We start from the raw sequence: 144,179 nt of genomic DNA, 5'->3' as shown, positions 1-144,179 counted from the left end.
CTTTGGCGCTAGACGCGTCTAACGCCAAAGTATAAATATGGCGTTAGTTTTGCGCCGAATTTGCGTCGAAAAAAACGACGCAAATTCGGCGCAAACGGAGTATAAATATGGCCCTTAAATCATTAAAATACAGTGCAAATATTAAAAACAGAGATACACACAAACATCTTCAATCAACAGTATCACAAAATTCTATACATTGCCATTGTCAGTCAACCGACAACCCTATAAAATACAAACGTGTGCAAGACAAAGATAAGAGCCCAGTATCAAAGTAAAATCATACGATGCCGGATTATACTAATATGTGTCTACTTCAATCAATTCATATCGTTTCCTAATGGCCATAGCCGCATTAATAAAGCTTAAAACAGGATGGCGTAATTGTTTTTGAATATTAATCAATGCCTCCTGATACGATGTAGTTTGCAATTTATGTAAAATTTACAAGATAAAAGTTTGTCTAGGTGCAGAGTAAAGCGGACAGAATAAGAAAAAGTGGCACGTGCTTTGCTTTGAGAGATTGTCACAAGGGCAGTTTGGGAGCATCTTATGCCAAGTACATTTCTTTGCAAAAGCCAATCTAAAATGTATAAAATGTAATCTAAATAAAACAAGGAGAGAATATGATGAGGAGCTCGAAAACCAAGTTAAATATGGTGTTAGCACCAAGGAGGTAGAAATTTGAACGTAGGGTTCGAATGTTTTCAATTTTGCTGCCTCTTGATATCTGCAATTTGCAGCATACTCTATATATTGTGATTTGAGCAATTCCTTAGCATTAGTAGGTAGAGATCCTGGATTGGAAAACATGTTCTCTAACCCTAAATTCCGAAAGGAATTTTGAACATAAGTAAGCCACTGAATTTTAGCTGATTGAATACAATCCGTAAAGCCTTCTTGTACCAAGATGGCCGCAGGGTTTGACCAAACTTTTAGCCATAGCAAAAGAGGGGCAATACCAACCAAATCCTCAATATACCGTGCTCCCAGCTCCTCATGGCAAATAATATTTGCTACATTCTTAGGTACCAGAAGCAGCCTGTGCAAAACTGTATTCTCAATTCGTTGTAGACAGGCTGATTTGATGTAACCCCAAAAGCCCGCCCCATACATGGCTGCAGAGGTGCATTTAGATTTATAAAGCGTAATAATCTGGTGAACTGGACTGTGACTCATTTTGCGAGCAAAACGGAAAATCGCCTCTATGTTTCTCTCCATTTGTTGAATCTTAAAATTAAGATGGGGGTACCATGACAAGGAGGAGTTTAAATGCAATCCTAGATAGCAGAAATCTTTCACTTTATTTAAAATGTTTCCATCCATAGTAAAACATCTAGTACGTGTGTTTCAAGGGCCATATGTCATAATATGTGACTTTACAAAATTGACTTTCAAGTCGAGATCCTGCATAAAGGTAAAAAAAAAGGTCTAATAAATTCAGAACAGCATCATCAGCATACAATAGGACTGGGAGTTGTCTAGATCCCATTCTAGGAAAATCCTTACCATTATGTACTAAAAAACTATAAAGTCCATTGATGTATAATAAAAATAAAAACGGTGCTAAAATGCAACCCTGCCTAACTCCTCGTAAGGATGTGATGGGAAGAGATCTCTCAGTGTATAAACGTTTAATTAGTTCAAGCACATCTTGGTCAACCCCCATTGTATCCATAAGTTGCCACAGTTTCTCTCTATTCACCAAATCAAACGCACTCGATAAATCAATAAAAGCTAAGTGAATAGATCCTTTCCTGATTGTGACATATTTGCTAAGGATAAGATGTAAATTTAAAGCTTGCTCCACTATACCTATGCCAGGCCTAAAACCATATTGGATTGGTGAGAGAATTTTAGTCTTACCTGCCCAGTCCTCAAGCCGGGTCAATATAACAGTTCCCAAAATCTTGGTGGTAGAATCTATTAGGGAAATAGGTCTGTAACAGATTGGGTCTTGTCTGTCTCCCTTTTTAAAAATGGGAATAATTATTGCCAATTTCCATGAAGAAGGAATGTTACTTTTAACTGCACTAATCAATATATTAGTGATTAAAGGTCTCCAGAGGTCTGGCATAGATTTAAAAAGATTGACCGGGACCCCATCCGGACCAGGGGCTTTCCCCGATTTTGATCGTTTAATAGCTGCAATTACCTTATGTAGCTCAAAGGATAAATTATTCGTATTACAATTTACTGCCATCACATTCAAATTACTACAAACCCCTTGTTCATGATGGGAATCATTTGCAGACTGGAATATCTTCGTAAAATGTTTCACCCAGACCCCTTCAGGTATCAGACACTCGCCCTGTTTGTTATCATGTTCCAGAAAGTAAGGGTGATTAACTACTTTCCAGAATTGTGCAGAGTCCTTCAATTCCATAGCCGCTATGAGTTCTTCCCATGCTCTATTTCTAATTTAATTTCTCCTTTCCTCCAGAGCAGTCTTATATCGGCCCCTTGCCCGTCTAACTAATTCCAGACTAAACCGGATTGTTTTCAGGGCTAATTTTAATTCTTTATGGGCGGCTGTGCAGATAGGATTAAACCAACGCCGAGGCTTGAGACAATGAGAAGGCCTAATATTCACTAAAGCCCCAGATATGGCTTTGCTTAAAGCTTCAAATTCTAATACAAGATGAGGATATGATGGCTGTGGCATTAAACACATATTAATAGAACCAAGATTTTGCTCAATGATATGATTATGACAATTTTTTGGATCTATATTTTCCCATTTCATACGAAGACCAAGATGATTATTGGAAACTGGACTGCCCCTACGTCTTATGCTAAATGAAGTTGAATTATTATAAAAAGCTAAATTAATACACAGGGGGTTGTGATCACTAGGAAAATGTGGTATAATCTTAAAATCAGAAATTAAATGAAAATCTGGGGAGCTGATTAAAATAAAATCAATTATGCTACCTTTAAAATTTCCCGTATAAGTGGGTATCTTTTGAATATGTGTAGCAGCCTCCTCCCTAGCAAAAACAAGATCAAGTTTATAAATGAGAGTATTTAAGGCTTCGCCCAGGTTGTGATGGATAAAGTGTGTGGACGTCTCTCTCCCCTCTATAAAAGTGCCACAAGCATGTGGTGATTCCTGATTATATAGCGGCGCATTAAAATCTCCAACCCAGATCGTGACTAGCTCACTGTCCTGATACTTCCCATAAAAGTCAAGGAAATCTGTTAACTCCTCAAGACTTACATTCAGGGAATCACAGGGGATGTTATTATAAAAATTAATGAACAAAAAACTCTTATTCCCCTCCATCGATAATTGAACCACCATAAAAAATGCACCAAACCAAGGACGCCTCCATTTTAGGGAACTGCAAAGAGACAGGAACCAAAAGCCCCCCACTTGCCCTGCCCACCGAGGAAGGAATTGCTTGGCAAAATGCAGGGAAATACCCATCCAAGTAAAAAGGGTCAGTAGACCAAGTTTCCTGAAGACAGATAACATCATAATTAGATATAAATTCCAGCCACTCTGGGTTTTTAGCCTTAGACCGAAGCCCCACAATATTCCAGCTAATCAGAGTTAAAAGTTTATTCTTGTCAAAGATCCCAGCCACTGGCTCCCTGATTATAGAACGATGTACTATGTCTTGAGGGGGAGTATCTAACTCATCAGGCCCATTCAATGGTATTGAGGTTGCATATCCATCACCAGCCACTTCTTCATTTAAAACATCCATTGTGGAGCTATTCTTTACCATCTGTCAATCATTCGCATCTAAAGATGTCAGAATCTGACTACGTCTAGAAGTATTTTCCTGTGCAAATGTCATAGGCATCTCCACATTTAGATCACAATAAGCCATAGCAGAGAGGATAAGCTAAGCAATTAAATCATAAAAAATCTCAAAGGATAAATTTGAATCCCTTCTTTCCTCTTAGCATGGTATGAAAAATCCATCAGTAAACGATTAACCAGATACGGGTTGGCAAAATTAATCACAATACAGTCACCATCATATACCTTCTTTGAAAGACCCACCCATTTCACTCTGTGTGCCATGAGCATCTTGTTATTTAAATCAGCTTGATAGCTAAACTTTTGCCTCAGCCAATGGGTACATTTCCTCATTAATGCCATAGTATCTTCCCTACATGAAGATTCAAGGGGAGGAACATTAGCTAAGACCAAAACATAGGGCATGCAGTCTGGTGGGAGTTGCAAGATTTCGGTTTGGGCATTAATAGAGTTAATTGGAGGGACCATTGGACAATCTACAGGTGATCCCATTCTGCCTACCAGACTGGGAACAGTCTCTGTAAGTAGACTTCAATGGGCACCTATACGGGGAACCTTAAGTGAGTCATAGGAAGTCGATTGGTCAATATGCGTTGCTTCTTGACATTCGGACAAGAACGGCTGCTTATGAGGGTTTACCACTTCTGCAGGAGATATTTGAGTAATCTGCTCAATCAAATTCTTTTGCAAATGTTCAAGTTTTGTAGTTATCAAAGTTACTAACTTCTCCTCCAGAGCTGCAAAAAGAGGTTTAAGCATGGAATCTATTTTATGAGCATAATCATCACAGATGACTCTCTTTCCCCTTATGTCTGGATCTAAATCCTCAGTTCGTGGGCCAGCAGAGGATAAGAAATCAGGTGGTGGGTCCGGAACTAAGCAAGAGTTTCCCATTCGCCTTGTAGTCCGCTTTCAAGATTTAAAATGTTTTGTACGGGCACCTTCTTTCCTTTTTTTTGGTGGTGGGGAGGCCGCAACACAACAATCCACAGAATCTTCTTCACACGGGACAGGCAATTGTGAAGCGGGAGCGTCAAGTTCAGACTGAAATAATTCATGATTAGAAGAGCTCCGAAAAGAGTCCTGATGCCCTGTACTGGGCAAAATGTGAACCAAGGGCTCGAGAGGAGTTTTCCGGGTGAGTTTATGAGTAGCCCCAATCTTCTCTTTGACCTGGACAATTTTGGTTTTAATGGCCCCAATTGCAGAAGATAAATAGCTAGCTATAGTCGGTTGGGAGTGTGGACCATGGACACCATCTCCCCATTGAGTAATGTTTTTCCTTTTACCCATTGTATAGTGCGGGTATCTAAGAAGAAACCACAAAAATCAAACCCTAAAAGATAATATTTAGAGCGGGGGGCTTCCCAGAAACCAAGCTCAATTTTAGTACAGTGCTACATAACCTTAAAATAGGATTAAACTATACATGGATGTGGGGCCAAGATATGCTCACAAACTGCTTGCCACGTTACTCCCCACAGGGCAATTGTCAGGGGGGTGGCCCAGCCCAGCCTCTTCCGGGCGATGACGGGTGCAGAATGGGCCCGTCCTTGGCCCAGGCTTGGCCCGGGTGTTGCCTGCGTGTGTCCCGCGTCGCAGGAGTCCAAAGCGCTTTTAAAGCGCGCGTCAGTGCTGGAAGGTGCAGCCCCGCCTCCTGGAGCCGGTAAAAATAACCTGCGTCGTGAGAGTCCAAAGCGCTTTTAAAGCGCGTCAGTGCTGCAAAGTGCAGCCCTGCCTCCTGGAGCCAGTAAAAATAACTTATGTGGTTCACACTGACAAGGATTGTGGTTGTTGCCTGAGTGGGGCTTCCACTCCCATCAACCAATAACCCAAGTTCATACACTTGAAAACTGTTAGTTCTCACAGAATAGTCCAGCCTTTATGCACATAAACATCATTGTGTTGTATATGTATACATTGTGCGAAAAGTTCATGTCATAAGTTTAAAAAAGAATTGGTGTGGGTGAAATTGTGTTAATAAGTGCTTCTCCCTCACCATTTATTGCATGTCTGAGCATTTTACGCTCTGAAACAACAAGGATGAAAAATACATTATAATAAAATTCTATGTATTTCTTCACATTCCATAATATTTGAGTTGGTTATTGGGCAGAAAGTCTGGACTGTATGGAGTGAATCTCACCCTGACTGACTTTTTTGTTTGAAGACTTACAGACCCTTAAGCCTATCTCCTTCACTGACAGTGAAAAATAATATTCAATTTATACAATGTTACCAGACATGACATCCTTGGAGTGGTACTTCACAAGGTATCTTGCTTTCACTCCCCTACCTTTGTGAATAGTTTTTCTGGGAACTAAGACTTTGTGCTCTTAACTACTGGCAAAGTGTATGTGCGCTCTCCTTTAAACATAGTAAATTGGTGTACACCTAATTGGCACCCTTAATTTGCCTTTGAGTTCCTGGTCAATGAAACTACATGAAACTAGGGCTTGTAAATGAAGTGCTTCAAATGGACTGTAGAACAAGTTGTGTCACCCACTAAAGTTGCACTGTAAGCAGTGTAAAGTTTGCCTCAGGCCTGCCACTGCACACTGTACTGCAGTTTTAGATAGTTATTTCAACCTGGCAAAATAAACCTTTCGCCAGCATAGAACCATCCTTTTTACTACTTATGTCACCCCTGAAGTAAGCCCTAAAGACTTAAAGGGAAGGGTACATAAGATTCAAAAAGTAGGATATGTGTATTAAAGTTTTACATGTCCTGAAACTGAAAACCTCCTACACCACAGCCGAAAACAGGTTTACTTTGTTACACATAATAGGTGATCACAAGTTAGTTCCTTGTCTGAGACCTGTTTCAGGTCTGTGCCTGCCACAATACTTGATCCTCAAGAGGTGAACCCCTTCTCCTGGTCCCTTGCCTGACATCAGAGTGCACTCTTCCAGATCTCTAGGTGAAAATCCAGACCGTGACATGGCTCCTCACAGTGAAAAACAACCGTTCACAAAGCCGGCCAATAAGAATCTTCAGCAACAACTGCTCTATATCAGATCATATCAGCAGCAACAGTCTACATCGACCATCTAGATTTTTATTGTTTTGCATTTCAACTTTCTTACTGTTTAGCTCTGCATACATTGTCTCCAAGTTAAGACTGATTGCTTGTAAGTCAAGCTACCAGAGGGTTGAAGAATGGTTTATTTAGTGATCTTTGCAGTCTTGACAAGAATTGTGTTCATGACTTGAGTGGCCCTCTCACCCTACTGAACTAATAACTCTATTTCTTCAATCATCTGTTATATGCCTGTTATTTTGATGAGTAGGGAGAAGTACGTGGAATTCACACAATGTAATATTTCCGTAGCTGGGGATCATTAATTACACAGACAATTCTTATACCAGTGAAATTGTTTCCAGCCATGTACTGTGGTGGAGCCAGTCTGGCTAGAAGCCACATCTACATATCACAGGGTAGGCCTCCATAAGAAAATCAAGTCCTTGGAACCAGCCCAAAGACAATTGTGCCAAGGTTGTAAAGCATCTTTCCCACATTCCTGTCTTTAATCCTTTTCCTGGTAGCAATTTCACACATCATTCCCACCCACTAAAGTGCTAATTACTGGATGGTAGAAGGGAGATGTTAGAAATGGGGTCTTTGTTCGGCAGTCAGGTTACCTCCTGTCCAAGCATGGACCCTCACTCTAGTCAGGGTAAGTCACACACAATCCAAATTATCTTGTGCCCACCTTCTGGTAGCTTTGCACTGAGCAGCCAGGCTTAACTTAGAAGGCAATGTGTAAAGTATTTTTGCAATAAATCATACAAAAACACCATATAGCACCACAAAAATACACCACACAGTGTTTAGAAAAATATATAATATTTATCTGGTTAAATGCAGGTCAAAACGATCGAAGATGCAATAAGTAAATGTAGAGATATCACTGAAAAGTGATATAAAGCATCTTAAGTCTTTTAGAAGCAAACAAAGGTGGTCATTCCAACCTCGGCGGTAAAAGGCGCTTACCGCCAGACAGAAGACCGCCATAACACCGCCGCGGTCGCAGTAAACCGCCACGGTCATTCTGACCCACACTAGGCAAACCGTAAAAATACCGCCATCCACAAAAGTCCGCCACACTAAAGGTCAGCGATAAACTGGCGATGACCAAACCTCCACCGTCAAGCCAACAGAAATACACCCATTCCATTCCGACCCACGAATCCACGCGGTGGTCTTTCAACAGCGGTATTCTATTGGCGGTACACACCGCTGCGCTCAAAATACACACACAGCTCCAAAACACGGCCACATTGGTCATTTTGAAACACACACACCTGATACACATACTAACACCACTCCCACACACCCAACACAATATAAAACACACACCCACATCACCCACAAACCCCTACGAGCACCATTTATTGACTAAGGCCAGAGAGAGACACCACCAGCTAGTACAGAGCATTTGCAGGCACATAACACCATCACTCACACAACATCCACGCACAAAACACCACACACCACCACACTCACCACACTCATCACCACAAACGCCACCCCACACCTCATCCACACCACCCCATGGCACCCCAAAGACACCCCAGGTTTTCAGACGCTGAACTCAGGGTCATGGTGGAGGAAATAGTTCGGGTAGAGCCCCTGCTCTTCGGGGCACAGGTGCAGCACACCACCATTGCCAGGAAGATGGAGCTATGGCAAAGAATAGTGGACAGGGTCAACGCTGTGGGACAGCATCCACGAAATCGAGACGACATCAGGAAGCGGTGGAAAGACCTACGGGGGAAGGTGCGTTCCATGGTATCCAGACACAACATCGCGGTGCAGAAGACTGGCGGCGGACCCCCACCTCAACCCCCAGAATTCACAACATGGGAGGAACAGGTCTTGGCGATCCTGCATCCTGAGGGCCTCGCAGGAGTAGGCAGAGGAATGGACTCTGGTAAGTTTAATCTCAACTACTTCATCCCCCTCACCCACCGGCATGCCAAATCATACCCCCACCCTCCCCCCCACCCCCATCACACATCCTCCTTGCTAATGTCTCACCAATACAACCCACCCATCCCCACACCAAGCCCTGCATGCGACCACAAACCATGGACACCCCTCACCTAAGCATGCCCACTGCACATACCCATACCCCCCAAACCACCGTCACAACAGCCCCCACAAGGGAATGCCAGCACTGGGGTACACGGGCACCCACCCATTGCACGCTATGGCACACACAGAAGCAATAACCATACTCTTATACCCCTGCAGGACCCGAACGCCACAACACCACCCAGGAGGGTCCAGAAATGTCCATTCCACCCCCAGAAGAGGCCCACAGTGATGACAGCAGCTCTGTCTCCCTGGACCCAGATGACCAGCCCGGCCCATCGGGGACCTCGGGACAGTCGGTTCCCCTCAGACAGCCACAGGCCACAGCAGACCTACCCCCCTCTGGGAACACCAGCACAGCACCCACCCAGCGGGCCCATGCCTCTGTCTCCAGGACACGTCAATCAGCTGTGTGTCCACCACTACAGGGCACCCAGGTTAACCCACCACCCCAACAACAACAACAGGGACCTGGGGGCAGTGGTAGTGGGCACACGGTCCAGGGGACAGAGGCCCAGGGAAACAGGGGAACTGGGAGGGCTGCTGTGCGACAGGGGGGGGACAGGCCCAGGGAACCCACTCTCCACGAGGCCCTATCCTCCATCATGGGAGCATACCACCACTCCCAGGAGACGATGGCGACGGTCCTGGCCAGGTTCCAGGAGATCCAGGTACTGCAGGAGGAACAGTATATGGGGTTCAGGGAAGAACTCAGAAATATCAGTTCCGCAATGGGCACCATCGTTGTGGCTCTTAATCTGATTGTCACCACATTGCGGGACCATGTGGCACCACAACGGGTCCCTGTCACTAGCATGGACCAAGAACAGGCTACCACCTCTGCCGGTGCTAGTGGACAGGAGGCCCCGACACAAGAACACCAGGCCACCAGAACCCCACCCCCTGCAGAAGGAGAACCACCCCGCAAGCGGTGCCTGAGATCTAGGAAGAAGACAGAGTAGGATGCCAAGACCCCCGCCAGGAAAGGATACCCCCTAATTCTCATCCCACTGTCCCACATTGTCACCCTGTCCAACCTTAAACTGCCCCTGCTCCACCTTCCACAGGCATATGGACAATGCACCTGTGAGACTCAAAATCTGGACTCTGCCATGGACATTCCTCCACCATCACCCATCACCGATTTGCAACCATTACCCAAATTTGAGCACTTTAATAAACACACTTATAGCACAAAAATAATCTGGAGTCTGCCTGTATTTTTGAACAAATATATTACACAGAACCGTGCCAAAATGTCCATTTACATTGTGATGACAACATACCACTGTCACACAGCTGTAGTCCATGGGGAAACAAAGCAGAGGTCACTGAGTGGGGCCCACATCTCTGAAATTGGAAGGGAAAGACACAACTCAGTGAACATACACTGGGTGGAAACTCAGACAGTAGAGAGGCAGGAGACTTTAAGTAAATGTAAATTCCGGTGTTGATTCTTACCTGTATGTTATTGAAAATACTGCTTTATTACTCTGTCCCTGTTGTCTGTGTCGTCCTCTTCGTCTTCCTCCTCTTCACTCTCCGCAGGCTCCACAGCTGCCACAACACCACCATCTGGACCATCCTCCTGCAGGAAAGGCACCTGGTGGCGCAAAGCCAGGTTGTGAAGCATACAGCAGGCCACGATGATATGGCACACCTTCTTTGGTGAGTACATTAGGGATCCACCTGTCATATGGAGGCACCTAAACCTGGCCTTCAGGAGGCCGAAGGTCCGCTCGATCACCCTCCTAGTACGCCCATGGGCCTCATTGTACCGTTCCTCTGCCCTTGTCCTGGGATTCCTCACTGGGGTCAGTAGCCATGACAGGTTAGGGTAACCAGAGTCACCAATTAGCCACACACGGTGTCTCTGAAGTAGTTCCATCAGGTAAGGGATGCTGCTATTTCACATGATGTACGCGTCATGCACTGACCCAGGGAACTTGGCATTTACATGGGAGATGTACTGGTCAGCCAAACAGACCACCTGGACATTCATGGAATAATAACTTTTTCTGTTCCTGTACACCTGTTCACTCGTGCTGGGGGGGACCAAAGCAACGTGTCCCATCAATTGCACCAATGATGTTGGGAATATGTCCAAGCGCATAGAAATCACCCTTCACCGTAGCCAAATCGCCCACCTCAGGAAAAACAATGTAGCTCCGCATGTATTTCAACAGGGCAGACAACACTCTGGACAACACCTTGGAAAACATAGGCTCTGACATCCCTGATGAAATGGCCACTGTTGTTTGAAATTACCCACTTGCCAAAAAATGGAGTACTGACAGAACCTGCACTAGAGGGGGAATCCCTGTGGATTGTCGGATGGGTGACATCAGGTCTGGCTCCAGTTGGGTACACAGTTCCTGTATAGTGGCTCTGTCAAGCCTGTATGTCTTTCTTCCATTGTCGACAGGTCCACCAGCGGTCTGTACACGGAAAGATTCCTCCATCTCCTCGCAAGTCCCAGCGGATGGTGCCTAGGAAGGACAACATGGAGCACAGAGTCAATCAACCCACAGGTACGTTCCCACAGCTTGCACAGTACACGATTCTTAATGCATTGAATGGCTTGTATGAGTGTTGATGCAAGGCCTAGGTATGTGTGACGCAGTAGATTTTAAGCCATGTGGGCCCTTGAAATGGCGGCTGCCTGACCTGTGAAGTGCGACAGTGGGATGTGAGGTCAATGCGCTGGCGTGGCACACCGTAGCGGGAGGCGGTCGAAGACCGCGGCGCAAAGCCACATTGGTTAATATTGAACCCTATGGGTCTCATGAGCCAATGACGATGTGCGCCGGCGGTCGCGGTACGCACCGCCGTGGTACGCACCGCCGCGGGCGTGACCGCCATTTTCTATCTGTTTAATCACTCGATACCTGATCATCCACAGGAGAGGACCTATACTGCAAGTGCTGCTGTGACCTCGGTCTGGAAGATACAATGGCTGCTGCGACTGGGGAAAGGGCCCCTGCCTTCACTTCTGAAGAATTGGAGAAACTCGTGGATGGGGTCCTCCCCCAGTATGTGCTACTCTACGGTCCTCCAGACCAACAGGTATGTACACTGGGACCATGCTTTGTGGCCAATGCCTGGGTTGAGTGGGGTGAATGAACGATGGTGGGGAGGGGAGCGAATGAGGCATGCATCAAACGACAGATGAGAGCATGTGCCACATGGGAAGGGTGGGGATGGGGGGCCACTCACATCGAGCATGCAGAAAATGATTGTTTAATTTTCTCCCCCTGTACATGTCACATAGGTCAGCGCCCATCAGAAAATCGACATTTGGCGTGCCATCGCCAAGGACGTCCGGACCCTGGGGTTCCACAACAGACGGGGCACCCACTGCCGCAAGAGGTGGGAGGACATCCGCCGCGGGAGCAGGAAGACCGCGGAGGCTCTGCTGGGGATGGCCTCCCAATGTAGGAGGGGTGGCACTCGTCAATTGACCCCCCTGATGTCCCGGATCCTGGCGGTGGCCTACCCCGATTTGGATGGGCGAGTGAGGACATCACAGCAGACACAAGGGGGTGAGTACAAATACATTCTGCTGACTTTGCGCGCAGTGAAGGTGTCTGGGTGGGGGAGGAGGGCTGTGGCTAATCCTAGGCCAGGGCGATTTCTGTAGGCTAGGCCCCTCCGTTAGGCATGGCCCTGTGCCCCCGCCCCCCCCTCTGTAGATTGCCTAGTACAGCTAATCATGGCCCTGTGTCACCTATGTGTGGATTTGTCGTCCATAGGCTTGTAGGCCATGTCCCACGGATTGAGTAGTGTACCCCAAGTGCGCGGCCTAGTGCAGGGGGCTTCTGTGTCTGTCCTCTCCGCCAACTGTGTCACCAATGCATGCACTCAACATGTCTTTATTTCTCCCCCCCCTTCTTTTGGTGGTCTTCCTGTTCATGTGTGCATTAGCATCATCAGGCGGAGGAGAAGTGGCATCGGAGCACGAGGGAGCAGCATCTCACATGTGCATGGAGGGCCATGCAACCGACTCGGAGTTCACCAGTGAGACGGAGGGCGAGGGGAACTCCACAGCGGGGACACGTGGTGACACCAGCGACACAGACACGTCCTCGGAAGGGAGCTCCCTTGTGGTGGCGGCAACATCCGTGCCCACTGCAACAACAGGAACAGCTGCCACCCAGCGCACCAGCTCCGCCCTCCCAGCAGCCCCTCAGCCTTCGCCCCGTGCCCGCTCACCCAGGAAGGTGGGCATCTCCTTCGCCCCAGGCACCTCAGGCCCTGCCCCAGTTACCCCTGCTGCTCTCAGTGAGGAGGTCATTGACCTCCTGAGGACGCTCATTGTTGGGCAGTCTACCCTTTTGAATGCCATCCACGGTGTAGAAAGGGAGGTGCACCGGAATAATGCATACCTGGAGGGCATTCATTCGGGTCAGGCTGCCCATCAGCGATCGTTCAACGATCTGGCCTCAGCACTGACGGCAGCCATTGTCCCTGTCTCCTGCCTCCCTCCTCCAACTTCCTCAACCCAGTCCCACTCCCCTGTACCTCTGCCTATCCCAGACACACCTACAGACCAGCCTGCACACACCTCAACACCCAAGGAAGCTCATCCAGACATAAGCACCACACATCACACAAGCATTCACCCAAGCAACAGCCACATGCAGACATGCCAACAGCCACTGCCTCCTCTGTGTCCCCCTCCTCCTCGTCTCCCTCCTCCCTCCTTGTGACGTCTCCACTCACACTTGCCTGCACAACATCATCAGCCACTACGTCCATCACCAGCACACCCACCAGAACACTCCGCACACGTGCAGTCACCACCCCCACTACCATTTACACGTCCCCTGTGTCCTCTCCCACTGTGTCTGTTACCCCCTTTTCCAAACCACACAAACGCAGGCAGCCACCCACCCAACAGCCATCCACCTCACGACAGCCTCCAGCACAAGCACCTGCACCCAAAGACACCAGACTTGACTCACCTACAACCACATCCTCTTCCTCCACTCCCATACCCACTACACTTACCCTTCCCACTCCTCCAAAAAAGTTTTTCCTGTCCAAAATTAACCTCTTTCCATCACCTGACCCACCCCCTCCATCTCATAAGACTCCAACCAGCACCTCAGCCACCACAAAACCTGGACCTACAAGGACAATAGTCCAAGGATTTTGGAGTCCACCACCTTCAAGGCCAGCTACTTCGGCTAGCAGTAAAGATACAGTCAGCCCACCCCCTGGAAAGAAAGCCAAAAAAGCCAGTGCCCGGCGCGAGAGGGCAGAGACAGCAGGCTCCAAGGGCACTACCCTGGCACCGTCAGGAAGTGGGGTGCCACCTGGCACACCGACAAAGGGAGGAAAGGGCCACAGAGGAGCAGGGAAGGGTGGCAAGGGCAGCACGCCCGACAAGTCCGGCAGCAGGCAAGCTGCCCAGGAGGGCCCCACCAGCCCCATTCCAGGGGTGAAGGAGGACACCCACGGGCCCAGGACGGCAGCACAGGAGGGCCCCGCAAGCGAGAAGACAGATGTGCACGAAGGGCATGGCAGCAACATGTCGGGTGGCGAGTGAGATCCATGTCATGGCCGGATCTTGTGCCCTGGAGACACATGTCATGCACCGCTTAACAGGGCCCTTCCAGACAAGCACCGCTGAACAGGGCACCGCCGTCTCAAGAACCGCTGAACAGGGCCCTTCAAGACAAGCACCGCTGAACAGGGCACCGCCGTGTCAAGAACCGCTGAACAGGGCCCTTCAAGACAAGCACCGCTAAACAGGGCACCGCCATGTTAAGAACCGCTGAACAGGGCCCTTCAAGACAAGCACCGATGAACAGGGCACCGCCGTGTCAAGAACCGCTGAACAGGGCCCTTCAAGACAAGCACCGCTGAACAGGGCACCGCCGTCTCAAGAACCGCTGAACAGGGCCCTTCAAGACAAGCACCGCTCTGCTGGGCCCTTCAAGTCAAGCACCGCTCTGCTGGGCCCTTCAAGACAAGCACCGCTCCGCTGGGCCCTTCAAGTCAAGCACCGCTCTGCTGGGCCCTTCAAGACAAGCATCTCTCCACTGGGCCCTTCAAGTCAAGCACCGCTGGACACCGCCGTCTCTGCACCGCTCCGCTGGGCCCTTCAAGTCAAGCACCGCTCCGCTGGGCCCTTCAAGTCAAGCACGGCTCCGTTGGGCACCACCGTCTCTGCACCGCTCCGCTGGGCCCTTCAAGTCAAGCACGGCTCCGCTGGGCCCTTCAAGTCAAGCACGGCTCCGCTGGGCACCGCCGTCTCTGCACCGCTCCGCTGGGCCCTTCAAGTCAAGCACCGCTCCGCTGGGCCCTTCAAGACAAGCATCTCTCCACTGGGCCCTTCAAGTCAAGCACCGCTCTGCTGGGCAACGCCGTCTCTGCACCGCTCCGCTGGGCCCTTCAAGTCAAGCACCGTTCTGCTGGGCCCTTCAAGTCAAGCACCGCTCCGCTGGGCACCGCCGTCTCTGCACCGCTCCGCTGGGCCCTTCAAGTCAAGCACCGCTGGACAGGGCACCGCAGTCTCATGCACCACTGGCCCATTGGCAGAAGGGGCAGGGCCGGATCTGTGTCGGGCAGGGCTGCACGAAGCACTCTGGGCACCATGCCTCCTCCAGAACCAGTGTAGTCTGTAATCCACTTGATTGACTGTGGCTTTGCACTCCCCAGGATGGCACAGTGGGCAATCCACCCTCTGTAGAGACTTGTGAGACTGTGGCTTTGCACTCCCCAGGATGGCACAGTTGGAAATCCACCCACTCTAGAGACTTGTGAGACTGTGGCTTTGCACTCCCCAGGATGGCACAGTGGGCAATCCACCCACTGTAGAGACTTGTGAGACTGTGGCTTTGCACTCCCCAGGATGGCACAGTGGGCAATCCACCCACTGTCTGGACTTGTGAGACTGTGGCTTTGCACTCCCCAGGATGGCACAGTGGGCAATCCACCCACTGTCTGGACTTGTGAGACTGTGGCTTTACACTCCCCAGGATTGAACAGTGGGCATGGTGGCCCCTCGTGGATCTGGCGTTGTGGACTCATCTGGCTGAGGTGCACCCCCTTCCCTTCCCCCTGAGGTGCCTGTTGTTTTACTATCTGATGCCCCTGCAGTGTTCTCTCCAATGGAATCGGGTATCGTGTGTGGGCTTTGCCCATGTGTTTAGGCCCATTGGCCCACGAACAATGGCTGATACCCAATTTGCACAGGACAATTTTACATTTGTATATATAGTTATAGATGTTGGATATATTTTTATACTTAGCCGTTCAATATACTTCAGAATTCATGAACATTTTATTTTGTCTTTGCATTCTTCCAGGGGGTTTGGGGGGTGTCACTCTGAGTTGTTGCTCTGCATTGATGTGTATGTAGTTGTGGGTGAGGGTGAGGGTGGATGTGTCGCGTATGTGTGTGCCCGTTATTTTTTGCCTCCCCCTCCCCTGTGTCGTAGGTGCAGTACTCACCGGTGTCTTCTGCGCCGGCGTTCGTGCTCCTGGTAGAGGAGCAGGAAGACAATAGCTGGTAGGATGTGTAGTTCGGGTTCCATGCTGTCCAGATTCCTCGTGGAGTGTGTAGAGGTGAGCGTTTTCCATTCGTAATATCTGTTTCCGCTGTGTTTTTATCGGCGGGGCTACTGCCCCGGAAAAGGTGGCGGATTGGTGGGTTGTGATAGGGTGGGCGGTACATTGGCTCCCGCCTGTCTGTTGGCGGTGACCGCCGCGCTGTTTGTTTGTCCCGCCGTGGCGGTCGGAGTGTTAAAGTGGCGGTTTCTGTTGGCGGTTCCCGCCAGGGTCAGAATTCCATTTTTTTTACCGCCTGCCTGTTGGCGGGTTGGCCGCCGCTTTAACACCGACCGCCAGGGTTGGAATGACCCCCAAAGTCTCTTTCAAGCAGAAAGTACCTGGTTCGTGTGAAAAATCTCTGCAAAGGGCCGCAGAGGAGGAGGAGCGTGGAAACAAAGGGGTGTGCGCCGATTTCTCGGTCCGCACACGGCGATGCATTGTTTAGTTTCCACGCAGGGACGGCTGTGCATCAATTTCCGGTCGTGGATCCTCTTAATGTTGCGGGGTTTTCAGATCTACCAGGGTTTGTGTATGGATTTCCTGTGCTGGCAGGATGAAGTCGCAGGAGCTGCGTCGATCCGGTGGGCGTTGCGTCAAATTTTCTACCGCACGGCAGGTGCTGCGTCGATTCCTCTCTGGAAGTCGGCAGCGTAGTTCCAGCTCGGCTATGCGTCGATCCAGTGGGACATGCGACGAATTTCCAGTCGCTTCGCTGGTACTACGTCGATCTTCTCGTTGCGAAGTCAGGCTGCGTCATTCTGGTTCGGCGTGCAGTGAAATTTTCACCGTGGTGCAGGCTGTGCGTTGTTTCTGGGAGGCTGTGTGTGGAATTTCGCCGCACAAGGAGTCCTTCTTGAAAAGATGAAGTCTTTTTGGTGCTGAGATCTCAGGGAACAGGAAACAAGCTCTATCCATTCCCTTGGAGAGCATTTCTTCACCTCAGCCAGAGAGCAGCAAGACAGCAGTCCTTCACAGAATCCAGTCAGGTGATTCCTTTGGACAGCCAGACAGTTCTTCTTGGCAGGATACAGGTTCTAGTTAAAAGTTTCTTCTCCAGGAAGTGTCTGAGTTGGTAGAGGCAGAGGCCCTGTTTATATACCCAAATGTGCCTTTGAAGTGGGGGAGACTTCAAAGAGTGGCTTAGAAGTGCATCAGGTCCCCTTTCAGTTCAATACTGTCTGCCAGGGTCCCAGTAGGGGGTGTGACAGTCCTTTGTGGGAGAGTAGGCCCTCCATCCTCCCAGTCCAGGAAGACCCATTCAAAATGCAGATATATGCAAGTGAGGCTGAGTATCCTGTGTTTGGTTTGTGTCTGAGTGAATGCACAATGAGCTGTCAACTAAACCCAGCCAGACGTGGATTGTAAGGCAGAAAAAGATTTAAGTGCAGAGAAATGCTCACTTCCTAAAAGTGGCATTTCTATTATAATAATATTAAATCCAACTTCACCATAAAGCAGGATTTAATGTCACCCTTCTGGCCATACTAAATATGACCTTCCTACTCCTTTCAGATGAGCAGCTACCACTCAAACAATGTATGAGGGAAGCCCCAATGTTAGCCTATGAAGGGAGCAAGCCTCACAGCAGTGTAAAAACGAATTTAAGAGCTTTACACTACCAGGGCATGTAAATTACATAGGTACATGTCCTGCCTTTTGCCTACACAGCACCCTGCCCTATGGTTTACCTAGGGCATACCTTGGGGGTGTCTTATATGTCGAAAAAGAAGAGTTTTGGGCTTGGCAAGTACTTTTAAATGCCAAGTCGAATTGGCAGTGAAACAGCACACACAGGCCTTGCAATGGCAGTCGTGAGACAAGGTTAAGAGGCTACTTAAGTGGGTGGCACAATCAGTGCTGCAGGCCCACTAGTAGCATTTATTCTACAGGTCCTGGGCACACATAGTGCACTCTACTAGTTACTATTAAGTAGTCCAATTGGGTATGATCCAATGTTACCATGTTTAAAGTGAGAGAGCATATGCACTTTAGTACTGATTAGCAGTGGTAAAATGTGCAGATTCTTAAAACCAGCAAAAACTGTATCTAAAAAGTGGAGGGAGGCAGGCAAAAAGTTAGGGGTGACCACCCTAAGGCTGTCAGGTCTAACATGTGTCCCTCCCAGCTGAAAGTGGGGAGAGCTACCCAACCTCCTGGGAGCTCTCATCGCTAAGGTGGAAGTATCTGGAGAGACCATCAGCGTTGGCATGGTCAATCCCCGGGCAATGCTCCACCGTAAGGTCCATCCCTTGTAGGGAAATGGACCACCTCAAGAGTTTAGGATTCTCGTCCCTCATCTGCATAAGCCACCTGAGGTGCCTGTGGTCTGTGTGAACCCGGAAGTGAGTCCCAAACAGGTATGGTCTCAGCTTCTTCAGTGCCAAGACCACAGCAAATGCTTCTCTCTCAATAACACTCCACCTCTGTTCCCATGGTAATAGTCTTCTGCTAATTAAGACTACTGGTTGGTCTGAACCCTCCTCATTTAGCTGTGCTAGAACAGCCCCTATGGCATGCTCTGAAGCGTCTGTCTGCACAATGAATTCTTGGGAGTAGTCAGGGGCCTTGAGCACTGGGCCATGCACATGGCTTCCTTCAGAGAATCAAAGGCTTTCTGACAAGACTCTGTCCAATTCACCAACCTAGGTCAGGTCTAACAGAAGATCAAAATGTTGATTTAGTTTCCCGGGATTTAATACAGGCAAAGGCAAAATTTTAAAAGTCCTCTTTTCAGGTGTGGCCTGGCTGCAAACGAAGATGTCTGCCTGCTAGGAGAGCTCTGCGCACCGGAGGACAGAGATGGCAGCGACGGAGCCCGAGGAGCGGGAGGGTAGACTCGATCCACATTCTCCTGCTTCTGCCTGGTGCTCGCAGTGTCCTGAGCCTTGATTCGTGGCTCACATTGCCCCTGAAGCCCCATGCAGGCCTGCTGCTCGAAGAGTGGAACACGGGCCTAGATCCATTGGTGGAGCTGTGTTCTCGATTTCCTCCTGGGCCCGAGAGGTTGGACCTGCTGACTGCCGCCACCTGCCGGGGACGCGGACAGGGGCACCTGGGACCAGAGCATCGGCGGTGATGTCCCCCTCACCCCTCCCAATAACCATATCTCCATTGCCCAGACAGGCAACCCATTGCACGCCTGTGGTGCCTACAGCAGGAGGCTCGCCAAGGGTGCTCCAACCTGCCCCCCACTGATTATTTCTATGCCTGGTATCCTTGTGCCGGCCTGCCACTTGAAGTGCTGGACCCGGTCCTAAGAGCCACATGAACGTTTGATGGATTGATTTTCGCCTGGGCCTGGGAGGCTGGATCTGCTGCCTGATGCCACCCACCAGGGGACGTGGACAGAGGCACCTGGAGTCACAGAATTGACAGGGTGCCTCCCCTCCCATCCCCCCAATGACCCCACCTACACCTGCTTGAGGGATACCATATCTTGCACGCCAACAGCGCTTGAGCCTGCAGGCTCACCGAGAGCATCACAAGCTGACCCTCCACTGACCACAACTACCCCATCTGATAGCACAGTCCAAATATAAGCACAACACCACGATCCTGCCATGCACCTGCCCCACATCGCCAAACATCTCCTGGGAGGCCTCCACCCAGCAGCGGCATTTGGAGGGGCTGGAGGGCCCTGCATGACTGCGATGAGACAGTGACGTGTGGAGTGCTGAATGCCTCCCTCACACATTCACAACTAATAACAAAGACTACAACTGAAAGCATTTTTGACTGGGAGTGTACTGCACTGCAGCTTCTCAGAGGCGGACCACCACCCCTGCGTGCTCACCATCTCAGGCTCTGGAACAGATCCCAAGGATAATTAGGGCTGACTGAGCCTCCAGGCATGACCCCCTGCCGGGTATACCGTGGACCTGAGACCCCCTGCTACACTGTGCTGTTCTGTACCGCCAGGGCAATCAACAGTCTCACCACACTGCCCGCCGCTTCACCGACAACCAAACTTCTGTCCTCACCCTTCCACCCAAAGAGAGACATCCCCTCTCCTCAGCAACATTGCTCCTTGATTGCCTTGCCCGTGGAGAAGTTTGCTGGCAAACCGGCCAGCCAATTTCTCTTTTCTGAGGCTCTCACCCATCACCGACTACATTGATGACTTGAGCACCACCTGTCTCTGACTTGCCAAAATGGTTATCTGCATGGAACACATTCTACAAGAAATCACAGCAGTTGGCAAGACGTTCGAGGGCATGGACACCAAGATTTCAGACCTCGTAGCAGAATCCAGGTCCATTCGTACTGACATCGCTGGATTTCAGAATAAGGTGACTGGTATGAAACACCGTCTATCACTTAAGGAAGAAAAACTCAACTTGATGCCTAATAGGGACCAAGAGCTGCAATACCTTGGGGATAAACTTACAGACCTCCGGGCCCGGAGCCGCAGGGACAACCTACACTTCTTTGGGTTTCTGGAGTGTGTGGAAGGCACAGACGTCAAAGCCTTTCTCATAGCCACCCTCCCTATCCTCACATGCCTTACATTCTCCCCCCTGTTGGAGATAGAACAACTGTTCCAGATGGCCCTATGCTTAAAGGACAGACCTCGTCCCATTATTGCTTGCTTCCTCCGCCATGAGCAAGTTCGACAGCTGCTGACTGCTGCCCGTGCTCATAAGCCCCATAACTTTGATGGCTGAGAATTGCGGATTGCTCTTGACTTTTCACGTGACACCAACAAAAAATGGAGAGCATTTTTGGCACTGCATCCCCAACTTTGACAAATGGACATTATGGCCCTCATTATGATATTGGTGGTGAGTGATGAAGTGGCGGAAATACCGCCAAAAGGCCGGTGGTAATTACCGTAAAGTTATGACCATGGCAGTGAGAAATCCCATTGACAGCCAATGTACCACACCATCTGCCATGGCGTTAACACCACGGCGGTAGCCATCAACAGCCAGGCGGATGACAAAGTACTGCTCACCATATTATGACACAGCACACCGCCACGATTTCCGGGGTAGTGCCAATTCCATCAAAAGCCTGGCGGAAACCGAACACAGAAAACTAAAGACTCACCAACAAGTACACAGAGGACTCTGCCGCCACCATGGAACCGGAACTGTAAGTCTTCATGATGCTCTTCTACACCATGCTCCACCTAGAACACCAACACTGACGAAGACGACAATGGTGAGTACAGCCGCCTAGCACACAAGGGAGGAAGGGAGAAAAATGAGAGTGACACACACGTGCACAACACACACCAGACACGCACCATATACACAAGCAGCTGCAGACGTAAACCAATTGCACATAACACACGGCACAATAAAACATGGAACAGATTTCGTAAGTACAGAAAATGTATTAGCAAGGGAAAAGCTACCACATGGACATGATATGTACAATTGTCCACAGAGGGCTAATTCCGAGTCCAAAGTACAAAGGGTCCACATACCCACAGGGCACAGTCCAAGCCCCAACTTGTCTCCTGACATCAACTGCACAGAACTCTGCAGGGGCATCATGTTGTAAGTGGGCAGGAACCTCAGGGGGAAAGCGGGTGAGGGGCACCTCAGCTGAGTTGGGGCACTTGCCCACTGGTTCTGCCCATTTTTCTGTGCTGGGGAGTGCAAGGCCACAGTCTCTCAGGTGGGTGACTCTCCCACTGGTTCTGGAGGGGGCTTGTTGTACAGCAGTCGCAGGAGGGTAGCCTACATGTCCTCTGTTAGAGGTGAGGGCTGCACTGTCTCATCTGCAGGGTGTCAGCAGGTGAAGGTGCCTCCTGGGCAGCTTCTGCTGGAAGTGAGGGCTGCACTGTATCATCTGGAGGTGAGGGCTGCACTGTCTCAGCGGGTGAAGGTGCACCCTCTGCAGGAGGAGTGGGCAGCACTGCCTCAGCTGGAAGTGAGGGCTCCATGACCACTGTGGTGGTAGTGGTAGTGGTGCCATCCTGCCTGCCTCTGCTGGAGGTGAGGGCTGCTCTGTGTCAACAGGTGAAGGTGCCTCCTGGGCAGCTTCTGCTGGAGGTGAGGTCTGCACTGTGTCAGCAGGTGAAGGTGAAGCCTCTGCAGGAGGAGTGGGCTGCAGAGCCTCAGCTGGAGGTGAGGGCTCTGTGACCAGTGGTGGTGGTGTCACCCTGCCAGCGTCTGCTGGAGTCGAGGGCTTCTCACCCTTCATGGCAGACATCGAGGGCTTCTTCACCTTCATGGCAGGAGGTGCAGGCTCCTTCCCCTTCATGGCAGGAGATGAGGGCGTCTTCCCCTACATGGCAGGAGTTGGGGACTTCTTTCCATTCATGGCAGGAGGTGCGGCCTCCCACCCCTTCATGGCAGGAGGTGCAGCCTCCTTCCCCTTCATGGTAGGAGTTGAGGGCTTTTTCCCCTTCATGGCAGTAGCTGTGGGATCATTACCCTTCCTGGCTGGTGGTGTGGAACCATCACTGTCTTGCCTCTTCGACTAGGAGAAGCCTCCACTGTCCGCATGGACTGTTTGGCTGAGGTGCTGGCCTGGGTCATTGGACCCTGCTCTTACGGTCAGGACAGGGAGAGGGGGAGGGAAGAAGTCAAGGTGGGCAAGGAAAAGCTTTTTAGGGACAGTGGGGTGGGAAGAGGGAGGAGGGATGGGAGTGGAGGTTGAGGGAGTGGTTGTTGGAAGAGTAAGTCTTCTGGACTTGCTTGCAGGTGCATGGGGAGTGTGTTGATGTGAGGTGTATGGCTGTTGGGTGTCGGAGTGCTTGCGTTTGTGTGCTTTAGTAGGGCGGACAGACAGAGTTGGTGAGGATACAGGGGGCACGTTTGTTGCTTGGTGTGGTGATGCTAGTGGTGGTTGTTGAAGCAGTGCATGCAGGTGTGAGTGTGAACATGAGTGTGAGGGAGGTGGAGGAGGAGGAGGATGAGGGGGAGACAGTGAAGGCAGTGGATGTGGTTGTGTCTGCGCATGTCTGGTGTTTGCATGAGTGCTTGTGTGTTGAAGTGCGGTGCCTGTGTTTGACTGTGCTACTCTTGTGTGTTGTCTTATGTGCATGCTCGTCTGTATGAGTGCATGGGATGGTTTGGGGTTGAGGAGACTGGGAAGTGGTAGTTAGAGTGGGGACATTAGGGACAGGGACAATGGCTGCCATCAGAGAGGAGGCCAGAGCCTGAATCAATCTCTGTTGGGCCATCAATCCACTGTGGATGCCCTTCAGGAATGCATTGCATTGCTGCTTCTGGGATGCCAGCCCCTGGATGGCATTCACAATGGTTGACTGCCCTACAGAGATGGATCGCAGGAGGTCAATAGCCTTCTCACTCAGGGCAGCAGGGCTCACTGGGGCAGGGCCTGAGGTGCCTGGGGCAAAGGAGATGCCCACCCTCCTGGATGAGCGGGCACGTCAACTCCCTGAGGGGCTACTGGGAGGGCGGTGCTGGTACAGGGGTGGTGGCTGTACTTGCAGCTGGGGTGGTCAAAGATGTGTCTGCCTCCACCAGGGAGCTTCCGTCGGAGGAGGTATCTGAGTCTGTGTTGTCACCTCCTGTCTCCACCCTGGTGCTCCCCTCGCTCTCCGTCCCACTGGTTTCCTCGGCGTTGTTGGACTCTGCCTCCTGGGTCCTGATGGTATGCATCTCCCTCTGTCGCCAGTGCCCCTGCTCCTCCACCAGATGATGCTAATGCACACATGAACAGGATGACAGAAGATAAAGAGGGAGAGAGGAAGAGAACCCAGGGTCAATTACTGCACCAACACCACTGTTGGCATACACAGCACCGTCACACACAGGGATAAGTATTGAGCACTATGCATTGCACTGCACTGCCATTGATTTGGCTAGATGCCACAGAAAAATGAGGGCCAAACACAGCCAACTGCATGGCTCCTGGGACCCATTAAGCCCTGTCTGACATGGAATGCAACCTAGCTAGGTTACCTTATTTTCCCTTTCAGCCATTACCCTTGAGCTGGATCACGCTGTAATATATGGCCTGGCATTAAGGGGCACCTACTAACTGACACCCACCACCCAGATTCCATGCCACCTACCAATTATTGTAGTAATGCCCACTGTACTCACCCCCATGTAGCTGCTGTGATGCCCTCCATCGCCCATCCAGCTCTTCGTAGGCCACCGCCAGTATGCGGGCCATCAGGGGGGGTCAGGTTCTGACGGGCACCCCTTCCTCGTTGGGAGGCTTTCCCCAGCTGGGCCTCCACGGTATTCCATGCCCAGTATCTCAGGTCCTCCCACCATTTCCAACAGTGGGTGTTCATTCTGCCATAGTCCCCCAGGGTCCGCACGTCCTTGGTGATGGCATGCTATAATCCCTTCTTTCGATGGGCACTGACTTGCAGATGTGATACAGACGGTAGGACACCATTACACATACAATCCAGCCTGTCACACATTTGGCCCACCAATCCCGTTTCCGTCACTATTGGCACACACATGTACACCACCACATTACATCCTCCCAATACACGATACTTGCACACACACATCTCCATGCATCCTTCCCACATCCATCGTGCCCAAGGTGTACTCACCTGTTGGACTGGAGACCCATCCAGCATTCCGTACTGGGGTAGGACCCATCTACCAATCGCTCCTACTCCTCCATAGTGAAGGCAGGGGCATTTTCCCCGGTCACATAGGCCATGGTAGGTTCCAGACACAGGTCAATGCAGCATACATAGTGTAGGTGTTCTCCTGTAGAAAGTCAGGAAACAAGTAAGGAATCAGATAGAAAATGTCCGTCACATTCGTAGCAGTGTACACTCTCACTGCCTGCGCTGATCCCCATTGGCCACTGTACTCCATAGAACCCCATATTATCCAAAGAGGAATTGCATGGCGGTACAAGACTGCCTTCCGCCACGACACCCAACATCGGCAGAGTTACCTCACTTCCACCTGTCACTACATACAGGACAGGCAGACGCCATGTCATCGAGATCAACAACCATCAGATTAACCTTGACTGCGTCACTGCCTAGATTTGCACGTACTTGTCATTACCACTGTCCCATCACTAAAATCCAACATGTACAGTGAGGTTGTGGTTCCATTTTTCAAATTGTGACAGCCTACTCACTCTTGTGACCCTTAGATATCTACCGCTGCGGATGAATGGGAGGAGAAAAAGAACCCCATGTACAGCCCTCTTGTGGACTTGGCTGCACTGGAGGCAGACAAATTATACTCTGGACAGGGCCCCAATCACAGAGCTGTGTGCCCAATTGGAGTCTGACCTGATATCAGCTTTCAGTCATCCCACTGAGATCCCCTGTCTTCTGCAAGTGCTATCAGTGCTCCATTTCCTGGCAACTGGTTCTTTCCAAGTGACAGTGGGCTTGGCAGATGGAATGCCACAGCCAATGTTTTCTATTTTGCTGGCAAGGGTCTTGTCTGCCCTGGTGAAACACATGTGCAGCTACATTACTTTGCCCCAGGTGGAAGATTTGGCCACTGTAAAGGCAGGATCCTATGCAATTGGCCATATCCTCAATATAATTTGTGCGATCGATAGTACACATATTGCGTTGGTCCCCCTGCCATAATAAACAGGTGTTCAGGAATTGGAAGAGTTTCCTCTCACTGAATGTGCAAATGGTTTGCATGGCTGACCAGTACATCTCCCACGTCACTGCCAAGTATCCTGGCTTGGTGCATGACACCTTTGTCCTGAGGAATAGCAGCACCCCAAATGTGAAGGCCCAACTACAGAGGCACAGGGAGCGGCTAATAGGTGAGCCAGATCCCCCACCCAATGAATGTCAGTGTATGCCTTCAGGTGTTCTCCCCATAGGATTGTGGAAGGCTAAATGTTGTCCTTCAATACTTGAAGGTGACTCTGGCTACCCAAACCTATTGTGGCTTCTGACCCCTGTGAGTAATGCCAGGACAGGGGCTGAGAAACGTTATAATAAGGCACATGGGCGAACCAGGAGGATTTGTGAAAGAACCTTTGGCCTCCTGAAGGCCATGTTCACGTGCCTCCATCAGACTGGTGGATCCCTGTGCTAATCACCCGGAAAGGTCTGCCAGATAGTAGTGTTGTGTAGCCATTTTAGTTATAGCTCCATGCACATTAGTTTAACACACTAGGCCGCTGTGCACTTTGACCTAGATATATTTTATTCAGCTTTGCATTGTTATTATTACAATAACCAGTTTTACGGTCTTGTTTTATTTTCATCTATCTAACTGTTTTTGCTTAGCCCAGCACTGTGTTCTCAAACAAGACATTCTTGATCACTTTGTGCTTCAGTCAAGGCTACAGTTTGGTACATTGCTGGTGAACGTGGTAGAAGTTTAGTCTCCAACATTCATAGAAAATAAACATCCTTACGTAGGTACATTTTCTTAGAACATCAACTGTGTTATTATAAAAACACTTCCTAGTTACATTACACGTTAAGAGGGAGATTCCAGCCAGGGAACCACAACTGTATGCTGGTTGCTGAATGCTTCGCTGCAGATGCTAACGCAGAATACAGGCCTTTGCTCAGGTATGAGGTTTGATGTCCTCCTGGGGGAACCTGAAAGGCAGAATTAGAGCTTAACATGCTGTGCTCATATTATGACTTAGATAGGAAATAGTCCATAGATTCTAGTGACAATATGATAGCGTTATTCTTATGCTTCACTCTCCTCATCACCATTTTAATATTGTCATGTTGTGTCGTCCTGGTTATTGCAGCTCACGCTTTGCTATCTAAAATGCAGTTGTTTTATTAAACCAGTCTTTAAAACTAATACTGCTTCTTATTGTCATTTATATATGAGACCGAATTGTGAATGAGAGAACCGGATGCGACCTGAGTGACCACGACTTCCCTGAGAAGTATAATATGTCATGCGCTCGGCTGCCCAATCATCTCTATCTCTTGGTGGAGATGAGGCCCTGCTAGTTAGCCGGAGCAAAACCCGGATTTAGACCGACAGGTGTCACCAGCAATGGGTCAGACTCAGTCTCCCACTCCGTGGGCGATCTTGCTGCTCCAAATCCAGTAGTCTCATTAGAATAAAGAGAGTCTACACAACAGAAGTGGCATGCTGCATGTTGCACAACCTGCTTTTTTGCAGGAGGAGGGGACTGGAGATAACCCTGTGGCAGCAGTGGATCCTGACAACAGTGAGGATGAGGAGGCAGAGGATGAGGACAACAGTACATCAGTTAAATGACAATACTTCCAATGACAAACAGGTGAGACAGTGGAACTGACCATTACTCTGTCTATTGATTTATCTGTGTGCCTGTGGCATGATGGCATTCACTTCCTATGCATCACAATTTACTGTCACTTATGGCTTCTCATTTTCCAGATGTTGGCGATATGACAACACTGTCCTGATGTGATCACTACAGACTGTTCCAGGTCATTATTTGTTAGCTATCACAGCGTTCAGATAATTTGCACTCGATGTGACTGTTCCCACAAATGAACATTAAAGACACATAAAACAGTGTTACTCCAATTGTGTTCAAGGGTGTTTATTGAAGTGCTATATAATTGAGGGTAAAGTGCAATGGAATGAGGTGATGGTGGAGGAAAGTCCAGGGCATTGTTCCAGTCAGTTTTTAGCACAGGTCTAGTGTCCAAGGGGCCATAGGAAGGGGAGCAATGTCAGGTCAAAGTGGACAAGGTGACAGGGTGGGACCCAAGGGAGACAATCAGGAGAGTCTCATTTCCTGGCAGTGGTCTTGGTCTTGGCAAGTGTGTCTGGCTTCTGTCTGGTTCAAAGGGAACATTTGCGCGGTGGATCACCTTCTGCAGGGGGAGGAGTGCTTGTGGCCTGTGGGTCCTGTGGTGGGGTCACTGTCCACTAGTTGAAGAGGAGGTGGAGGGCTGGTCACTAGACTGGATAGTGGTAGGGGCCGGCTGCTGTGCTATCCATTCCCTCATGATGTTGGCCATGTCTGCCAGCACCCCTGCTATGGAGGTCATGGTGGTGTTGAGTGCCTTCAAGTCCTCCCTGATGTACTGATGGTGTTTCTTCTGCAGCCACTTGTTCTCCTACAGGTTGTTCAGGATCTGGCCCATTGTGCCCTGGGATTGTTGGTAGGCACCCAGGACATTGGTGAGTGCCTCATGGAGAGTCAGTTCCCTGGGCCTGTCCTCTCCCTGGCGCACAGCAGTCCTCCCAGTGTCCCTTTTGGCCTGTCCTCCGTCCCCTGAATGGTGTGCCTGTGACATGTTGTACATCCCTATTTTCTCCTCTATGGTTGCTTTTGCCCTGCCACCTTTGATTGTGTATGGTGATGTATTATGGGATTGTTATTTCCCTTATGCTGTACATGCTTTTGTGATGGGTGTCCATTCAGGGCTGGGAGGGCTGTCCATGCATTGGTATGGCATGCATAGCTTGTCATTGGGGTTAGTCATCTGCGTTGGTGCAGTGTGTTGGATGAAGTGGAGTGATGGGAGTGAGGGCGAGGAGGTGAGATGGCATGCAGGTATGGGGGTGATAGGTGGTAAATGTTGGCTTACCATTGTCCAGTCCTCAGGCTACTCCACTGAGTCCCTCAGGATGCAGTAATGCCAAGACTTGCTCCTCCCATGCTGTGAACTGTGGGGGAGGTGGTGGGGGATCACCGCCAGTCCTCTGTATGGAAAGCTGGTGCCTTGCTGCTACGAATGTACCTTCCTCCGTAGGTCGTTCCACCTCTTCCTGATGTCGTCCCTTGTTCTTGGATGCTGTCCCACTGCATTAACCCTGTCAAGGATTCTCTGCCATAGCTCCATCTTCCTTGCAATGGATATCTGCTGGACCTGTGCTCCAAACAGCTGTGGCTATACCCTGACTATTTCCTCCACCATGACCCTCAACTCCTCATCTGTGAAACAGAGGTGCCTTTGTGGGGCCATGGGCGTTGTGTGATGTGTGTGAGTGTGTGAGTATTGGGTGGTGTGATTGGGTGTGCGTAGTGGAGTGTGTGAGGGATGTATGGGTGTTTGTGTATTGGTCGCAGTGGTCTTGATGTCTGTCTGGTGGCAAGGATTTGTATACGTAAAGGGCTGTGGGTAATGTGGGTGTGTGTTTTATAGTGGTGTGAGTGGGTGGGTGCGGTTTGTTTTAAGGGTGTCAGGTGTATGTTGTTTGAATTGGCCAATGTTGTGTAATTTCATTTTTGGGTGTCCATTCTGAGTGCGGCGGTGTGTACCCCCGATGATTTACCACCGTTGAATGTCTGCCGTGGTGATTCATGGGTCATGATGTGGTGGGTGTAACGGTATGAGTGTTGGGACCGCCACTTTAGCACTGACCTTTGGGCTGGCGGATTTGTGTGTGTGGCTGTATTCTGTCGGTTTTGTGTGTGTGTGTCGTAATATGCAGAACTGTTATCCGCCACCTTGGCTGTATGTTGGCAGCCATCAGCGTGGCGGCAAGTGGGATTTACCACCAATGTCATGATGAGGGCCTATGTTTGGTCTGTTCGAGGCCTCACACATGTTGATTACAAAGGATGGCAAATCCAAAGATATTTATGACCCTCAAGTTTTATGCCTATTCTTGAATGACCTGCTGCAGCAACCCATGGATTCCTCCTCCAACGCTGCCCCAACCCCTCCATGCCCACAAGAGGTACCTTCTCACTCACAGTCTCTCGGAGACTATCGGGGCCTTGGTGGGACTCAGAATCAAAAGGGGGGCAGACCCACTGCCAGACATCCCAGAACGCACAGGGATATAGAAACAGCTCTCCAGGCAGTGGCGTCTCTCACCCAAGAGCATATTATTTTGAAACAAATGGGGTATCCTAGTACCCTGGGACCTGGCTAAGTGAATAATGTAACAAAAAAAATGTCTGCTCCCTCCACGGGAAAGATATGAATTAACCTCCACGACAGTGGTTGTACCATGAAGAACTTTCTGTACCGATGAAGTTTGTGAGTAATATATCACATTTACTAGAAACTTAAACTCCACAATTTAAAGTAAAGTAATTGCAGTGCTCCTGTATAACGGCGCATGGTGAGTGAACTATGTGTTAGTATAAGTGTTGCATTTCTATTTACATGAAAACTAAAACCAAACTGTGGTTAAAAGCATGAGGTCTCAACTAAGCATCTATAACCATAGGTACTGAAGCCTGCTGATTTTTTCAAAAGCCAATCCACATTTTCTAATACAATGTCGAATTTTCGACCCTAATCAAAGAAATTAATTCAGGGAATTAATTCAGGCGGGTCATCATCAGGACAGAATACTGAAATAGGAAGCACCTAACGGCTTCTAGAAGGTCTTTGATCGTTCCATGAAAATGAGCAAATTGTTTAAAGTCCTTTTTAAAACATGTTGGTGTGGTCCTATGTTAAAGTTAAGGATCTGCAGACTGATTTAATCAGGTTAAATGTTTTGGCTGGTAGTTCAGCAGCACAGTGAATCCTGTTGTGGAGGTTAATTCATATCCTTCCCCCGGAGCGACCAAAACATTTTTCTGTTACATTACTCACCCAAGAGCATGGCAGAGAAAAGTCCAGGTCCCCACTGAAACCCCTGCCCATAGGGGACTGAGGAGCACCCCTTCCAGGATCGGACTACACTGCTGCAGCAACGGTCATGGTGAGCTTGCCTCTTCCTGACACATACCACGGCGCTGATAAGTATACTATTGTTCTGTACACAGAGTTGATGTCAAGTGAACCTATGACTATTTCTCACCTATTGACAGCTTTGTTTTCTATGTACTGACTTTCACTATGGCAAGCTTCGGGATTGTGGTCCTTCTCACCTGGCCTCTCCCACACAATGGGATGTTGCTTGTTGATTGCTGTTATGATTGTTCAAGATCGCATTGGTTAGATGCCTGTATCTTCAGAGTCCCCAACACATTGGCCACTGCAACCACAGTCCCAGGGGGTGTAGAGCCCTGTTACCCTGTTTTGTTAGACCAAGGCCCACATGGGGCCTGGAGGTATCATCCTCACACTTAGGCTCCCACACACGCCTAGTCATACAAGCTCTACACTCACTTGGCCTCCATGATCCGGAACCACTTCAGAGGAACACACCTCGCCGCCACTCTCTGACCTGTGTTTCCCTCCCTAACTGTGACCTCTATGGCCCTGCTGATCTGCCAGACGTTGGAACCCTCATGCTTGACACGAGGCCCTGTGGCCCTGTCCCATGCCATGCTATGATCCTACCTACCACTAACACTAGTACTTACCCGGAGACGAGCATTCCCCCTCCAACCTAATCCACACACCCCAGCTGGACACATCACCAGAGGCGTCTTGGGGCCTCCCACCACAATTCACCCATCCCATACAATGAACCATACTGTCTGATCCTGCTGGACTACTGTGGCACACTTGGGGTGCACCACCCACCCCACCTCTGTCATCCATTATACAATGCCCCTCTGGCCCTGCAATCTCTACGTCCCATGTGGGCCCCTGTGATGAGTGCACCCCCCCTGGGTGCACCATCTCACCTTATGGGTCCCCACACTACTTTGTTGCCCCTGTTATGGCTGTGCCACGCACTGCTTATCCACAGTTTCAACTGATGATGTGCATCCCCCATTTCTCTCTACATTCTCCCTGACCTCCTCCCACAGAAGATTCTGCAACATAGCGGAGTGGTCACTGGGATACAATGACATCCCAACGCACACCACCTGCCTGCTGGGGCAGGGAACTCTCGTTATTCCTCTCGTGGTCTGGACAGAACTGAGCCTCCTCCTCATCCCATACTGGGGTCACTACCCCACTCAATGAACATGTTGCCAGCTGCCTTCCCCCCTTTTTTTGATGTGCCTGTCATCAACCTCATGCAGCCATCTCCAGCTCCCTTGATGCACTGGTGCTGATTATACTATTGGTTTTGCCTCCGCCCCTTCTCCTCATGTGGGAAGCCTTCAACACTAGGGCACGCATATTTAGGCCAGCAGTTAGAAGCTCCCAACTTGTACCTGGGTTTATTCCTTACTCCAGCACTACCTTAGCGCTACCACTACCCCCTGTTTACTTCACCCCACCTGCCCATATCGCCCTACTTCTCCAATCCTTGACCACCTTACCCACTTTCCCATTATACCCCCTACCACCCCCTTCCCCTAACACTAGTGATCCCCTACCCTACCGCTACCACCAGCAGTAGTAGTCTACCCCCCCAGTGACCGAGGGCCACCCCCCTGTGCCTTCTCTCTCAGCTACCCAACACTCCCCCCCGAGTCCCCTGACTCAGCCACACACCTTGGAAACCCCCCTCGCTACACACTAACCAAATCATTGTCCAGATATCACAGACTGGCCTCACACGTCAGCTCCCTACCCTGAATGTTATTTAATGGAATGTTCACAGTCTCACTCACTATATCAAGCAGAAGAAAATACTGGCCTACATACTGTCCGAGAGGACAGACATTGCCCTAACGCACTTGTCTCAACTTGAATCTGACAAACTGCATCGTGATTGGTTGGGATTGTTGATTCACAGCAGCTACCCATCAGCTTGAACATCCACCACAGGCCTAACTAGGAAATGCAGCATTGCCATCCTTTTCCAGAAGTCTTTACCTCTCACTCTACTGTAAACATGGCCAGGCGCCCAAGGTTGCTACGTCTTTGCCAAAGTCAAGCTCAGAGACTGTGCCATATGCCTCGGCTCGGTCTATGCCCCCACGGATACCAAGCATCCTTTTTTTCTCTGCCTAATGGCCTACTATCTGAAATGTGGGCCTCACACTACCTCCACTATCTTGCCCCTGATCCTGTGCTCGACTGCACGGATTCCCTAGATCACCATAATCAAGCAGACAGGGCCCTCCTGAACGATATCATGGTTGACCATGGCCTGATCGATCCATGGCATCTCGCCTATTCGCGAGACAGTGAATATACACTTATCTCCCCTGTTCACGCTACCCAATACAGGATAGATTATTTCTTGACCTTCCAGAAGAAGACAGTAGCACAGCTCAGCGACTCCTGACTCCTTGCAGTGGCACTCTGGGACCACTTTCCCGTCCTTCTTAAAATGAACATGGGGCTCTCCTCCCCGGGACACAAACCTTGGAGACTGAACACCTCACGCTACCGTACACCTCAGGGCAAAGCCCATTTACGATCCCACATCTCCACCTATCTCGCCAGAAACACTAGTTGATTCTCTTCCCCTAGAATGCTGTGGGAAGCTGTGAAAGCAACACTATGGAGTCAACTGATGAGGGACGCAGGACCTGGAAGCACAGGTATTGAACTACATGCACCTATATACCACAGGCCCCTCCTCAACCAATCGCTGCAAGCTGGAGTGGGCCAAGATGGACCTCAACATCCTCTATGTCTCCAAAGCTGAAATTGAAAGGGTGTCATTATGAACATAGAGAGAAGGCGTGTCATCTTTTGGCAGCACAGCTGCACAAACTGGAAGTGGCCCTCACCATCAAACCTCCAATGGAGACATCCTCACTGATCCCCAAGATATCGTCCATGAGTTTGGTGACTTCTATCGGCCCCTCTACACCCCCAAAATGACAGAAGACCCTGCACGCCTCACTGCATTCCTGGCAGGCCTAGGCCTGCCCAAACTCACAGAGGTAGGCATACACTTGCTGCAAGGAGAGATTAGCAAAGACAAAATCACATAGGCCATAACCAGGCTTCCATACCACAAAGCACCAAGCGTGGAAGATTTCCCAGCGCAATTCTACAAATGGGCAGGTGATGATGTGGTAGATTCATTATACAAGGCCTTTAGGGACACAACGTTGGCTGGCACCCTTGTTCCATTCTCCAACAGGGTGACCATAGCGGTCCTCCCCAAGCAGGGCAGGGACCCCTTATTATGCAGTAGTTATAGACATATCTCCCTATTGAATGGCAACATTAACATTTTGGCTGGAGTGCTGGCAGCCGAGTTATGGAAAGTCTTCCCGTCCTTCATCCACCACACACAAGTGAGGTTTGTGCCTGGCCGTTCCTCCCGAGTTCATCTACCTACCCTGGCCCACACATTCTGGTCCACCAGGGATTCACACAATGAAGCCCTAGCCCTTTCTCTGGACGCAGAAAAAAACTATGACAGAATAGAGTAGTGGTATCTTTTCCGGGTCTTACACCAAGGTCCGCTGGATATACGACTCACCCTCAGCACAAATGATTTGCAGGGGTTTTATAACTGACCCCATCCTCATTAGACATGCAACCCAACAGAGGTGCCCCCTTTCGCCACTCATATTTCTCCTTGCCATGGAACTTCTGGCAGCTGCCATCTGTCAAGACCCAGGTATCTCGAGTGTCCCTGTCCCGGGGGGCACTTCCACATTCTACCTTAATACTGATGACTTTCTTCTTACCCTAACATATCTCCAGCATTCCCTCCCAAAGCTTCAGGACCTCCTCCATTGTCCGGCTACAAGATAAACTGGGCCAAAAGTGAGGAGCTACCCATATCTCGACCATCACCAAAGGAGCAATCGCGGCGTTCCCCATCCGCTGGACACCATCCCCTCTTAAGTACCTGGGTATCTATATTAGTGGGGGCCTGGACCCTATTATGGCAGGTAACCTGGACCTCGAACGCACCTAACAGGATTTCTTGAAGTGGTTGAAACTAGGTCTCTCCCTCTGGAGAAGCGTGCAGGGAGTGCGGATGGTGATATCACCCCTTTTCACCTATGTCTTTTGGCATGCTGCCCCTACTCACCTCACTCCCTACCTTACGTGCTAATGATCACAGCATGCTCTCCTTTGTCTGGGGATCTGCGTGACCCCGTTTGTCTAGTGCTAAACTGATGGCTCATTGCTCCTGCGGAGTCTTAGGCCTCCCCTCTGTCGAACAATATGCGCTGTCTCTACACCTTTTCAAACTTAGTGGCCTGCTCCCAGGGACGGTCGACCTGCCACAACGGGTCCAAATACAACGTACACTCCTACATAGCCCGCAAGGCCTGGACCTGCTCTATGGAGATGGAGACACCAGAGTCACAACTGCTCACCTGGTGGTGCAAGCCACTGTGAAATCCTGGTCACACGTTTACTGCTTGCTAGGTGTGGACGTGTACTTAAATTAATACGCACCGATATGGTGCAACACCAGACGCTGGACTGGAGGGAATGGCGTGATGCAGGCATCACATATTAAGGACAGGTCATTGCCGATGAGACCCTCAAACCCTTTGCTGTTCTAAGAGAAGAGTACTGCTTCCCCGGCGTCAAGCCTGGAAATCCATACAACTTCAACATTGTCTTAACCAAAGTTTCCGGGCCTCGCCTATGGTCCCTAGCATCCTCCCCTGTGCTCTCCTATCTTAGACTGTGGGGCTGATACCACAGAGTGATGCCGGGCCTACATGCCTCCTGGTTTGCCATCTTTTTTCCCTTCCCCTCTTGGACACACTCAGAACCTCCTGGCAAGCAAAACTTCAAACTGAATTTGACACAGATGACTGGGCAGGACTAATAGAGGCCCATGATCGTGGAGCGAAGGAAGCACAAATTAAATTCTGGCTGTTTAAAACACTCCATGATAGGTACTGGACACCTGTCAAACTAAGAGAGGTGGGGCTTTTGCCCCATGCTCAGTGCTGGTGAGGTTCTAAGGCCCACTGTGACTTTGTACATATCATTTGTGACTGCCCTTTCATCATGCCCTACTGGGAGGTGGTGGGAAGGTCACTCCAAGAGACTGTCCCGCTCCAGACCCCATTCTCACACTCCCTGATCTTCCTGCACAAGGTCGTAAACCATCCTGAAATGACCCGTCCACAAGCCCGCCTACTACACACAACACTCGCCACTGTCAAACTCAGTGTATTTGGTGTTCCTCAACTTCCCCCATTCATGATAAATGGCTCAGGGCAATGTACCAAACATCGACCTCTGAACGGCTATGATAAAGTGGATGTCTTTCTCCAAACATGGGCCCCCTTCCTACAGTTGACCAGGGACTGACTATGACTGTGCACAACCACCTGATCTTTCTTCTCCCACACACTGTGCTTCTTACCTGCCCAATAATCCCTACCCCCATACCCATCCAGCCCCCCCACTTTCCCTCTACGTTATTACCCTATGAGATATCCCATTTCCCTCAGACCTTCACTGGCCCCTCCAACCCCCACCACAGTGTCATATAGAGCCCTACTGTTACTCCACAGGCATGCTTTACCATCAACCTGTCAAGCTTTTATGCCCTCACCCCATTGGCTAGCTGCGTACTCCCCCATGCTAGACCGACTTGGAGAGAAAAGTCACTATACCCTCACGGATAGGACACTTGTGGCAAGGTTCCCGCCCTCTCTCTCACTCCAACAGTGGCCATGTCTTCATGTCCCCCTTTCTCCACTCCCTATCCATCCTCCCTGTCTAGGCTGTCACCCACTCCACCCTCCTCAGAGCCAGATCCACAAGCAGATTCACAATGGATTTCATTGTATTGCCACAAATCGATTTCCCACATTACATCTGTAATTGGTTCTTTCTCAATCTGTTGTACTAGCTGTGTCTGTTTTGAGTCTATGCTCTCTAAAGAATTGCAAAACAAAAAAGTCCTCTTTCCAAAATATTTGCCACCGACCCCAACGACGCAGCCCTCAACCTCACAAACTGGATCTCCAACTATGCAGACAACCTTGCTCCCCTCAAACGCACGCATCGACAGACCAACACCAAAAAACCTCTCTGGTTCTCTGACACCCTCAAAGAATCAAAGTAAACTTGTTGCGCCCTTGAGAAAGCCTGGCGCAAGGACCACACCGCTAACAACATGACCGCCCTTAAGAACGCTACCCGCGAACACCACCACCTGATCCGCACTGCCAAAAGTAACTTTTTCACCGACAGACTGGACAAAAACAGCCACAACAGCAGAGAACTCTTCAGCATCGTCAAGGAGTTCTCCAACCCCAGCGCCAACGCTGTCACGCCCTCACAGGATTTGTGCGAATCCCTCGCCACTTTCTTCCATCGCAAGATCAGCGACCTCCACGACAGCTTCGGACACCAGACCCAACCAAACACCACCGAACCCGCATCCCCGGCCATCACCCTCAACAACACTACCCACATCAACACGGAAGAAACCAAATCCATCATGAACTCTATCCACTCCGGCGCCTCTTCGGACCCCTGCCCGCACTTCATCTTTAACAAAGCCGACGACATCATCGCCCCGCACCTCCAGACCGTCATCAACTCTTCTTTTTCTTCTGCTACCTTCCCCGAATGCTGGAAACACGCCGAAGTCAACGCCCTACTAAAGAAACCTACGGCTGACCCGAGCGACCTGAAAAACTTCCGCCCCATCTCTCTTCTGCCTTTCCCAGCCAAGGTAATAGAGAAGACCGTCAACGAACAGCTGACCACCTTCCTGGAAGACAACAACCTGCTCGACCCTTCACAAACCGGATTCCGAACCAACCACAGCACTGAAACCGCCCTCATCTCAGTCACAGACGACATCAGAACCCTGATGGACAACGGTGAAACAGTCGCCCTCATTCTCCTCGACCTCTCGGCTGCCTTTGACACCGTCTGTAACCGCACCCTAATCACCCGCCTCTGCTCCACCGGGATCCAAGGCCAGGCCCTGGACTGGATTGCCTCCTTCCTCGCAAACCGTTCCCAAAGAGTTTACCTCCCTCCGTTTCGCTCAGAACCCACCGAGATCATCTGCGGCGTACCTAAAGGCTCATCACTCAGCCCGACACTCTTCAATGTCTACATGAGCCCCCTCGCCAACATCGTACTCAAGCATGACATCATCATCACCTCCTACGCCGACGACACCCAACTTATACTCTCCCTCACCAAGGACCCTGCCAGCGCCAAGACCAACCTACAAGAGGGTATGAAGGACGTCGCAGATTGGATGAGGCTCAGCCGCCTAAAGCTGAACTCTGAACAAAAGGAAGTCCTCATCCTCGGCAACACCCTGTCCGCCTGGGACGACTCCTGGTGGGCCACGGCCCTCGGCACCGCACCGACCCCCACAGACCACGCCCGCAACCTCGGCTTCATCTTGGACCCTCTTCTCACCATGACCAAGCAAGTCAACGCCGTGTCCTCCGCCTGCTTCCTCACCCTCCGCATGCTCCGCAAGATCTTCCTCTGGATCCCCGCCGACACCAGAAAAAACGTGACCCACGCCCTCGTCACGAGCCGCCTGGACTACGGCAACACCCTCTACGCCGGGACCACAGCCAAACTCCAAAATCACCTGCAACGCATTCAAAACGCCTCGGCCCGCCTCATCCTCGACGTACCCCGCAGCAGCCACATCTCCGCACACCTGAGACACCTGCATTGGCTCCCAGTCAGCAAAAGGACCACCTTCCCACTTCTCACCCACGCACACAAAGCCCTCCACGACAAGGGACCGGAATACCTCAACAGACGCCTCAGCTTCTACGTCCCCACCCGCCTCCTCCGCTCCTCTGGCCTCGCACTCGCTGCTGTCCCTCGCATCCGCCGCTCCACGGCGGGTGGGAGATCTTTCTCCTTCCTGGCGGCCAAGACCTGGAACTCCCTCCCCACCAGCCTCAGGACCACCCAGGACCACTCCGCTTTCCGGAGACTCCTAAAGACCTGGCTGTTCGAGCAGCGATAACCCCCCCTTTTCCCCTAGCGCCTTGAGACCCGCACGGGTGAGTAGCGCGCTTTATAAATGTTAATGATTTGATTTGATTTGATTTGATTTTGCTATCAATCCAATATCACTAGTAAATAAGCCTTGTAATATTTCAAAAATTTCAAAAATAAAAATGGAAGCTGTTTTACAGGCTGGCATAACATTTATTAAGCTTAATATTGTATGCCAATTCTTTATTATGAAACAGCCAACCCAGCCACAGTGATAATAGGTTTTATGTGGTAGTCACTCTATAGACATGTTTAACATTAATTTTACATGTTCTACTTTAAGGGTCACGCACCCTGCCTTAATGGGCAGTAATGCTTGCTTAGGGCTGACATAAATAACTAAAAGAGGGCGGTTAGGCGTGTCAAATATGCTCTTTTGTAGGTTGAGTTTTCAGTATATACCTGCTCAGCCAGGCTACTGGTGGCAGGCATGCAGTCATGTTTGCATTGTCACTGCACTGGGTGGCACAATGAATGCTGCAGCCCTTTGATACTATTTAACTTACAGACCCAGGGTACACTATGGGCATGATATATTATGGACTTATGGGAAAGTTACACATGCCAATCAAGAGTATACCAGTTTTACCATGTTCAAATGAGGATATCAGGCACCTTATCCCACATTTGCAGGGATACCGCACACATAGGGCCATATTTACAAGGCCCATAGCACAAGGCAGCACAGCAGGTACTTGCTGCACCACCAGGAAAGGGCAGAAATGCACAGTATCTACAATATATGGCACATTTATGTCCCCTCCCCCTGTGCTGGTGCACATATTTCTGCCATGCACAGTGGGATGTGCCTATTGCTGCCATGCGCCAATGGAGCAAGGGTGCCTACGTTGATTGAAATTATTGTTTTTGTGCAGGAAGGGACACCTTCCTGCTAAAAAACAATCAATGGAGGCGATTTCCTCCTTCTATGTGTGCTGCATTTTGCAGCACACATAGAAAGATGAAAAAATGAGGAGAGATGTTTGTCCCCATGTCATTACTTTTACGCCACCCCTGGGAGGTATAGGCTTTTGACACATTCCTAGGTTTACAAAACCTTTAAATCTAGGAATGCGCCAAAAATCAAGGGTGTTGCATGGGAACACCCATGCAACACCCATGGGAATGCCTCCCATACGCAATTTAAGGCAATGCAGCGACTTGCGCTGTATTACCTTACTTCATATCTAAAAGGCCATGTAAAGCCACACAAAGTGGCTTTGCGTATCCTTATAGATCTAGGTGTGCAGCCTGCACCGCTGGTGCGTCACAAAAAGTAACGCACTAGCAGAGCAGGCCACTTGTAAATATGAGCCATAGCTTTAAGGCTAGCAAAAAATATTGTTCAGCAAAAAGGCAACAAAATAATTGGGGGTGACCCTGCAGAAAGAGAAAATTTACAATAGGGATCATATTGATGATTTAAAATGTACTATTGATTTTTGGGTCTTGTTTATGTGCTGAATGCTTTGAATGCTCTTTGTTCTGCAGATATACGTGCTCTTGAACAACCAACCTGAATCATTATACCAGTTTTTTTTTTTTTAAAGTGACAAGTGAGACCCCAGAAGTTTCTGAACCATATCACTTATTGACTCCATGACCAAGGTAAATAGAGAATTCTTATGCTGAGGATCCAAGATTAGACATGTGCTAATGGGATCACTGCCAATTGTCAATATGGATTTCTTCCTGATTTAGGCATTGCTGAAAATGTCTTAGCCTATACATGTTTAGGTTTAAATACATTATTGCTCTAGGTGAGACTAGCCATTATGTACATCACATCAGCTTTTGATAGAGCCAAAAGGGACACATTATGACCTATTTGTGAAAGTAAAGTTTGGATATGGCCGTTACTGAATTTCTGAGGTAAACTTCATAATGGTCTCACTGCTAGAATAAGATATGATGGCTATGACTTTAGTTTTTGTCAGGGAATATGTCAGTGATGCGTACTTGCCCCTTTTCTGTTTTAATATGGTTTTGTCAGGGAGTACATCAGAGATGTGTAGTTGTCCCTCTCCTGTTTTTACCCTATACTAATCAGTTAGCAGATCACCTTGTAGGTGCTGCCAAGGATGCATGGTGTCTGTTTCATGAGCCATCCTAGTTCTTCTGCATTTTTATGATGTTGCTCTAATAGTCAGAACAGTCAGAATAGTTTTAAGAGTTTAAGTGATTGTTATGTGAAATGTATGGAGGGTCTTGATCTCATTACTAACCTTTCAAAATATTTTGCACTGCATTTAATCATATATATCAACTAAATGAAAAGTCTTTGTGATAAAGGAAAATGGAACATTTAAATCACCATGTTTTATTTATTTTTGTCAATATTTTGACAGCACCTTAACCCCTTCTGTGCCTTGGACGAGGTGATCTCGTCCAAGGCACCGGTTCCCGGGTGCCTTGGACGAGATCACCTCGTCCTGCACCCGGGAACCGGGGGGAGCGCTAGCGCTCCCCCCATGGGCCCCCCACCCACACCCCCTGGTCGTGGATGGAAGGGGAATCCCTTACCCTTCCACCCCCGACCCCCCCACATGACATCGGCGCGCATTGCGCGCTGATTGTCACAGAGGCCTCCTCCTTCGCGCTGGAAGCTCAGCTTCCAGCGCACTCGGAAGAGAAATGCAAAGCATTTCTCTTCTAGTCACGTGGAGGAGGCCCAGAGAGGCTTCAAAGGGAAGGAAATTAGTTTCCTTCCCTTTGAAGTCTCTCTCAGCGTTTCAAAAGCCGGATTGTAAAGCAATCCGGCTTTTGAAACGCCCACTAGACACCAGGGATTTTATTTTTATATGGAAATTGGCATAAGGGAGCGACCCCTGGAGCAAGGGTCGCTCCCAGGGGGGTCATTTTTTTTTAAGGCAGAAACCTCTAGGCACCAGGAATCATTTTTTATTTTTTTAGAGGTGGGGAACGACCCCTTAGACAAGGGTCGCTCCCCTATTGGGCAATTTACATTTAGGCCATTTCTGCCCCCTTGGGGGCAGATTGGCCTATTTTTATGAGGCCAATCTGCGCCCAAAGGGGACAGAAACCACTAGACATCAGGGAGTTTTTTTTTTCTTCGTGAATTTCACGCAAGGGGAGCGACCCCTTAGCCAAGGGTTGTTCCCCTGGGGGGCAAATTTATTTTAGGCCATTTCTGCCCCCCTGGGGGGCAGATCAGTGTATTTTAATTAGGCCGATCTGCCCCCAAGGGGGGCAGAAACCACTAGGCACAGGGGATTTTTGTTGATGTTGTTGTTTTACAGATGGTGAGCGACTCCTGAGGCAAGGGTCGCTCCCCTGGAGGGGCAAATTGTATGTAGGACATTTCTGCCGCCTTTGGGTGCAGATCGGCCGATTTTAAGTCAATCTGTCCCCAATGTCACACAAGGGGAGCGACCCCGTAGGCAAGGGTCGCTCCCAGGGGGGGGGGGGTTTTGGACAAATTTATTTTAGGCCATTTCTGCCCCCTTGGGGGCAGATCGGCGTATTGTTATTAGGCCGATCTTATCCCGGTTGGGGGGCAGAAACCTCTAGGCGCCAGGGCTAAAAAGAAATTGTGCTTTTTTTTTTTGTTTGTTTGTTTTTTTAGAGATGGGGAGTGACCCATTAGGCAAGGGTCGCCCCCCTGGGGGGCAATTTGTATTTAGACCATTTCTGCCCCCCTTGGGGGCAGATCAGCCGATTTTAGGTCAAAACCACTAGGCACCGGGGATTTTTTTTTTTGCGCCAATGTCACGCAAGGGGAGCGACCCCGTAGGCAAGGGTCACTCCGGGGGGGGGCTGGAGGTGGGGGGGCAATTTTATTTTAGGCCATTTCTGCCCTCCCTGGGGGCAGAAACCTCTAGGGGCCAGGGCAAATTTTTTTTTGGGTGTGTTTTTTTTTGTTTGTTTGTTTTTTTAGAGATGGGGAGTGACCCATAAGGCAAGGGTCGCTCCCCTGGGGGGCAAATTGTATTTAGACCATTTCTGCCCCCCTTGGGTGCAAATCAGCCGATCCTAGGTCAATCTGCCCCCAGGGGGGCAGAAGCAACTAGGCACCGGGGATCTTTTTTTTGCACCAATGTAACGTAGGGGGAGTGTTGGAAAATGGGTTATTGGTAGGGCAGGTAGGTACCTACACCTAGCAACAAGCCACAAACCTCCACAAAAGTACAGTTAGGTCTCAGTAAATTAATTCCAGCTCTACCCTTGGTAGCTTGGCATGGAGCGTCAAGGCTTAACTTAGGAGACAAAGTGTAAAGCATTCAAATATCACAAAACAGTAATTAAATAAAACACAGGAAACAGTTTAAAAATCCGAAACCAATTTATAAAAATAGCTTAAATTTTTATCTTTAAAATGACACAAAAACGATTAAAATCGGTTCAGGGGAACCGGAGATATGAATTTTTAAAGAATTATTACTTTTCTAGCGCTTAGAAACAAAAAGCGCCAATCGGGTCATCTGGTTGCACCTCGACCGGGGCAAAGTCAAACTTTCAGGCCGACTGCGATGGAGCCCTGCTCGGCTACAAGTCGCGGGAGGCCTCGGTTGAAAAGTTACCTTCTGACTTAGTCTTTATTTTGAAGTTTTTCTTCACCGGGACGAACCTGCCAGTTGAATCCGACCTCCTGGAGCCCTTGTCCGGATACGCGATGTGGGTTTCCTCGGTGGAGACTTTTACCTTCGGACTTAGTCGTTTTTTCGAGATGAAAATCCTTCGACCGGGGTAAACCTGGATCTTGATCCGACGTCCATGGAGCCCTTCTCGAATACGATGGCTGGGAGGTCCCGGTCAACTTTTTACGTTCGGACTTAGTCTCTTTTTTGGATGTTTTTCTTTACTGGGACGAACCACGAAGTCAGGCCGGGTCGCGGTTGAGGCAAGCCGGCTAGAATTTCCGCGGCGGGTCGGTCCCTCCCTGGAGCTTTTTTCCAAAAATTCTCAAATCTTTTCCAAACTTCTGGGGCTTCACCCAGATGTTCTTTTAAGGTTCTTTTGGGGTCCACAGCTCACCCCAAGGGTCCAGAAGTTCTGTGATGGTCCTTGGGGGGTGCGGACTTCAACTCCCAGAATGCACCTGGCGCAAACTCCTTTTTGGCCACTGGACAGTGGTCAGCTGGTCGCTTTCTTCAGGAGTTGGTGCAGGGGACTCTGGTTTAGCAATTTTTCACCTGTAGCAAACAGGGAGTCCCTCCTTGAACCAGTTGAAGCCAGGCAAAGTCCTTCTTGTGGTGAAGCCCAAGTGTGCAGCTGGTGCAGTCCTTCTGAGTGCAGGGTCCAGGTGCAGGCCAGGGGTCCAGCAGGGCAGTCCTTCTTCTTCTTTAGTTCCTTTCTTGTTGAAATTTGGTGGGGATCTGAGGCGTGGGTGCAGGTCTGCCAGTTTTATCCTTGCTCCTGGGTGAAAAGCAGGGGGGCCCTGGTTCTCCAATCAGGGACAGGGTCGTCCCCCTGTGATGACCACTTCCTGGGAAGTGTGGCAAAAATCCATCCCAGAAGGCAACAGTCTCTAAAAATCCAAAATGGATGAATCTGATTTTTGGAGGAGAGATCTGGCTGTGCCCACCCACTGGTGTGGCTAAAAATCATAAACACACCCCTCTCCTGCCCTCTCCTAATCTAATCAAGGGGGCACCTAGCTGTATGGGGTTGCAGGATGTGGGGGTGTTGCTGGGTGCTGCAAATGTCCTTCTCTGCCTTTGAAGACCAGTTTGGCAGCCCTCCCCCTTCCTGCCTCACCATCTGCTGAGGGGAGATTCTCTCCCCCAAGCACACTCCTTTGTGTGAAGTCAGGCCACTTCACACCTCATTAAAGTAGCCTGGCAGAAGCTGCTGCAGGCTGGCCAATCAGAGCACAGCAGCAAAAACAATGCAGAGCTGAAATTGGCAACTTTTTAGGTAAAGTCTAAACTTTTTACCTGCACTAGTTATATTAAATCCAACAACTGGAAGTTGTGGGATTTATTATAACAATCAATTTGATACCAAATTCTTGGTATGTAACATTTAAGGAGACTTTAAAATTTAAAATAAAGTCTGCCCATTCTAGCCTATGAAGGCCATTTACTTCTATGAGGGAAAAACGAATTTGCCTGTTTTTACCTCACCAGGGCTTATAAATCTATTTTTATAAAGTCCCTGCTTATAGTTACATGGCACCCAGCCCTAGGGGCACATAGGGCACACCTTAGGGGTGACTTATATGTAAAAATAAGGTAGTTTAAGACTTTGGAAGTACCTTTAATTCCAAAGTCGAATTTGCATATAACTTTAATTTAAAAGCAGCCAGCAAGGCAGGCTTGCTTTTAAAATGACACTGGGCACCTCAGCAATGCACCTAGGTGTGCACCACCTATGCTGTGGTCCCTAAACCTACATGCCCTACCATATACTAGGGACTTATAGGTAGGTTAACTTAGCCAATTATAATTAGCCTAATTTGCATATCCATTTTACACAGAGCACAGGCCCTGGGACTGGTTAGCAGTACCCAGGGCACCATCAGAGTCAGGAAAACACCAGCATAAAGTGGAAAATGGGGGCAAAAAGTTAGGGGGCCTCTGCAATCAGCCCCAGTTTCTCACACAACCCCCCCCAGCCCACACGCCCAGGAGACTCAGCCCAACCCTGGGAGAGTCTTCCTGGCTTGTTAGGCGAGGAAGACAGTGAAGAAAACTGGCTGTCCCTTTGCAGGGCCTACTCTGCCTTATATCCTCCTGTCAGGGTCACTCCCTCTGGGTAGTGAAGCCATCCCAACAGTAAAACGACCCAACCCAAACTGAAACTTCCCTCTAGGGGGGTCTTCCTCCTCTCTCTCTGCCAACTTGGGTAGTGAGGTGCCCACCTCCCCTACTCCTAACTTTGCTAGGGCAACACCTAGCTTACCCAAAGAGGTCACCCAACACTTGAGCAACCCCACCATGACCAACAGGGTCAGGGGGCCTATTTTGCTATTGGCCTTGGGGTCTGCCTCCCAGGCCAAGTACAGTGCTGCCAGGAAGGCTAGCACCCAGCAGAGGCTACTGACAGCTGTCAGTACCCAGAACCACACCCTAAGCTCTCCACTGACAGGTGGCTGAGCTGCTTTAGGGGCATCTTTGGGGTCCTGGCACCCCTCTTGCTGTCTAGAGTGGGGGGCTACCACCTCCTGTGGCAGACACCCTCCTTCCACTCTCCCTTCTGTCAGTGCAGGGGCAACACCTTGCATCTGGACAGCTGCCTGACTATTCAGGACTTCCTTGGGGTCAGGTGAGGCCTCACCAGTGCCAACTCTGGGCTCCCCCCCTACTGGGGCAGAAGGCCTTTGGCTCCCTGGAACTCTCTTTAAGAGTGGCCTACCCTTCCTTTTCTTCTTTCCTTTTCTTGGGGACCCCTGTCTCCTAACTGTAGGGACTGACTCCCCAGGACTTTGGGTTGGGGGTGCGCCCTGGGCGACCACCCCATCTGTGACCAGACTCACTTCTGGGAGGTCATTGCCCAGGATACAATCTAGGGGAAGGTCAGCACTGACTACCACCCTAATCCAGTCAAGGATACCCTCCCTCTCTAGGGGCACTATGGCTACAGGTTTGGAGGTGACCTCCCCTGTGGCTATCCTGACTTTCTTTGTCTTTCCTGGGACATACATGTCTGGGGTCACTAACCGGTCACTCACTACAGTGTGACTGGCACAGGTGTCTCTCAGGCCAGTGGTAGGGATCCCATTCACTTGAATGTGGTGGAAGTGCCTACTCCCACCCTCAGGGATCACCAGCTTACCATCTGGTCCTGTCTCCCAGCACAATGCTAGGAGGACTTCATCATCTGAGGAGTCCTCCTCTATGGCTACACTGGACAGCCCAGTGCTAACCACCTTCTTTGGACAGGCTGCATCTCCTCTGAAGTGACCTGTCTGCTGACAGTCAAAGCAAGCCCTACTGTCCAAGAGCTTTTTTAACCCTGGGTCTCCCTGTCTCTGCATGTCAGATTGGGAGTGGGATTTACTCTCCTCCTTCTTAGGGTTCTGGGGTACAGAGGGAGTCTCTGTGGTGGGCTTACCACCTACCTCCTTAGGTTTTTGGGGACCTGTCCCCCCCTTCTTGGAGTCTCCCCCCTGGGGCTTGACAACCACCCTGGTTCTCAACCACTCATCAGCTGCCTCCCCTAGCTCTCTAGGGTTGGTCAGCTTAGAGTCCACTAGATGCTGGCGTAACCTTTCTTGGATACAATTGGTCAAGATGTGCTCTCTCATGATCAGATTGTATAACCCCTCATAAGTATTTACTTTGTTGCCAATAATCCAGCCCTCTAGTGCCTTTAGTGAGGTGTCCACAAAGTCAACCCAAGACTGGGTACTGACCTTCTGGGTGTCCCTGAACTTCATTCTATATTGCTCTGGGGTCAGACCAAACTTCTTGGCTAAGCACCTTTTCATACTAGGGTATGAATCTGCCTCCTCCCCCCTTAAGGTCAGAAGCCTATCCCTCCCTGAGTTGGGGACCAACTCCCACAAAAGGGAACCCCAGTATTGAGGCCTAACCCTTCTCATTTGGAGTGCCCTCTCAAAGGCCTCCAGCCACTTATCTATGTCATCCCCCTCTACATAAGCAGGGACCACCCCCTTGGGTAATCTGGGGCAAACTCCCCCACCCATGGACACCTCAGCTTCTTTATCGCTGCTTCCATCTCTTTTTTCTTTGTATGCCCACTTTTTCTTTTCTAGGGCCAGCTTCTCTGCTTCCAAAGCTATGTAGGCTAGCTGGGCTTCCAGCTCTCTTTCCCTGATGGATGGGTTCTCTCCTCCTGAAAGGACCCTCTTCCTACCACTAGCTTTGGGTCTGCCCCTAGTGACTGTATCCAGTGAGGACCATTCCTCCTCTTCCTCACTTGGGGTCTGATGCCTTCCCTCCCCTGAGTGGTTAGAGTTAGCATCCTCCTCTTTTTCTTCCTCCTCTGGAGCTTCCTCTGTCTCTACCTCTTGGGCCTCAGCCCATGCTGTCAGGGATTTAATCAGGATTTGCTTCCTGAGATCAGGGGTTGCAGGCAACCCCCTCTCAATACACAACCCCCTAAGCTGGACTACTGTCAGTGTGGGTAGGCTAGCCAGATCAAGCTCCATGGTTCCCTAGTTTTGTGTCAACAAAAACTTTTTGCAAAAATTGGAAATAAGAATTTAGAAAAAATTACAAAAATTCAATAATTGAAATTAATCCAAATTAATTTTAAAAAAAATTAAAATTAAAAATTAAAAACAATTTTTGCACTAGGACAATTTAAAGGATTTTTAATTTGTTTTATCTAAAACTGTAACGTGATATTGAACACAAGTACAGGATTCCGTCGCTGCTTCCAATTATGTTGGAAAATGGGTTATTGGTAGGGCAGGTAGGTACCTACACCTAGCAACAAGCCACAAACCTCCACAAAAGTACAGTTAGGTCTCAGTAAATTAATCCCAGCTCTACCCTTGGTAGCTTGGCATCGAGCGTCAAGGCTTAACTTAGGAGACAAAGTGTAAAGCATTCAAATATCACAAAACAGTAATTAAATAAAACACAGGAAACAGTTTAAAAATCCAAAACCAATTTATAAAAATAGCTTATATTTTTATCTTTAAAATGACACAAAAACGATTAAAATCGGTTCAGGGGAACCGGAGATATGATTTTTTAAAGAATTATTACTTTTCTAGCGCTTAGAAACAAAAAGCGCCAATCGGGTCATCTGGTTGCACCTCGACCGGGGCAAAGTCAAACTTTCAGGCCGACCGCGATGGAGCCCTGCTCGGCTACAAGTCGCGGGAGGCCTCGGTTGAAAAGTTACCTTCTGACTTAGTCTTTATTTTGAAGTTTTTCTTCACCGGGACGAACCTGCCAGTTGAATCCGACCTCCTGGAGCCCTTGTCCGGATACGCGATGTGGGTTTCCTCGGTGGAGACTTTTACCTTCGGACTTAGTCGTTTTTTCGAGATGAAAATCCTTTGACCGGGGTAAACCTGGATCTTGATCCGACGTCCATGGAGCCCTTCTCGGATACGATGGCTGGGAGGTCCCGGTCAACTTTTTACGTTCGGACTTAGTCTCTTTTTTGGATGTTTTTCTTTACCGGGACGAACCACGAAGTCAGGCCGGGTCGCGGTTGAGGCAAGCCGGCTAGAATTTCCGCGGCGGGTCGGTCCCTCCCTGGAGCTTTTTTCCAAAAATTCTCAAATCTTTTCCAAACTTCTGGGGCTTCACCCAGATGTTCTTTTAAGGTTCTTTTGGGGTCCACAGCTCACCCCAAGGGTCCAGAAGTTCTGTGATGGTCCTTGGGGGGTGCGGACTTCAACTCCCAGAATGCACCTGGCGCAAACTCCTTTTTGGCCACTGGACAGTGGTCAGCTGGTCGCTTTCTTCAGGAGTTGGTGCAGGGGACTCTGGTTTAGCAATTTTTCACCTGTAGCAAACAGGGAGTCCCTCCTTGAATCAGTTGAAGCCAGGCAAAGTCCTTCTTGTGGTGAAGCCCAAGTGTGCAGCTGGTGCAGTCCTTCTGAGTGCAGGGTCCAGGTGCAGGCCAGGGGTCCAGCAGGGCAGTCCTTCTTCTTCTTTAGTTCCTTTCTTGTTGAAATTTGGTGGGGATCTGAGGCGTGGGTGCAGGTCTGCCAGTTTTATCCTTGCTCCTGGGTGAAAAGCAGGGGGGCGCTGGTTCTCCAATCAGGGACAGGGTCGTCCCCCTGTGATGACCACTTCCTGGGAAGTGTGGCAAAAATCCATCCCAGAAGGCAACAGTCTCTAAAAATCCAAAATGGATGAATCTGATTTTTGGAGGAGAGATCTGGCTGAGCCCACCCACTGGTGTGGCTAAAAATCATAAACACACCCCTCTCCTGCCCTCTCCTAATCTAATCAAGGGGGCACCTAGCTGTCTGGGGTTGCAGGATGTGGGGGTGTTGCTGGGTGCTGCAAATGTCCTTCTCTGCCTTTGAAGACCAGTTTGGCAGCCCTCCCCCTTCCTGCCTCACCATCTGCTGAGGGGAGATTCTCTCCCCAAGCACACTCCTTTGTGTGAAGTCAGGCCACTTCACACCTCATTAAAGTAGCCTGGCAGAAGCTGCTGCAGGCTGGCCAATCAGAGCACAGCAGCAAAAACAATGCAGAGCTGAAATTGGCAACTTTTTAGGTAAAGTCTAAACTTTTTACCTGCACTAGTTATATTAAATCCAACAACTGGAAGTTGTGGGATTTATTATAACAATCAATTTGATACCAAATTCTTGGTATGTAACATTTAAGGAGACTTTAAAATTTAAAATAAAGTCTGCCCATTCTAGCCTATGAAGGCCATTTACTTCTATGAGGGAAAAACGAATTTGGCTGTTTTTACCTCACCAGGGCTTATAAATCTATTTTTATAAAGTCCCTGCTTATAGTTACATGGCACCCAGCCCTAGGGGCACATAGGGCACACCTTAGGGTGACTTATATGTAAAAATAAGGTAGTTTAAGACTTTGGAAGTACCTTTAATTCCAAAGTCGAATTTGCATATAACTTTAATTTAAAAGCAGCCAGCAAGGCAGGCTTGCTTTTAAAATGACACTGGGCACCTCAGCAATGCACCTAGGTGTGCACCACCTATGCTGTGGTCCCTAAACCTACCTACATGCCCTACCATATACTAGGGACTTATAGGTAGGTTAACTTAGCCAATTATAATTAGCCTAATTTGCATATCCATTTTACACAGAGCACAGGCCCTGGGACTGGTTAGCAGTACCCAGGGCACCATCAGAGTCAGGAAAACACCAGCATAAAGTGGAAAATGGGGGCAAAAAGTTAGGGGGCCTCTGCAATCAGCCCCAGTTTCTCACAGGGAGCAACCCCGTAGGCAAGGGTCGCTCCCCGGGGGGATTGTGGGGCATATTTATTTTAGGCCATTTCTGCCCCCCCTGGGGCCGGCTGAGCTAGACGCCAAAATCAACAGGTACGCACTTTGTAAAAAACACCTCTGTTTTCTATGAAAAAATGTGATGTGTCCACGTTGTGGGCGCTAGGCCTACCCAAACAAGTGAGGTATCATTTTTATCGGGAGACTTGGGGGAACGCGGGGTGGAAGGAAATTGGTGGCTCCTCTCAGATTCCAGAACTTTCTGTCACTGAAATGTGAGGAAAAGGTGTTTTTTTAGCCAAATTTTTACGTTTGCAAAGGATTCTGGGTAACAGAACCTGGTCGGAGCCCCACAAGTCACCCCATCTTGGATTCCCCTAGGTCTCTAGTTTTCAAAAATGCACAGGTTTAGTAGGTTTCCCTAGGCGCCGGCTGAGCTAGAGGCCAAAATCTACAGGTAGGCACTTTGCAAAAAATACCTCTGTTTTCTGTCAAAAAATGTGATGTGTCCACGTTGTGTTTTGGGGCATTTCCTGTCGCGGGAGCTAGGCCTACCCACACAAGTGAGGTATCATTTTTATCGGGAGACTTGGAGGAACATCAAATAGCAAAACAAGTGTTATTGCCCCTTGTCTTTCTCTACATTTTTTCTTTCCAAATATAAGAGAGTGTGTAAAAAAGACGTCTATTTGAGAAATGCCCTGTAATTCACATGCTAGTATGGGCACCCCGGAATTCAGAGATGTGGAAATAACCACTGCTCCTCAACACCTTTTCCTGTGCCCATTTTGGAAATACAAAGGTTTTCTTGATAGCTATTTTTCACTCTTTATATTTCAGCACATGAATTGCTGTATACCCGGTATAGAATGAAAACCCACTGCAGGGTGCAGCTCATTTATTGGCTCTGGGTACCTAAGGTTCTTGATGAACCTACAAGCCCTAAATATCCCCACAACCAGAATAGTCCACCAGACGTAAAGGTATATTGCTTTAAAAAATCTGACATTGCAGGAAAAAGTTACAGAGTAAAACGTAGAGAAGAATTGCTGTTTTTTTACCTCAATTTCAATATTTTTTTTCCAGTTTTTATTTTCTGTAGGAAACCCTTGTAGGATCTACACAATTTACCCCTTGCTGAATTCAGAATTTTGTCTACTTTTCCGAAATGTTTAGATTTCTGGGATCCAGCATTGGTTTCATGCCCATTTCTGTCACTGACTGGAAGGAGGCTGAAAGCACAAAAAATCGTAAAAAATCTGGTATGTCCCAGTAAAATGCCAAAATTGTGTTGAAAAATTGGGTTTTCTGATTCAAGTCTGCCTGTTCCTGAAGGCTGGGAAGCTGGTGATTTGAGCACGGCAAACCCTTTGTTGATGCCATTTTCAGGGAAAAAACCACAAGCCTTCTTCTTCAGCCCCTTTTTCCCCTTTTTTTAAAAAAAACGAGATTGTCACTGTATTTTGGCTAATTTCTTGGCCTCCTTCAGGGGAACCCAAAAAGTCTGGGTACCTCTATAATCCCTAGGATGTTGGAAAAAAAGGACGCAAATTTGGCGTGGGTAGCTTATGTGGACAGAAAGCCCACCAGCGACCAGGGAAGATTTTTGTTTAAACAAAAAGAGGGTGGGGTTATGACCATACCCCCCACCCTAAATAAATGTGGCCAAAGTTGTTCTGCCCCCCGCTCCACTCCCAGGGGGGACAGAAACCATACTAGATCCCAGGGAATCAAACAAAATAAAAAAATAGTGGGGTGGTGGCTACCAACCAGAATGGGCATGGTTATGCCCCCACTCCAACTGAAGGGTGTAACAGTCTTTCAGCTCTCCCCCGCACACTAAAACATCTTATCTCACTGCAAGCGAGAGGACATTTGATTATTTTGAGTCTTGGTTTTCCATTTGGGCCATGAGAGCTTGGCTAACTCTCACTGCACTTTTTGGACTTTGGGACACTGCCTTGTAGAAAAATCCACAAGACCTAAACATATCTGAAAGCTAAACATCTGGATGCGTACAAGGTGGTGTGCTTCACATGCACCCTGCACCATTTTCTTACCCACAATGCCCTGCAAACCTCCAACTTTGCTGGGAATCATATATTTTTTCCACATTTTTGTGATGGAACCTTCCGGAATCTGCAGGAATCCACAAAATGTCTACCAGCCAGCATTGTGTCATCTATACCGATAAAAATTCTGCATCACTTGTCGCCGTAAAAAAAATTTTTTTTTCAAACTGCCCGTTTGGACCTGCTTTTGTTCCCCCTCAATTTTGAATTTTTTGTGGCACTTGGCCCACCTACACAAGCGAGGTATCATTTTTGCAGGAGACTGAGGGGAATGTTGGGTGGTAGGAAATTTGTCCCTGTGAAGTGATCCCACACAAAAATGTGGGAAAAACTTGATTTTTTAGCTAAATTTGAGGTTTGCTGAGGATTCTGGGTACAAAAAAACTCTGGGGCATCCACACAAGTCACACCTCCCTGGTCTCCCTCAGGTGTTGAGTTCTCAGAAATGCAGAAATGTTTGGGTTTGGTAGGTTTCCCTATATGGCTGCTGAGCCCAGGACCAAAAACGCAGGTGCACCCCCCCCAAAAACAGGTAGTTTTATATTTGATAATTTTGTCCATATAGTGTTTTGGGGCATTTTCTTTCACGGGCACTAGACCTACCCACAGAAGTGAGGTACCATTTTTATCAGGAGACTTGGGAGAGCACTGGGTGGAAGGAAATTTGTGGCTCCTCTCAGATTCTAAACCTTTCTGTCACCGAAATGTGAGGAAAAAGTGTTTTTTTGGCCACATTTTGAGGTTTGCAAAGGATTCTGGGTAGCAGAACCAGGTGAGAGCCACACAAGTCACCCCATCCTGTATTTCCCTAGGTGTCTAGTTTAAAAAAAATCACAGATTTGGTAGGTTTCCCTAGGTGCCGGCTGAGCTAGAGGCCAAAAATCCACAACTAGGCACTTTCCAAAAAACAGCTCTGTTTTCTCTGGGAAAATGTAATGTGTCCACATTGTGTTTTGGGGCATTTCCTGTTGCGGGCATTAGGCATACCCACACAAGTGAGGTACCATTTTTATCAGGAGACTTGGGGGAACGTTAGATGGAAGGAACTTTGTGGGTCCTTATAGATTCCAGAACTTTCTGTCACCGAAATGTGAGGAAAAAGTGTTTTTTGGGCCACATTTTGAGGTTTGCAAAGGATTCTGGGTAACAGAACCTGGTCAGAGCCCCAAAAGTCACCACATCTTGGATTCCCCTAGGTCTCTAGTGTTCAAAAATGCACATTTATGGTAGGTTTCCCTAGGTTACGGCTGAGCTAGAGGCCAAAATCCACAGCTTGGTACTTTGCAAAGAACAGCTCTGTTTTCTGTGGGAAAATGTGATGTGTCCACATTGTCTTTTGGGGAATTTTCTGTCATGGGCACTATGACTACCTGCACAATGGGTGCCATTTTTATTGGGAGACTTGGGGGAACACTAGGTGGAATGAAATTTGTGTCTCCTCTCAGATTCCAGATCTTTCTATCACCAAAATATGAGGAAAAGGTTTTTTTTTGCCAAATGTTGAGGTTTGCAAAGGATTCTGGGTAACAGAACCAGGTGAAAGCCCCACATGTTACCCCATTCTGGATTCCCCTAGGTGTCTAGGTTTCAAAATTTCACAGGTTTGGTAGGTTTTCCTAATTCAGGCTGAGCTAGAGGCCAAACTCCACAGCTTGATACTTTGCAAAGAACAGCTCTGTTTTCTTTGGGAAAATGTGATGTGTCCATATTATCGTTTGGGGAAATTCCTGTCATGGGTACTAGGCCTACCCACACAAGTGGGGTACCATTTGTATTGGGAGACTTGGGGGAACACTGGCTGGAAGGAAATTTGTGGCTCCTCTCAGATTCCAGATCTTTCTATCACCATAATGTGAGGAAAAGTTTTTTTTTGCCAAATTGTGAGGTTTGCAAAGGATTTTGGGTAACAGAACCTGGTGAGAGCCCCACAAGTCGCCCATTTTAAATTCCCCAAGGTGTCTAGTACATGTACAGGTTTGTTAGGTTTTCCTGGGTGCCGACTGAGCTAGAGGCCAAAACCTACAGCTAGGCACTTTCCAAAAAACAAGTCAGATTTCAATGTAAAAATGTGATGTGTCCATATTGCATTTCCTGTCACGGGCATTAGGCCTACCCATGTAAGTGAGGTACCATTTTTATTGGGAGACTTGGGGGAACACAGAATAGAAGAACAAGTGTTATTGCCCCTGTTCTTTCTCTACATTTTTGCCTTCCAAATGTAGAACAGTGTGGAAAAAATCCTAGTATGGGGACTCCGGAATTCAGAGATGTGCAAATAATCACTGCTTCTCAACACCTCATCCTGTGCCCATTTTGTAAATACAAAGGTTTCCTTGATACCTATTTTTCACTCTTTGTAATTTACCAAATAACTTGCTGTACAACCAGTGTACAATGAAAACCCATTGCAAGGTGCAGCTCATTTATTGGCTCTGGGTACCTAGGGTTCTTGATGAACCTACAAGCTCAATATATCCCCGCAACTAGAATAGTCCAGCAGACATGACAGTATATTGCTTTCAAAAATATGACATTGCAGGTAAAAGTTACAGAGTAAAACGTGCAGAAAAATGGCAGTTTTTTTCACCTCAATTTAAATATTTTTTATTTCAGCTGTTATTTTCTGTAGGAAAACCTTGTAGGATCTACACAATGACCCCTTACTGATATCGAAATTTTGTCTACTTTTCAGAAATGTTTAGCTTTCCAGGATCCAGCATTGGTTTCACACCCATTTCTGTCACTGGAAGGAGGCGGAAAGCACAAAAAATAGTAAAAATGGGGTATGTCCCAGTAAAATGCCAAATTGTGTTTAAATATGTGGTTTTCTGATTCAAGTCTGCCTGTTCCTGAAAGATGGGAAGATGGTGATTTTAGCATCACAAACCCTTTGTTGATGCCATTTTCAGGGACAAAACCACATGTCTTCCTCTGCAGCCCTTTTTTCCCATTTCTTTGAAAAAAAATACATTTTTGCTGTATTTTGGCTAATTTCTTGGTCTCCTTCAGGGGAACCCACAACATCTGGGTACCTCTAGAATCCCAAGGATGTTGGAAAAAAAGCTCACACAGTTTTCATGGGTAGCTTATGTGGACAAAAAGTTATGAGGGCCTAAGCGCGAACTGCCCCAAATAGCCAAAAAAAGGCCTGGCACCTAAGGGGGAAAAGGCCTGGCAGCAAAGGGGTTAACTTAATGATATACCACATAAATAAATGGCCAATGATATAAACAAAAGTAAATGAGATGCCAAAAAGGTAGCTTACCCTCTCTCATAAACATTAAAATGAATGGCAGAAGTTGTATATGTTAATCACTTAGAAGGTTTGCATGTTTGGCTATGAATTTTTAGATCTTCCTGTGTGAATATGTAAGTACCAGGTTCAGACTTTTGGGGCCTGAAGTATTTATTGCCTACTTCAGGAAATTTCAAACAAGCCAGGAGAACTACAAGAAACACAGAAAAACCGTTGTGAACAGGGACCTTTAGTGTACTCTCAGCCATGTATGGCAAACACTATTTTATGTGTGCTTCGTTGGGCTGGTACTGGGAGTATCATTTATTTTCACATTTGGATGTCTAGGGAAAAGAAAGAAGTATACATTTTGGGAAATTTCTGCAAGGAAGCTGACCTTCTCAATTGTTTCTCTTTAAAAACAACATATTTTTCCCACTTGAGCTTTACAATTTGGGCCTATTTCACAGATAATTTGGCCAATAAATATACCATTTAAAAATATTTTATTAAAATAGATACCATATCTCAATTGTTGAAGTTACCTAACAATGTCGAAAATCAAACGTAGTAGGTAAAACTCATTCTCAAGTATATCAGATGTAACACTACAGCTTGTATAAAAAGGTTTTACATAAAATAGCACATAAATGTATAATTTCCAATCAGACTGCAAGTAAACAGGTTATGCACATTCTTCTAAACAGTGAAAAATAGGATATCAGGAAACAGATGTTTTACCAGATGTAATCTATTTCTGTTTTTAGTTTATGTCAAAAAGCTTCAAACACACATATATGCCATATAAGAAAAGTCCCAGTCACTTTAGAGAACTAAGGCCCTCATTATGACCCTGGCTGTCAGTGTTAAAATAGCGGTAATACTGCCAACAGGCCGGCAGTAAAAAAAATGGTATTTGGACCATGGCGGTTACCGCCATCCAAACCCGCCACTTTAACACACCAACCGCCAGGGTGGTAACGTTCGCTGGGCTGGTGACTTGGGTCTCCAGCCTGGCGGCCGCCACAATCCCACCCTCAGGACCACGACCCGGCCTACCACCATGGTTTTCATGCCAAACTTACCGCCATAAAAACCATGGCGGTAGGCACTATCAGTGCCAGAGAATCCCTTCCCTGGCACTGATAGGGGTCGTCCCCCACCCCTCTCCCCAGAGTCGTCCCCCACCCTCCCCCTCCCTCTCTTGCCCCCGCACATATACACACCCACACGTGCACCCATATACACACATGCACACACGCATACCCACCACCACCCATGCATGCACACATACATACCCACACACCGCAACACACACCAACATACTTTGTCACACACATGCATTCACAACACACAGCACTCATAAACACTCACACATGCATGTTCGCGACCCAGACCCACATGCACGCATACCAAAACATACACACACAACCCCCACATACACACAACACCTCCCACCCCCTCTCCGGTTGGAGAACCTGACTTACCTGCTTGCAGCAGCACCGACCGCCAGCAAAACACTGCCAGGCCGTATCATTGGTCATGTGATTTTTTGCTGGCGTGGCGGTGCTGCTGTCAGCAGCGCCACCTTACCATCGTCCGCCACAATGACTGTCGCCGGTGTTCCGCCACCAATCTGGCGGAATACCGTGGGCAGTCATGATACCGGCAGTCCGCTGGTAGCCACAGCGCTGGTATGTTGGTGGCCGTCTCTGTGGTGGTAGGTGGTCAATACCGCCAATGTTGGAATGAGAGCCTAAATGTGAACATGTCAATGAACCAGCATAGATGTTCAGTAGGCAAAGTCACCAAAGGATTTGTTCTGTCATCTGAAATAACTTTTACACTTATGAGAAAGTAGTTTATTAGTTGGGTTGGATTGGTGTCCACTGAAAGTAATAATGTCATAATCTTGTTAGGTCCAGCCAAATGCTTCAGTAATGTAATCCTTGAAGTGATTTGAGGGTGATCACAATGGAACACAGGCTGGCTGCATCAAATGGATTAGCTCTTCTAGGGCCTTGAAGTAGGGAGGTTCGAAAACATTTTTACTTCAGAATCTGAAAAGGGACTCTGTTGTTTTTCTGAGGAAAAACTCTCTGCACATTGGAAATCCTGAAATTCAATCCAGTGCAGTAAAACTGTCAGCCAGATGGTTTTCAGCATCAGACTACTTGAAGATCTGGAGCTATGGAGCAAAACATCTTGAAAAAGTTCTCAAACTTCTTTTGGTATCAACACTGCCTACACCAACACAGCAGCCCTCGACGACTGTGCCAACACTCTCACCCGATCAAGAAACCCTCCAACAGACGCACTGACAGAAAGGCCTTCTGGTTTACTGCCGACCTCCAAGAATCCAAGCAATCATGCCGAAGACTCGAGAAAAAGTGGCACCAAGAATGGACATCGGACAACCACACAGCCTTCAAGAATGCCATCCACAGACACCACCAACTCACCTGAACCACCAAAAGAACAGCCTTCAAAGAACGCATCAACAACAACGCACAGGGCTAAAAGGAGCTCTTAAACATTGTGAAGGAACTCTCCAACCCCAGCTCCACCATCAATGACATCCTGCCTACACAAGACCTCTGCAGCTCCCTAGCTACCTTCTTCTGCTGCAAGATCGCAGACATCCATGACAGCTTCAATACCCAGACCCCACCATCAACCACCAACTTACAGAGTCACTGCCCACCATCCTCCTGCTCTCCTGGACCCATGTCAATGACGTCGACACCATCAAAACCATGAACACCATCCACTGTGGCTCACCATCCGACCCCTGCCCTCACCACATTTTCAACAAAGTGAGCTCCATCATTGCACCCCAACTACAGAAGATCATCAACAGTTCCTTCGAGTCCTCCACCTTCGCTGATAGCCCTCCTCAAGAAACCCAAGGCAGACCCAAAGGACCTCAAGAACTTCAGGCCCATCTCCCTGCTACCCTTCCTGGCAAAAGTCATAGAGAAAATTGCCAACAAACAACTGACCCGTTTCCTCAAGGAGAACAACACTCTGGACGCATCCCAATCTGGATTCCGCAGCAACCACAGCACTGAAACCTCCCTCACCACTGCCACCGACGATATCAGGACCATACTTGACAATGGCAAAATCGCAGCCCTCATATTCCCGGACCTCTCGGCCGCGTTCAACACCGTCTGCCACCACCCCCTACACGCACGCCTCAACCCCGCAGGGATCCGTGACAGAGCACTGGACTGGATCACCTCCTTCCTCACTGGCAGAACTCACAGGGTCTGCCTCCCTCCATTCTGCTCTGAATCCACCAAAGCCATATGCGGCGTAACCCAGGGATCGTCCCTCAGCCCGACCCTCTTTAATTTCTACATTACGCCACTCGCAAACATCTCCCGATCTCACAACCTCAACATCGTCTCATATGCCGATGACACCCAGCTGATCCTCTCCCTCACCAAGGACCCCTCCACTGCCCAAAGCAACCTCCACGAAGGAATGAAGGCCATCGCCAAATGGATGAAGAAAGCTGCCTGAAACTTAATTCTGACAAACGTGAGGTCCTCATCCACAGCACCACCCCTTGCATGGGACTACTCCTGGAGGCCTGCCACACTGTGAACCTCACTGACACCCACCGACCACACACGCAAACTAGGATTCTTCTTGGAATCATCGCTATCAGTGACCCACCAAGTCAATGCCGTCTCTTCCTCCTGCTTCAACACCCTCCGCATCCTTCATAAGATTAACAAATGGATCCCCACTAAAACCAGAAGGATGGTCACCCAAGCCCTTGTAAGCAGCAGACTGGACTACAGCAATGCCCTGTACGAGGGAACCACGGGCAAGTTTCAGAAAAGACTGCAACGTATACAGAATGTCTCCACAAGCCTCCTCCTGGACATCCCCCGCCACAGCCGCATCACAGCCCACCTGAGAGACCTGCACTGGCTCCCCGTCAACAAGAGAATCATGTTTAAACTCCTCACCCATGCTCACAAGGCACTACACAACACCGGACCAGAATAACTCAACAGACGGCTCTCCTTCTACACCCCGACCTGACAGCTTTGCTCTGCCGACCTTGCCCTCACATACACAGAATGACCGCGGGTGGCAGATTGTTCTCCCACCTCGCCGCAAAGATGTGGAACACTCTTCCCACCCACCTACGACAGACACAGGACCTGCTTACCTTCACGAAACACCTCAATACTTGGTTGTTCGATCAGTAGCAGCCCCCCATCAATGCTTTGATTTATTGATTGATTGGTGCCACCCCAACCACAAGAGTACACTTCCAAGGCCCCCATGACCTCAATGGGATAATTTAAAGACTCTCATGGTGTCAGGCAGAGGGCAACAGTGAAGTTCAGTCCAGGTCCAGTTGGCAGTGATCAGCTTAGATACTTCAAAAGAGTATCATCATCAGTTTTTTAATGTATTCCTGGAGCCACTAGGATATTAGCCTTATGATTCTTGGGGCACTAACTGTCCTAGGATTTCAAGTCCAAGGAGGTCCAACCTCTTTCGATCGTGCTCACAGATGCAAAGTGCAGCAGGTTCATTGTGTGTTTGGTATCCTTTAACAAGTCTAGCAATTTCCTGAGGAAGGCTGGATGTGGATCCAGTTTTGCTGGGTTTACCATCCTGTGGCTGGGGGACACCTGAAGACACATCTGGTCATCTCTGACCAATGGCATAAAAATTCCCAGGACCTCATCTACCTATGTTTGCAGTGTTTTTTATTTTTTTATTTTTTGCTTTACTGCAAACATGCCCCAAATGCCGAGATTACATGATGGCAAACACCCTGATCTACACTAAACTTAGCCCTGAAGGCTAGGGATGCATGTTGGAGGTGTACTATGGCAATTCTAATGCCTATTGAAATCCAATTTGACCCACAAAATACCCAGTGACACCAGTGTAGTATGGCAAAAGCAGGGACATCAGCAATCAAACAGACAACACACAAGAATTGTCTTAGAAATAATGTTTCTGCTCTTTGAAGTGTGTAAAGTTTTACAAGTGCTTCAATGAAACCTGTCATATAGGACGCTGCTTTGTCAACAGGAGGAGTACATTCCCCACACTGCACATTCTATCAAGCAAAGAGGAGTAATCTCTTCCCATCCAAGTCAGTCTTTTTTATGATCCATGGGAGAAATGTAACATCTCACTTCCAAGTCTGCCATCTAAGGGTCTATGCCCTCAGATTGACTGTGTGCCTGGCAGTTCCGGACTTCTGGGGTGGACACACAGTGCCCCTCAAGGATGACACATTGGGGGTCATTCTGACCCTGGCGGTAATTACCGTCATGGCGGAGGTCGGCGGTAGCACCGCCAACAGGCTGGCGGTGCCCCGCTGAGCATTCTGACCGCGGTGGTTCAGCCGCGGCCAGAAACGGAAAGTCGGCGGTGTACCGCCGACTTCCCGCTGCCCTTGAGAATCCTCCATGGCGGCGGAGCACGCTCCGCCGCCATGGGGATTCTGACACCCCCTACCGCCATCCGGTTCCTGGCGGGTCTCCCGCCAGGAACAGGATGGCGGTAGGGGGTGCCGCGGGGCCCCTGGGGGCCCCTGCAGTGCCCATGCCAATGGCATGGGCACTGCAGGGGCCCCCGTAAGAGGGCCCCACGAAGAATTTCAGTGTCTGCTTTGCAGACACTGAAATTCGCGACAGGTGCAACTGCACCCGTCGCACCTTCCCACTCCGCCGGCTCCATTCTGAGCCGGCGTCCTCGTGGGAAGGGTGTTTCCCGCTGGGCTGGCGGGCGGACTTTCGGCGGTCGCCCGCCAGCCCAGTGGGAAAGCCAGAATGACCGCCGCGGTCTTTTGACCGCGGAGCGGTCTTTCGGCGGGAACCGCTTGGCGGGCGGCGACCGCCGTCCGCCGCGGTCAGAATCACCCCCATTGTCTGTGTCTTGCAGGAGTCCATCTGTCTGGCCAAGCATGACAGCACAGGCAGCACCTCCAGGCCAGGCAAGGCCTTACCATTGCCAGTTATGGGGTCCCATCCTGTCAGAGAAGGTAATCCATGGATCTTTAGTATGACCATTGTGGATGGCATTCAACTCATACCCCTTACTTTTCTCAAGGGCCTCTGTACCTTACACATAGGGAGACTTTCTGTGTTTTTGGGCACACTGAACAGCCAACCCTCCCATCTTTTTTCTCATCTTTGGGTTCTCCTTGCCAAGGATCCAATCTACAAGCATGGTAGGACAGGGCTGACAATTACAGTTCCCTGTAAAAATATTCCCTTCCCACTGTAGGGATAGTAAGGTAAATGGGAGGATTCCCACCCATAGACTTGCTTTACTCTGCAAATCTGCTCTGTCAGATACTCTTCTGGCTAAAGCAGCCCTCTTAATACCAAGGTATAACTGGCAAACATATTGCACAGAGCAGTGGTATGGACCCAATTCACTATAACCGTGGAAATGCTTCTTAGAATTCTCAAGGATCACAAAGTTACCTTCTGGTTTCACTCCCCAACAAAGGGCTACTAGGGCCTCCTCTGTGTAAACGTCTCCCAAACACACACTAGTCACAACAGTGACTGCCCACATCTGCTAACCTTCTTTTTTAAGCATGAAGAATATCCCTTTTGAGGTGTATGAGTGTTTTTCCAGCTTTTTTAACAACAACAAAATATGTTTTTGGAGTGCAGGAGGAGAAGTTCAGTTTTTTGGGGTTTAGTATTTAGAAAGAGAAGCATCAATGCAAAAAATTATCAGGGTGATTTTAGACTTAAAACATTAAAGAGATTTGATATTTATGGTATAAGCTGTTTTGTGTTGTGTTGATGCATGACAATTGTACTGCCTTATCTGAGAATCAATGTAGAATGTATAGGTTGAAGAGGGTAGATGAAATGATAAAGCTTTGTCATGCTCCGCACCAACAAATCATTTAGAAATAATGCATACATAAGTAGAGAGGTTTGCATCATTAATCTTTAATCACCTGCCTGTTCAACTGTAAACTGTTCTACTGACATTTTCACTTGTATCCCGCTTCACGCATTATAGAGCATGGGAGATTGGTCAGCCGTGGGCTCTATTACACTGTCAGGTAAGCTTTTTGCCTGATCACATTTTTTTACTTTTGCTCAAACGATGTTTAATGTAATGTCAGGATTAGCGGGCTTTAATTTACATAATTAGTTTCTTTCTCTTACCACTATATATATTTTGTATTTATTTCACTCATCCAACTGTGTTAAAACTATGCTTTTCGATTAAAGCAAGTTAAAGCCAATAGTATCACCTTTTCATTGCACCAACAAGAATTATAGTTTTGTGTGATTTTGGCTGATCTAAAACGAGTTCCTGTAATTGTTTTAACTACGCCTGCCTGCTAGGAAGCATACGTTCTACCAGAATTATATTCTATTATGAGCAATCGGGGTGTTGGTTGGAGGAGAAGGTGGGGAAATCTTACTAAAGCAACATCACAATCATTGTCAGGATGAACCACAAAAACCTGTGCTTATCCTTCTGGTAGGTTGGCACAAAAACAGTCAGGTTTAACTTAGAGGCAATGTATAAAGTATTTAAGCTCCTTAATTTGGTCGCACAATAAGTGCTGCAGGCCTACTAGTAGCATTTAATTTAGTTGCCCTGGGTATATGGTATTTGGTGGAGGCGGCACAGTCTGATTGACTGCAGCAAGGCCCCCACTAGGAAGAATATCTCCACTCTTGTCAGGGATGGGTGGTTGCACTCGCTGTATAACTTGCGCTTATCCTTGGGTAGCTCAACACATGGCAGTCAGGTTTATCACAGAGACAATGTATAAAGCAATCGCACAGCAATTCCCCACCACAACCATGCTGAGAGGCACAAATAAGACTTCACACACCATTTAGGTATTTACAGATTGTATTCAACATGCACATTGTCAACACAGCATGAGTATCATGGAAATCTGGGCATAAATCACATTTAACAATAGCGTTCACAATATTCAGCCCAACTGTGTAAAACACCAATGAGGGTATGTACACATGAGGAACTGTTACGTTACATCCCCACACACTTATGCAGTGCCAAATATTGTTAGCACAAGACCCATCCTAAGGGTTCATCTACCTTGATGCAACAGTTAAATTCAGGGTGCACCTCGATTCCCAATGCCAGCAGCCTTATGTAAATATAAGGATTGTACACTTCCACATAACATTGCAGCCTAGGCTGCAATAGTAAATTGTAATTGCCAAGTTCAGGACTTCCCTGGCAGAAGAACATGATCAGCAACACCACAGTGCTGACCTTGCATTCATCTGCCGGGTGGTACCACGGGTATCAGTCAACTCATGCACACACACACATACTCACATGTGCACACACCCGGCACCCTAATGTGGTGCCTTGATATCCAGCTAGAGGATGCCACTGTGTTTGCAGGCACCCCAGGTCTCAAACTGCCCTCCACCCTCAAACCAGCTTCAGCCATCCTGCCCCAACTCAAACCATAGGTTGCATCAACCTCTCATCTTGATGCTACACTGCTTGTGGCCTTAGTCACTCTATGTAGGATCCAAGAGATGAGATGGGAGAGAGAAATGAAAGACAACAGCTGAGCTATCAACAATTAGCCAGGAGATGGTTGGGCTCCCAGTAGGAGCTTCACTCAGAGGTCTGCAACACTCAGGGAAAGAGTCACTGAACCCATCCGTTAGCCAACGCCGCACCCATCCCTGCAGACAGTCAGTGATACCAAATAATTACCAGTTGACTTGAATCACTTCAACAATTCCAGCTGCACATAACAATCTACTAGGTCTGCACCCCTTTTATAAGGGGGTGCCTCGCTGATGCATGAGGACTTGAGTTGCACAAGATGGTTGCAATTCATTGTGAAAAGTGCTTAGTGCTGTACCTCCATGAAAATGAGGCACAACTTCAGGGCCCGCTGACCTGTATTGGCCTGACCATACGATCAATCCAAAGACAATTCCCAATGTGGTACCTCCCCAGGAGGAGGCATTAGTATTGTGTGTTATGACTTGAATTCCACCAGATACTCCTGGATATTTCCACAAAGAATATAAATCTGGCACCTCTCTAGAATGAGGCACAATCTCTAGTGTTCAATAACTGGAGTTGGTCTAGAACCTCCAGTCACACAAGGAACTCCGGGCCAGATGTATCATTAATTCCAATAGCGATTACCAAATTGCGATTTTTTGTGAATTGGAATTAAGTAATTGCTATTGGAATGTATGAAACTCCAGGAGTTCCATATAGCGATTCGCAAGGGCTCGCAAATGGACCTACCTCATTAATATTCATAAGGTAGGTCACAATTTGCGACCCATTGCAAATGGCTACAATCACGGGGATGGTTGCATGCTGGGCTCAGGAGACCACCATGTCTGTGATTGCGTCTACATAAAGCAATCTTTTTATTTTTTTAAATGCAGCCCATTTTCCTTAAAAAAGAAAAGTGAAAAGTTTTCTTTTCATTTTTTAAGAGTAGGCAGTGGTCCATGGGACCACTGCCTGGTCTTAGATTTTTTTTTGCATGCATTCACAAAGGGGAAGGGGTCCCTTGTGGACCACTTCCCCTTTGCGAATGAGTTAGCACCAATTTGAAATCGGGGTTAATTGCGATTGTTTTGCAACCACATTCACAGTCACAAAACAATCATACATACCTCTGTGATTCGATATTCAGAAGGTATGCCGTTGACAGGCCCCTTCCTAATACCGAATCGGTATGCAGTTGCAAATCCAATTTACGATTTGGTAACATGTTCCCGAACCGCAAATTTGACTTGATACATCCCAAAATGCATTTTTGCGATTGCAAAAATGTTTGATACAGGGATACATGCCTCCCTGGAATAAGACACAACGTCTGGTGGGCAATGACTTAATTTGCACCGGACTCCCCAGTCACACACTTCAACGTAAGTTCAGCTGTGCCATACGAGGCACTTTATAGCACAACTTTCGTGGCACCCCCCACCTCCGAGGGTCACAACCTATGAATGGGGCACAGCATGCCATTCAATTGCAGCCAAACACCAACAAGAGAAATGCGACTTATTCGACAATAAGGTGCCACGCAGGGTCTGCAATGGGTGATCCCATCCACACCACTCGATGTCTTAGCGTGCAGTGGTTCCCCACAACAAAAGACTGCTCTTCTGAAGTGCAAGAAGAGTTTGCAGGCTCCTTAAACAGGTAACTCGACTCTCCAAATAAGGTACTTGGTCTGTGCTCATGTCGCTGTCGCCCAGTGTAGTCTAGCATAGGATGTAGGTGCACAAGAGGGCTCCACTCTCCAGATGGTAGCGGCAGATTATGTAAATCCCACACAGGAGGTGTTTGATTTCCCAGAGACCTCTTCAGAGAAGAGTGGGCAGCCAACTTGCCCTTGGAGAGCATGCCTCATGTTATGACACAGCAAAAGGCAGTTGGCTCAGGCCAGCCACAATACAGGGAGCATGCACAACAGATTCCTCTGGCAGTGCACACCACGTGGTCAAGCAGCACCGGTCCTGCATTGCCATAGATGCAACTCTGCCTTGCTGAAGGATGGTACTTCTAGTTAGACCAAAGTGTGCCTTTGACGTTAGAGGTTTTTCAAAGGGTTCTCCTTTGACCCACAGATGTCTCCCCTAAATTTCCCCCCGTCTGCCCAGAGGATTAGGAATGTAGATCTTTATCTTTAGTGGGGCTATGCTCTGGCTCTGGGAGAGCAAGTGTCAGAAACCTATTCCTCCAATCGATCTATCTCAGGGCCGAATGGCAGGGGTCTGTTTGTGGATGCCCAAGTTTCATAGCAGTTGCTTGGGGGATGCACAGATGTGCTCTTCCCCCACATCCAGTGGAATGGAGTCAAATTTATAAGACATACAAAGCATTTCAAAATCTAGAAATTCCCACTTCCTAGAAGTGGCATTTCTAGCGCATTACTAATAAAACCACCTTCACCATTGGAGGTTTGTCACTGTGAGGCCAAAGATACCAAAACATCATGAGGCTGCTCCTCTGCAATCAACTATTGCAGCCAGAACTAACAGGAATGTTGTCTCCCATGTTACATTATGGGCAGAACAGCTCTCATGGCCAGTGCAAACACACATTAGTGCCCCCCCCTCCTATGCACATGTAGCCTGGTGCACATACAAGGCTGCAGATGAAGGCTGAACACTTTGGCTACAGCCACCACATAGGGGCAAGTGTGGCCATGCTGTCCTGTGCTATCAGGCTTGGCCACTACTTTAGATACCCACATGCAGATGTTCACACCCTGGCAGGTGATGCCAGAAGCAATATATACGCACCAAACCTCCTGTGTGCCACTATACATACACAGGCTAGAGCTTCTTCTCGGTGAATGGAAGGATTGGGCTGGCACTTTCATGCTCTATTTACAGGGGGAAAGTTCCCAGCCCCGGTGGGCTCCTTGAGAGAACCAGCAAAACCTCCTAGAGAAAAACGAAAAAGCGTGGGGACCCACTACCAGTGCATATCAGGTCTTACAGTATTCCACCTTAGTAGGGACTTATAGGTAAAGTAAATATGCTATACAAAGTGTAAGTCAATTTTACCAAGTTTTCTGGAAAACCACCCTCAGTCTGACAGGACTAGCAGTTATTGTAAATCCTTTTTCTTGTATTTCATTTTACTGGTGGTAAGCATATTTACCAACACATTCAGACAGTTGTTTGGCAGTTTCTTTCTTACTTTTGTGCCAGTACTTAGTCCTTATTCCCCTAATTGGAGGGAAAGATGGTGATGAAGATGTTATAAGTTATGCTGCTTCATAAATGCTACTGAAAGGTCCAGTAGCACTAAAAGGCTGATATCACAAGAATGGAGAATGATTAGCATATTGTCAACTACTTAATTACCTGTTTAATAAGTGGGCATAGTGTATCAGTAAGTTCAAAATAAAGATTATTTTTTCTACTCTGCTGCTCTGCTGCTTGAACCAGTTCTAGTCTGTCACTTCTTTAAACATCAGCATCAGAAAACAATGGGCCTCAGTTACAAGAATTGATGCATCCTTGCCGCAATGCAGCAATGCGTTAACATTTTTAATGCCGCAGTATGACAAATCCTAATGCCATGCTTGCACCAAATTTACAAATGAGCGCACCATGGTATTAGGATCAGGGTTGTGTAAAAAGAAATACGCTAGCCTGTGCGCTGGGTAGGAAGCAAAAATGACACTACTGCAGCAAAAGTGATGCTATGCTGAATTCCAGCACGTAATTTGACACACGCCATCCTAGAGTCACTTTTAAGCCAGAAAGCATTAAAAAAAAAGTTGAAAAATGATGCATTTGAAAAGCAAACACAACAGGAGACACTCCAGAATCAATCATGGAGAACCTAGAATACCAGAGACCTCAGGATAACCCTAACAACCCCAGGCCCAGCCAGGATGTTCAGACAGACTCCTAGGAAAAGGGGAAGAGGAAGAGGAAGTGCAGGTTCAGTGAGGAGAAGAATATCATCCTGATCACAGAGGTGACGGAGCACCAACATCAGCTTTTTGTTACCTCAAAATTACCACTAGGGAGGAAAGAGGCTTTATGGCAGTCCATTGTGGACAAGGTCAACAGCGTGGCAGAGATCAAGATGACAGTCATTGACTGTAAGAAGCACTGGCACAATTGCAAATGCAGAACAAAGGACAAACTGGCCAGTAACCGTAAAGAAGCACTGCAAACCGGAGGCGGAAATTCCCCACCCAGGAGAAGATGGATGAGTTGGAGAAGATGATGGCAGCCATCAACCCTGATGAGTTTGTGGCAGGTGTCCCAGGACTGTACATTGCGGAATATGACAAACAGTAAGAAGCACAGGCTAATTTGCAGCAAGGGGCAATGAGCAAGTAAGCAATGTCATAAGATGCAGGCAGCTGTGTCCCAGCACAAAAATCACTGCAGGTCAAAGGTTAGTATTCTGGGACACTTATGGTTAAATTGCAATGACGTACAATGTTCACTGACCTCCCACAATTTGCACAGCCCAGCCCTGAACAGTCACCTCACTCTCTTCATTGTGTGAAGTGCAGCATCAGTCCACATTTACCTTACTTTGGATTATTGCACCTGCAAGGCTATGTTCACCAGTACTCATCACAACTACATATCCCACAGTACACTGTAAAAAACATGGACTGGAACAATTACACCAAGCACGCACACTGCTAACTTGCATAACCTGACTGTAATATGCAGGACACCTTGCACCATGTAGCTACTCGATCTCACTTGGGCCTATGCACACTAATCTAGAATTTAAATCCTCAGGATGGAATGGCTGTGTCACAGGAGAAACAACTAATCTGAGAGGGGGAGCAGGTTTTGGCAATGGGAGGTATCCACAAAAAGGGACATGGCAAGAGACATGTCTATAGCACCCTGTATTAATCCATATTGCTCACAGCTGACATGTCGGGCAGGATGAGTCCGCACAGGTGTTAGCTGCTATGCTAGGGACCAGAGGAACGCCTCAAAAATAATCAATTGATGGGGATTGTAAGAGATGCACACCACAGGACCATGTATGTACAAACTAATGATGATGTGTGCGCATGGTGGCCCAGTGCTACTGTTCTGGATAGTAGGTGCTGACTGTGCATGGCAAAATTGCATTTGCTTTGAATAGGGATACTGTGCATACTGGGGAGATGGGCATGGACATGTGTACTGCATTGTGGCTACACAATTACACATGCAGTACTGGGTCTGACTGTGTGTTGCTTGGGCACACCTGGGAAGGGATGGCAGAGAACAGTCCATTGGGGAACTACAACCTATATGTCATATGGACCGGGGGAACATGTAGCAAGTGCTAGGAGAGAGTCTGATGTAATATTGTGTCATGGTGCCACATGTAAAAGTTAGAGGATTTCAAACAGAGACCTCACAAGTGATATCAAGAATCACTTAGCCATCAAAAATGATAGGACCCATGGCTGAAGTTGGTGGGCCTACTGATATGAGATTCAGATGTAGGTGCTTGCCGCTAATTACACCACTACTACCATGTGGGGTTAGGCCACAACAATAGCATTATATAACAAAGCAATATGTATGACCGCTGGATATGGTCATGCATAATACATGTGTTGTACGCATGTGCAAATAAATGTATTATCTGTGTAGGATCACTGTGTGGCTCTTAAATGTGTACTAGGACCAAAAACCTCCGATAAACAACTCTGATCATGATGATATCGGAGGAATGTCAGTGAGCTAAATTACCCATTAAAACAGGGCCCATCCCCTCAGAGTAGGCACACAGGCGGCGGTTCCCGCCGAAAGACCGCTCCGCGGTCAAAAGACCGCGGCGGCCATTCCGGCTTTCCCACTGGGCCGGCGGGCGACTGCCAGAAGACCGCCGGCCGGCCCAGCGGGAAAGCCCCTTCAACAATGAAGCCGGCTTGGAATGGAGCCGGCGGAGCTGCAGGGGTGCGACGGGTGCAGTGGCACCCGTCGCGATTTTCACTGTCTGCAATGCAGACAGTGAAAATCTTTGTGGGGCCCTGTTAGGGGGCCCCTGCACTGCCCATGCCACGGCACCCGTTCCCGCCATCCTGGTTCTGGCGGTGGACACCGCCAGAAACAGGCTGGCGGGAAGGCGGTCGGAATCCCCATGGCGGTGCTGCAAGCAGCGCCGCCATGGCGGATACCCTGGGCCAGCGGGAAACCGGCGGGAAACCGCCGGCTCCCCTTTTCTGACCGCGGCTTTACCGCCGCGGTCAGAATCACCCAGGAAGCACCGCCAGCCTGTTGCCGGTGCTTCCGCCGCCCTCCGCCATGGCGGTCATGGACCGCCAGGGTCAGAATGCCCCCCACAGTGCTTGTGAGAACAATGCACAGTTATTGCCATTTCCAATGGAAATACTGTGAAACTGTGCATCGAAACCCATGCCTAACAGTTGTACTTCACATCACTTTTGAAATGAGCGCCTCATGTACTTTCAAATGACGTAGTGTGGTGCAGCAAGTGAGCTTGCTGTGCTGCACTGCGTCATTTTGAAAGTACAGGGATGCCTTGTATTTACTGAAATACAATGTATCCCTGTTCTTTCCTTAGCTCTGGTGCTCAAACTTCTGCCTATCGCCAACACAGGTACCCTTGCATAATGGTGCAAGAGTGCCTGCATTGCGAGGATGGTGCAGAAAGGGACATTTTCCTGAAAATAAACAATCATTGATGCTGTCTACATAAATAAAGGAAAAAACGGGGAAAACATTTTTATTTCTCAGCATTGCACCACTTAAACGCCACCCCTGATGTGGTGTTGGAATCTGATGCATTGCCAGACTTGTAAATCAGGGAATATGCCAGATTCTTTATGATTCCATGGGTGTTAGGTGGGAGCACCCGTAGCAATACCCATGGAATGCACCTTTCACACAGTGTTTGAGTGAAAGGGGCCATTTTTACAGGGCCATGAAAAGGCACTCAAGGTAGCTTTGCATGGCCTTGTAAGTATGGGCTGGCACACTGTGCCACTGGAGCATAAAAACAATGACACTCTGGTTGCGCGACATGCTGCTAGTGCCTGAGTACTCATGTCAACATCTAGCAAAGACCAACTTTAAAATATTGCCATCTCACTGCAGAGAATGAACCCATACCGCCAGGCCGGCTGACTGTCCTGGACTTTACCGATGATGTGGATGACCAGCTTTACACTATACATCCTGATACCCTCCACCAAATCCTGGGCGCCATACAGACACCATCTCTGGTTGTGGGGTAGCTTGACAGTGATGCACGGACTCCAGATGATTTACCCAAAATACACCGCCTGCCAGTTCACCCACACCCCTTTACTCCCAGGACCTACAATGTAAATTTCAACAAACTGTGGTAGGTGTCCAGCAGGAGCTGGCAGATCAGGTGCGGTTGGGGATGGAGACCATAACGGGCACCCTAGAAGCAGTCCATAGGTGCCTCAGTCCAAATAAGGACAATTCTGCCACCAAACGAGCCACCTACTCTCCGCTCCATGGCCTCCAACAGTCCCTTGAGTGACATTGCTAGTATCATGAGGCAAAGGCATGAGTAAATGACCTGTCAAAGTGACACCAGTGAGGTTACTAACAGGCTGGGGGCAATACAAAATGTCTTGGAGTTCATGGTGTGGAAGCAGGACTCCCTCATTGCCACCATGGGTACCTACCACTGTGACATTGCTGTTTAATTGCAAAATCAGCAGTTCATCCTTGCTGCTGTGCTGCCTTATGTGTTTTTACAGATGAGAGCTGCCACAGATGTGGGAGCCACATCTTCTGCCCCTGATATGTGTCTGCCTCCCTCTACTTTGACACCTACCACACCCCTGTCATGGGATGGACCACATACATCAGATGAAGAAGATCAGAAATAAACATCTTTCACCACAAAAACTGCTCATTAGCATTTCTCTGTGGTACATACCCACTTTCTCCTTTGCTCTGTGCTTATAATCATGCCAGTGTACAAACAACTGGAACTGTCCTTAACCGGATTCTCCCTCTGTTGACCTCTCACATTTGTGGACGGTCATTGTGGCCAGTCTACCCTAATGGCAATGTGGTCCTCCTCCTCACTAGAGTACTCCTACCCTACACATGTCCCATGACATGTTCTCCCCATGGACTCTGTCTGGATATCCAATGGATTGATACATCTGTTTGGATTGTTGTCTCATGAAATGTACATCAGTACATCACATACATTTGCACATGTAAATAAAACAACTAACTACAACTGGTGTGCTGTATACAGTATGTGTCTGAAGCATGACAAATGTGGACATGTTGCATTGTGTGAAACAATTACACTGACTACTTGCCAAAGGGACATTTGTGGATTGGAGTTGACTATCAAGCAGTATATGAGGCTCCCAAGCATGTAGTGCAACAGGTATCATGGAGTCATTGTGAAAGCCGATGTGAGTCACACCACAGGTCTAAGTATGCTTCTTCACCACACAACTACATTGCTGTGACAACCAAATGATACAAGTGTGAACATGAGTGAGGGACAGGCATAAGTGTGTGATAAGAAATCCTAGATTTAGGGTGAGTGCAATGACAACAACATTCCACTAATGAATGTCACATGACTTATCTACACAGATCAACCTCTTATGAATACCTGTTTTGGAATATGGCCCCATTCTCATCCAGATTGTCACATTACTGCTCAACGATGTTTGAAGATAACGTATGTGATTCCACTGACAGTTGCTTGCCCATAGGGAATTCACCTACTCATACATGTTGCCAAATACTGCCAGCAAAGCAAAAGGTATGTACCTGAACAGACATGCTAACTCCTAGACAATAAACCATGAAGGTGACTGTAATGTAGCAAAAAACTAAGTTTAATGAAACCACAAATATGTCACTAAAACTACCTAAACTACCAAACCCAACAATCCTAACCTACACTACCAAATACTAGTTAATACCGGCAACTATCTCATGTTTGCCAGACTTATACTATACATTCAACGCCACATCATAAACAACAGCTCCCCCACCCCCCATTAATACACATCTGCAGACAAGGACAACAGTAACTACAGCTATATATAAACAAACTAAACATCTAGGCCATAACAAAGATATTTTTTTTGCACTTTCTGTATTTTGTATTTTCCTAGAAACATGTACCTTAAGCACTAAACCCTCACCCATGAAAAAAACCTACTAAAACAATACCCCTAAAACTGTACCCATCCCTAATGAAAATCTCAATGTACTACAACTAACCTACATTACATTAACTTATCTAAACTAAGCTATCTAAAAACCCCAACAATAAAAACAGCTGTCTACAAGGGGTAGAGGATAAAAGGATCCATTTGGCTAGTCCTGCTCCTCATGGTTTGTGTTCTGTCTGCTTTATTTTCCAGAGTAGGACAAGTATGTTGTACATTTTATGCTCAAGGCTGGGGACACAATATTTCAAATCAGCCATTTCCTTCCTCATATCCAGCTCAAAGTCATTTGACAGTACTTGTTGCGTACCATGGTATACAAGTTGGACTGTGTGACTGGTGGAGGAGTTTGATAGACCTGCTCCAGCAAAACCATCCTTGCCTGCGGCCCAAACCTTGCTGGTGGTTGCTGCTCCCAATGTGGGGACCCCCATGGGGAAAGGCACTCTAGGATCCTGATGCTTTTTCCTTTTCAAATGTTTTTGCCATCCTCTTAAAAGCCTTACTCACTTGTCGGATGTGGCAATACCTTTCCTCTCTCACTTCATTCTTTTTTCTCCTGGTCTGGGGTCATGCTCCCTATGTAATCATAAAGAAAACATGTCATATAAAAGTTAACTTGGTAAATGAACATCAACCATGCCATGAATATACCAACTTCAGACATCACATATTGCACTACCCAAATTGAAAATACATTGTGAAGGTCAAAGTGAACATACATCTGTACAATATCCATAATTTCCCAATTTATAATGGGCAGGGTACCAAGGCTAAGCTAATGTTGCATATTAGCAATGTCCCATCTTAGGACATCTTTTTATGACCATGTCAGCAGTGTGTATGCTTAGGAACAATGCTGTTTTGAGACCATGGAATGGCACACTCATCATGTTGAACTGATCATCAATATCCCTTCTTCATCCTGAAATGCCCTTGATTCCATTGGGATTAGCCAAAGTAATTTGAGCAAGGACTGCAAGGTACATGTATTGTTTCACAGCATTATGTGCCTGATATGATAGGGATACATGTCTGGATACATTGCTACATAGAATCGACATGTACCAGGTGTCATATGTGATATTGGATGTCTGAAACAACTCCTAACTCAACTTCTGTCAGTACATGGTGGGCTGTTCCATACCTTCTTGCATACTCCCCAAGTAACTGGGGGTTTACCCCTATACAGTCCACTGCTTGTACATACATGTCCGATATTCATGTTACCTTGCTGAACATTAGCACTCAGCACAACTATTTGATGGGCATGTGTATTCATGCCCTACATCACACATGCACATGGATATTGGGATGGCAGTGGCTAATGCTGTCCATTGTATGATCCTGTTTGCAGTACATTTAGGAGACTATAATGCCCAGCGCTATTTGAAGATGGAGTAGGCATTGTCATGTTGCATCACAATGCTGCACAGACATTCCTCTGGTCCCACACAAATTGCCAGATATGGGATATTGACAGGAGATAGCAATATTGATCCATCCAACACTGAGTATGTGGCATCACACCACTTAAGTAGCCAATTCAAATGCAGTTCTGAATGTAGAATGTTGACCTATGTCCCACTACACTTAGGCCGTGGAAGAACATGGGTTTTGGTGATGTCCCTGTGGCACAAACAGAAGGAACATATTCTGTGAAATACATGATGCAACCCTGCATAGACTTGTAGGATCCTGTAAATCTGGCCCATGCCCTTACTGTCATCACTGTGTTGAGCTACTCATACACATTGGACATATATTGTACTGTAACAACAGACTATCTGTGCATCTGAAATGCATTTGTTAGCTATACCATCCCCTGCCATTTTCACCTATGAACCAACCGCGACATATGTTCTCAGATCCTGGTACTGTGGCCATTGCTCTTGTTCATATCAGTAAACATGTGGGCCCTCAGTGAAAGCAATCAGATCCTCCTTGACAATAGTCAGATGTAAATTCACATCCAAGACACAACCTGTACCTCACTGTATATATTCATGTATAACATATGGAGTTTGAATTTGGATACATGGACTTTGAACATGGCATTGCACACAGCATACATCACACACAATCCTTGCACTACTCATTAGACATGCAGGATGACACTCACTGATAGCATCGAGGTCACTGAAGCTCTCAGCCTCTCCAGTTGTGCAAGGCTCGGGTCCACCGTAAAGACATAACATGAGACATAGCACTGTGATTGTTGAAACATGAACATTGTTCAAATATTGCATGTTATGCATGACTTGCAAATGGTTGTAGAACGCTTCTGGTTGTAACAACAGAAATAGCTCATTTGACATGTTTCAATGGCATACATTGGTAGGGCAGGCTGACATTTACACATATAATGAAACTATACATACATGTCTTGAGCACATTTGTTTAAGGCTTTCAAATAACTCACTACCCTAAGATTTTGCATGGCTAGCACCTAAATAACTCACAGAACACACTCTGCCAGGACTAGCAATACCTCTGCCTTACTATTTTCATCACATGTACATGACTATGCTACATGCAACACTAGTAAGACATCCTTGCACCTTCATTTCACAGACATCGGTATATGTCATTTCTGCATAGTTATAGGTACCGAACATACATAGCTTGTCCATCCCCAAACCTCAACATTTTGAAATCAGAGAATCACATGTGTGACCTATGACAGTCTGCATGCCAGAACTTTGTAGATAGTCACATACATCATGCCTCATCTACATGAGACATGAGCAACTGAAATGTTTTAAAATAAGATAGCTTCTGCTAAAGCACATCCCCCAAGGTGGCACAGGTTAGCAAATGTCTAGGCAGCAAGCCATGTATTGTAAATGTGCACACTTCTTCAGGTTTCCCACAGCACATCTATTGACATGTGTGCCATGGTGCTAACAGTGAAAGTGGCCAACAGATATGCTAGGGACATTGCTCTATGTGGGGGCATGACAGACCAGTATTTGGAATCCTCTGTGTCATGCTGTCTCTGAAAAAGCTACATTGGTGTGTGATGCCATTTATGCCCTGACATATGTGAACTTCTCAGACTATGGGCCTCATTTGCAAGCCTAAGTGTCACCTTGCACCACCAGAGCAGCATTTCTGTAAAGTTTCTGTGGCACAGTGTGCTAGGCCATGGTCACAAAGCTGGAAATGCATCAGATTAAAACTCCACCTCATGGATAGCATCACAGTGGCATAATGGGAATGAAACACATGATTTTGCTATGTTTTTCATCTTCCTATGTGTGCTGCTTTTTACAGAACAAATCAACAAAGGAAAACACCATTGATGATTTTATATGTGCAGGAGGGTGTCTGTTCATGCACATGAACAATCATCCCTGTCAACCCTGTACCCTTGCTCAATGGCACAAGGGTGCCTGTTTTGGTGCCTGACAGCAATTTGTTCATCAGTGCAGGGAACAAGAACAGGAATGTGCAATATGTCATTGTTACAGTGCATTTCTGCACTTGTTATATATGCAGGTCAGCACAGCAACACGACTTCTGGCCCTGCCCTCAGACCAAACTTAGTAAAGGAGTCAAATTGCAGCCATACATCAAAATGCAAGTTCAAGCCAAGAAACCTTCACAAAGAATGTATACTTACCAAATGTTCCACTGACGTCTATCCTTCGGTGATCCAGGAGGTCACAATCCATGTTTATGACGTCTGCCCAGCGATATTGGAGCAGATGGGCTGTCCGCTCCACCTTGAAGATCTGCTGCATGTGTAAGTGGACCTTATTCACTACAGCTTCCGTGCCTCTGTATTGTAGCCCTGGATTACATGTCCTCCCATGGCCACTACGTTCAGCAGGTAGTGGGTCTTCAGCCAGATTAACCCTTCAAACTCCTGCACACTCATATTCTTGGTCCTCCCCTTCCCCAACATGTCCCACCCTAGACGCAGAATTAATAACCTAAAAAAAACACGACCCCAACTACCCCTAAGAACTAATTTCACCAAAAGACAAACACCTGACAACACATAGTAATATATGACACAAAATACAAAAGACAAGTCCGATGCCAGGGACACAACAGAGACAGCAAAAAGCACAACAGACTGAGAAACAAAGCTCCTCTCTCTAGCCACAGCACAACACAACCACTCCCAAGCACAGACACAAGGACTGTGAATTGAAGAGAAAGTGAAAGTGACTTCATATTTATTGGTTTGCAGCATGTCTGATCCATTTCATCACTTCCTGGGTGGATGCAGCACATTTTCAGCAAATGCATCGTTTTTTTACGCTTCATGCCAATGTGTGGATTTCACAGCAAGAAAGACAAAGCACCATGGAGAAATTCTGACGCATTGGATAGGAAGCATAATTTTTGTTCGATGCAATAGCTAAAAAAACACGTATTGGACAATGTGTCTATTTTTTTTATGCAATGAGTGAAATATGTGGGTTTATTTAAAGTGTGATGTGGAAAACATGTTAGAAATTCATAAGGATTGCTGTGTTGCCTGTCAATAGTTGGGTTTACCACCTTCCTGTCTTTCTATATGTCCAATATGTGTACCCCCAAGGATGCCCCAGACTTGAACTTGACTGTGGTTAGCACATGCACATTTAAGACAGCGCAGACATGTGCCAATATGTGCTGTGTCCCAAGGTGCAGACAATAGGCTGATAGGCAACATGGGTGGCTACAGTCTCCCATGCAGGCAAGTGTTGGGACAGCCTGAACACACATGTGAAGGAATGTATGGATGTTGCAATTTGACCATGTTCCCACCTTCTATGGGCCTCCCATCGGGGACGCACTGCCAGGTCACTTCATGAGATTGACTTTGCCCTGGGCCCACATCTTACATACAGCATACAGCACAAATCAGAGTGATAAGCACATAAGCACATAAGCACAAGAGGGTGCACACAATGTTGCTGCCACAGCTAATATATGTGTCCATACACTACAGCTTTAATATGAATGTCAGCACATACATGTGCAGCACCTTCAGGCATTTGCACGGACTACAAGGACCACAATGTGTGTTCAAAGGGCCATTGTGCACGTGCACTACGACACAGAACTTGGTGAGGATACTGTTGCACTTAAGGTGCCATTTCTAAATGGGGTAGCATGTGAAGGTGCCCTGACTAGTCCATTTCACATGATTTGTGGTGCACATGGTTTTCACTCATGCTGAGGGTGCAATGTTACCACAACATGCATGCCTTTGTGTGGCCTCTGATGTATCAAGGACAGCAAGGATGTGTGCAGCAAAAAGTTATTACAGTTTGCATCAAGATGGTGTTGCTTTTGCATAGCAGTGGGTATACACGTGCAGTGTCCCTGTATTTTAACATTGTGACAGATAATGGGACTCTTGTGGACCAGGCTCAGTCCCAAACTTGTCAGACTTCCCCAGTAGAGCAAAGACAATGATATATCAATTGAGGTGACCTTGGGCCATCTGCTTCTATGTGTCCTGCATTATGTAGTTCACATTGGCCATGTTGGACTGGGCCATGGATGGTACATGTGCATGGAGGTGTTGAATGAACTGTGATTCAAAATGACAGACAATTGTGTGGATATGTGAGCCCATTATACAACCCATGTTGACCTCTGCATGCTTACTTTGGTCATCCAAGTTATCCATGTGGATTGTCCAGTACTGATGAACCAACCATGTCTCTCCTCTAATCCCATTACACAGAGTAACACTTGTGAGCTTCTTGGGGTGCATTCTGTTACGCCATGGCAATGAGTCCATGATTTCCCACACAGCTGGACTTTGCATGGCATCATGGATATTGTTGAGAGGCTTGAGCCTCAAGAAGGTCCATGGGAGAGTTGTTATCAGCGGCATCGGCCTGTGGTAGCTAGGCTTATACTGTATGACTTGCCATCCCAGGAGAGCCCACTAGCAGCTTGGTTTTGGCTAACAGGAAAGAAAGTCTTATTACTTCTTTCTGGTATTAGTTATGAAGAAGTCAACAGTGGCATGTTGTTGGATTTCTCATTGCCAATCTGTGGAGTCCTGTCATGACACATGTTGCTCATTACGTTTCTACTATGTGAATAAACTTTGATGTGCAGTGTTCCCCTCACCTGGAAATATCACACATCTTTTGAAATGTACCTGCTTATAATTACATGGCACACCATCCCTGGGGCACCTTGGAGAGACCTTAGTAGTGATATTTATGTAAGAATAAGGTGAATTTACATCATGGAAGTACATTCTCTTCCAAAGTATAATTTGCACATATTTCGTTTTTTGAAGACAGTCTGCAAGGCAGGGCTGACTTAAGAAATGACAGGAGGCAACACAGTAGTGCCCATTCTAGTGCAGGAAATCTAGTCGACCTCTAAACCTCTGTCTCCTATTACATTTGAGGGACCTATAGGTAGTTTGACTTCCTCTTGCCCTATTATCTATCATTGACAATTGTAATTGTACCACTTTACCATGTACCTTTTATTCAGAGGTATGGCCCTGGACCTGGTTTGCAGACCCAGGGTACAGCAAGGGTCAGTCACTACCAGTATCAGTCATCAAAATTTGGGTGAACATGCTAAAAGGATGACTTTCTCACACTGTTACTGGGCATGTAAGTTGCCTACATACTGGTTGGGCTTATATGTGTTATGTTACATAGGTACAATGAGACTTGTTGTCATTGACTTATGACATTGTGAGAGTACTTCATGCATTTACCACAAACATTACTAGCATATGGGACATCAGCAATGTTGCTTTTATCTATGGTACATTTTGTGCTAGCTCCTCCTCTTTCCCATACTCATCGTCCAGTTACTCCTGCTCCTCACTGAGCCATAGGAGATTATGCCCTGCACATAAATTATGCAATATGGAGATAACTAGTATTATTTTAGCTACCATTGCTGGTGAGTGGACTAATTGCCCCCTAAATATAACATGACTCCTGAAGTCGTACTTGTGTACTTGGAAGCTCCCTCCACAATGTAACAGGTCCTGTTTAGGGCATGAATGTGGTTCAGCTGGGCTTCTGTATCGGTGGTTTTGTGATAAGTATTCACCCACAGCTACAGACAATATCCTTTATCAGCTGCACAGTGAGTAGGGGTGGATTGGAAGAATGGTCATTACAGATAATGGTTCCACATCCACATACAAATTATTCAGTGTCCTGATTCACTAATACCCTTTGCCAACAGTATGAGATGTGCTATGACATTGTTTGGCATACATGCAAGATGATCACTGATATGAATAACACTGTGCTACACATTCAGGTGTACTGTCTTCTGCCATATGCTTACCATTTGTCATACATTTGACTGCAAATGACATGTTTGTTCGACAGCCAATGCAAACATTACAAACCCCACTTCTCAGCGATCAGTGGATTGTGTCTGGTACTTTGATGATGGAGACAGTGTTCATGGTGGTGATGGTGGTCTTCTTGGTGCTCCAAGCCGAAGTAGGAGTAGGTCCAACGTGTCCTAGAACTTGCCAAGCTGATTGGGATCTGTTCTCCTTATGTACCTGTGCCAATGTGTCATTTTTAAGCCTGGTCCTGCCGTGCATTAGTTTTTTGACTCATTGCTGTCTTTGCGCGACTTTTGCAAAGGATGCATCATTTTCCAAAAAGCTTGTAACTATGACTGCGCAAGCCCTGCTTGAATATTTAAGGGGAAACACCTAGCTTGCATATCATTGTCGGTATTTGATGCAGCCTGATCTGGCGCTGTGAAAAAATTATACAGTGGGCTGAAAAGTGATGCTAGTGGCATCTTGCAATGTTTGGCGCTGCACTGTTTACTCTCTTTTAAAATTTTCTGCACTTAAATATAGTGCAACCTTCATCTGAAGGTATTTGAGCGCTTTAGTTGAGCACCAGCTACAATACATCAAAACGCATACATTTTTTTTTAAAGGCTCCTGGAAACCAGGGGCCAGATGTAGCAAAAAGCTAAATTGCGACTTGCAATTTGCGAGTCCATCCGACTCGCAAATTGCAAGTCGCAATTTGCTATGCAGTACGGTGTCTCAGACGCCAACTGCGACTCGCAAGGGGGTCGCAATGACCCACCTCATGAATATTCATGAGGTGGGTCGCAAATTGCGGCCCCATTGCGAGTATAGGCACTCGCTAACATGGAGGCCTGCTGACGTCAGCAGACCTCCATGTTCGCGACCTGCTTTTAAATAAAGCAGTTTTTTTTTTTTGAATTGTAGCCCGTTTTCCTGACAGGAAAACGAGCTGCACTGCAAAAAAAACGAAACCTTTTGTTTCGGTATTTTTTCAGGGCAGGGAGTGGTCCCTTGGACCACTCCCTGCCCTGAAAAAATATTTTTGGGTCCATTCACAAAGTGGAAGGGGTCCCATGGGGACCCCTTCCAATTTGCGAGTGGGTTACCATCCACTTGAAGTGGATGGTAACTGCGAGTCCATTTGCGACCGCGTACGCGGTCGCAAATGGAATTGCATCCCACTGCGAGTCGCAAATAGGAAGGGAACACCCCTTCCTATTTGCGAGTCGGAAATGCATTTTGCGAGTCGGAGCCGACTCGCAAAATGCATTTCTGAATAGCAAAGTGGCTTTTGCACCTCGCAAACGGTGATTTTCGCCGTTTGCGAGGCACAAACACTTTGCTACATCTGGCCCCAAGTGATTTGACCAGAATTACAGGATGTTGTGAAGCCAGTGTCAAGACTCAAACCTGGTTTCCCACTTCCAAAGTAGGCAGCCTACAAAGGAATTCATAATCCCATTTACAGTGCACACTGGGATACGAAATCTCTACACCAGTTTAACCCCTTCGCTGCCAGGCCTTTTCCCCCTCAGATGCAAGACCGTTTTTTGGCTATTTGGGTCAGTTTGCGCTAAGGCCCTCATAAATTTTTGTCCACATAAGCTACCCCCACCAAATTTAAAATCCATTTTTTCCAACATCCCAGGGATTCTAGAGGTACCCAGAGATTGTGGATTCCCCTGAACGAGACCAAAAAATTAGCCAAAACACAGTAAAAATTTCATTTAAAAAATAAAATGGGAAAAAAGGGCTGCAGAAGAAGGCTTGTGTTTTTTTCCCTGAAAATGGCATCAACAAAGGGTTTGCAGTGCTAAAATCACTATCTTCCCAGCTTTCAGGAACAGGCAGATGTGAATCCGAAAACCACATTTTTCAACACAATTTTGGCATTTTACTGGGACATACCCCATTTTTACTATTCTCCTTCCAGTTAGTGACAGAAATGGGTATGAAACCAATGCTGGATCCCGGAAAACTAAACATTCCCAAAAAGTAGACACAATTCTGAATCCAGCAAGGGGTCATTTGTGTAGATCCTACAAGGTTTTCTTCCAGAAAATAACAGCTGAAATAAAAAAAATATTGAAATTGCGCTGAATAAAACCAGCAGTTTTTCTCCACCTTTTATTCTGTAACTTTTACCTGCGATTTCAGATTTGTGAAAGCAATATACCGTTATGTATGCTGGACTCTTCTGGTTGTGGGGATATATAGGGCTTGTAGGATTATCAAGAACCCTAGGTACCGAGAGCCAATAAATGAGCTGCACTTTGCAATGGACTTTCATTCTATACCTGGTTAACAGCAATTCATTTGGTGAAATATAAAGACTGAAAAATAGATATCAAGAAAACCTTTGTGTTTCCAAAATGGGAACAAGATAAGGTGTTGAGAAGCAGTGGTTATTTGCACAACTCTGAATTCTGGGGCCCTCATACTAGCATGTGAATTACAGGGCATTTCTCAAATAGACCTATTTATACATTCTGTCTTACATTTGTAAGGAAAATATGTAGAGAAAGACAGGGGGCAAGAATACTTGTTCTGCTATTCTGTGTTCCCCCAAGTCTCCTGATAGAAATGGTACCTCTCTTGCGTGGGTAGGCCTAATGTCCGCAACAGGAAATGCAGCATGGACACATCACATTTTTAGGTTGAAACCTGGCGTATTTTTTGGAAAGTGCCTAGCTGTGGATTTTGGCCTCTAGCTCAGCTGGCACCTAGAGAAACCTACCAAACCTGTGCATTTTTTAAAACTAGACACCTAAGGGAATCCAGGATGGGTTGACTTGTGAGGCTTTCACCAGGTTCTGTTACCCAGAATCCTTTGCATACCTCAAAATATGTCCCAAAAACATTTTTTCCTCACATTTCAGTGACAGAAAGTTCAGGAATCTGAGAGGATCCACAAATTTCTTTCCACAAATTTCTTTCCATGCAGTGTTCCCCCAAGTCTCCCAATAAAAATGGTATGTCACTTCTGTGGGTAGGCCCAGTGCCCGCGAAAGGAAATGCCCCAAAACACTATCCGGACACATCAAATTATCAAATGCAAAACTACCTGTTTTTGCGGGAGGCACCTGAGTTTTTGGTCCTATGCTCAGCAGCCATACAGGGAAACCTACCAAACCCAGACATTTCTGAAAACTAGACATCTTCAGGAGTCTAGGGAGGTGTGACTTTCGTGGATCCCCCAGTGTTTTCTTACCCAGAATCCTCAGCAAACCCCAAAATATAGCTAAAAATCACATTTTTCCCACATTTCTGTGTGGAATCACCAGACCAGGACAGAATTCCTACCACGCAACGTTCCACTCAGTTTCCAGGTAAAAATGATACCTCACTCCTATAGGTGGGCCAAGTGCCTGTGACAGGGAAGAGCCAAAAACGTTTCAAAATTGAGGGGGAAACAAAGCAGGCCCAAAAGGGCAATTTGAAAAAAAAGAATTCCAGGCTGACAAGTGGGGCAGAATTTTTATCGGCATAGATGAGGCAATGCTGGGTGGTAGGAATTTTGTGGATTCCTACAGATTCTGGAAGGTTCCATCACAAAAATGTGGAAAAAATGTGTGATTTCCAGCAAAGTTGGAGGTTTGCAGGGCATTGTGGGTAAGAAAATGGTGTGGGGTGCATGTGAAGCACACCACCCGGGACTCAGCCAGATGTTTACTTTTCAAATGTGTCTAGGTCTTGTGGATTTTTAACATGGCAGCGTCCCAAAGTCCAAAAAGTGCAGCCCTCACCATTCCAAGTGGGGACTTTTTTTAAGAGTTAGCCAAGCTCTCATGGCCCAATTGTAAAATCAGAACCCAAAATAATCAAATGTCCTCTTGCTTTCCATGGGATAAGATGTTTTAGTGTGCTGGGGGAGAGTTGAAAGACTGTTACCTCCTTCAGTTGAGGTGGGGCATAACCATGCCCATTTTGGTTGGTAGCCACCACCCCACTATTTTTTTTTTTAATTCCCTGGCAACTAGTAGACTTTCTTCCCCCCCCCCGGGTGTGGATAGGGGGTAATTGTCCCTCTGGTGGGCAGAACAACTTTGGCCCCATTTCTTTTGGGTGGGGGTATGGCCATACCCCCACCCTCTTCTTTTGAAAAAATATCTTCCCTGGTCCCTGGTGGGCTTTCTGCCCCCTTGGGGACAGGTGGACCTTCCAAAAATAGGCCTGTAGAGAAGAAGAGGTTTACCCAACAAACCCTACCTGACCTGGGTAAGAAAACATAATACAAAACAAGGCTGGTCAAAAGGCCGGGATTAATTATCCTATTTCCGAAAAAAGTGATTAATACTCTCTTCGAGAAGTAATTTCTTTATAACATTTATTTGAACATTTTTAAAGCAGGATAGGCCAGCAGACATGGCCAACAGTAATGTGCCCCCATGGGGAGCTGCCCCCCAAATAATACACACACACCAGTCCCTGGTGCCTTAGTGGTTTCTGCCATCCCCGGGGCAGATCGGCCTTATAGAAAAAGCTGATCTGCCCCCAAGGGGACAGAAATGGCCTAAAATAAATTCCCCCCCAATGGAGCGACCCTTGTGTAAGGGGTCGCTCCCCTTGTGTGAAATTGGTGCAAAAAAAAATCCCCGGGCCTAGTGGTTTCTGCCCCCCCTTGGGGGCAGATCGGGCAAATAAAAATATGCCGATCTGCCCCCAACGGGGCAGAAATGGCCTAAAATAAATTTGCCCCCCAGGGAACAACACTTGCGTAAGTGGTCGCTCCCCACATATAAAAAAATAAAATAAGCAAAAAAATAATAATAATCCCTGCTGCCTAGAGGTTTCTGCACCCCCCACGGGGCTGATCGGCCTAATTACAATAGGCCGATCTGCCCCCAAGGGGGGCAAAAATGGCCTACCACAAATTTGCCCCCCCCAGGGGAGCAACCCTTGCCTAAGGGGTCACTACTCTCACATGAAACTGATAAAAAAATCCCTAGTGTCCAGTGGTTTCTGCCCCACTTGGGGGCAGATTAGCCTAATAAAATTAGGCTGATTTGCCCCCAAGGGGGGCAGGAATTGCCTAAAATTAGTTTTGCCCCCAGGGCAGTGACCCTTGCCTAAGGGGTCACTGCCCACATAAAAAAATAAAATATATTTAAAAAAAAAAAGATCCCTGGTGTCTAGGGGTTTCTGCTGCCCCTGGGGGCAGATCGGCCTAATTATAGGGGGGTACAGAAAAAAACTAAAAACAGTTTACCCCCCTGGGGAGCAGCCCTTGCCCAAGGAGCCACTCCCCTTATGTGTATTAGTAAAAAAAAAAAAAAACATCCCCTGGTGTCTAGTAGCATGTCTGCATCGCGATCGGTCAGCAGAAATGCAGAGAGACAGCAAAGGAAAGGAAAGGCCTTTCATTTCCTGTGATGCCTCTCTCGGCCCCTCCACGTGATCGGAGGAGAAATGCTTTTGTATTTCTACGCCTATCTGTGCTGGAAGCTGACCTTCCAGCGCGTAGGGGTGGGCCTCTGATGAGGTCAGTGCATGATCGTGCGCTGACGTCATCAGACACCATGGGGGAATGGGGGGTGGGGTGGAAGGAGAAGCGCTTCCCCTCAGGGTCCCTACTTGGATGTAAAGGTTACGTCCTGGGCACCCAAGCAGTGCTGCCCAGGACGTAACTGTTACGTCCAGAGCACCTGAGGGATTAATGTTGACATTGTTACAATGTTTCATTGTGGCTTAGTAATATTTTACTTTATTATAAATGCCATTTAAGTTATATAAACCTGTTCAAAGAAAGATAAAATGCGAGGTAAATGTTTTTTTTTGCACTGAAACTATTGGAGATATTATTGCTAATTTTTGGCTGTTAATGCAAGGGTTTGGCTAAATTTTCAATTCATCTATTTTTTTTTTACTTGAATCTTTTTATTATTAATATTATTTTTGAATTTCGTACCTTATGGTTCCAACATTTGAAATTACAGTATTGGTGCATAATACCGATACATTGCTAAAACATTTGGCTACAGTGCAGTGGAATAGGCAAGAGAATATTCACAGCGCATGTGGGTTATTCTAGCAAACATTGGCAAGTCTCAATTGGAGTTTACATGCAACGAGAAATATAAAGAAGCTGGGAGTAGGGTTGCTTTCACCTCTCGCTCAGCGAGTATACTCCCGTGGATAACAAGTCTCTGTGGGGCATCTATATAATAACTGGCATATATAGATAACAGCTTATAAATGTGAAGATTCAGCATTGACATTATATGAAACTGTAAGGTTACTAAAACAGTTAACAAACTTGGAGTCCCGTTGGAGTCCACCCTGCAATGTAAAAGAGTCCCCCCATCGTGTCCACTCACGTTTCCCTCCATTTGGCCCCAGGGGCCAAAGTTAATGCAATTGTAGGGAACCCGCTTCAATCAAAGGCAACAATTACAGGGGATCGCACCATTAAGGGCTTAGTCTGCAAACCCATCGCATGAACCACCTATTCCAATACCAATTCCATAGTGTAAGCGCCTGCCGCCTCTATGCTCGTGCCATGCTCCGGTTCTCGCAGTCGAGTCAGCATCTCATCGCAACTTGCGGACAAGGGCTATTTACACAAGGCCAAGGTGTCCTCTTGTCTCAGGGCCACCTCCTCAGCCCCCACCCATACCAGGAAAGAATCCTCCCATACCTCAGTGGATGGGGGCTCATGGGCCCTCCATCTCCTGGTAATTAAGTGTTTTGGTATCAGGAGGCCAAGGTCTAAAAATATTGTTGAAGCTCTGTGTTTTTTAACTCGTGGGAAAAGACCCAGGATACAAGAATCCCAAGCATCTAACCGTGGGAACGCCGTACAAGCTGATAAGCGTGTCATCACACCTTGCCAATAAGTGCTTAAAGAGGGGCAAGACCACAGCATGTGGAGGAGTTTCGCCCCCACCAACTTACAGCAAGGGCAGGCAGCATCCACGTGGCCAAAGTACCTGTTAATATTGGCTGGTGTGAGGTAGGCTCTGTGGAAAATATAAAATTGGATGAGGTGGAATCTGGATTTGCGGGTGATGTTAATGTGGCTGGACAGCGCTGCATTCCATGTTTTATCAGTGCAGGGCTCAAGGAAATCTTCCTTCCAGCCGGCATGCAGCGTAGGTGCATAGTGTGTGCGTTCTGAGTGCGTCGGTGAACCACTGTATCAGGTGTTTGCCCTGTTCCATGACTTGCATGTATTGCACTAGTAAGTGTGTTGGGGGTTCAGATGCCATATTTCCCCAGGGTTGTGACAGTGTCGCTATCAGGGAGTCAAATAGCAGAAACTGCCCTGCTGGTAGGCCTGTCTCCACTGTTAGTATGTCAAAAGGAGTAAGTTTGCTTTCACTATAGAGGTCGCCCAGTGTGTGTAAAACAGCTGCGTGCCAGGGCTCCAATTCAGCGGTGGTTGTGAGTCGTGAAGCCCGCTCTGTGCCCAGTAGTGCCAGTGCCGGAGCATAAGTGACAGTTGTATGTGTGAGGCGCAGACACCTGCGGTAACAACGATGAGCCATGCACAGCAGGAGCTCCATAGGTGTCCTGGCGTTTGTGTGAAAGAGGTGTAGAACCACAGGGCGCATCCAGGGTGGTGATCGAGTCACTGTGTCAGATATCTGAAGGCCAAATGGCCATTGCGCCACCCACTGAAGCTGGGAGGCCAGGTAATATTGCTCCATATTTGGCACCGATAGGCAGTCCCGATTCAGAGGTGAGTGGAGCTTCTTCAGCGCCACTCTGCATCTGCCCTCGTTCCAAATAAACTCTTGGATTCTGGATTCTAGCTCTCAAGAAAAGCTGGCTGAGACATAGGCCCTCATTACGACCCTGGCGGTCGGCGGTAATTTGAGGAAAGGTACTGTCAACAGGCTGGCGGTACCTTTTCCCAAATTAGGATGTTGGCGGAATTCCGTTGAGGGTCATAATGCGGGTGGGCGGCTGGTAGCCACGGCAACGGTATGTTGGCAGCCGTCGCCGTGGTGGTAAGTGGCATTTGCCGCCAATGTCATAATGAGGGCCATAGCATGGTAAATTACAGAAGTAGTTCAGAAAATGCGGCAACACCACTACCTTCAGGAGGGCGATTCTTCCAGCCACTGAAAGTGGAAGTGTTTGCCAAAAGTTAATCTGTGCACGGATAGATGACACTGTTCTTCTAAGGTTGCCGTCATGGAGATCCTCTTCATTGTGAAAAATTTGGATACCCAGGTATCTGAATATTCTAGGCTGCCAGGGGATATGAACCCACGAATGTTGTACGTGCTGGTATGGCAAGTCAGGGTTGAAAGGAAAGGGTCATAATTTTGCCCAGTTAACTCTTAATCCGGAGAGATTTGTTAATCAGTGCAGTATATTCGCAATTTCAGCAGGGATGTTATCAATGTCCTTAAGGTACAAAAGAAAATCGTCTGCATATAAAGATATGGTATGTGTGCCATCACTTAGTGGGATACTCCATGTCTCTCCCCACCTGTGAAGTTCTGCCACCAGGAGCTCCATCGCCAGAGAAAATAACAGTGGGGAGAAGAGACAGCCTTGTCGAGTACCCCTGCCCACATCAGTGGGTGCAGAGGTGATTGTTCCAATTTTGACCCTGGATTGGGGATGGGTATACTACAGCTTCACCATGCGCAAGAAATGGGGACCTAGGCCAAATCGGTTTAGGGACTCAAACAGATAGGGCCACTCTAAGGAATCAAAGGCCTTCTCCAGATCAAGCTCCAGACATCCGGCGCAAGGCCATTTTTGTGTTGGATATCTCATGACTCTGAATAAGCACCTGATGTTGTGGGAATTGTCTTGGGTTGGCACAAAGCCATTCTGGTCAGGGCGAATCAGCTGAGGTACCAGAGGCGTGCATTATTAAGTATTGAGCATTGCCAGAGGTCTGTAAGAGCCCAACTCGGTCGGGTCTCTGCTGGGCTTGGGGAGCAATACCAGCAGTGCCTCTCATTACGATGCAGGCAAGGATGCCTCTTGTAGTGCGTCCACATAAAAATGGAGTAGACGAGGTGAGAGCGGGCCCAGGATTTTTCCTGTAGCCAAGGCACATATGCTATTCTGCACCTCAGGCAGCGTCAGGGTTGCCTCCAATTACTCCTGTTGGTCAGGTGTCAGCTAGGGTAGAGGGGTCAGGGAGAAAAGTTTGTCATAGGCTATCACATCCAGCTCAGCAGAGGGGCAATAAAGTGTTGCGTAGTTTCGTGTGAACTCAGCGTGTATGTCATGAGGGGTGTGATGTACGTCCCACACTGCCGAGAGAAGCTCCACAATAGGAATGCGATCCTGATCTTGACGAATGAGCCAGGCCAGCATCTTGCTTGACCGGTCGGCCATGGAATGCGTGCGGGCTAAGTGGGCTGCATAGTTGAGGCAGCGCAGCCTCTCCAACAAGGATGTATGTTTTGCTGTGGCAATAGATAACTGGTAAGTCGCCGGAGGGTGTTGTGCAGCATTTTGTTCATGGGATATCAGGGATCTCTCCACTTGAGTCAGGTCGCTTTCAATGGATTTGCGAAGATTACACTGCGTGCCCTTGCAGTGCCCCCTGACAGAGACTTTAAATGCATCCCATTCAACAAGAACAGAGGATGCTGTGCCATCGTTGTTTTCAAAATATTCGATATTCATTCTAGTGATACCCTGAATACTGCATCTTCTAATAGCTCCGGGCGGAGCCACCAGGTGGTAATAGCTGGATGTGAAGTGTCCCATCCCAAATTTATAAGCTGTGGATTGTGATCAGAGTGAGTGCGGCCTAAATAGTCAGTCCTTAGTACTGCAAGGCTTAAGGGGGGCATTATGAACACCGCGGGATTCCCCGCGGTGTTCATGCTGGCAGTCTAAACACAGACCGCCAGCCCAATAAACATTCCACTGGGCCAGCGGGCGGAATGCTGGGTCTGGACATTGCCGACAGCTCCACATGGAGCCGTCGTAATTCTGCAGTGCAGCAGATGCAGCAGCACCCGTTGCGCATATCACTGCCCGTAAATCAGACTTGCGCGACGGGGCTGTGCAAGGGGTCCCCTGCACAGTCCATGCCACGTGCATGGACTGTGCAGGGGCCCCCCGGGAGGCCCTGGAGCACCCCTTCTGCCAGCCTTTCCCTGGTGGGGGAAACCGCCAGTGAAAGGATGGAGGAAAACAGGTTCTTTATCTGGAGGGCAGCTGTGCTTGCAGCACTGCCCTGTCAGATAGGTAACTCCGCCATCGTCAAGCTGTCTGGCAGTGGTACCCTGGCGGTGATGGAGGGCCGCCTGTGGCGGTCCCCCAGTGTTCGTAATATGGAGGTCCAGACTGCCATGCCGGTGGCGGTAATTTCCGCCACCGCTAGGATGGCGGTCTGGACCACCATGTTCATAATGAGTTAACTGTGCATAATATTCAGTCAAGTCGGACATGTAATTGGTGCAGTTCCGAGTAAAACGGTTAGACCCTAGTATCAGCATTACTTTGGCACCATATATCTATGAGTTGCCAATTTTGGAGCCAGATACGCAGCGCTCCTGCAGCCACCACTGTAGGCGCAGTGGGCAGTGGTGGAAAAGAATGGTCCATATCAGGATCTAGCACGCTATTAAAGTCAACCCCTATCAGCCAAGGAAGATCGCTCCAACGAGGAAGGGGGCCAGATAACGTGTTGAGAAAGGAGGCCTGGTCTGTATTCATAGCATAGATGGACCCCAACACCATGGCTCGGCTGGCCAGGCGGCCGCGCACCAGTACATAGCACCCTTGTGTATCAATCGCATGATCACCAGCCACAAATGGAGTGGCCGTCTGATCCAGACAAGTGCCCCTGTGGCATAGGAGGAGTGATTTGTTGCAAACAGCTGCCCTCGACAGCGCAACCGCAGTCTCGCGATTTCTGGCTGTGCAAGGTGAGTCTCCTCTAAAAATGCTCTGTGAATCGAGTGTCTTTTCAGATATGAGTATATGGAATATCTGCGTGCAGGCAAGTGAATGCCTCGCAAATTCCATGTGAGAATTGTGGTAGGATTCATAATGTGGCTCGGTAATGTCTCAAATTTCCACTCCCAGAGACGTGGGGTCCCATGTGATCGGCAGTGGGACATCCTAGGTGGGAGAAGGAGGGCGGCGGGACAGGGGGAATCCAGGCTCCATTCGGAAACAAACAAACATAGTTTAAAATCAACGACTGGCAAAAAGATAACATGATAAAATACTATTAAAGCAGAGGGGCAACTGGTATCTGCCCAAACAATCAAGACACCTGTGTGGCGTGCGTGGAGACAGTACCCACAAGTAGAGGGGGTGAGGTGGTATGGAGAGGGTGTGTGGTACCCAATAGGCTCAAGGATGGAAGCCCTAACGCAGCTTGGGTGTGGGTGGCCAATGAGCCAGTGTATAACATTCAGTGTAGGAGACAAGGGATAGTATGCAGATTGGACATCAATTATTGGCCGTGGAAAGTGGTGGAGGCGCAGAGCCACAGGCCAAGTCAGAATAATAAGTTCATGTGCAAGTAGAAATGTCACGTAGAGAGGTTCAGTCTTTCAATCACCACGAAAGGCAATGTCACAAGGGAATGTACAGTTGAGTGACCCATGTGCAGCAATTGAGTTCAAAGTAGGTCATCCGCCATTTGCAGCATCACTGTAGGAAGGGGTGAGGACCCCACTTCAGAAGGTGTTTCAAGAAAGAAGCCATTGTCACCATCAGAATCTGTCAGCTCAGCGTCTACTTCCGAGGTGGCTGATGGGACACAGATAGCTGTTGCAGTTTGTAGGGCACAGCGTCGCTACTGTACAATCTGTTCTCGATCCTGAGCGTGGCTTATGTTTGTCGGGCGAGCCCAATGGCATTTGCAATTTCTCGGTCTACGGGGCCTCAGACCATGTGCTGCAGGTCTTTCGGATTCAGTGTCTCACTGAGTGATCAGGTCTGTTGACTCTAGCCATTCCCAGGCGGCTTCCGGGGTGTTAAAAAAGTATGTTATTTCACTGGTTGCCACTCGCAGCCTGGCGGGGAAGAGGAGGGAGTACTTCAGGCTAAGGGCCCAGAGTTTGAGCTTCACAGACAAGAATGAGTCACGTTGTTTTTGTACGGCAATGGTATAGTCTGGGAACATCATAACTTAGGCGTTATCCACTTGGATTGCCGGGAGTGATCTCACTGCATACAGAATAATATCTATGTCCGTATAGTGCAACAAGCGTAGCAAGAAAGGGTGCGGGCTCGCTCCTGATGACCTGCCCTTCATAGGGACCCTGTGGGCACACTCCACGGAGAAGAACGGTGTCAGTGAACCCTCTAGTACCAGCCCCCGAAGCCAGGTCTCGATGTGTGTGACTGCATCTGACCCCTCCACACCCCCTGGGAGGCCCATAACACGGATGTTGTTCCTCCTGGTGCATCCTTCTGCATCCTCCGTGCGGTGTTCCAGCACTTCCATCCGGTCTAGTGCCATTCATAGTTAGGATTCAAGTTGGTCCGTCTTAGGAGTCAGTTCATGTAACTGGTCTTCTAGTGAGCCAGTTTTATCTGCTAGTTTGCGGTGATCCGCATGAAGTAGGGTGAGATCACTGGCTACCTTATTGATCTTACCCTCCAGTGAGGTCTGAGCCTGCTCCAGTGAAGAGCCTATCTGCTCCACAGCCTGCAGCACCATATCTAACTTATGAATGTCTGACTGCAGGGCCTCAGCTCCTGGTGCCAGCAGTCTAGCTCCCGTCCCAGAGTGAAGGCGGCCCATCTCATCAAGCGTTCATTGATTGAGAATCGCAGTTATCATCAAGGTGCAGTTCTCCAGGTGTGCGGGGGGCTTGCTTGCATGCGCAATTGAGGGACGAAGTCTCAACAGCACGAGCAGCCCCACTCCTGTGGCTGCCTGGGGCACCGGGATTTCACAGTGTAATCACCCCAGAGCTCGTAACTCCTGCAGTGTCAAGGCAGTCGCAGGGAGAACTAGTTGGGGTGGGCGGAGTTTGGTCTGTGCCCTCTCCGCAAATCCTCACTCGGGCCTCCTGGGCAGAAGTCGATTCAAGGGGCACCAGGAGCAGGTGGGTTTCCATCGCCACAAGGTCCCCGCTTCCTTCAACACCAACTGCTGTTCGCCTCCACCTCACCCAGCTCACCGCAAACAGCCGCTCCTTCTCTTCTCTCCCCTCACATCGCCACAAGACACGAGCTCGGCCAGACTGTGAGCGTGGAGATTCCTCAGGTTAGGCCGCACCCCTCACAGCGACGCTCGGGCCAGCGTCCCCGCCAGTGCCCGCAGCACATTCCCTGGTGCCGCGAACATCACAGCCGTCTCCCGGCAGTATTCACTCAGTCATGCATCGATGCACAGGGGCCCATCAGCCGCAAGGGCGGATTATCGGGGCTTCACCCCGGAGCTGTGCCAAACCGCATCCGCCATCTTGGCTGGCAAGCCACACCCCCTCTAAATTTTCAATTAATCTATAATAGGGAAAATAAAATGAAATGCAAATGCAACCAATAATCTTTCAGTGTACGGCATTTCTCAGTATCAGTGCACCCTTGCTGATTCCCCAAATGCATTCACTATGATTAATGTTGGCAAAAATGTTGGTTGCGAAGAAGGGAATAATGAAGGAGGGCTACTTGCAGTCGGTTTGTGTTCTTATGAAATCCTCACCAGCCCGAACTTTCCTTGTTTTGTATGTATTGCACCTGTGCATATTTCAATACTGCTTGGTTCTGTATTTAGCACCTTCAAAGTGGTTGGAGGTTTGGTGCAGATTTATCAGTCTTTCACGCAACACCTCACAGAAAGTCAACTTTCTGCACTGCTCTGAATTGCATGAAAGGGCAGCAGTGTGCCATATTTACCAATCAGTGCCACATTCTTGCTCTCTGCCTGTGCTGGCACACAATCGGCTGCCTAGCGCAAACACAGGCACCATTGCACAATGGTAAAAAGGTGCCTTTGTTGCATGGAGGATTGCTTTTGTGCAGGCAAGGACACCTGCCATGACGCAGTGGCATAGCAAAGGCCTCTGCATCCCCTGGTGCGAGCTCCAGGGGGCCCCAGCCGCACAGTACACTGTGCACAGGTGGCAGGCTCCTAACTGGGTCCAGAGGAGAGGGGGCCCGCTCCAGGGACTTTATAAGGGGCCCCCTCAAGTTTCATTACACCATTGCTAGGATAGAGTAATGCAAAGAAGGAACTTGCATTGCCTTGGGTTACTACACAATCACTTTGAGACACTGAGCCACGAAAGGAGTCTTAGCGTGGCATAGTAAAACTCTCTTAAGTGCGTGCTTTGCTCCCTTACTAAACGTGGACCTTAATGGATCGAAAAACTAAAGGTGGGTCAGCACAGTTTGCTCATTTTTTTCACTATTAAAAAAAAATCATAAAACTGAAACCCTGGTTTCAGTGTCTAGAATGTTTATTAAAACACTGAAAATAGTAGATATCTTTTCAAAACGCCCCATACGTGTATACATCTCCAATGCTTTCCTGGTAAAACTTCTCATAAATGCAAGAGGAAACCATAAGAAGATCCCAGCAAAACTTTAGTGCAGAAGAAGCAACTTCTTTTAATTACCACTCTAAAAACAGAGCCATAATTTAGAGTCCGAATAATCTGCAAAAGCTAATTTCAGCGTTTGCTCAAATTGCTGCGCACGTTTTACTGCAAGGCACTATAGACCTCAGTGCTATCAGCCGAGCGTTTCAGGCAACCTTCTCGCCGCTTCTTAGGCAAATAGAACCGACCCCAAAAACAAATTATCAAGCCATAACATCTCACCCGTCCGTGCGCTCCAGGCTTATAAAGTGCAGACATATAAATTACATTTTCTCTGCTCACATAGCCCGCTAGTCTCCTTGGTATGGTAGAGTATTAAACGTGCCTTTTCAATTTTCTTCTATATTCCGAAGATGACCGAGCACTGAAATAAACTGCCTTAAAGTGAGAAATGAAGGATGCGCAAGGGCGATCATAGCACTTTTCCGAAGACATTTTCCGTTCTGTGAGTGGTTACCGAAGACACAGAAAACTGGCAGCCCGTGACATTGCCCTCATTGGGCTCACACTTTGCTCCTCCACATAAAACTTGAATTACATTTCAGTTTGTCACGTCACACCAATCTCACACAATCAGCTACAATCGTACAAGTAACAGTTCTCCTTTTAAGAGGCAGTTGAAAAGTGCAAAGGTATGGCTTGATGAACTAATGTTTTTTTAATATTTTTCTACAATCACATATCCCATGAAGCATGGTAACAAAACAAGGCAATTTTTTAATTTGTTATATTTTCTTTGAAGATGAAACGATTCCATAATTAAAACTGAGTCGAGACACTGAAGGATTTACATGTGGGTTAATGATCTGAAACTTGAATTAAACAATTCCCCAACCTGACATCAATATTCTGAAAATCAAAGCACTTAGATCAAGCTAGAGCTCATAATACATTTGAGTTAAGTGTTGAGTAATTTTAGCAACATTATGTCCAAGGAGACAAAGAAGGATGAAAATGGAGTAGATTGTTTCATTGTGTATAAAACAAAGGAGATAATTGCGTTATTGAGTTGTACCAGAGGAAGCATAACCTTTTTTTATCTGGAAAGATGCATTATACATAGTTGAAAGTAGGCGACACAACAAGGAAACTATCAAAGCTATTCCTGATTTGACAGAATTAACATAGCATTTCTGAAAGTACTCGTTATGATTCCTCAGTCATATAGCTATAACTCAAGTCTTGTGAAAAGAGAAAAAAACGGATTTTCATAAGAAAATTTTTTGGTTTCCAGAGACAACATTTATTTTTGTTGTTTAGAAATGCTTTATTGAAGTAAAATCAAATAGTTCAAAATATAACTGTAGCGTCTTCCCCAGCCCCCTACCATTAAATGACTAGGCCGCACACCAGCTGTAAATCACACATCTTTATTCCTCTGCATGTACATGTGAACTTGTGATGCTATTAAATGTGTTTGACCAATGACTTTGTGTTTCACCACTGCGCTTGTTAGTTGCTCAATGTTCACCAGTAGCACATTATGGGGGTCATTCTGACCCCTGCGGGCGGCGGGAGCCACCCACCTGGAGGGAACCGCCAAAATACTGCTGCGCGGTCAAAAGACCGCCGCGGGTATTCTGGGTTTCCCACTGGGCTGGCGGGCGACCGCCAAAAGGCCGCCCGCCAGCCCAGTGGGAAACACCCCTCCATGAGGATGCCGGCTCCGAATGGAGCCGGCGGAGTGGAGGATGTGCGACGGGTGCAGTAGCACCCGTCGCGAATTTCAGTGTCTGCTAAGCAGACACTGAAATTCAGGGTGGGGCCCTCTTACGGGGGCCCCTGCTGAACCGCCGCGGTCAGAATACCCTGGGGAGCACCGCCAGACTGTTGGCGGTGCTCCCGCCAAGGACCGCCGGGGTCGGAATGACCCCCTATATGTTTTGTTCAGTTTAGCTGTCTATTGGCTTTAACATGGAGTTAGCCGTTACATTCTCTATTCAGTTTACCCACCTATTGGCTTTGACATAGCATTAGCCATTACATTTTGTATTCAGTTCAGCTGCCTATTGGCTTTGACGTGATATTAGACATTACATTTGATATTTAGGTTAGCTGCCTATTGGCTTTGACATGACATTAGACATTACATTTGATATTTAGGTTAACTGCCTATTGGCTTTAACGTGGGGATAGATATTGCAGTTGAGACATTGCAGATGCGCTGTGTTTTTCCAAGCTGTGTTTTTCCACAAGATGGACCAAGCTGTTTTCTTCACATCAGACCTTAGCTGATAAGAGCACGTATATTTTGTGTTTACCTCGCAATCCAGTCTGAGAGCGAGTGAGCTCAGGAGAATTGGCCTCTCTCCAAGGTTCTTCGGCTCTCACACTGAGTTTGCTTTTAAGGATGACTCTGGGCTACAGAGAGGTAGATTGAATCTGCTTGACTTCAGACAGGAACTAGACGTCAGTTGCCTGTCTCCCATTGGGTAGAAAATCTCTTTCTCGCAGTTGACCGGAGTCATCAACTTGCAGACCCCAGAAAGATGAAGCTGAATATAGGCCCTACCGCCTTGCCCATAAGGTGATGAATTTTGACTTTTATGCTTTGCTTTGAAGTTATGCTATAAAATAATCACATCTATTTGCTGTGTACACTGCAACTGAGAAGTACTTTGATATATTTTGCTTTCATTGCTGCGACTACTTTTGAACGTGTGCTTCCAATCTACTAATTTCATCTCTCAAGAACTTGTGGGTGGGGAATTAATAACAATAAATGTCTTCTTTAAAGTGCATTCCAGAGAGGTTCGGTAAGCTCGGTTATGAGATAAGAGGGAAAGCAGAACAGAACTTCAACATTCTAAACCAACCTTTCATTACATTTTGTTCTGGTGAATATATCACACTAATACAGAGTCCCCAGGGAGCAAGAAAGGTTACGTTTGAAAGCATGACCCTGCTGGGTGGAGACTGCAACGCAGTTCTGAACCCAGAGTTGGATATCTCAGGCCCGGTGTCAACAGGTCGCTCTCATCGGGCATTGGGTATCAATGATTGGGCTGCGAGCCAAGGCCTATTTGAGGTTTGGCGACTATGGCATCCCAGAGAGCGACAGTACACTCTCACGTCGACGGCGCATCATACACATGCCAGAATTTACCTCATTTTCATGCCAGCACTAGATGCTTCCAGCGCCACTTGGACGGAGATGTTGCCGCATGGGGTCTCAGACCATGCACCGCTACAAATCCATCTGGAAGATACAGACCCCACTCGGCGCCCGGTGGGGCGTCTGAATGCCTGGCATCTCCAAGATAGGGAGTATACCCAGGCGGTGAACGATCACCTCACTCAATACTTTGATCACAACGTGGGGTCGTTGCAATCACCTGGCATGGTCTGGGCAGCGTGCAAGGCTGCCCTCCGGGGACAGGCTAAATATCTCCTGCAGGTGCGGGAACAGGCACGCAATCTTGAGGTATCAGCCCTCGAGGCTAAGGCATTACGATTTGAGAGGCAGTTTGCTGTTTCTGCGCAGGCCTCCACAATGAGGCAACTTGCCCTGGTTAGAGATGAGATTAAACACTTTGTTCTTGAAACAGCAAAGCATATCTGGCAAGCATCCGCAGCCCGTGTGTACAGTTGGGGGGATAAAAACAGAAAGCAGATAGAGTTTTCCCTGAGATGGTTGACAAGATGGGGGCTCTTTCCAAAAAGCCTAGCGAAATCGCACAAAATACCAATATACCAATACCAATATAAAATAATTTGTTTCAGCAAAATACCAATAAAATTTGTTATATAAAAAAAAAAAATTGAAAGCATGCAAGACACTACAGCTCCACCTCTGCTCAATGAAAAATTGCAACTTTTTAGAAAATCATGATACAGACATAAGTATCTACATATAAATAGAAAAATGTACAACTATATCTCTTCAGTTTGACCTGTTGACCCGATCTGGTTACTGAAAACTGTAAACAGTCATCGTCAATGATTGAGTTTACAGTATCAGTTTTTATTTTACCATGGTGTTGAAGACTGATGAAACACAGGTCTGAAATGAGAACAGTGTTCGATGCAGGACTTCCCAGGACATTGGGCAGTCACCATTTGTCCTTTGGTAGACACCACTTGAAAAGGTTCAGCATCATAAGGAGCATCAAATTTTCTTTTCCATAACTGTTGAGTAATCACTAAATATCCTTTTTGCAATGAGAGGTCTTTTGCATGTAGCCTCTTGTCTGCATAAACTTGCCTGTTCTGTTTTTTAACCAAGTCCCTTAAACGAATCATGTTTTCATTACAATTTTCTTATGGGGTCCTTTGGGGTATCTTGGTTGCCATTGCCTCCCGATCATCAAAGTCACAGGGCTTACTCCTGTGGTCAAGTGAAGTGTTGAAAGATAAGCTTGTATAGTAGAGTTCTGTATTGTTTTTAGACTGAGCTTCTCAAGAGTCTCATGCTGCACTGCTTTCTTTAGGGTATTCATACAACATTCAATAAGTCCACATGGTGTCGGCGAACAGGGGAGTGGCAGCACCAGGCCCCCCCACAGCCAACAGCAGCTGTCTTCCTTGTGGGTGGTGGCACCATCAAAGGATACAGACCTGGCCCATCTTTTGTGAGGAGGAGGGGGCAAATCTGGTTTAATACGTGCAGCACCACCTCACCTCCATGATGGCAGAAAGCGACAAGCCTGACAGCAGTTACTCCTGCCGGAGCATTGACTGCATTGGGCTAGGATGCGCAGGTGTGTTTGGGGCACCACCCAGGACCGTGAGCAGGACCTGTTTGACCTGCTAGGCATGGAGGTTCTGGAGTTTGGTGACTCTTAACTATATTATGGGGTTTGTGTTCTACAATGATAACTTTTTTCTGAATAGCATGCTGCTCACACTCAGAGGTAAGTTATGTTTACTTTACATTAAGAATATTATTTATCATGTGATCATTATAGAGCTAGACAGGTGCTCGGTCCTACATCATTGTACTCGTAGGCACTCACTTTGGCTGATTATTTAAGAAGCCATTGCAATGCAGACTCCTCTGTCTTCCTGTCATACTAGTGAATTAGTGATATCAGTGAGGTAGCATTCTCTGTGACTTTCTTTATGTAGCTTCTACAGTCCTAAGCAATTTCACAGTGATGTGTAGTAATAGTATGCATCTATGCACTGCAAAGAATGGGAACTGAGATAGTCCATCAATGGGGTTGAGAAATGACAATAGAATGAAAGAACATTTATTGTAATGCATTGGTTCCAAATGTATTTATTTTTTTATGGCAATTTGGAATGGGGATTTTAGGAGTATGGCCAACTCAACAATAGTCGAACACACTAGTACTGTGGGTGATCTGATTTAAGTAATGTTACTGAGTTTGCCTGGTATATAATACTTTTGGGGAAATTGACTGTACCACTTACAATTATTTTTTATCTTCTTTATTTCTTACTTTAACACCCAAGGTCAAGAAGAGGGGCACCACAGAGGTGGGTCCGGCAGAAGATAAGGAGGCGATGACCACCAGCACCAATGCTAAGGACTCTGTCATCCCCGTAATTCCTATTAGTTAATATTATTATTTCCCTAACTTTTACCTATACCCACTATTATACTTTAATTTTGCCTTGTTTACTTTTTTATAATATCTCCTTTAATTTCCTACTCCCCTATCCAATTTTCGCTTAATTCCTGTTATCCCTGCATTATCCTGTTTTCCTGTCTTTCATTGAAACTTTTTATTCCACCTCTTCATTGCACTTTAATGATTCTGAGTCAACATAATCATAGGCTATAGATCTGCCACTTCATTACGCAAAGTTTTTGCTTGGTTTGACTATCTGGCTTTTCTTAAATTGTGAACCAACAAAAGCCCAGAGGGTTATTTTTGCTAGAAGATACTGCAATGCTAACTGAACTGTAAAGATGAATTACGGTTGCATTTTTTGATTAAAAAAACATAAGGCAAGGTGGCATCTAAAAACCACATCAGGTTTTTTTTTCTAGCCACATCGACCACCAGTGGAGCTGGCTCAAGTTTCTCTGAAGGAGCATTTGGACTAGGGGGGAGTAGAGGTGGCAGGGAAGAGTTGTGTTAAGTCACATTGCTTGCTTATTGACAATTACTATTACTCACTAGCTACAAGGGCTTTGTAATGATCGTGAACCCTTCCCCTGTTACAGCTACAGAGGTGGTTGGGTTGCTTATGGACTTGAATATTTGCAGCTCAGCAAAGGCACACATAATGTACACTACAAACGATGGCTTGATGGGTACAAAGAGTGAAAGGAAAGGATATGTGGGTGAGTATTGGGTAAATGGATGGATGGGTGAATGGATGATTGAAAGAAAGGGTGGATAATGGATACTGAATGGATGGATAATAGAATGTGAATTTTGGTGAAAGACTGGATAAGAGAAAGTAAAGCTTAAATCATGGTGGCTATGGGTGAATATAGTAGGAAGCATGGAAGGATGATTAAATAATTGCTTGGATGAATAAACAAGGGAGCTCTTCTTTAGAGGGGCATGCTGCTCACCTACTTCACCTACTTCACTTACTTTGTGTTTTATGATTATCAAAGCTATGGCTTATTGTGGGGGTATTTTAATTTGTATTCTAATCCCTTGAATCACTGTATTTGTTAAACGAGGCAGATATGTATCCTACCCATCATCATCATTCATCAACCTCCTCCCTCCCATGGCATTTTACCACCCATGACCGAAGCAGTGCAGTATGGTTCGAGTTGTGTTTGCAGCGTTGGCTGTGCAATGTGCGGCTGCTTCAGTTAATGTGGCATTTACAAAGTGTTCAATTCATTGCAAACTGAACACACAATGTGTGTTGTTTTCCCTTTGCACACTTAGGCCCATATTTATACTTTTTTAGCGCCGCATTTGCGCTGCTTTTTGATGCAAAAGCGGCGCAAACATACAAAATACAATTGTATTTTGTAAGTTTGCGCCGCTTTTGCATCAAAAAATGACGTAAATTTGGCGCTAAAAAAGTATAAATATGGGCCTTAGTCACCTCCTAGTACTTCATTCCTTTATTCTTTCTTAAGTTCTTCCATCCCAGCCTACCAAACAAATTGAAAAATCCATTCTTGGCATGTGCCCATTTCTATGGCTATTTTGAATTTTTTCCCATAACAGATTTATTGAATGCTTGTTCAGATGATTACCTTTCATCTTTTGTCTATTCAGTGACTGAATAAGCCAAAGCTTAGGCACATGTTGAATCGATGATCAGTGACACCCCTCTATTCTCTAGCAGAAGCTCTACCTAACCACCTAATCCCTCTGCCTCACTCTGCAGCAGAGCACGTCAAGTTTATTTTCCTTACTGCCCAGCAAATGACTTTATTGGAAATAATTTGTTGTAGTGGGCAAGGACAGTGAGTAAAGTAGGACTAGTAAGTGTCCGATTTATTTTCAGGTTTGGCGTAAAGGACAGTCTATGATGAATGAGCCAAATACAATCTATAAAGACCATTCCTTTCCCTGTAGTGCAGTGAATCTTTTCACCACCGTCGACTTACATCAATCAGGATAAATATATCTGCATTTTATATATGACTTGGGTGACATATACTATTTATTCATCTGCCTTTTTGGAGTCAGGGTACAAACTAAGTGAAAGGCATTTGGGGAAGGGCAGAGCCATTGGAATAAAGTTATATAATTGTCAACTACAGCTGCCCCAGCTGCAGACAGTAGTAAAGTGATTGAAGAGCTGGCTAGCATGCCTTCACTAATTTGTCACAACAACTTGTACTCTATAGTTCATAATGCCTTACTCATAAATGAGAGGTATTTCATTTTCATTTTTATTTTCACACTAAAAGTGTCTGTTTAGTTACTACAAAACATGACCTAAAAGCCCAGCTTGAAACAAAAGGAGAGCCTCCACCAAGAAAAGAGAGGAAAATGTTGATTTTCCTAAAAGAAACCCTCATCCACCATGATTACCCTGTGGTGGCATGCTTCATTATTGGGTCCATTCTGTTTCATTGAGGAACAAGGCATGCTGCGACTAATGAATTAGGCGGGAACACTTTTTTGAACTATATAACCTACTTCACTGAGGTGGAAGGAAATAGGAGTGAGGGGTCTAGAAATGGTTAAAAATACCTGCCTACCATGGACTTCAATACTTTAATACCTGCCATAGTGGCGGTAAAATTAAAAATTGGAGTAAGTGTAAGTGGGGTATATTCTGTACCTTCCTGTTCTACATGTTTTAAAGCCTACTGCTAGTCTTATCATCAGGACAGAGGATGATTCACTGGTGCCACTCTTTAAAGGAAAAATGTGCCCAAGCACATCCCTTGCATGCTAAAGACAAAGGGGCATATTTATACTCCGTTTGCGCCGAATTTGCGTCGTTTTTTTCGACGCAAATTCGGCGCAAAACTAACGCCATATTTATACTTTGGCGTTAGACGCGTCTAGCGCCAAAGTATGAGGAATGAGCGTCATTTTTTGGCGTGAACGCCTTCCTTGCGTTAATGAGATGCAAGGTAGGCGTTCCCGTCTAGAAAAATGACTGCGACGCAAATGCGTCGTATTTATACTCCCGGGCAAAAATCACGCCCGGGAGTGGGCGGGGCAAAAAACTCCGCATTTGCGCCTCTTTTTAACGCCTGGGTCAGGGCAGGCGTTAAGGGACCTGTGGGCTCAAAATGAGCCCACAGCTGCCCTCCCATGCCCCCAGGGACCCCCCCTGCCACCCTTGCCCACCCCAGGAGGACACCCAAGGATGGAGGGACCCATCCCAGGGACATTCAGGTAAGTTCAGGTAAGTATATATATTTTTTTATTTTATATTTTTCTGTGGCATAGGGGGGCCTGATTTGTGCCCCCCTACATGCCACAATGCCCAATGGCCATGCCCAGGGGACATAAGTCCCCTGGGCATGGCCATTGGGCAAGGGGGCATGACTCCTGTCTTTACTAAGACAGGAGTCATGTAAATGGCGTCTGGGCGTCGTTAAAAATGGCGCAAATCGGGTTGAGGCGATTTTTTTGCCTCAACCTGACTTGCCCCATTTTAAGACGCCCTAACGCCATTTTCCCCAATGCCGGCGCTGCCTGGTGTACGTGTTTTTTTTCCACGCACACCAGGCAGCGCCGGTCTGCTAGCGCCGGCTAACGCCATTCAATAAATACGGCGCCCGCATGGCGCTTCAGAATGGCGTTAGCCGGCGCTAAACTTTTTGACGCAAAACTGCGTTAGCGCAGTTTTGCGTCGAAAAGTATAAATATGGCCCAAAGTATACTTCACCTATCTCATGTGGTGACATCAAAGTATTGTCTATGGAGACAGAAAGGGAGAATTAGCCTGGCCTATTTTTGGTAGTATCATTGCTCTCGGATGATGCACCACTAATTTAACATACAACACCTAAAACACAAGGGGCACTTGTGATTGCAGCATTCAAGTGATAATGATGTGTGGCTGCATTTAAAGATGCTTATATACTCTCATGATCACATTTGTAGAATTGCCTGTGTAGAGTGGTACAGTACACGACAAACAAACATAAAGCACACACAAAATATAAAAGCACAACATACATTGTAAATTACTGGTTCCAGTATCATGGATCCAGCAGAGAATGTGTGTGCTTGTAGTCACACTCTGAAAATAGTGAAATGTAATGTGGAATGCCCCTATGGTGGTCTGCTCCTATGGTGGTAATGAAAAGCCAAGATCATACTCACTCTGCCAAAGCAACAATCCCACTCTTAAACCTATTATTCTCCTTACTGGGGTCTGAATCTTGCTTGTTACCCCATGCCCGGAGTTCTTATGCTGTGGGGAAAAGTGTAGGGAGGCGTACCCGATCGCTGTGGAGGTCTGACCTGCTCAATAGGCAGACAACTAGAGCACTGACTTATTAAAAAATGGCAGTTGGCTCTGGCACATCATGCTGATTCCCAAGGACCCCTAATTTAAAAATAGGTGGGCTAGACGGTGTCTGCGAATGGCTCAGTGCAATGTCGTATAATAAAGGCTGGTCACTGATTTTATTACTAAAAAAGAGAAGAAACAGTTTTATTAATTTCTACAGGACCCCATAAAAACAGTGGGATACTAAAATAATCAAGGCATGTTGTGGTGAAGCGGAAAGGCTCAAAAAGGGCAATTGGTGCCATATAGTGTTGTAAACGTTCTAGTAGTCGATAGGGGGACTTCTACTGCCCAAGAGCTATGGCCAATTGGGTTAGGGGGTTACACTGTGAGTTAATACGGAGTCCGCTCACCCCACGCAATATTTTCATTAGGGGCCAGATGTATCAAAAAGTTTTGCACTCGCAAACGGTGCGAATCGGTAAATTCGGCCGTTTGCGAGTGCAAAACAGTGGTCTGCGATGCATGACATGCATGACATTCGCAGACCACAAATAAGAAATCGCTAAAATTGCGATTTCTTGCGTTGCGACCTGGAAATTGTGAGTTGCAATTTGCGATTCGCAATTTCCAGGTCGCAAGGCTATGCTGGAAAAAATCGCAAATTGCGCTTTTTCCAAAAATGGCATTTTGCACCTGCAAAATACCATGCTTTGCAACCAGGTGGTAACCTGGTGCAAAATGTAAAAATGCAGTTAAACTGCATTTTTAAATTTAACATGTAAAGCACACATGCCCTTTTGGCATGTGTGTACCATACATGTTGAAAAAAAAGTTTTTGGGGTGCAGGAGAGCACCCTGGCCTTTGGCATTTCCAAAATTGCGATTTCTGGTTCAGAAATCGCAATTTTGGAAATGCAAAAAATTCGCAGCTATGGGCCAACAGGCCCATAGCTGCGAATGGGGCCGGTATCGCAATTTGCGATTTGGTAATAGCTTTCGCGATTTTTAAGAAATCGCTATTACCGATTCGCAAATGTGATACATGGCCCTTTGCGAGTCGGTAATAGCGGTTTCTTAAAAATCGCTATTACCGAATCGCAATGGCCCGCGATGGTACATCTGGCCCTAGGTCTCGTCGCGTGTTCCCAATTTGAAGACCTAACATTGTTCTTTGTGTAATAGTCTAGAATCACAGTTGCTCGAGACCTTTAGGTGATCCAAAATGACCCATTGGTAGTTATGTACTGTGTAACCCTTATTTATGTAGTTGGTAGACATTTTAATGGTAGCTCGTCCACACCTAAGGCTGCTGTGATGTTCACAAATTCTGTTTCTGATTTTGCAGGTTGTTATACCCATGTAATGTAGGTTGCAGCGACATGTTAGTGGGTATATTACTCATTGTGTATTGCAATTAGTGAACTCCCTTACATCCCATGTTGTGTTATCATTGAAAGTTATTCTTTTGGTGACTTAGGGCCAGATGTAGCAAAGGATTTGCGCGTCGCAAACTGCGAAAATCACCGTTTGCGAGGCGCAAATGCCTCTTTGCCATGCAGAAATGCATATTGCGAGTCAGGACCGACTCGCAATATGCATTTCAGAATCGCAAATAGGGAGGGGTGTTCCCTTCCTATTTGCGATTCGGAGTGGTATGCAATACCATTTGCGACCGCATACGCGGTCGCAAATGGTGTCGCAGTTACCATCCACTTCAAGTGGATGGTAACCCACTCGCAAATTGGAAGGGGTCCCCATGGGACCCCTTCCAGTTTGTGAATGGACCCAAAACTATTTTTTCAGGGCAGGTAGTGGTCCAAGGGACCACTGCCTGCCCTGAAAAAATACCGAAACTAAAGGTTTCGTTTTTTTTTTTAAGTGCAGCTCGTTTTCCTTTAAGGAAAACGGGCTACACTTTAAAAAAAAAAACTGCTTTATTTACAAGCAGTCACGAACATGGAGGTCTGCTGACTACAGCAGGCCTCCATTTTTGCGAGCGCCTAGACTCGCTATGGGGCCGCAATTTGTGACCCACCTCATGAATATTAATGAGGTGGGTCATTGCGACCCCATAGCGAGTCGCAGACGGTGTCTGAGACACCGTTCTGCATGGCAAATTGCGACTTGCAATTTGCGAGTCGGAAGGACTCGCAAATTGCAAGTCACAATTTGCAATTTTCCTGCATCTGGCCCTTAGTGAGATGGCACAAACTACATCTACCGCACGGGTAGTGGCATACTAGCTTGGGTAGAGGGATGGGTCTGTCTATCTTGTCAATTCCTCACTTTTCAGGGATGGGTATATACCAGCATGTCCCCCAGGCTTTGTCACGTCTGTGTGGGAACATTGGCTTTGACATGTTCAGTGGCCCACTGTTGAGAATGTGCCAAAGTTTTTTGACAATCTTCTTTACTAAATTAGAAGGTATGTTCAATGTTGTAATGCATATAGGTATATCCTCCCTTTCTTTGGGGAGTAAGGTGTATTTCTAATAGACGTTCCCTGTTGTTGTTACATGCGATTTTCATAGCTTGATTAATCATCTTGGGTGGGCATTTCCTTGCCTTCAACTTGGATGCTAACCAGTTTGTCTGTTACTTGTAGTCATCAATCTCAGAGCAATTTCTTCTTAATGTGAGGAGCTGACCAAAAGGGAGATTCTCCCTAAGGTGAAGTGGGTGAAAACTGTCATAGAGGAGTAAGCAGTTCTTAGCTGTACGTTTCTGTTGAGTAGTGGTCCTTAAAGCTCCTGGCATTGTGCAGGAAGCTGGCTCTGGGTGTACTATCTCAAAGTGAGAGAGAGTATGCACAGAGTCCAGGGGTTCCCCTTAAAGGTTGATAGTGGCAATAATATTCCACTCTATTTGTGGTAGTGTGGTTGAGCAGTTAGGCTTATCAGAGGGTAGTGTTAAGCATTTGTTGTACACACACAGGCAATAAATGGGGACACACACTCAAAGACATAACTCCAGGCTAATAGGTTTTATATATACAAATATTTTTTTCTTAATTTATTTTAGAACCACAAGATTCAGAATTCAAGTACGTACATACACTGTAAGGTACTTGGCATAGGTAAATATAGATTTTTAAACGAAAACAGTAATGTACACAGTTTGGCATAAAATGGCAATAAGCTATTTAAAAAGCAGACTGCAAAATTCAACAGTTACTGGGGGAGGTAAGAAATGGTTGTCAGGTAAGTAAACAAGTTCAGTCTCCAACCCCCAAACACCTAGCACCAGCAACACAGGGCCGGTCAGGTGCAGAGGTCAAAGAGGGGCTCAAATAACATAGGCTCCTGTGGAGACTAGGGGTGCTCCGGTTCCAGTCTGCTAGCAGGTAAGTACCTGCGTCCTAGGGGTGCAGACCAGGGGGGTTTTGTAGAGCACCAATGGGGGTCCGAAACAGGCACACAAAATACACCCTCAGCTGCACAGGGGCGGCCTGTGAAGTGTGCAAAGAAAGCGTAGGGTTTGTGATTGAAATCAATGGAGGGACCCGGGGGTCACTCTGGCGATGCAGGCAGGGCACAGAGCAGCTTCTCGGTTTAGCCACTGACTGGGCAAAGATGAGGGCTGCCTGCTGGTCACTCCTGCACCAGTAGTTGGTTCCTCTTGGGCCTGGGGGCTGTGGGTGCAGTGCTTCTTCCAGGTGTCGTGTTTTTTTGTTACTGGGCAGTCGCGGTCAGGGGGACCATCTGGATTCTCTCTGCAGGCGTCGCCGTGGGGATGCAGGGAGGTGGTCTCAGGGTGGACACCTTGTGGGAGCTGCCTTGGGGTCCTCTCTGCGGTGTTGGTTTCTCTGGACGCAGGCAGGGGGCGTTGGGTGCAGAGTTTTGGGGACTCGCGCTTCAGGAGTGAGGTGGGAGTCTTTTGAAGATGTTTTTTTTCTTGTTACTTTGGACAGAGTAGCTGTCCACTGGAGTTTCTTGGTCCTTTGGAATTGCAGGGCAGTCCTCTGAGTCGGCAGAGGTCTCTGGGCCCACTGGATGCGTCACTGTTGCAGGTTCTTTGAATCTGGAGACAGGCCAGTACGGCTTGGGCCAAAGCATTTGTCGTCTCCTTCTTCTCTGTGGGGTTTTAAGGTCAGCAGTCCTTCTTCTTGTTAGGTCATCAGGAATCTGAAGTCCTGGGTTCAGGGTGACCCCAAATACTGAATTTAGGAGTGTGTTAGGGTTACAGGGCAGTGGCCAATGACAAATGTTCTTAAGGGTGGCTACACCCTCCTTGTGTTCCCTCCCTTTGGGGAGGGGAGCACATCCCTATCTCTATTGGGCTAAATCCTCCAAAACAAGATGGAAGATTTTCCAAGGAGGGGGTCACTTCAGCTCTGGTCACCATAGGGGTGGACCTGGCTAAGGGGGTGACTCCTCCTTGTCATTTTCATTATCTCCCCAGACTTGCCACCAAAAGTGGGGGCTGGGTCTGGGGGGCAGGCCTCTCCACTAGCTGGAGTGCCCTGAGGCATTGTAACATGAAGCCTGAGCCTTTGAGGCGCACTGTTAGGTGTTACAGTTCCTGCAGGGGGGAGGTGTGAAGCACCTCCACCCAGTGCAAGCTTTGCTTCTGGCCCCAGAGAGCACAAAGGCTCTCACCCCAGGGGGTCAGAAACTCGTCTCTCAGTGGAACGCTGGAAGAGACCAGTCAGTCCTGCACTGAAGGACTGGGTAAAATACAGGGGGCATCTCTAAGATGCCCTCTGTGTGTATTTTTTAACAAATGCAACGCTGGCATCAGTGTGGGTTTATTATTCTGAGAGGTTTGATACCAAACTTCCCAGTATTTAGTGTAGCCATTATGGAACTGTGGAGTTCGTTTTGACAAACTACCATACCATATACTTAATATGGCCACACTGTACTTACAATGTCTAAGAATGGACTTAGACACTGTAGGGGCATGTTGCTCATGTAGCTATTCCCTCACCTGTGGTATAGTGCACCCTGCCTTAGGGCTTTAAGGCTAGAGGGTGACTTACCTATGCCACAGGTAGTATTTTTTGTGCATGGCATCCTGAGTGGATACCATGTCGACTTTGCCTTTTTTTCCCACCAACACACAATCTGCAGTGGCAGTGTGCATGTGTTAGGTGAGGGGTCCCTTAGGGTGGCATAAGGCATGCTGTAGCCTTTAGGGATCTTCCCTGGTCACAAGGCCCTTGGTACCACTGCCTCTTTGGAGTTATGCAAGGGACTTATCTGAGTGCCAGGAGTGTGCCAATTGTTGAAACAATGGTATATTGTTAGTGAAAGAACACTGGTGCTGGGTCCCGGTTAGTATGGGCCAAGCACACTCTCAGTCAAGTCAGCATCAATATCAGGCAAAAAGTGGGGAGGTAACTGCAACAAAGAGCCATTTTCCTACACATATCTATGATGTTCAAATCTAAAAAAAAAAACAGTTGTTCATTGCTTACTGTGTTGGTGAACTTCATAAACTCATCTTGTCTATTCAGCCATCCTAAGAAACACCCTACCAGAGATGCACATCTATATGACCAATATGTCATCAATATATCTTTTCCACAGCTTGATGTGATGTCTATAGGGGTTGTGGGGGCTTAGGATTGTGTATGTTTCTAGGTGGTGGACATAGAGACCAACTATGCTTGGTTCAAAAGTGCTTCCCATGCTGGTCCTGTGCATCTGTAGGTAAAGCGTTACCTCAAATTAAAACAAAATTCTTTGTTAGGGCCCAATAGCAGCATTCCATCACCACAATACATGGTATTTGGTACTCCAAGTCTACTTCAAATAGGACATCTTTGATTATCCTTAAGGTATCTGTATGTGAAAGACTGGTATATAGACGTTCAATGCCCAGCCCTACTAGAATGTCTGTAGTTGGGTCAAAGTCTGTGTCTTTGATAAGATGTAGTATATCTTTTGTGCCTTTTAGGTGGGCGTCAATGTCCTGAAATATGAGTCTCAAAAACGCATCAGCAAAATGGGAAAGGGGTTCCAGAAGTGTTCCTATGCCTGACACGATACATCTACTAGGAGGTGGTTCCAGATTCTTGTGAATTTTTGGAATAGTATAGAAATATGGGGTCACCAGATTTTTGTTAGTTAGAAAATCCCCCTCTTTCCAGTCATGTGCCAAAGTTTGCTCTACTATGCTACTGATCGTGGATCTTCTATTAGTTTCTCATAGTTGCGTTTATCACATGGCTATCTCTGGCATTCATTGTGAAATGCTATTGTGGTTTGGACCACAATGGCCCCACCTTTATCTGCTGTTTTTAAATCTTTATTAGGATTATTTACCAGTTATTTTATGGCTGCCCTTTTCTCCTTTGTAGTCTTATGAAACACCCTCATGGTACTTGGGTTGATTTCTCCAATATCCTTTAGAACTGCTTTTTCAAAGGCCAGTATTTCCACTGGAACTGATGTACTGGGGGAGTAAACGTTGATTTGTATCTTGTACCTCAGACCTGTGTCACTCTGAGTCTCTGCATCCATGGGTTTACCTTAAGAAAATGCTCTTAGTCTGATCTTCTTTATGAAATAATGTCTCTCACAGCTGAGCCTGAATTTGTCCAAGGGGTAGTGGGGACAAAACCCAGACCCTTCTCTAAAATTTGTTTTTGATTTTCTGTCAGCCATTTTTTACTGAGATTCACTACTAAACTGGTTGGCTGCTTGGATCTGCTTGGTTGTTTTGACCTCATGAAGCCTCTTTCGTCATACTCCTTGTTGTCATCGCTCCTTGTTCCTGGGCAGGAGCCAATTGAACTTAGGCCTGTTCCTCTTGCCCCTTGGGCATCCCTGACCTAATCCTGAAAAAGGGAGGTAATACTGTGAATAATGGTTACCATGAGATTTCAAGTATTTAAACTAGGGAGTATATAGTTGGGGTGGTGGTGGTAGGGACCCAGGGGGGTTGTAGACTGTAAGGGTAGGGAGTTGGGTGCATGGGTGGTCAGGGGTATGGACCCTACCCTCTTAGTTTTCTGAAGCCTAGTCTCTTGTTTCTCCTATTGCTCCACCCACCCTGGTAATTCCCTTTGGTGCCCATACTTGAGTATGAGCCACTGGAACCAGTATCTTATGAATCTGAGTCTGTGTTATATCCTGAGTTCCTTCCTGTGAAGACACAGTCATCTCTGGTGTAGGGATATACATGCTAATGTGTGAACCTGCTTCTGTCCTTCTTAAGTTTGTGATATTTAATTTGTTTTAGGCAGACCTCAAACTCATGCATGGCTTGGTTGAGTTACTTCAAACATTTCTTTAGGACCCCTGTCTATTGGTATGTTTTTAGGTGAACCGCTATCCTAAGTATTTCTGTTTTGAGTTCCTCAGATTATCTATTGCTGGTTTTAATAATCAGGGTTAGCCAATCCCAAATGCAATGCCAAGAAATTAACAACCAATTATTATTAAAAGTTTTGTCACGTTGATGAAAGGTTCATTCCTCGCTATAAGCCCTGAGGGGGCTTCATTTGCCCTAAGATATTCATTCATCATGATCCCATGGATTTTTTCTGAGGGGACTAATTTCATCCCAGTCTTTGCTTTCCCCCGGGTTGTCTAATATTGATGTATTTTCAAAGGGAGATGCTGAAGCCAAAATTTGCTTTACTTCCTTAGACGAAAAAGTGAAGTTGGTGATTTCCTCCATAAGTCAGTGGTCTAATTGTCTGCTTATTGAGCCAGCCAGAGCTCCACAGCATGTCTCAACTGATGCAGTCCATGTCTGAGCACGCTGTCGGAGAAAGCTGGTTGGGCAGGCCTCCCTATACCTGTCCCTATAGTATAAAAACTCCAGCCAAGGGGTAACAAGCAAGATTCTGACCTCTGTAAGGAGACTAATACGTTTAAGAGCAGGAGTGTTGCTTTGCAGAGTCAGTATGATCTCTGATTTTGTTTACCACCATCAGAGCAGCCCACCTTGATCGGTAACTATAACGCCATATTGTATCTCCCTACTTTGAGAGTGTGACTACAAGCACACTCTCTCTGGTAGATTTGTGATGCCGGAACCAGTAATTTACAATGTGCGTGGTGCTTTTACATTGTGTGTGTGCTTTATGTTTGTTTGTCATGTACTGTACCACTCTACACAGGTGCTTCTAAAAATGCGATCATGAGAGTATATCAGCATCTTTAAATGCAACCACATATCATTATCACTTGAATGCTGCAATCACGAATGCTCTGCACATTTGGGATGTCATATGATCATTTTTTGGCGCATCTTCCGAGAGCATATAATCAAGCAATGATAGTGCCAATAGTAGGGCAGGGTAATTCTCCATTTGTGTCTCCTCAGGCAATACTTTGATGTCATCACATGAGATAAGTACAGTATACTTGAGGGGTCATTACAAATTTGATGGTGGCAGGGCTGCCATGTTGGCGTTGGCGGTCAAACCGCCAACCAGCTGGTGGAGAAGCCTGCCAAATTATAACCACAGCAGTACTAGCAACAGTTAACAGCCAAACAACCGCCGGCACCGCCACATCGGTCATGCCACTACGGACAACAGAAGCCACTTGCAGGCCGGCGGAGACCATTTTCCTTCCGGACAGATTACGAGGTTTCACACCGCAAAGGTTTCCGCGCTGGTTGCACCACCATGGAAACCCTGGCAGACACCAACGGTATAAAAGGAAACACTCACCTTCAGGAAGCCATACTCTTCTGGAGCCACCATGGAACCAGAACTACACATGATCCCGCTGTCCCTGCTCGCCCAATGTCTACAGAATCAGTGACGACAAAAGCAACCATAAGCACACACACTTACCTGTCACTGTTGTAAATTGTCAAAGTACATACGCACACACAACATACAAATTGGGAGAGGGTGACACTCTGGCGTACCCCCATACTGACATGAACACTCACACACAGCGACATGCACAGCCACACATACAAGGTACACACCCTACGATCATCACATACGTTTAAAAAACACACACCATCCCCAAGATGCACAGCACCAGCACAGTCACACACAACAACACACAATACCACCAATCAACACAACTCCACTCCAATCTTTTCATCATCAAAACCTTATCAAGGACTCACAATAGACAATACCTCTTGATAATTATTCATACATCACCCAGTACTACAACAAGGGAATGAGAACACACAACCACACATCCCAAAAAAAAAGCAGCACACGACATACCCTGCAAACACTACACAACGTACCTGACATACCATTCTCCATACACACTCACACACATAGTCCAAACACACAAAGGTACACAAAACTTCAACTAACACATGTCAACACAAACACCACACAATACTAGCAGTGGAACATGTCTACAACATACACATGTCCATCACACAACACACCCATCTCTGGTGGACAAATGCAATGCACACAACCACACATTCTGCCCAAACATAATAGGTAGCACAACCACCAAAAACATACAAATGCACACACAAAAACAATGTCAGCCAATACCAGAAACCAACAACAGGCTTGTCCTTAACAACAAGGCTAGAAGCCAGTCCAACAATAGTGTGTGCAACATGCACTCAAAGCACCTGTCTTTGCCCCCAACTTGACTCCTGACTGCCATGTAGCTTCCATTGGTAGGGACACCAGGGGGTAGGCAGGTACCTCAGGGATTGGGGGAGGAGAGGTTGGGTTTAGGATTGGGAGGGGGACCTTTGGGTTTAGGTTTGGGAAGGGGGCTTGGGATGAGGCTTTGAAGATGCATGGGTACTTGTGGGAGGGGATGACTTCTTGGCAGGGAAGGGGCATGAGTACAAGCGGGGGCAGGGGAGGTGGAAGGGCCGGACTTGGCGAGGGACACAGACCATTTAGCGGTAACATGGGGTGGCAGAGGAATAGAGAAATGGGACAACTTCGAGAAAAAAGCTTTCTTTGACATAAGCGGACGGTCATGGCAAATGGGTTTGAGCGTGGGGGGAGACAGACTGGTTGGAAGAGGTGCAGTTGGTGCATGTCTGAGCGAGGTATGACTGTGGGTGGTGGCCATTTATGTGACTTGGAAGCAGGGGATAGGAGGTGCTGGGAGATGTTATGGTGGATGGGTGACTGTCTGTTGGGGTGCTGACTGCATGTATGGTGGATGTACTGCATGTAGTCATGTGTGTGGTTGTGGTGTCTGCAGATGTGGTGACTGGAATGGATGTCAGAGGGTCTGCTCTTATGATGTCTGTGTGTACGACAGTGTAGTGGCTGGATCTCTGGATGTTGGTGTGGTGTTTGCAGGTATGTCTGGTGTTGCGTCTGTGATGCTGGGGTGGTGGGGTGGTGGGCCTATCCAGGCAGGTAGTGACTGTTGAAGTGTCTGCAGGTAGATGTTGCTTGTGTGCTTGGCGATGATGTGTCTTGTGGTGCTTGTATTTGTCTGAGCTACGCTTGGATGTTGAAGTGGATGCATGCTTGTCTGCTTGTGAGCTTTGGGTGGGTCGGAGAAGAGGGCTTTGGGACTGGGAAGAGGAAGGTGGATGGGGGACGGAAGACAAAAAGTGACTCTCTACCATCAGTGTGGAGGCCAGAGCCTGAAAGGATCTCTCTAGGCCAGCCAGTGTACCATGAATGCCCTCCAGGAACGCATCACTCTGTTGGACATGAGTTGCAAGTCCCTGGGTTGCATTAACGATGGTCGACTGACCCACAGCGATCACCCTCAGGAGGTTAATAGCCTCCTCACTGAGGGCAGCAGGACTGACAGGGGCAGGGTCAGAGGCACCTGTGGTAAAGGAGACACCACCCTCTTGGGTGAGCGGGCACAGAAAACTGGATGGGGAGGTACAGGGAGGGCGATGGTAGAAAGAGGGATGGTGGACAGAGATGGTGCTGGGGTGGTCCCAGATGGTTATGGCACCACCAGGGAGTGGAGGATTCTGAGGATGATGATGTTGATCCTGTCTCCTCGTGGCACTCCCCTCGCCATCCAGGCCACTGGGTCCCTTGCTCTCAGTGGTCTCAGCGCTCCAGGTCGGTGGCTGGCAGCATCCCCACTTGCTTGTGCCCTGTATCCTTCCCCTTCAGATGTTGATGCACAGAGAGAGAGAGGGAGGGAGAGAGCGGGAGACAGAGGTCCATCACATCCTAAACCAACACATATTACAACATGTCAACTGTATGTATACATCTCCTGACAGAGAGGTTGCAACTTAAAACCCTCAGATCCTATATTGTCAATTGCATTTTGCAATCATAAGGCAAGTATTAGAAAACCACTATACCATTCCATCAAATCACCTGCAACTCAAAGGCAGCATGGTCATCATATTTCATCACCTTACAACACATCACTATCCCTCAGGTTCTCAGTCAAAGGTAATGCAGTTGACAGAAAATTCCATAGCATGCCTATCCAGACCACATACCAGCCTAGTCCCATCACTAAACGTCATGTTCCATGCAAAGGATATAATTTCTCATAACATACAGGACAGCACCTAGGCTTCAAATCACATGCCTAGCTGATCCTTGTTTACATACCTGACACAATGGCTACATATACTGATATATACCCAACATGTGGTAGTCCCTTACAGTGTCCATCACAAGTAGATATTCCATCTCTGGAGAACAGCAATGTCAATACATGTACCAAATCTGATAGGATTTAGTTCAGTCACTATTCACAGACATTGCCAAATACAGCATGACTCCATGTACTAGAACTGTGGGCTACATAGCACCCATGTTGCATCCGTAGACAATCACAGAGAGCAAAGTTACAAAAACCAACCATGGAGATCACACCAAATCTTAGGAGGGATCATACCATTTCACCTGACATGCTGAATCTGAGCTACATCACAGCATGTGTACACATACTTCACTTACAGCTGACGTGACATGTGCTACCCATGAGTAAAGTACTAACACAACACATGGACACATGATTGACACATGCACCTACACAACTGCAATGTAACTGACTTCATATTCCTCTGCAACAACATATATTAGTGACATTGAAATATAGCTAAACGCATATATGTGGCTCATTAGAGGTTATGCAAAACCAAAACCTGTCCAAACAGGGCATATCAGCTAAGGAAAGTGTAGCAATTATAAGCCCTCTATGCAGTATCAGCCACCAAGTTTCCTTGAGACATGATGTAGGCAGGTAATACCATATGTAGCACACTTATCGGTATGGCATTGGCGTATCTAGCATGGACAAAGCACATTGCCCAAGGCTTATACTGCCCAGCCACGCAACTAATCTACAACAAAGTCATGGGGACACAATTTATATGTCCACATGTCATTGTGATGCCGAGAAATGTAAAGGGCTAAAACATAACATGAGTCCCCCATTGTTAGATGTCCATCTGTTATAAACTCCACATACCCCATTGTATGTTGACTGTGGGGACACCTCTTCAAATCACATATGGACAGTACTATATTGGCCATACCAATTGCCTGAATGGGATGCCTGCCTCAAATGAAGCACACAACTTTTGGACACGGGATAACTTGATCCTGTAACTTATATTTCAGGGCCAATTTTGCACATAGAGCTGATCAACCCCTCAGAGGTACATGAAACAGCAATAGGATTATTGGACCTGGTAACACTAGATTGAAAGGATGATTTTGCAGCTCAATGACATATATATGGCTGAGTAGAGTAACACATTTACCTCAGTCACATGTGAATTTCCACATGTAGTTATACATATTGCTGGATACAGATGATCAGCATATTACCATGCACAACCCAAAGGCAAGATCAATTTTTTTTAAATGGCAACTGGACTTCTAAGTATTTCCATTAGTCAATATACCTATAGCACCTACTACATTGGCACTGCAGCTATACTATGACAGCATACATCAAACTAACAGAGTAAAGTACATGGATTCAGTAAGTACTTAACCCCTTGTGGGTGCTGTGCTGCCCTCAAATGCCCATCCACCTCAGAGTAGGCCACTGCCAAAATGGAGGCCATTATGGCGTCTAGGTCCGACAGGCACCCCTCCCTCATTGGGAGGACCCAGCATCTCAGGTCCTCCCAACGCTTTCTACAATGGGTGTTCCACTGACAGTGGACCCCCAGGGTCCACACTTGCTTGGAGATAGCAAGCCAAATCCCTTTCATCCGATGGGCGTTGACCTGCATGAATGACAAAGACAAAAGGAAAAAGTCATGTCCACATGCACAAATAGGAGTGTACAGTATATATCAGTCATTTCATGTTGGCACACATAACCATCCTTTCAGCTCACATGCCTCCACATTTTACCATCTGCATGCATCAACACCTTGACAAGTTCACATCAATGGTATGGTGTGTTCCATTGCAGCAAGAAACCAACTCGCTGTACAGAGGACTGGTGATGGACCTCCACCTCTTCCCCCACAACTAATAACATGGGAGGAGCAAGTCTTGGCAATACTGCATCCTGAGGGCCTGGCAGGAGTAGGAAGAGGACTGGATTCTGGTCAGTCAAATCTCTATTACTATCACCCCGACCTGCATGCCATCACATACCCCCACCCTTACCCTCACTCCCATCACTCTACCACCTCCCACACACCCCACCATCAAATCCCACTCATCCCAATGCTAAGCCCTGCATTCCATACCTATTCATGGACACCACTCACAGATCTGCATGGATACCTTTCACTACAGCATGCACACTAGAGACAATCGGCTAGCCCACCAAAGAACAACACACACAAGGCAAAGCTGCCAGGGCAATAACAACCATAGAGGGCAATACACCCATGCACAATATGTCACACACAGAAACAATAACACTGCATTTATATCCCCACAGGTATCCCAGCCAATGTCACCAGAGAAGAGGTGCCAGCAACATCCTGTCCCCCCCATAGAAGAGGCCAACAGTGATGACAGCAGCTCTGCTCGCCTGGATCAGGATGACCAACCTGGCCCATCAGGGACCTCAAGACAGTCGGTTACCCAGGCACACACCACCACAGAGAATCTCCCCTCAGGAAACACCACCACTGCATCCACCCAGCAGGCCCATACCTCTGTCCCAGGACACGTCAATCAGCAGTGTGTCCACCAATACACAGACCCCAGGGTACCCCACAAAACCAGGACGATCAGGGACCTGGGGTCAGTGGCAGTGGGCACACGGTTCAGGGGACAGAGGCACAGGACAACAGGGACACTGGGAGGACTGCTGTGTGCCAGGGGGAGGACAGGCCCAGGGAATCGACTCTCCACGAGGCACTCACCGCGATCCTGGAAGCATACCAACATTCCTAGGATAAGCTGGGCCAGATCATAGACAAGATGCAGGAGAACATGCGGCTGCAGTAGGGACAGTACCTGGGGATCAGGGAGGACTTGAAGGCCATTAACACCACCCTGGTCGACATTGCAGGGGTGCTGGCAGACATTGCCAACAGTATGAGGGAGGCAATGGCACACCAGTGGGCCCCTGACACTAGCCAGACTACTGAACAGCCCTCCACCTCCACTGCCGCTAGTGGACAGGAGGCCCAGCCTCAGGACCAACAGGCCACCAGCACCCCTCTCCCTGCAAAAGGAGAACCACCCCACAAACGTTCCCTGTGATCCAGGAAGAAGCCAGAGACTATTGCCAAGACCCCCACCAGGAAATAAGACTCTCCTGAATGTCACCCTTGTGTCCCACTCTGTCACCCTGTTCACCTTGATATGCCATTGCTCCCCTTCCTATGCCCCCTTGTACAATGCACCTGTGCTACAGATAGACTGTACTCTAACCTGGACTTTCCTCCATCATCACCCCAGGCCATTCCACTTCCCCCTTTTCATCAGAGCACTGCAGTAAACACACTTTGGCCCATATTTATACTTTTTGACGCTAAACTGCGCTAACGCAGTTTAGCGTCAAAAAGTTTTGCGCCGGCTAACGCCATTCTGAAGCGCCATGCGGGCGCCGTATTTATTGAATGGCGTTAGCCGGCGCAAGCAGACCGGCGCTGCCTGGTGTGCGCGAGAAAAACCACGTACACCAGACAGCGCCGGCGTAGGGGGAAAATGGCGCATGGGCGTCTTAAAATGGGGCAAGTCAGGTTACGTCGAAAAAATCGTCGTAACTCGACTTGCGCCATTTTTTTTCGACGCCCATCCCCCATCAACATGACTCCTATCATTGTAAAGATAGGAGTCATGCCCCCTTGCCCAATGGCCATGCCCAGGGGACTTATGTCCCCTGGGCATGGTCATTGGGCATAGTGGCATGTAGGGGGGCACAAATAAGGCCCCCCTATGCCACAAAAAAAAAATGAAAAATAACAAAAATTATACTTACCTGAACTTACCTGTACTTCACTGGGATGGGTCCCTCCATCCTTGGGTGTCCTCCTGGGGTGGGCAGGGGTGGCAGGGGGGGTCCCTGGGGGCAGGGGAGGGCACTGTGGGCTCATTTTGAGCCCACTTGTCCCTTAACGCCATCCCTGACCCAGGCGTTAAAAAGCGGCGCAAATGCGCCGTTTTTGGCCACGCCCACTCCCGGGCGTCATTTTTGCCCGGGAGTATAAATACCACGTAAAGGCCTGGGAGTCATTTTTTTTGACGGGAACGCCTCCCTTGCATCTCATTAACGCAAGGAAGGGGTTCACGCTAAAAAATGACGCTCACTCCGGGCACTTTGGCGCCCGAAGCGTCTAACGCCATAGTATAAATATGGCGTTAGTTGGCGTTAGTTTAGCGTCGAATTTGCGTCTAAAAAAACTACGCAAATTCGGCGCAACCAGAGTATAAATACGGCCCTTTATGTATGAAGTATGTCAAATGATTTCAAAATTTATTCATTTAGCAAGGTTCTTACATTGCAATTCAACTGTACAGTAATGTTTACATTGGAAAGTCTTGTAGTTGCCCGCAGTGAACATACCAGGCGCAATAGTGGGGTACCAACATCTGCAAAAAGAGATGCAAATGGGTACAGTGAGTGGTCATAGAAGTATGAAATCACAGCCTGCCAGTGACAATGTCACACATCAAACTGTGAATGAATTGTGAAATAACACTCTCTTACCTGTGTTTCGTTGGAAGTATTGATGAATGACTGCATTTCTGTTGTCCTCAACCTCATCCTCTGCCTCCTCATCTTCACTGTCCACAGGGTCCACTACTGCCACGCGGCCATCTCCAGCCTCCTCCTCTTGCAGAAAAGGCACATGGCGTCTCAAGGCAAGGTTGTGCAACATACAGCATGCCACGATGATCTGGCAGACCTTCTTAGGTGAGTAGCACAGGGCTCCACCTGCTAGATGGAGGCACCAAAACCTGGCCTTCAGGAGGCCGAATGCACGTTCAATATTCCTTCTTGTTCACCCATGTGCCTCATTGTAATGTTCCTCTGCCCTTTTCCTGGGATTCCTCACAGGGGTCAGTAGCCATGAGAGGTTGGGGTAACCAGAGTCGCCTGCAAATACCATGGGACAACTGTTAGGCACACACTAACCCTTATGTCCAACACCATACCCAAACACCAACATCCACTGGGTGGGAACCAGGGCTCACCTATTAACCACACACTGTGCCTCTGGAGTTGGGCCATCACATTTGGGATGCTGCTATTCCTCAAGATAAAAGCATCATGCACCGAGCCTGGATACTTAGTACTGGTCCGTCAAACACACCATCTGCACATTCATAGAGTGATAACTTTTTCGATTTCTGAATGTAGGAGGCTGGACTGGCTTGTAGTGAGTACCAAGGGGTACTTGCACCTTGCACCAGGCCCAGTTATCCCTTATTAGTGTATAGGGTGTCTAGCAGCTTAGGCTGATAGATAATGGTAGCTTAGCAGAGCAGCTTAGGCTGAACTAGGAGACGTGTGAAGCTACTACAGTACCACTTAGTGTCATATGCACAATATCATAAGAAAACACAATACACAGTTATACTAAAAATAAAGGTACTTTATTTTTTATGACAATATGCCAAAGTATCTTAGAGTGTACCCTCAGTGAGAGGATAGGAAATATACACAAGATATATATACACAATAGCAAAAATATGCAGTATAGTCTTAGAAAACAGTGCAAACAATGTATAGTTACAATAGGATGCAATGGGGAAACATAGGGATAGGGGCAACACAAACCATATACTCCAAAAGTGGAATGTGAACCACGAATGGACCCCAAACCTATGTGACCTTGTAGAGGGTCGCTGGGACTATTAGAAAATAGTGAGAGTTAGAAAAATAACCCTCCCCAAGACCCTGAAAAGTGAGTGCAAAGTGCACCAAAGTTCCCCTAAGGACAAAATAGTCGTGTTAGAGGGAAAATGCAAGGAAAACACAAATCAGCAATGCAACAATGATGGATTCCTGACTGAGGGTACCTGTGGAACAAGGGGACCAAGTCCAAAAGTCACAAGCAGCTCGGAGATGGGCAGATGCCCAAGAAATGCCAGCGGTTGGTGCAAAGAAGCTCTTACTAGGCTGAAGAACTGTGAATACTGCAGGAACGACAAGGGCTAGAGACTTCCCCTTTGGAGGATGGATCCCCCACGCCTTGGAGAGTCGTGCAGAAGTGTTTTCCCGCCGGATGGACGCCAACAAGCCTTGCTACACGCAAATCGTGTGTTTGGCGTTTTTGGACGCTGCTGGAGCCCAGGAGGGACCAGGAGGTCGCAAATTGGACCTGCAGAGAGAGGGGACGTCGAGCAAGACAAAGAGCCCTCACTGAAGCAGGTAGCACCCGGAGAAGTGCCAGAAACAGGCACTACGAAGATGCGTGAAACGGTGCTCGCCGAAGTTGCACAAAGGAGTCCCACGTCGCCGGAGACCAACTTAGAAAGTCGTGCAATGCAGGTTAGAGTGCCGTGGACCCAGGCTTGGCTGTGCACGAAGGATTTCCGCCGGAAGTGCACAGGGGCCGGAGTAGCTTGCAAAGTCACGGTTCCCAGCAATGCAGCCCAGCGAGGTGAGGCAAGGACTTACCTCCACCAAACTTGGGCTGAAGAGTCACTGGACTGTGGGGGTCACTTGGACGGTGTCGCTGGATTCGAGGGACCTCGCTCGTCGTGCTGAGAGGAGACCCAAGGGACCGGAAAAGCAGCTTTTTGGTGCCTGCGGTTGCAGGGGGAAGATTCCGTCGACCCACGGGAGATTTCTTCAGAGCTTCTGGTGCAGAGAGGAGGCAGACTACCCCCACAGCATGCACAAGCAGGAAAACAGTCGAGAAGGCGGCAGGATCAGCGTTACAGAGTTGCAGTAGTCGTCTTTGCTACTATGTTGCAGGTTTGCAGGCTTCCAGCGCGGTCAGCGGTCGATTCCTTATCAGAAGGTGAAGAGGGAGATGCAGAGGAACTCGGCTGAGCTCATGCATTCGTTATCTAAAGTTTCCCCAGAGACAGAGACCCTAAATAGCCAGAAAAGAGGGTTTGGCTACCTAGGAGAGAGGAAAGGCTACTAACACCTGAAGGAGCCTATCAGCAGGAGTCTCTGACGTCACCTGGTGGCACTGGCCACTCAGAGCAGTCCAGTGTGCCAGCAGCACCTCTGTTTCCAAGATGGCAGAGGTCTGGAGCACACTGGAGGAGCTCTGGACACCTCCCAGGGGAGGTGCAGGTCAGGGGAGTGGTCACTACCCTTTCCTTTGTCCAGTTTCGTGCCAGAGCAGGGGCTAAGGGGTCCCTGAACCGGTGTAGACTGGCTTATGCAGAATTGGGCACATCTGTGCCCAACAAAGCATTTCCAGAGGCTGGGGGAGGCTACTCCTCCCCTGCCTTCACACCATTTTCCAAAGGGAGAGGGTGTCACACCCTCTCTCAGAGGAAGTTCTTTGTTCTGCCATCCTGGGCCAGGCCTGGCTGGACCCCAGGAGGGCAGCTGCCTGTCTGAGGGGTTGGCAGCAGCAGCAGCTGCAGTGAAACCCCAGGAAGGGCAGTCTGGCAGTACCAGGGTCTGTGCTACAGACCACTGGGATCATGGAATTGTACCAACAATGCCAGGATGGCATAGAGGGGGCAATTCCATGATCATAGACATGTTACATGGCCATATTCGGAGTTACCATGGTGAAGCTACATATAGGTAGTGACCTATATGTAGTGCACACGTGTAATGGTGTCCCCGCACTCACAAAGTTCAGTGAATTGGCTCTGAACAATGTGGGGGCACCTTGGCTAGTGCCAGGGTGCCCTCACACTAAGTAACTTTGCACCTAACCTTTACCAAGTAAAGGTTAGACATATAGGTGACTTATAAGTTACTTAAGTGCAGTGTAAAATGGCTGTGAAATAACGTGGACGTTATTTCACTCGGGCTGCAGTGGCAGGCCTGTGTAAGAATTGTCAGAGCTCCCTATGGGTGGCAAAAGAATTGCTGCAGCCTATAGGGATCTCCTGGAACCCCAATACCCTGGGTACCTCAGTACCATATACTAGGGAATTATAAGGGTGTTCCAGTAAGCCAATGTAAATTGGTAAAATTGGTCACTAGCCTGTTAGTGACAATTTGAAAGTAACGAGAGAGCATAACCACTGAGGTTCTGGTTAGCAGAGCCTCAGTGAGACAGTTAGGCACCACACAGGGAACATATACATGCACACCTATGAGCACTGGGGCCCTGTGTGACAGGGTCCCAGTGACACATACATATAGGCCACAAACCTATGAGCACTGGGGTCCTGACCAGCAGGATCCCAGTGACACATAACAAACATACTGAAAACATAGTGTTTTCACTATGAGCACTGAGGCCTGGCTATCAGGATCCCAGTGAGACAGTGAAAACAGTGACAAACACCCTGACATACACTCACAAACAGGCCAAAAGTGGGGGTAACAAGGCTAGAAAGAGGCTACCTTCTCACACTGAAGACCTGTTCATTTCGCCGTGGAGGGGACAAATGCCATATGTGTCCCATCAATCACACCAATGATGTCGGGGATGTGTCCGGTTGCATAGAATTCAGACTTCACTGTGGCCAAATCCTTCACCTGGGAGAAAATAATGTAGCTGCACATGTGTTTATTCAGGGAAGACAGCACTCTGGTCAGCTCTATTGAGAACTTTGGCTGTGACATTCCTGCTGCCGAACCCACTGTCACTTGGAAAGAACCTGTTGCCAGAAAATGAAGCACAGATAGCACTTGCACCTGAGGGGGGATACCAGTGGGATGATGGATAGCTGATATCAGGTCAGGCTCCAATTGGGCACACAGCTCTGAGATTGTGGCCCTGTCCTGTCTATAGGTGAGGATAATGTGCCTGTCCTCCATGGTCGCCAAGTCCACCAGGGGTCTGTACATGAGGGATGTCTCCATCTCCTATTCATCCGCAGCGATTGCAATCTATGGGGTAAAATAGTGAGCAGATGGTAATTATCTGTACATTGTAACCACTTCAGTTCAATGCTTATTGTGATTGTTACAATACTTAGATGAAATATGTCCAGATTGTGAAAATGTGAACTGTGACGCAGTTAGGATCCATGCCCCCCCTAGAAATGGCATCTGCCTGTCCAGTATGGAGGGACAGGTGGAAATGAGGTAATTCTGCTGACGTTGTGCGCCGTTGCGGAAGGCAGTCGGGAACCGCCGTGCAAATCCTCATTGGTTATCATTGGCCCCTAAGGGTTACAGTGGCCAATAGTGATCTACGCCGGCAGCGAAGTACTCACTGCCGCGGACGTGACCGCCATTTTCTATCTCTTCACTCACTTGCTACCTGACCTTCAACAGGAGAGGACCTCCACTGCATGCGCTACTGTGACCTGTGTCTGGAACCTACCATGGCGCGTGTGACTGGGGAAAGGGCTCCTGCCTTCACCTCGGCGGAGTTGGAGCGATTAGTGGATGGGGTCCCACCCCAGTACTGACTGCTGTATGGGCCTCCAGACTAACAGGTGAGTGCACTGTGAGCATGATGCATGGGACATGATTGCATGGAGTACTGTGTGTGAAGGCTTTGTGTAGGGTATGGGAAGGCCTATGGTGGGCCATGAGTGTAACAGGCGGGACGGTCTGACTAACACCTTTCCCTGTGTGTATTTCTCTGCAGGTCAGCGCCCATCAAAGGAAGGGTATGTGGAGTGCCATCGACAAGGATGTGCGGACCCTGGGGGTCTATGGCAGGCGGAGCACCCACTGTTGGAAATGGTGGGAGGACCGGAGATGCGGGGCATGGAAGATGATGGAGGCCCAGCTGGGGATGCCCCCTGAACGAGGAAGGGTGCCTGTCAAACCCTGACCCCCCTGATGGCCCGCATACTGGCGGTGGCCTATCCAGAGCTGGATGGGCGCTTGGGGGGAATCACTGTATCAACACGGGGTGAGTACAGTGCCTTTCATTTCTACTTACGCCTGGTGGGGTGTTATCCGGGTGGGGGATGTGTGTCTGTGGGTGCCCCAGGCCAGGCCTGACATAGCAGAGTAGGTCCCATGTTGGCCTGGGTTCTATTGTGAAATTCCTCCAACCTAGCTAGTAGGCATTCACTACTGGACAGGGGTGTGTGGGTCTCAGGTATGCTGCAGTTGGCAGTATGTGACTAGCACTGTAACTGGTAGTGCATTGCCTAGTGAGTAGGGCTGTTCCCTATGTGTGAGTGTGTTGTGTACACCAACGGTGGTGTTGGTGCTGCAATTGACCAAGTGTATCCTTTGTCTCTTCTTCCCCCTTTTTGTTTTGTCACCCTGTACTTATTTGAATTAGCATCATCTGGCAGAGGAGCAGTGGCACCTGCGACAGAGGGAGCTGCATCTCACAGGATCCAGAAGGTAGAGTCCACTGACGCTGAGGGCACCAGTGGGACAGAGGGCGAGGGGAGCCCCAAGGTGGAGACTGGAGGTGACAGTTCAGACACGGATACCTCCTCCGATGGAAGCTCCCTGGTGGTGGTGGACAGCTCTGTGACCACCCAGCTACAGGTGCAGCTGCCACCCCCATACCAGCACCGCCCTCCCAGCAGCCCCTCAGCGAGTTGTCCATGCCCACTCACCCAGGAGGGTGGGCATCTCCTTCGCCCCCTGCTGCCCTGAGTGAGGAGGCTATTGACCTCCTGCGATCCATCTCTGTTGGGCAGTCAACCATTGTGAATGCCATTCAGGGGCTGGCATCCCAAATGCAACAGTCCAATGCATTTCTGGAGGGCAGTCACACCGGCTTGGCGGCCTAATAGAGATCAATCCAGGCTCGGGCCTCCTCTCTGATGGCAGCCATTGTCCCTGTTTCCACCCTCCAACTTCCTCTACCCAATCCCATTGCCCTCAACCCCAACCTATCCCAAGCACACAGGCAGATGAGCATGCACACAGGACAACACACAAGACTGGCACAGGCAAACACAAGCACCACACTTCATCCCACAGGTGCTCACACAAACACCATCCAGATGCAGACATACCAACATCCACTGCCTCCACTGTGGCCCCCTCCTCCTCATCCTCCACCTCCCTCCCAGTTGCAACTCCACTCACACCTGCATGCACTACATCCTCATTCACTAACCCCATCACCAGCACACCTATCAGACCACATACCTCACTGGCAGTTGCCACCCCCACTTCCATGTCCCCTGTGTCCTCTCCCATTGTGTCTGTGCCGCCCTCCTCCCAAAGTACACAACAAACACAAGCACTCAGACACCCAACAGCCATCTACCTCCCAACAGCATCCAGCCCATGCACCTGCAGCCAAACACAGCAGACTAACACCTCCTACAACCACCCCCTCTTCCTCCACTCCCAAACCTTATCCCTCTTCCTGCCCCAATGTCCCTAAGAAGCTTTTCCTCTCCACCATTGACCTCTTCTCTACCCCTCCCCCCGTCCTTCATGTCAGACCTGGGTGGTCAAAAGCCAGGCAAGCACCTCAGCCACCCAATCCACGGGCACAGTAGTTTCCCCAACAACTCCAGGTGGGAAAGGATCCCGCCCACCAGCCAGCCAGATGGAAAGGGTGCCTGCCCCAAGTGCTGCAGGATGAGAGGGGAAGGAGCCACCCCAAGTGCTGCAGGAAGGAAGGGCAAGGAGCCAGCCCCAAGTGCTGCAGGAAGGAAGGGCCAGGGGCCAGCCCCAAGTGCTGCAGGAAGAAAGGGCAAGGAGCCAGCCTCAAGTGCAGCAGGAAGGAAGGTCAAGGGCCTGCACCAGCAGGCAGTAAGGACAAGGGGCTGGTGCTGGGACTCAGTCGGAAACCCCACCACCAACCATGGTGATACAGCCATCCGAGGCTGCAGGGGATTGGCTGGAGCCTCCCCCCACCACCACCAGCAGCAGCTGCAGCAGCATCACTGTCACCACTGAGCAGCCGTCACCACCGGCAGACATTCTGTAGACCAGCATCCATGGGCTGTTGTGCAGCCTGCCCCCTGCAAATCCAGTGGGTATGACATACAGCTGAGAGACTGTGACCTTACACTCCCCAAGATCTGCATCACAGGGCACGATGCCCCCTCCAAACCCTGTGGAGATGCAATCCACTCACCCCATCCTCCCCAGGATGAAGATCACAGGGCATGATGCCCCCTCCCGAACCAGTGGAGATGCCATCCACTTACCCCATCCTCCCCAGGATGAAGATCACAGGGCACTATGCCCCCTCCAGACCCAGTGGGCAAGTCACCAACTTGATAGACTGTGGCCTTGCACTCCCCAGGACAAAGCACAGGGCACAATGCCCCCTCTAGTGCCAGCGGGCAAATCACCCACTTGAGAGACTGTGGCCTTGCACTTCCCAGGACAAAGCACAGGGCACAATGCCCCCTCCAGTGCCAGTGGGCATGTCATCCACTTGAGAGACTGTGGCCTTGCACTCCCCAGGACAAGTGTTGTTGTTCCATCTGCCGGCTGAGGTCCCCACCTGTTCCCCATCCCCCTGAGGTGCCTGCCTATTTTCCAAATGATGCCCCTGCAGTGTTCTCTCCTTGTTGGTGCAGGAGTAAAGAGGGGCCTTGGACTTTGTAATGTGGCCCTGTGGCCCACGGACATTGTGAACTGGGCAGTATCCCATACTTTGCGATTTGGATGGTATTGCTACTATTTTATCTTATTACAATCTTTTTAATCTATAGTAGTTGTCCTTGCATTATTCCTGAGGGGTATGGGGTGCATATCTCATGTTACTGCAGCTGTATGTGTGTATGGTGTATGTTGTTGGGGGTGGTGGTGTTGCGTGTGCATGTCATTCTCTTTTTCCTCCCCCCTCCCCTGTGTGCTAGGCGGCTGTACTCACCGTGGTCGTCTTCGCCGTCATTGGTGTTTGTAGTGGAGCAGCATGTAGAAGATAATTAGGAAGATATACAGCTCGCACTACATGGCGGTGTGGTTCTTCCCTGAGTCTCCGCAGGTGAGTTGTTTCCCTTCTGGCAGTGTTTCCGCCAGGCTTTTGATGTCATTGGTACCGCCCCAGAAAAGGTGGTGGATTTGACTGTCTTAATACAATGGGCTGAAGATTATCTTCCACCTGGCTGTAGGCGGTTACCGCCGTGGTGCCTGTTGCTTCCGCTCTGGGGTCGGTGTGTTAAAGTGGCTGTCTGTCTGTGCTGTTTCTGTCATGGTCATAATTTTGCAATATTTATTGCCAGCCTGTTGGTGGTATTAACACCACTTTATCATCAACTGCAGGGTTGTAATGAGGGCCATAGCTATGTGGTACTGTATAAGTCACATGTAGTAGATGTCCTTGACAGCTGTTAGGTGTGAGGAATGTAAATAGCTGTATTATATGTATGCTTTCTGCATTTCTCATATTATGTTTACTTTTTTCACCTAGTTATCCTGCCATGAGGAGACTAAGACAACCACCAGTGTACCGACCACTGGTAGACCTGTACACCATGTAGGAAAGGCATGTCATACAGACATAGTTATACCACCATGGATCTATGTGATCAGTGAGAACCAGATCTGAGGCCTGCCATTTGCAATCCCTATAGCATACCTCCCGTTGTTTTGTCAGTGCCACACTTCTTGACCACAGGGTCCTTCCGGAATACAGTGGCTCTTACAGCAGGGATGTGTCAGCCCATGTTCACTTTGGTTTTCAAGGATGTACTGTGTGCATTGTTGAAACTCCTGGACAGCCACATCAGGTCAAGTTTTATGAGCTGGGACACATTTCACATATGGTAGGAGCCACTGCTGACACCCATGTAGCCTTGGCCCCTCCCACTGCAAATGAACAGGTGTACAGGAACAGGAACAACTACCACTCAATCAACGTTCAGGTGGTGTGTTTGGCAGACCAGTACATCTCAGAAGTCACAGCCAAGTATCCCGGACCTGTGCATGATTCATTCACGGTGGGAAACAGCAGTGTTCCGCTGCGAATGACTCTTCACAGAGAGGGCCTGGCTGATTGGTAAGTTACCATGGAACTGTGTATTTGCGATTTTGTCACCTGCCATCACATTATAACATGTCAAACATAGATGTTTGTGCTGTTTTCACAATGTGTTAACAGGTGATACTTGCTATTCAAACCTGCCTTGGCCGTTGATACCAGTGAGATACCCAACCATGTCAGGGGAAGTCCGCTACAATGAGGTCCACTGGAGGACACAGTGTGTGGTTGAGCAGACATTTGGCTTCATAAAGGCAATATTTAGGTAACTGGACTTATCTGCCCTTCTCTACTCGCCCCAAAAGGTATGTCAGATTATAGTTGCCTACTGCATGCTCCTCAATCTAGCCCTGAGACGTCAGATACCATTGATAGCAGATGAAGGGGAGCCAGGTGAAGCTGTGGCTGGTAATGTTGAAATGCCAAGTGATGAAGAGCCAGAGGATGATGGAGAAGGTGACTCTAGGGCCGATGTCATCAATGAGTACTCCAATTGACACACTGGTATGTGAAAAAGACCTATTATACAGTTGTTTGTGTGCAACCGGATGTTTATTTTTGGCATCAGAACTCCCTACTTGCTTCTTCTGTAGGGGCATATTTGGCTCCAGTGCTTATGTGTGAATTGTGTATGCAGACTAAAAGTTTGTATTGTGTACAGGAAAGACTCTTCTGGATTCACATATCTTGTTGTAGCAGATGTTAAGTTACACTTCTGGTACTGAATTCACAGATCTAAGGTATGTTATGTGCAATGTCCTATCCTCTTTCCCTTTCACTCACAGATATGCCTGGGGCCTGTTTGTCTCTGCAACCCTGGCTTGAGAAACACTGCCAGAAGCAGCTGGGAATTGCTGACAGATATGAGAGGTGTACATGACAGATATCCGGTGATATAGGTTTAATGTAAGTGGGGTGTAAGGTTAACAGTTTAAGCGTCTTAAGACTGGGGTGGTAAATGGATTCTCCTCTTATTTCACTTCTGGGTGTGGGGGAGAATGTCGCTGTAGGTGGAGTAAATTGTGATCACCATTGTACTTAGTTTTCATATTGGTCTGAATTTGCAGTCCAAGATGCATGTCAGTGTAGACTGACATAGGTGAGTGACTAACTTGCAGGTATGGGAGCAATGTTTGTGTATGCTTTCAGTACTGGGTTCTTCTGTCCTGATTTGTGTATGTTCCATGGAATATGTGAAGTATGAACTATGGTATGGATATGTGTAGAGCCTGTACCAGGTCATACAGAGGAGCTATCAGTTAGGCCCTGCTATGTAGTTCGATTACCATGAACCTGACTTCTGTATCCTGTGTCTATGCATTTTATGACAGCATTGCATACATCCTAATGGTAATGTCTTTAATTCTGTATGTGTTGGCTGCAATATTGACTACAAATTTGTTTTGACCTGGATTTTGACCTGTTTAACGTCTGTCCTGTGACATTTCTATTGTTAAGAGTCTCCTGCTGAAGGTGTCTCCATTTGATAACAATTACTATAGTCTGTTCGAAACTGGGGGGGGATTACCACAACCAATTTGGCATGCATTTCTATTGTGAATGGATTACACACACAGTACCTGTGGTTAAGTGTGTTTTATTGTGCATAAAAATAGTAAGGTGTAAATACAATACTAACAAATATGTACATAACAGTGATGGGTGAAGTCCTGATGGATGATTTAATCGGTGTTGCTGCTACATCAGCTGGTCACACAAGTCCAGTGTTCTTGTACCACGGGAAAATCGAGTTAGGTTTCAGAACAGTCAACAGGGTGTATCTGTGGCACACAAGGGCGACTAATCACTAGAGGTTCACTTCCTGGCAGTGGGTTTGGGCGTGGCATCTTTTCCTGCTGGATATTTGGGTGGATGTCCACATTTGCAGGGAAAGTTCTTCAGCTACAGAAGGAGGGGTGTCTGAGGCATGAGGTTCCCCTGGCAGGGCCTCCATTCCACTAGCAGCTGCTGATGTTGAGGGGCCAGAAGTTACATTGCTAGTGGAAGGTGCCTGGTGTTGTGTGGAGAAACGAATCAGAGTGGTATTGATGTCCCTCAGCACCCCTGCAATGGTAGCAATATGGGCATTTTGTGCTTGCCACTGCTGCATGACTTCCTGGTGGCAGTCACTCTGCAGCCTTTGATTTTTCCCCAACATTGGGATTATTTGGCCTGTCCTGTCTTGAGAACTTTGGTATTCTCCCAAGACTTGGGAGGTGGTTTCCTGGTCAGTGGTGTCATTTTGTGGCCCCATCCTCTGGCCCACAGCATCCCTCCCACGCACCCAAACCCCACTTTCCTGTGGTTGCAGGTCTATCATTGTTCAGGGTCACAACAGAAGACTTATGCACCTGTACTGGGGACATAGGATAGAAGACACTGCCCTGGGACACAGGTTTGGGGGTGAATGGTTGCCTGTGATGTCGATGCAACAGGGTTGGTAGGAGTTACTGTGGGCATGGTGAGGCTGAGAGCCGTCGACTGACCAGGTGTCCCGGATGAGCCAGGTTGTTCATCAGTGTCCAGACATCCAAAGCTGTTTTCCTCACTGAGGCCCTTATCTTGAGGGGGACTGACAGTCTCAGATATCTTCTCCATGGTGGCACTAACAAGGTTACTTGTGGAGGGAGTGAGACATAGAGTTGAGTTTGTAATGTGCTTACTTGAATTTGTATGAGAAGCAGACAGTGGCCTAACATGGTTTCCTGCAATGACATTGGTAGCTGCTGCACAGCATACCATCATTTCACATACAAATCTGTGACTAGATTTCCATGCTCCATGTTTTGAGTTGTTATACTAGGATAATATATGTTGCACTGCAGATGGATTATGTTATTTTTTTATTTAATTTTTTTTTATAAATTTAATTATTGAAGAGGCATTATTTTTCCATATCGTTACGTAGTGATCCCCAGAAGGGAATAAAAACCATAGTGACAAACAATCCAACATTACAATAGAATAGATTCCTGAGAAAAGGAATGTGTGGGGGGAAAGGAAGGAAGGTTTAAGAATAGCTAAGGAGGGTATGGGAAAAACTACAGAGGTCCTTATTCAGGTCCTTATCTGGAGACTCAGATCTCTGGTCCCCCTTTATGTGTATCGATCAGCTCCTTGTTGGATTATAAAGAAGGGGGTGGTGAGAGTTTCCGTTGCAGCGTAGACCCCAGGGTGGATGAGGTAGCTAATGGGATAATCAGTTAGTTTACCAAGAGCATGTCAATTCAGATGGGGTTGGGGTTCGCGGGTAGCTGAATGGTGCGTAGGTCTTGATGAGGCCCATTAGGGCTAGCTGTGAAGAGGGTGTTGCGGCACACAGTGTGGATACTATGGTCACTATTGCTCAGGGAGGCTTATAGTAGGTGGTGTTTCAATTCTCAATCAGTAGCCACTAACTCTATGCAGTCAGTGGACAGTCGGTTATGGGAGCGAGGGGCATGATGAGATTGAGGGTGTACTGAAAGCGGTGAGGGGTAAAACTGCATATGGATAGTTGTTATTTCTTTTTCCCTTGCTGATCGGTGGCAAGGGAAATCTATTCAGCCTTTGTTGGATTCAGGTGGTCTCTCTAACAAAAGGTGGCCAGATCTGGGTAAAGAGGGCCACTTGATCTTGAAGAGCATACAGAACTCTTTCATTGACTGCGGTACGTATCATTGCTACCAGCCATTCCTCCAGTGACGGGGGTGTAGAGGATCTCCAATGTCGCAGGATACAAGCTTTAGCCGTCGCGAGGGCCGTGTGTAGGAGTCAGCATTGGGGTCACGACCGTTCTGCGCATCTCCCGTGTCATGAAGGAAGACAAGGGGGAGTGTCAATGGCATTCAAATAGGCATGTTCTTTCTCAGTGTGTTGCCAACTTCCTCCCAGAGGGACTGAACAGGGGGACAGTCCCAGAATATTTGTATGATGTCACATCAGTGATCCGGACATCTCCAGCAGTTTGCGTGCGGTAGCAGTCCCACCCTGTATAACTTCACTGGTGTCTAATGCCAATCTTGTAAAGGTCTTAAATGGACAAAGTATCAGCCTCGCTTCCCGCACCCCTTTGTCCAGTGCCTCTAGTAGGTCTGGTCACCTTTCCTCCTTTATATCTATGTTCAGTCGTGTGGACCATTTGGTTCGTGGATTGACTAAGAGGGGTTTCAAGAAGACATGGTTGGTAAGGACTTCATAGAGACCCGACATCACCCCCTTAGATTGTCCCCAGGTCGTGAGGTAGGACACCACTGGGGAAGGTGCCAGGGTCCCCGGGGACGTTATGAGGCAGTGGCATAGACAGTACCAGAGTACTGTAGCTGTAGGTATCGCCATTGTTGTTGGGGTGGTAGGCCATATGTCTCTCGGAGGTGTTCAAAGGGCACAATTCCGTTCTCCATTATTACTTGGTCAAGGGTTAATATACCGTCCGCTTCCCACTGCGGCCATCTGAAGGATGACCCACCGTTTCGGATAGCGGCATTCCCCCACCGAGGAGCCTGTTGGTGCAGGCGGTGTCGTACCCCCAATGGCTTATGCACCCTGTTCCAGGCCATCTGCATTGCCTGGATCACAGGATTAGTAGATCGAGATTGGGTTGGTTGGTCCTGCACAGCAAAGTGAGCACCTTGCCCATCGAGTGGTGCATCAGGTACCTTTCGGTCATGACCCACTAAGGTGGGTCTGGTATTCCCGGAAGCAGAAAAGCCAATTGGGATATTTGTAAGGCTAAGGCATAACGTTCCACTGATGGGAGCCCTAGGCCTCACGTGGTCTGTTGTGCCATGAGGTTAGCGCAGGTCAATCGGGGAAGGGAGGCACCCCATGCGAAGCTGAGCACCTCCTTATCCACCAGTCAGAGATTCGTCAAGGGCACTCGTACTGGTAGCATGCCCAGGACATAGGTGAATAGTGGGAGTGTCACCATTCACACGGCTTGCACTCAAAGGGTGAGCTGGAGCTGCGACCATTTGCCAAAGTCTAATCGCATACGTGTGAGAAGTGGGTCTAGGTTGCCCACTACCATGCTATCAAGACCTCTGTTTATCAAAACCCCCAGGTATTTCAGGCGCGCAAGTGTCCATCGAAATGGAAAACCGTGAACTGCTGCTTTGATAGTAGAGATAGAGAGGGTCACAACAGAAGACCTCACTTTTGTCCCAATTGACCCTGTAGCCAGAGAGGAGCACAAAGTCATCTATAATCTCCAATAATGCTGGGAGAGATCGGGACAGGTCTGTTAATGTCAGCAGTATATCATCTGCGTATAGTTGAATTCTTGACTCCCCCCTGGGACTCGGATCCCCCTAAGGAGTGGTGATAGTCAGAGCATAGCTGCTAGGGGTTCTAAGGCCAATAGGAAGAGGAGGGGCAAGAGTGGGCAACCTTGCCTCGACCCCTTCATATCGGGAAGTGGTCAGAGAGGAAACCACCACGGTTTACTTGCCCCGTTGGTTTTTCGTATTGATGATGGACCATTGCTGTAAATCAGTCCCCCAACCCAAATTTCTGCAGGACAGTTACCAAATAATTCCATTCTATGCGGTCAAATGCTTTTTCTGCATCCAATGCTAAGGCTATGGCTTCCTCCAGTCTACCTCTGGCTTCCCGTAAGGCGTGGGTTAGATTCCTGAGGTGATTCCTGGAGGTTCGTCACGGGATGAAACCCACTTGTGTATGATGGATCAAAGAGGGTATGACTTTGCAGAGGCGGGTCACCTGGATACTGGCTAATATTTTAACATCACTATTCAAAAAGAAAATGGGTCTATAGCTACCGCAGTGGAGACGTTCTCTCCCCGGTCTGGATATTACCGCTATTACAACTCTGTTGGAGAGGGGTCCTAGTGAACCTGCTTCGCATGCCTTTTGGAAGGCCCCATGGAGGGTGTCAGTTGCCTCTTCCCATGCCCATTTGTAGAATTCCGCTGGGAATCTGTCCTCCCCGAGGATTTATGGGAGGGTAGGTTTTTTATTGCCTTTCGTATCTTGTCTTGGAAATCTCTCCCTCCAATAGGGCTTGCACTGCATCCAACAATATAGGTAGTTGCGCTTCATCCAGGAAGGACTCTATTTGTTGAGTACTAGCCACTGGTTCTGAGGTGTACAATAATTTGTAAAAGTCAGCAAATTTGTTTACTATTTTCTGCAGTTTTATAAGAATCTTCCCTTTGGAGGAAGTAATGGCAGGTATTGCCTGTGCCGCTTCAAGCTGTCGGATCTGTGCTGCCAGTAGCTTTTTCACCCTGTTCATAATGGTGAGTTTTGAGCTGTTGCAGTACGTATTTTGCTTTTGTTGTATATAGTTCATTCAGGGCTGCGCTTGCTTGTTCTATTCTACGGCGCGTGGGTGTTTTGGGACTAGTTGCATAAAGATAGGTGAAAGATGAGATCTGATTCTCGAGTTCTCACTGTCAGCTCATTGCCAGTTTGGTAGCCTTCGCTGCTGCCCAGAGTATTCTCTGGGAGGAAACTGAGCCTTTGTTATCTTGCATATATTAGAAGACATGGGATTGGAGTTGTTCCTTACCCTGCGGTGTTCGGTAGCGATGTGTAGCTAGTCGCCAAGGTTTGCGGCCCGGGGATGTGAGGCCTAGAGTCAGTGACAGTATGACAGGGGCATGATCCGAGAGCGCCATCTCCAGGATCCGTGATTCCACCACTGTGGCTATCAGTGATTGTGAGGCAAGGAAGTAGTCCAGTTGGGACTGGGTACCATGGACCGGGGATAGGTAAGTATATTCCTTGTCTGTAGGATGTGTAAGTCTCCAATGGTCAACCAGTCGATGGTCCGATTTGATGTCCCTCAATAGTGCCATGTCGGAGTTGTTGCAAGCATCTATGTGTCCTGTCCTGTCTAGGATGGCGTCAGGAGCTAGGTTCCAGTCTCCACCTATGATATAGCGTGAGGCTCCGATCACTACAAGAAGCCGGTTGAGGTGGAGTAAGAATGGACGCTTAAGAGCCTATGGGGCTTAGATAGTACCCACGCATAGTGAGTTGTCCCCTATCTTTAGTTTCGCTAAGGCGTACAGTCCCTCTTGGTCAGACCATGTCCAGACTACAGTTATGGGCAGTGTTTTTCGCAGTAAAAGCACCACTTCGCATTTTCTGACCATCTTGGTCTTCAGCTGGGAGGGTTTGGGGTAGCTAATACATATGACTTTCCCCACCCAGTTGCGTCGCAGTATTTCGGATTCAAGGTCATCCAAGTGCGTCTCCTGGAGGAGTGCCACATCAACATGTTTCAACTGGAGATAGCAGAGCACTTTTTTGTGCTTCACATAATGGGTGAGTGCATATTCATTCTATGCCATAACTTTGTGTGGGTGGGCAGTGCAGGATATAAGGGGTGCATTCATGTCTGGGCTTTGACCGTGAGTCGAAGGGGGAGGCATAGGGCTATGATTATCGAATGTAGAGAGGCAATATGTGTGTGGGGGATGATCAAGAGCGAGGATATTTGCAATGGGGAGGAATGTGTTCGAGGGTGGGGTCCTACTGGATACTGTCAAGGGGAAACTACTGGGAATGTCGCCCACGAGGCACAGAAGAAGTGGGTGGGTGTCTACCCTGAGTGGGAGTCAGTGGCATAGCAGGACGAGGTTGAGGGAGCTACAAGAGGGGAGGGAAGTAGGAATGGGAAGTTCAACAATAGTCAAAATCAGGCCCATAGGGCTCAGCTCTGTAGTCCGCTGGTCTAAACTTGGAGGGCATCAACACCACTGGTCATTGTAGTACTAGAGATTTTCATTCTCGGGGTAATATAACAAAGAACTTGGCAAAGAAGCTGAAATATGAAAAGACATCTTTATTAAACTCAAATGAGTGAGACTACGTCTCCCAGAAGCTGACCTATAGCAACTGAAAGAGGCAGTCTCCCGAAATGGTCTTAGCTCAGACCTTTTATATCATTTATTATGCCCTAGGCATGCAAGGGGCTGTACCAGTCACATTCCTAAACAAATGAGAAAAGCTAGAGAGGCAACATGTGGGTAGCCTTTGGGGTTTTAACAGGATTACAGTTGACCATTCACATATTTTCACTACAAAGAAATAGCAGGTTTATGATGACAAGCCCATATTCCAGTTTGTCCAGCCCTCAATCAATTACCCGGCAAGGCTTAGTACTTTCATCAGATATCGACGGACCACCAATAAAAACGGGCACCTCCTCCTTGTAAAGCAAGTCATAAAGAAAGAAACAGTGACAGGTGTGTGTAAGATTAGGCATGGTTTGTGTGTGATGAAAGGTTTATGATGTGTTGTGCCTTGATACTAATCTCATTTGGCCACTGGGAAAGAAACTGGCCGAACAGGTTTGGCTTCAGGCAGTGGAGTCAGCTTGCCCAGGTCACAGAGGAGTCAGCAAAAGATGTACGTGTCCTTCAGACTCGTTTTCAGCATTAGACATTGGCCTATGTGAGGGCAATCATAAAATGGCTGTCGTTTAAAATGGGATCAATATGCAGTATCATATACAAGGTCATTCCATTGATGAAACGCGATAAAAACACTCGTACATATCGTATTTGCCATTTGCGGCTCTCTGATACTAAAATCGGCATGATAGGGCCATGCCTCCAGTGTGGTTCCGAAATTTAAAGTACCACAGACCCTCCTTTTGCCCTTACGTAGGCAACAACTATACTCATACTAATCTGAGTCCGGGTCTATATTCATAAGGCCATGGAGATGTTGCTGGAGCAAAATTCTAGTACTTGGTAACTCTCTCTGGACAGGTCTCCTCGAACATGAAGTTGCACAAAAGGCCACATATGGCAGGACAAAATAAGGAATACCTCTATCTGCAGTAGGTGGCATAAGATCACACACCCAACCATTAGTGATGTTCACTACTAACTAGTGTTGATGCAGAAGCTGTACAAAAGAATTGCTTACGAATTCTGATCTTCTAACCTGCTCATGTTCAGGAAAAGGGTGAAAAGAGTGCAAAGAAACAATAGTAGGAAAAGACATAGGTGGTCATTCTGACCTCGGCGGTAAAAGGCGCCTACCGCCGGTCAGAAATCCTCCATAATCCTGCCGCCGTCGCGGAAACCCGCCACGGTCATTCTGACCCGCAGAAGGCAAACCTCCGAAAATCCGACCGCCACAACAGACCGCCAGACCAGCGGTCGGCGGAAAGGTGGAGGTGACCAAACCTCCACCGCCACGCCAACAGAAATACGCCCATGCCATTACGACCCACGAATCCACGCGGCGGTCATTCAAACGCGGTATTCCATTGGCGGGACACACCGGCGCGGTCAGAATACACACAAACGAACAAAACTCACCCACATTGGACGATTTGAATCCCACACACCTGATACACATACACACACCACTCCCACACACACAATACAATATAAAACACCCACCCACATCACCCACAAACCCCTACGCTTAAAAATTCGTAAAGAAGACAAGAGCGAGACACCAGCATCCAAAACATAACAGCCACAGCCACTCAACACCATCACCCACACACTATCCACACACAAAACAACACACACCACCACACTCAACTCACTTAAATACACATACTCCACCCCACACATCATACACACCACCCCATGGCACCCCAAAGACAACCCCGCTTCACAGACGAAGAACTCAGGGTCATGGTGGAGGAAATCGTTCGGGTAGAGCCCCAGCTGTTCGGCACACAGATACAATACACCAGCATTGCCCGGAGGACGGAGCTATGGCAGAGGATTGTCGACAGGGTGAACGCAGTGGGACAGCACCCCAGAAATCGGGAAGACATCAGGAAGCGATGGAACGACCTACGGGGGAAGGTGCGTTCCATGGTATCCAGGCACAACATCGCCGTGCAGAAGACTGGCGGAGGACCCCCACCTCAACCCCCACAATTCACATCATGGGAGGAGGAAGTCTTGAACATCCTGCATCCTGACGGCCTCGCAGGAGTCGGCGGAGGAATGGATACTGGTAAGTTGAAGCTTCAATACTGCTTCCCCCCCACCTGCATGCCAAATCAGACCCCAACCCTCACCCCCATCCTCGAACCCCACCCTCACACCCACCCCCACCACCATCCTCACCCCCACCACCATCCTCACCCCCACCCTCACCCCCACCACCATCCTCACCCCACCACCATCCTCACCCCCACCCCCAGCACACCTATTCCCCGCCAATGTCTCACCATCACAACCCACACATCCCAAAACCTAGGCCTGCATGCGTCCACTAAGCATGGACACCCATCACCAAAGCATGCCCAATGCATATACACATCCCCCCCACAAGCCACCCTCACCAAAGACCCCACACACGAATGCCAGCACTTGGGGACACGGGAACCCACAGATACACCCATATGCCACACATTGAAACTATAACCATACCTCTATACCCCTGCAGGACCCGACCGTCAACACACCGCGGCGGAGGGGCCAGAATTATCCACACCCCCCACCCAAGAGGCCGTCAGCGATGACAGCAGCTCTGTCGATCTGGACACCGATGACCAGCCCGGACCATCGGGGACCTCTGGACAGTCGGTTCCCCTCACACAGGCACAGGCCACTATAGACCCTAACCCCTCTGGGAACACCAGCACAGCTCCCACCCAGCGGGCCCATGCCTCTGTCTCCAGGGCGCGTCAATCTGCGGTGTGTCTACCACTACAGGGCACCCAGGATAACCCACCACCCCAACAACAACAGGGACCTGGGGGCAGTGGTAGTGGGCACACCGGCCAGGGGGCAGAGGCCCAGGGAAACAGGGCAACTCGGCGGGCAGCTGTGCGACAGGGGGGGGAGGAGAGGCCCAGGGAACCCACTCTCCACGAGGTCCTCACCACCATCATGGGAGCATACAACCGGTCCCAGGAGACGATGGCGACGGTACTGGCCCGGTTCCAGGAGATCCAGGTGCTGCAGGAGGAACACTATCGGGGGTACAGGGAGGACATCAGAGCCATCAACACCACCCTGGTTACCATGGTAGGGCTGCTGCAGGACCTCGTAAACAGCAGGGCGGACACTGAACAACACCCAAGGGCCCCTGCCACTAGCCTGGACCAAGAACAGCCATCCACCTCCGCCGGCGCTAGTGGACAGGAGGCCCCCGCACAGCAGCAGCCCACCAGACCCCCACCTCCTGCAGGAGAAGAACCACCCCGCAAGAGGGCCCTGAGATCTCGCAAGACAGAGTAGGATGTCAAGACCCCCGCCAGCAATGGATACCACCTGATGTCATCCCACTGTCCCACATTGTCACCCTGTCCATCCTTGAACTGCCCATGCTCCATCTCTCCACAGGCCTCTGGACAATGCACCTGTGTGACTGTTACTCTGGACTCTGCCATGGACATTCCTTCACCATAGCCCCCACCCACTTGAAACCACCCATCCCATTTTGAGCACTTCAATAAACACCTATTTTGCACCAAAATATCAGGAGTCTGGCTGTGATTTCAATAGATTGTAATTGACATGACAGTGCAAATATGTCCTTGTACATGGTGAAGTCAACAAACAGCTGCCACAAAGCTGTAGTCCATGGGGAAACGAAGCACAGGACTCGTAGTGGGGACCCCAGATCTGAAATAGGGAGGGAAAAGCCAAAACTCAGTCATCATACACTGGGGCAAATAGACAGGCAGCAGAGATGCTGCAGAGTAGTTAACATTTACTAAATTATCTTTGAAATGTTACCTGTGTCCTATTGGAAGTACTGTTCAATGATTCTGTCCCTGTTGTCTGTTTCAGCCCCGTCGTCTTCCTCCTCGTCACTCTCCTCAGGTTCCACCGCTGCCACAACACCACCGTCTCGACCATCCTCCTGCAGGAAAGGCACCTGGCGGCGCAAAGCCAGGTTGTGAAGCATGCAGCAGGCCACGATGATGTGACACACCTTCTTAGGTGAGTACATTAGGGATCCACCGGTCATATGCAGGCACCTAAACCTGGCCTTCAGGAGGCCAAAGGTGCGTTCGATCACCCTCCTAGTACGCCCATGGGCCTCATTGTACCGTTCCTCTGCCCTGGTCCGGGGATTCCTTACTGGGGTCAGTAGCCACGACAGGTTGGGGTACCCAGAGTCCCCGACTAGCCATACACGGTGTCTCTGTAGCTGTTCCATCACGTAAGGGATGCTGCTATTCCTGAGGATGTAGGCGTCATGCACTGACCCTGGGAATTTGCCATTTACATGCGAGATGTACTGGTCAGCCAAACACACCACCTGGATGTTCATTGAATGGTAACTTTTTCTGTTCCTGTACACCTGCTCCCTGTCTCTTGGGGGAACCAAAGCCACATGGGTCCCATCAATGGCACCAATTACGTTGGGAATATGTCCAAGGGCGTAGAAATCACCCTTCACTGTAGCCAATTCGCCCACCTCAGGGAAAATGATGTAGTTCCTCACGGATTTCATCAGGGCAGACAACACTCTGGATAACACCTTCGAAAACATGGGCTGAGACATCCCGGAAGCAATTCCCACGGTTGTCTGAAATGACCCACTTGCCAAGAAATGTAGTACTGACATGACCTGCACCAGAGGGGGAATCCCTGTGGGTTGGCGGATGGGGGACATCAGGTCGGGCTCCAGCTGGGCACACAGTTCATGGATAGTGGCACGGTTAAGACGGTAGGTCAGGATAATGTGGCGTTCTTCCATTGTCGACAGGTCCACCAGCGGTCGGTACACGGGAGGATTCATCCGTCTCCTCGCCCAACCCAGCGGACGGTGCCTAGGAAGGACAACATGGAGCACACAGTCAGGCAACCCACAGGTACGTACTCACAGCTAGCACAGTATACGATTCTCTATGCAGTGAATGGCGTGTCTGAGTGGCTATGCAAGGCCTAGGCCTGTGTGACGCAGTTGAAATTGAGCCATGTGGGCCCTGGAAATGGCGGCTGCCTGACCTGTGAAGTGTGACAATGGGATGTGAGGTCAATGCGCTGGCGTGGCACACCGCGGCGGGCGGCGGGCGAAGACCGCGGCGCGAAGCCGCATTGGTTAACATTGAAGCCTATGGGTTTCAGGAGCCAATGGCGAAGGGCGCCGGCGGTGGCGGGACGCACCGCCGCGGTACGCACCGCCGCGGACGTGACCGCCATTTTCTATCTACTTATCCACTTGCGACTTGAACTTTCACAGGAGAGGACCTATACTGCAAGTGTTGCTGTGACCTCGGTCTGGAAGGGACAATGGCTGCTGCGCCTGGGGAAAGGGCCCCTGCCTTCACTGGAGAGGAGTTGGAGAAACTTGTGGATGGGGTCCTCCCCCAGTATGCGCTACTCTACGGTCCTCCAGACCAACAAGTGAGTTTAATTCAATATGGATTTGGGGCCACTGGCTGGCTTGGGGGCCTGGCGGGGATGGGGGGCATGTTGGGGCTGGCGGGGGGCCTGGCGGGGATGGGGGGCATGTTGGGCCTGGCGGGGGGCCTGGCGGGGATGGGGGGCATGTTGGGCATGGCGGGGGGCCTGGCGGGGATGGGGGGCATGTTGGGCATGGCGGGGGGCATGGCGGGGGCCTGGCGGGGATGGGGGGCATGTTGGGCCTGGCGG

Source organism: Pleurodeles waltl, chromosome 2_1, assembly GCF_031143425.1.
Source record: "Pleurodeles waltl isolate 20211129_DDA chromosome 2_1, aPleWal1.hap1.20221129, whole genome shotgun sequence".
Lineage (NCBI taxonomy): Eukaryota > Metazoa > Chordata > Amphibia > Caudata > Salamandridae > Pleurodeles > Pleurodeles waltl.
Note: the sequence above shows the minus strand (reverse complement) of the source record.